At 38.7% G+C, this 144179-nt stretch overlaps 7 protein-coding genes across 10 annotated transcripts in view; 3 read left to right on the forward strand and 4 right to left on the reverse strand.

Moving 5' to 3' along the window:
• Nucleotides 1-5746: 5746 nt before the first annotated feature.
• Nucleotides 5747-10753, reverse strand: adora1b (adenosine A1 receptor b). The gene is made up of 2 exons (XM_077731469.1): nt 10361-10753; nt 5747-9010 (listed from the first exon to the last, which is right to left on the reverse strand). The coding sequence occupies exons 1-2, from the start codon at nt 10699-10701 to the stop codon at nt 8245-8247; spliced, it is 1107 nt and encodes a 368-aa protein (XP_077587595.1). The 5' UTR covers nt 10702-10753; the 3' UTR covers nt 5747-8244.
• A 22060-nt stretch (nt 10754-32813) lies between these two features.
• On the forward strand, nt 32814-36012 carry dclre1b (DNA cross-link repair 1B). The gene is made up of 4 exons (XM_077721192.1): nt 32814-33184; nt 33602-33767; nt 33993-34175; nt 34367-36012. The coding sequence occupies exons 1-4, from the start codon at nt 32990-32992 to the stop codon at nt 35479-35481; spliced, it is 1659 nt and encodes a 552-aa protein (XP_077577318.1). The 5' UTR covers nt 32814-32989; the 3' UTR covers nt 35482-36012.
• Nucleotides 36013-50288: 14276 nt separating this feature from the next.
• Nucleotides 50289-105970, forward strand: cpne5a (copine Va). 2 transcript variants are annotated; one of them, XM_077715461.1, is made up of 21 exons: nt 50292-50643; nt 60815-60855; nt 62162-62208; nt 65729-65832; nt 67769-67808; nt 69544-69558; nt 69722-69798; nt 78202-78265; nt 82517-82620; nt 82709-82813; nt 85836-85877; nt 85960-86035; nt 88094-88147; nt 88471-88532; nt 94592-94638; nt 95066-95247; nt 96526-96653; nt 99409-99511; nt 103176-103233; nt 103922-103995; nt 104082-105970. In XM_077715461.1, exons 1-21 carry the CDS (start codon nt 50531-50533, stop codon nt 104268-104270), a joined length of 1725 nt encoding a protein of 574 aa, XP_077571587.1. In that variant the 5' UTR covers nt 50292-50530; the 3' UTR covers nt 104271-105970. The 2 variants fall into 2 exon arrangements, with proteins under 2 accessions (XP_077571595.1, XP_077571587.1); XM_077715469.1 differs by lacking the exon at nt 69544-69558 and having other exon boundaries at nt 50289-50643.
• A 5176-nt stretch (nt 105971-111146) lies between these two features.
• Nucleotides 111147-113811, forward strand: lhfpl5b (LHFPL tetraspan subfamily member 5b). Of its 2 annotated transcripts, XM_077719305.1 has the most exons (4): nt 111147-111331; nt 111416-111689; nt 112510-112746; nt 113362-113811. In XM_077719305.1, exons 1-4 carry the CDS (start codon nt 111281-111283, stop codon nt 113370-113372), a joined length of 573 nt encoding a protein of 190 aa, XP_077575431.1. In that variant the 5' UTR covers nt 111147-111280; the 3' UTR covers nt 113373-113811. The 2 variants fall into 2 exon arrangements, with proteins under 2 accessions (XP_077575431.1, XP_077575425.1); XM_077719299.1 differs by having other exon boundaries at nt 111147-111689.
• Nucleotides 113812-113909: 98 nt separating this feature from the next.
• srpk1a (SRSF protein kinase 1a) lies at nt 113910-123973 on the reverse strand. Its single transcript, XM_077719285.1, has 16 exons — nt 123826-123973; nt 122672-122726; nt 121280-121407; nt 121029-121137; nt 120831-120918; nt 120622-120709; nt 120081-120187; nt 119728-119893; nt 119624-119649; nt 118776-119001; nt 118416-118706; nt 118239-118339; nt 117377-117484; nt 117139-117208; nt 115388-115480; nt 113910-114861 (listed from the first exon to the last, which is right to left on the reverse strand). The coding sequence occupies exons 1-16, from the start codon at nt 123836-123838 to the stop codon at nt 114677-114679; spliced, it is 1854 nt and encodes a 617-aa protein (XP_077575411.1). The 5' UTR covers nt 123839-123973; the 3' UTR covers nt 113910-114676.
• A 749-nt stretch (nt 123974-124722) lies between these two features.
• On the reverse strand, nt 124723-134009 carry mapk14a (mitogen-activated protein kinase 14a). 2 transcript variants are annotated; one of them, XM_077732812.1, is made up of 12 exons: nt 133577-134009; nt 132573-132702; nt 132254-132312; nt 130640-130751; nt 130498-130527; nt 130249-130296; nt 130051-130165; nt 129784-129855; nt 126973-127052; nt 126254-126332; nt 125841-126014; nt 124723-125707 (listed from the first exon to the last, which is right to left on the reverse strand). In XM_077732812.1, the coding sequence occupies exons 1-12, from the start codon at nt 133693-133695 to the stop codon at nt 125643-125645; spliced, it is 1083 nt and encodes a 360-aa protein (XP_077588938.1). In that variant the 5' UTR covers nt 133696-134009; the 3' UTR covers nt 124723-125642. The 2 variants fall into 2 exon arrangements, with proteins under 2 accessions (XP_077588938.1, XP_077588947.1); XM_077732821.1 differs by lacking the exon at nt 126973-127052 and adding an exon at nt 128057-128136.
• A 393-nt stretch (nt 134010-134402) lies between these two features.
• elapor1 (endosome-lysosome associated apoptosis and autophagy regulator 1) overlaps nt 134403-144179 on the reverse strand; it is a 9972-nt gene continuing 195 nt past the window's right edge. The window contains exons 2-22 of the mRNA XM_077732833.1: nt 142218-142338; nt 141961-142141; nt 141260-141407; nt 141063-141143; nt 140770-140875; nt 140379-140528; nt 139979-140067; nt 139684-139864; nt 139481-139609; nt 139257-139347; nt 139071-139176; nt 138862-138999; nt 138148-138432; nt 137848-138024; nt 137614-137764; nt 137286-137379; nt 137072-137173; nt 136241-136367; nt 135825-136003; nt 135017-135182; nt 134403-134938 (exon numbers count right to left, since the gene is read on the reverse strand). Of these exons, the coding sequence (XP_077588959.1) occupies nt 134852-134938; nt 135017-135182; nt 135825-136003; nt 136241-136367; nt 137072-137173; nt 137286-137379; nt 137614-137764; nt 137848-138024; nt 138148-138432; nt 138862-138999; nt 139071-139176; nt 139257-139347; nt 139481-139609; nt 139684-139864; nt 139979-140067; nt 140379-140528; nt 140770-140875; nt 141063-141143; nt 141260-141407; nt 141961-142141; nt 142218-142338 (2889 nt within the window). The 3' untranslated portion in view covers nt 134403-134851. The remainder of the gene's footprint in view (nt 134939-135016; nt 135183-135824; nt 136004-136240; nt 136368-137071; nt 137174-137285; nt 137380-137613; nt 137765-137847; nt 138025-138147; nt 138433-138861; nt 139000-139070; nt 139177-139256; nt 139348-139480; nt 139610-139683; nt 139865-139978; nt 140068-140378; nt 140529-140769; nt 140876-141062; nt 141144-141259; nt 141408-141960; nt 142142-142217; nt 142339-144179) is intronic.

Here is a 144179-nt window from a genome sequence, read left to right on the forward strand (position 1 = left end):
GACAACATGTTGCACTTGCCTGCCAATTTTCCTATCTCATGTTTATAAACAATGGATAGTCATGGTTGACGTTAAGACCTATTAAGACAAAGAGCAATTCACACAGAGGAGCTAAAATGAGTATGTATTTTTAAACCAATCATATTAAAAAAAAAATAAAAATACAGAAAATCCAGAAATGACACCAACTTGAATGTATCCTGGGAAACTCTGTGGCATAGTTAGATTGCTAACTTTGTTAAAGCATCATTTAAACAGTACATTACCACATGATTTCACTCTATTTCAAAATGTACACAGGACTATAAATAGAAGTGGGAAGCAGAGCGTGGTTTTGGCTGTCAGCCACAGGGACCAAGTGCGTCTATAGAGGCGTGGGCCGTCATTCACATCAAGTCCTGGCAGGCGCCTTGTTGACTTAATAGTAGACCTGGCCTGTTGTTTTACGGCCACAATTGGAAGCCCATTACTCCCAGTCGTGAGGGGGAGTCTTTCTGGGCGCGTCACCCCCACACATCCAAAAGACAACCGCAAGCTTTAACAGAAAAACCAAGGGATCATTCGTGGTAATTCATCATTTTACTGGGTTTGACACAGTGCAACGCCTCATTCTCTCTTTTATTTTCCAAAATTTCTGCCATGTAAAACCAAAAAAAAATCGGAACTTTTAGTTTTGGGGTCACTAGGTCAATTTAACGCTTGTGGGTCACTTAAATGTGTTTTTGGGATATTCATGCAGCCCAAATAAGATAATATATACCTGGTTAAGGTAGTCTTAAATGTTCATTGTTTTAATCTTAGGTTTAATAAATAGGAAAGACTTTTTTAACTGGAAATAAAATGAAGTGAAATTCATTTTGATGTTGGACAGATATATATTGTGTTCATTTATGCTGTTTCTATGCTGTTTTTTGACTGCAAAAAGTGTCTACTTGTACAAAAATCTTGGACACCCATTGATTGAGCTGAAGAAGTGCTATAATAGCAGTGACCTAGTATGAAGTGAGTCAATTCAGAAGGCTTTTTCAATGGCTTCATAAAATAGGGAATAAAGTACAGGAATTTCCCGGTGTTGATCAAGGACAAACAGCTGATAAAGTAGGGAAGTGAGTCAGTAACAACACTTGTTGAGGCAGGCATTTACTGTTTGCCTCCCACTTATGTGTGCTTGACCACTCTGTTGGAAATATGTGGGTCTTACTAAGGGTTTTAAAACCAAGATAAATGCACTGTTTCTCTTGCAGGCATAAAAACACACACACACACGCTAATACAGCATGTGTCATTTTCCTGCTTGAACCCTGGCATTAGCATTTTTGTACTCATGCATCTGTTAATGACTCCTTTTTAGTGTCACCTCTTTGCAAAGAAAAGTATTGTAAAATGGACTGAGCGTGTATGCACTTGCTCAATATTTACTGGATATTTTAGAGCAGACATAAAAGGAAGATGATCAAAAAGTGACTATTAAATGTGCAGCTGACCTTTGTTAATGGCAACAGATACGTTTCGGATTTGTCGTAAACATCTGACAACAAAAGAAGAAACTACCAGTAAACCGTTGTGAAACAACTTTGAGAAAAACCTATTTTCTTCTTAATCGATCCATAGCAATGGGTACGTTTTTGACTTTTTTAAGAAAATACGCTTATGTCCATCATAAGTAGGCAACCATTACTGCAGATTTGCTCTGCAATTAAATAATAATGAATTAAAAAACAATATACTTAACCCTATTTTGTAATCAAACGATGTTTATCTTAACTAGTCAGAGAAGTTCAGGGAATTGGTAATTTTTTTGCCTAAGAAAAGCCAAAAAAAATCATTTTCAAAGAGACTTCAGGTTGGTGAAGAAGCAGCCACGTAATTGGTAGATTTTTCATCTTTAGTGCTCTTTCCTTTCATTTTTCATCTTAACAAGCCATCCACACCACCGACTACTTTGATGTACGTAATGGAGTATTGTCTTGCATAAAAGGAAGTCTTTCCAATGTCTTCTAAAGCCTGACAGTCACACTGCGAGTTAACAACGAGTCTAAAAGTTCAACCTTTATACTTATACTTGCAATGACCACGTCCAAGTTAATGGTGTCTTGAACTAAAGTGAAGCTCTGTGTCAATAGTCACTGTCATCTCATCAGTCCAAAAATAGAATAGAAAAAAAATCATTTAGAAGTTACTGTAACAAACACGACAAAATTAGTCACTGCATAAAAAGAACATAAACATTATAACGTCACCAATAAAAATATAACCCACAAATTAAATGTTCATGCCAATGCCATGTTTCTGATTAGTATATATATTTGAAAATGAATGTTAACATCTAAGCACAATCTTGTATTATTTGGCATACCTGACCAGCAGGTGGCACTACGTAACCAAGCACTGCTAGACCAAGAAATGCCGAGCTGTCAGTCCAGACAATGGCTGGCACACAGTTTGGATTCATGCACGGTAACTAGATACATGCTTGTTTTACACGGATCTGGGGTCAGATGGAGCCTAATGCAGCTGACTAGAAGACCTGGTGGACCCCGGACTGATTGCCCTCAGTAACATGACAGGTATTGTTTGTTTTGGCCTGACAGGACATTTTGACCACTGCCATATGGTAAATGAAATTCATGACCAAAGAGGTACTGATTACTGATACCCACACTTATAAATTCATGAGCCAAAAACAGATTGGTGTGAATATCTTGACATTCAAAATCAAGTCAACAGTATTTTGCCATGCATGATATTTAGTCATAAGGAAAAGGGTTTCTCTGGCTGTCAAAATAAGTATAGTGTGCAAGTATGATTTTTTTTTTTTAGTCCTCGTGGGTTTGTTATTCAGTTTGAAAAGAGTTGGGCTTTTTCTGACATGGTATTTGAAGCAAAGTTTTTGAAACCTAAAGTTGCTAATCATGAACTAGTTTGATGGAACCTGGATTGACATTGGTTTATTTGTGAATGTCAGGATCTTAATAAAGTATAGACAAACGATCAACTAGTCCTCAGGAAATAACAAGACACCAATGATAAAAGAAGAAGAATTGAGGCTGTTTTAAGTGGCCATAAATTACCAAACAAATGCATGTTATGATAATAGGCCAGAATTGTTTTGTTTGTTTTTTAATCTGTTCCAATGGTGAATATTATTAGTATTATTTTTTTTAATCTCACTTAATGTATGAAATCGTCAGTGGAGTTCATATTCTACTTATATATTTATGGCACACAGGCTTTCAAAACAAGTTGGCTTTTTTTATTTTAATCATTGATTGCTTTTCCATGAAGTCACATGCAAAAACAACGCTAGTCACTCAATCCCGGATTATCTGCCTCAAAACCATTGTACAAATAGAGCTGTTGGCCCACATTAAAAACAACCTTTTGAAAGTAATATTGATACAAAATAGGATTGAAATTTTATTCTCCTTAATTTAAGTACTGTTGCTATCTCACAATGACTTGCCTTAACCAAGAGGACATGATGGGTCACAGGGGGTAGGGGGCACAGCCCACCCCATCTCAGACATCTGCCTTTATGAGGAGGATACACAGCCCCAAAGCCACGCCAAGGAAAAGTTGGATCCACCAACCAACCTATTATTATGGTTGCCAGGTTGCTCTTGGCAACCATTAACCTGATACCAGGAAGGGATTGTTAGAGGATGGAAGGGAAGTATATGCATTTAAAACAGAGTTGACTAGCCGAAGGTTCCACGTTTTCACCCACTGGAGGTCTCCGTCCTTCACCTCAGGTCCCCCAAATGGTTTCTCTGGTGATAGAGAAATGTGGATGGGGAACAACAACAGGAGACGGACCACCTGACCGGACCAGATGCTGCCCAACAAACACACACACACCTACATACACTATTGCATTTATGATGCTTTAAAAACGAGCAGGCTGGCCAGGAACAAAACAAACCTATTACAGTTCTCCAAAGGCCCCCGAATGAAAATGGAAGTGACCTTATCTTCAGATATTTATAGTAAGAAGCGAAGAGTGTATAAGGAAGAGTAAACTCATGTGAACCGGGCCCCGCCCGCCTGAACATAAAACTAAAATGCAAAATGAGTGTGGTTTTGGGGGGTTCTGAGATTTGAACTTTTTCTGCTTGTGATACAATGCATGCACCAGCGCAAAAAAAAAAAAAATCAATCACCCAAGCCCGGGAGCCAAACAGTTTTGCTGCTTAGCCATCCATTAGAGATATTGTACATACATAGTGGAAGACATTATACTGCATTTCCTTTAGTGTGTGAGGTTACTACAGAGACTCTGACATATTTATACGCCCGGTCAGCAAGTTCTGGTGTCTCCAACTGGTCATCAATTTATTTGTGTGAATTAAATGTCACACCAATTGCTTACCAAATACTACCACTTAAGCACCGAGGGACTTCATATTCACACTTTCAATAAAAGACAATGTCACCCTGTCAGATGGTTGGAGGTGATTGTAGTTGTAATTTAAATCCCCAAGGGCCTGCCTAGGTAGAACATGAGGGTTAGAAGATGGTGGCCATTTGTCAGTGTTTCTCCTCTTTCATCAGTTTAAGTGTGCAATCATGGGCAACTCAAGCAGGCACAGTTCTAGTTAAGGCCCGGAGTGACAGGCAAAGAAAGATCTCATCTAAACAGAAGTTAATTATGACGGAAACAGTCAAATATGCTCCAGAGACCTGGATAATAGAATAGAATGTCATTAGAAAACATGTACAACAAAATTAAAGTGTCAAACCAGTCAGTGCAATGACATTTGATTCATATAACTACCAAATACATTACCAATATACAGCTACACATAAATGTAAAAAAAAAATACAACTGCTGGTGTCATTGTGAATTTTACAACTAATTAGGACACAGTATACGTAAAAACATGGGTTTAGGAAAATAATGCTGAAGAAACCTTTTATGCCATAAACATTGGGACAAGGCAGTTTCATTTTGGAATAAGCAGCTATGGATTGGGGAAATTAAAAAGGAGTGATTTGGACATAACATGGGACAGTATGCAGGGAAAATGAACAACAGCTTCCATACAAAAACATTTGGTGAGGTTCCATCGTGCTGAGGCTGGAGCATGTCCCACATTAGATAGTTGAATCTTTCATGGATTCAGCAGTTATTTTTAGAGCCAAGCTTAAGAGTCACATACAATTTTAAGCTGTGGCAGAGTTGGAATATGTCAAAAAGACAACAACCCAAATCACTGCTCAGAATCTGAAAAGGCATTTATGCAGACAAAACAATACAAATTTCTGGAATAGCCCCGTCCCAGATCTGATTATTATTGAAAAACGGTGGTGTGATTCAAAGCAGGATAATGTTACAAAATACATTCAACCAAAATCCAGACACACCTCCTATTGTATAGAAAGAGTTTAGAGGAATTTATTATTATTATATATATTTTTTAAAGACAATCACGCCCACTTTATCAGGCCAACTCAGCTCACCTGCTGGCACACCAAAGATGTTTAATCAGAAATCCATGTGAGCCTCTTCAGCACTGACAAACCTAGTCATATGATCTTTACTGCTACCAATATCCTCACTCAATCAATGTCATGCCAATCCATGTGTGAAAACCTTTTCAGGCCTCTGTACATTCACTCCATTGAAAATAAGAATCGTGTTCATTTTGTGCTATACTAATTGTTTTCCCAGTAAGTACATTTAAAAAATCCAAACACGCAAAAACAAAAGCTAAACACAATTTACAGTTCATTAAGTTAGGTTAAATTGTGAATGAATTATGTTTATTGATTTCAGTTATTGGCCCAAGCAAAAATAAATAAATAAATAACAGGTATTTTAATTCCAAATAACAGTAATGCACCATAAAGTTGCCCCAATTAAATTAGCAAAAAGTTTGAATGGGTATAGTTCATTCAACAAAGTGTTCGAGGTGACAAAGGGCCAACCAATTGCAACAATATGAACATTCTTGTATGCCCCACATGTACAACTTTGTGCAAAATATCATTACGCTGCACAATTTACAATGCAACACTGTTGTGCAATCAAGACCTGAAGATCGCCCGGCTCATAACTCACCTCCCCTCCTCTGGTATTTACATTAATAATACATTCATATCAACACATCCGCACATCATTAGAGGCTGGATTTACACTGCAGGTATGAGAGTGTCTTAAGGACATACACATTTAATACGTTCACGTGGCAATTTGAGGCAGCAAGAACATGGAAGTTTAACAGAACTGGAAGCAGAATTGAAGGGATGCCATTTGTTAAGTATGACCAGCCCTCCAAATGAGTTATTAAGTCATTTTTTATGGAGTATTTACAAAGTGCTGTTAAGGAAAGGAATGTTTTTTTTTTGTACACAAGGAAACATTCAAAAAAATATCAAGGTTGGTTTTAATACTTCTGGTGGTGTGAGGTCATAATACTTGTATAGGGCGTTGAATATGCTCCCTACCCTTCTGTTTGCGATCAAAGCATAACTAAAGCATACTACCTCCCCTGCCAAGCCTTTATTGTTATCCTGTTTGTTCTTTAAAACTACAGTTCAAAGTATTTGTCCCTTATTTGAGCAAGGACAGGACTCTGAACTCACGCTGCGCTTTATTATAGCATACTGTCAAACGAATCGAGATCAGGATCAGATGAAGCAGTAGTTATGTAATGTCTGGTGTAATTATTACGTACATCAGTAATACCCATGTACATAACTACTGACAGAGTTGAACACAGATGTTCATTACACAACATTTGATTGGCTAAAATACTACCAGCATTCACTAAATGTTTGCTTGTGCTAAAGAAGGCCACTTTCTGAAAATACTGGCTCTAATGGTGTTTTTTTCCACTGTTGCAAATTTGGAAAACTAAATTGTGTTTTTTTTTTGTAATCGTGAATAGTTAGCCAGCTAACTGCGTAGGGGGGTGAAACTTTCACCTCAGTAACCCACACCTCTCTGTGGATAAGTGTGGGTGTTGAAATATTAAGATCTTCCACGTGTTTGTTTAAATTGTGCAGTGTAAATCCAGCCTTAAACCGAGGAAGATTCTTCACTGGTGGTTTTGTTCGTCATTTACATCACCTTTCAGATTTTACTAAAGAAATTGCAACAAAAATTAGGTAAACAGTTTCAAGTTAAATATCTGTTAAACTAGGGAATATCAAAATTGAGTCCAGCTGCTAGATTTTAGGATGGTCTAAATATGATCCAAATTGTGCTCTATGATTTTCAATTTGTTGGCCAAACTGCTAAGAAAGCACCTGATAATTCCTGCCTAAATTAGTCTAATTGAAGTTTGAATGTGATTGTAAAAAACCAATAAAATCAAGATCAAAAGACATTTTCTAATTGACACCAGTTCTTTTTTTTGTTGACTAACATTGTGCTTTTAATAGAGCAAAAGAGGGAATAATTAAATTATTTAATCTTGAAAAAAATACCTTAAAGATGAGTCATTTTGCAATTTTTTTTCTTGTAACGAGACAAAGTTTGACTCTCAGTGACAAATAGGGGTACATGAAGATAATTGTTCATTTAGAGTCAAATTTAGGATGTCTCTAGAAAATGGTCTCCCTGTATGGGGTCAGTAGACCTTAAAAGTTTGAGAACCACTGCCTTACTACTCTTCATCTTGACGCTAAATCACCATTGTAAAATAATTACATTATTGCCAGTTTAAAGACCTTTTCAAAATATTTGTTAACGTCGGCACCAGAGTACTTCCAAGTGGCAGAAAGCTGTAGTCACATATCAGTTTCACTGTCTAAAGAGTGTTTCATCAAGCAGCAGAAAACTTGCGTCATTACTAAGCCCTTTAATAATTAGGACCACTTTCTCAAAATTGTCCAATTCTTATTTTAAATGAGCCTATGAGCCTAAATGTGAAACATGACTACACTTGCATTTCCCTTGTAAGCAGTTAACTTCACAATACAATCTTATCGACCGCACTTTTCACAAGGAAGTTTAAAAAAACGAGGCTAAAATCATCTACCAAGCCATTTGCCTTGTTTTCTCAATTAAATTGCTTGCGCTTCTGCCACCTGGAGGTACCTATGACGTCACGGTCAAAAGGTTTAGTTCACTTCGCTCCTCCTGAGTAATGCCCAATCCATTCGCTGTGTTTTCGGAAGGACCGTCTCAGTCACTTCCCCCAAGCAGCGAAGAGCAATTGCCGCCCCTCATTGGACCACAATCAGAACCGTGGTTCTTGTGCTTTGAAGGTAAATTCCCAACTGGCTCAAGTCCTGCTGCTAAATGGAATTCTGCTCCATTAAGGGCGGGTGTTCTTTTAGCTGCAGGGGTTCACCCGGCTGCAGGGCGTCTGGCTTTTGGGTTTCCACCTGCGGAGACCCAGGGGGTGACGCCCTCCCCGGATTAGGATTGACACTGTGCCATTTCCTGTCACTGGGCTGCATCTCCAGAGCCGGCGTGTCCTTGCAGCAAAAATATTGCTGCCAGATCTTGCGGAATGCCGTGCGGAATTTCTTAATGCGGAAGGCGTAGACGATGGGGTTGACAGCCGAGTTGCCGTGGGTGAGCAGTATGGCGATGTAGAGGAGTACCATGGGTTTCTGGCAGTCGGGGCAGAAAAGTGTTACACAGTTGATGATGTGTAAGGGAAGCCAGCTGACGGCAAAGAGAAATAGCACCAGAGCTAAGGATTTAGCCAGATTGAGTTCCTTGTCGTAGTACTTGTTGGGGTCGGTGTGGCTGCCACTCAACTTTTTGCTATTGAGCTGCTTATGGATCATGTAGAAGATCTCAGCGTAGATGAGTAGCATGAGTAGCAGGGGTGGCAGAACCCATCCAAAAAAGTTGAAGTAGACCATGTAGTCCATGCTGATCACATTTTCAAACTGGCAGGTAATGACCAGGTCTGAGCTAATGGATCCATTCTGTTGTAGACGCCCCAGGTTGTTCCAGCCAAGCATTGGGGTGAGGCCCACCACAAAAGCCACTGTCCAACAAACCACTACGGCTACACCTGCTCGTCGGGTTGTCACCACACTCTTGTACCTACAAGGATCCACAGAAAAAGAATATACTGTATTTAAGTTCAGAGATGTAAGACAAAATAAAATATAATGTACTACACGACGTTGACCTGGGCAGCTTGATAGAGGAGTGCTTAGCATTTTCGCTTCATAGTTCTGAGATCAAGGGTTTGATCCCCAGTGGAATCCTATCTGTCTGCTTGTGTGAATTTTCTCCGGGTACTCCGGTTTCCTTCTAAATCCCAAAAATATGCATGGTAGGCTTGTTGAACACTCCAAATTGCCCCTAGGTATGAGTGAGAGTGTGAATGGTTGTCTGTCTGTATTTAGCAGCACTCTGAATACCCCTTGTGGGAGGAAATAAGCGGTATGGAAAATAAGTGAAGGAATGAGTACGTTTATCTCCCAATGGCCACCATATTGGCGTCTGGGTAGGCTGTATTGCTACAGAATACTAATGTATAGGGCAAAGCAAACATGAGAACAGCTGTCATATCTGTTTAAATCTTTTTTTGAATATCTAACGGTAGCGCTCATTACAATGGGGCAAAGAATACTTTGGAGGTCGACTTGCGAAGGTCAGGGGTTGAAGTCTTATGCACAAAAGTATGCCCTCTCCCGTCAAAATTGGCCACTACAAACTCCACCTTCTTTTATGAACCATTGGCCCATGGCTATGTTGTCCCATTCGTCAAATTTATTCATGTATTCAGTGGCGCGCAATAGCCATAGGGAATTGCAGCAGAATGATGTATGGCCAAGAATGGCTAGCAAGTCATGGTTTCCTCTTTCCAGTGTATGGTTTTGGCTTCCAGTGTAAGTCAAAATCACAATGAAGAGTTTTATGAAAATGGGACAGGTGCTTTTATATACCGGAAGTTATAAATCTGGCCTTAGAAGCTGTAATTCTGATATTTGTGCATAACCTGAAGCGAAAGGAAATGCTGCAATTAGGCTTGGTTTTCATGCGTTGGATTAGTATTGATTCAGTATTTACTGTATGTGTTGAGACAGACACATCTCTAAGTGAAAGGAAGAGGAAGTCATTCACACGATTGGACTGTGTACTCAGTTTTTTACAGTGTTGTTGTTCTTTGTAAAAAAGTATGACATTAAGATATTTTTCAGCATTGTCGTTCTGAGTCTACTGGTTATAGTTTTGCTCCTATATCTTCTTTTGTTATTTCACATTTCAGAGAGTCGTATTATAGAACCAACATATAGAACCAAAGAAATAAATCCAATTTTGCCCTCTAATTAATTAGAATAAAAGTGACTTAGAGTTCAATGTTTGTTTCACATCAATATAAAAGAACACAGTGAATATAGCCCATTAATGCATGTTACAACATCACTATTTAAGTGTCCTCACCTGGTGGGGATCTTGACTCTCAGGTACCGGTCAATGGCGATAGCGAGGAGTGCCAGAATGGAACTTTGCGTGAGTACCAGAACCGTGCAGGCGACCAGTAGACAGCTGTAAAAGTGCGTCTGCAGCCCAATGCTGATGGTGATAGCCAGAGGAATGACCAGCGCTCCTACAGCGATGTCAGCCAGCGCCAGCGACACAATAAAACAAAAGGTGGTGTCCCGTAAAGATTTGTTGATCTTCACCGCCCACACAACCATCACGTTGCCAACCACGGACGCCACGGCGATCGCCACCTCCATGCTGATATAGAGAGACCGCGAGGACATCAGTGCTCCACTCATCCTTCGAGAGGATGACGTCGGGGGGGACGTCGAACCAAAAAAAGGGGGGAAAAAAGCTGAATACTTTATTTTATCAGTACGTCCGGGAGCAAGTGCAGAGTTTTGTGCGTCCGCCGCTGCGCTGATGCGCCTTGCTTCCACTCAGCTGCATCTCCGGCAGGAGGAGGAAAGAGGAGGAGAGTAGCATCCTTTTCTCCGTGCATGCGCGGGGCATGTGGGGGAGGAGGCGAAGGTGTTGGGTGGGGGTTGGAGGCACTCCAAGACCAAACAAAAGAGGAGCCTCAAGCAAATACAACAGAAACCCTCCAATTGCCTGATGGTCCGCCAAAACGCAGGGAACCTGACTATCTCCTCCCAGTCTACTCTCCTTAATTGCTTCAAAATTGTAACCTAGTAGTAACAAAGAAAAGCTATTGATATCAGACTTCATTTGCACATTCCGATATAAGTCAATTGTGGCAAACTGTCACTTTGCCTTTATTTCATATACTTCTAAACTGGTCATTTCCATACACATTCTGTAAAATACGTATATGCATAATAATTGAATTTATCCGCTTATGTTCTTTTAAAAATGTATAACAATCCATTTGATATTATTAATTCAATATAGAGGATATTAAAAAGCAAACTTGACATTTGACCACATCCTTTAAAGTGAATACTACTGTTTCTATTATTTTGACTCAATTTTTCGTAAATAAAATTGATTGAAAAAGCATCTAAGTTTTTTCTCTGTGTTATATTTTTTTAAATACGACACTTAGGTCATATTTACTCATATGTGTAACAAAAAAATCACTGAATTCAATTTAAAAAATCATAGATTTAGAGGAACTAAATGACCACCTAAGATTTTTCAGCATGATCCGAGCCAAGTTAATTCCTTCCTGGGACGGGACTGTGCTGTGCAGACCTGTGCAGAGATTTTGAACCTTGCACTTTTATTACTGAAATTGATAAGAGCAAAAGATAACAAATAACTTGTCACATACACTACATTTCATTTTCGTTTTGCGGTGTTTATAGACTTAAATTTGAATGTCGATAAACAAGTTAAAGTGTCTTTTTGAAGAATGGCTTAAATTCAGCAAAACTGGGCATTTAAGTTAAACGTTCACCATTCAGCACTTGTATATTAAAATTTGGTCGAAAATCAAAGCAAAAAAATGTATGAGAAAAATTGCATGAGTGATAGCTTGTACCTCAGAATAACTTGGATCCCTGGTTTCTCAAAAAAGAAAAGTTGTTGGCGCTTCCATTTCTTAAAATAAAATGTGATTCTTCTCAAAGTCCAGTGAATCATTAAAATGTCAAATTTTGATTTGCTGAGTTATTTTTAATTGGATTCAGCATTCAGGACTAAAGTGCCCGCGACAGGGCAAAAGACAATTAAACAGTATTGGCTCTTCTATCTCACGTCGTACAGTGACCCTTTTTTTTTCTTCATCAGGAAACAGCACTTCAATGAGGCACAGAACACACCCTGAACCTTGAACTGCCAGCTACTAATGTTTTGTATCGATGTCATGTGTTAACACATTGTGGTTCCAAGTTCAATTGCACCAGAGGGTGGCAGCTTCATCCATGACAGGGTTACCATTACCTCCGCAAGGCAAGACGTGACCGCTGAGCGTGTACATAGAATTCCAGGGTGGCACTCACTTATGCATTATAAAGGAGTGACGTGCAAAAGGTGTGCGTTCAGCACACTGAAAACGGAAGAAAGCACCTTAGGCCAACTTCAGATGAACACTGAACAAGACATTACTAAAATTTTGATGTTGGGTCTACGTTTACGTTTTTGTCTTAAAACAGTCATTAAATTCCTAGTACGAACAAAAGAATGTTACTTAAAATTCTACTTTGTCCCAAGAGGAACATACATACAGAGTCATATGAATAAAGACATTAGTAGATGTAATTACCTGGGATAGGCTCCAGCACCCCGGCCACCCTCGTGAAGATAAGGGGTTCAGAAATTGAATGAATGAACAATATAAATTAATTGACAAGCCTGGGTGTGCAAGGACACATGACATCTACATGTGTAAAGTCCAATTTTGCTTTTTCATTATTTACACATGCTTAAAATTCATTAATTCCCTCCATAAAACCCACAGTGATCACAAAAACCCCTATTTTCCAAACTATCGGGCGCTTTTGCGTCTTTTAGTTGCGGCCTATAGTGCGGAAAATACGGCAAGTAGTTTTCTTTTTTATCCTTGGTAGGACACCACTTTACAAGGCACTACAGACCTTTTCTAGATGTGAAAAGGTCGGTAGATGGTCCCCATATGGTGATTAATTCACAACCCTTGTCTTCATTTTTACAACTGGTGTTATGGCAATTGACGATAAGACAGCAGGCAGTAGGAAAAAGGCTCATCTGCTTGCCCACGGCACGAGGCATGGTGGTCACGACAAAGTGCTCTAGTGGAGGAATCCGATGACCATACGGTCGTCCCACCGGGACTGGGGCACCACTCAGCTCATGGATGATGGTCCTAACATGTAAGAAGCCACTTTTAGATCATCTTTGGGCCACGCTGTACAAAACTGCTACTATGGTAGATTTTATTTTGTGGCTAAATTTAACCAGTCTGGAATAGCACGAACCTCCCCCACTCACTTCAGATGTTTACTGACACATTTTTAGCACAAGAGTCTAAATATAGAACGAGAGAAATGGGCAGGTTTCCTGTTAGAACAAATGCGGCAGTCATTCTTGTGGGTAGTGTGAACTACTTCATACATAGATAGCATTCACTGACTTAAAAAACAAAAAGAGTTGTTTTTTTTAAGTGATGCCTTGACAAGAGAAATGCAGAGAAACAGTTTATGGGATCAATATTTCTGCAAAGTCATCTCTTTCGTAGATGGTGTCAAATGTAGTGGGTGTAGCTGTATGGTGGAGTCTGTGGTCTGAGTTTGTTTTTCATTCGAGAGTGGACAACACCAAAATCCACCATGGGGAATCACCTTTTAAAAATACCCTAGAAAAGTTGCCAACATGTCTCATTGGTTTACTTCCTGTCTTCATTCCACTTGCAACCTTAACATTTTTTTATTATTCCAGATGCTTATGATGAGCTATGATGTATTTTTTAGTTGAGGCCAGCCCGACAGTGACGGGAGCTTGCTTTTCCCGAGAGACTTTCCAAATAAAATTTGCTCTCTCAAGTACGTTGATCAATATCCACAAAGTACGATAAATAAAGTAGCGTTAATTTGCGCAAAGACCAGCAAGTGAATCTGACATCTGCTTGAGACGCTGTGCTCTAAATCTAACAATTTCTGTCATCCAAATAAGCCCATTCATCTCCTCCACTGTTTACAGAATTATGCATTTATTTATTTTTATTTCTCTGCCCTGTTTCAGTCCAGTGTGAACGCATCATAAAGCAGCCATTTTAGCCTGAAACTCTGCCTAAATGCTTGCTGTCAAGTTGAATTTTGAAGCTAAATCCTTCACACCTTCACTAATGTGCATTGCAGTCACAGGCTATGATGACACATTAAGTCATGGTGATGCCAGCATGTCATCTAATGTTATATTTTCAAGGTGTAGCCATAGAATGTGAGCAGTTAAGATGTTTTATACCATGGAGGTAAAAGACAAGGGAATGCTGTATGAATTGGTAAATCCTCCGAATTTGTCAACATGCTCTTTAATAAAAAGCTTATCATCTTCTGCCGTAGTTGGAATTATCCTCCCTTTGCTGAACCGTTGACATTTTCTCTGGGCTGGCTGAGCTGCAAGGATAAACGTGCTGCGTGGCTGATTTTGTGTGTGTGCATGCCTGTGTGTGGGTCATGATCAGGCGAGATGATGTGGAGCAGCCAGCTGGCTATGCTGACCACAACTTGGTTTTATATTTGAATTGAACAATCTGTTCCAATTCTCAAGAATCCATGTCATTATAAAGATTTTCTGCTTTCAAATGATAACTTTTACTGTCATGAAGATGCAAAGTCAGGGCTTTCAAAGTCATTTTCGTTTGTGGTTCATTCGGTAGTTTCGATTTCCCCCAGAGGGCGATAATCTCCTCGTATAATTTTCCCTTTCTTGCATGACTAAGGATTTTTTTATTGATTTATTGTGATTATACAGCTATTTTAAGATAGATGTCTCAAATTGCGGCCTTGTGGCCAATTTCGGCCCACATGACAATGTTTTGCGGCTCCTTTTGGAATCCAATTGTAGTATTAATGTTACCCTCACGTTTTTTTTTTTGCTATTCACAAATAAAAAAATAAATGAAATTAAAAAGCCCACTTATGTTTACTCTCGCTGCCCTTGATATCAACAGACATTCAATCCATTTTAACTGGGATTATTCAATCGCCTCCAGTACCTTCTAGTTTCAATAGATTTGACGTGCCATTGCTGTCAATAATTTTATTAATGTGAATTTACATTTTTTACTAACTATCACAACACATACTATACATATTGACCTGGGCTGGCAGTGACCCAAGTCATTTTATGATAACAACCAACTACTCTGCCTCTGATCTAGACATAGATACATAGGTTAGATATAGGTTTTTTTTCTTCTATTTTTGTTTATTTTTCAACAAGATCAACTGAAAACCAAGGAACATCACTTATACCAATACTTTTCGATCCACCAATCTATGTTGAACAAAAATATGATTTCATGCAATGTCCTCAATTTGAATTGCTCAATTTTCTCCGCATGCCAACAAACAATTTGAATGGTTCACAACACAAGACATCTTCATTCAATGTGTGATGAGTGATGAGGCTATTCATCTCATCTTGTTTCTGTTTGCCGCTTGTCCCTGGTGATAAGAGCGCAATTCTTCTTCTCGACAGCAACCGCTCTTGTTTGAAATGGCTAAAGAGTTTGTCTAACGCGGAAGGGAAGTCTGTGTCAGATTTAATAAAAGCGGGTGCTGTCTGGCTCGGAGCTCCTCCGAGATTTTCCAAATAAGTTTATAGATGGGCCTGTTTTTCAAAAGACTAAGCATCATATTAGGATTAAAGTGAATCAAAACACAGGCGAAGAAGAGTCTGGTTATATTTGGTCATTTCAAGATGAACGGAAATGAGTTGAATAATCACAACATAGCTTCCGGACATTACCACGCGAACATTCACTTCATGAAATGGGGTTGTTCCCGTATGTGAGTGGTTTCCCAGAGAGATTCGAAAGGCTTTTCCTCAAATATACTACACAGTACATTTCATGGCGTCTGGCATCTTCAGATAAAAGCTGCTTCAGCTCAAAGAAAAATCCCAAAATGCAAACTCAAGCAATGTTATTCATGCAATGCAGTACTTTGAGGAGCACAATGACCTCTGTATTAGAGAGACTAAAAAGCATCTGCACACAAGGCAGCTTCTTTATGTTTAGATTACATTAGCGATTCATTTGTTTTAAGGACAACAATGTCCAAACTCAAGATAGTGAATTCTGATTAACTTCTTTATTTTAAGTCACACTTTTTGCAAGGTAAAGACAGTAATTAATGACATAGTCTGTGCATTTTAATTAAGTAATTTGGCTAACTTTAAGTGTCTTGATGATATATTTCACTGTCAGAAATTTTTTATTAAAAATTTTCTTATGAGAGTTATTTATACTACTAAACAAGAGTAACCTACAGTATGACAATTTGCTGACGTTTCGCTTTCCCAAACTGGTTGCTTCATAGGAAAAGGTCATTCAAACAATTTACTTTACTACAGCACAAATTCCTTTACCAAGTTAAGTTATTCCACGTCTACAACTTTTGCTCCTATTCCTGAAAAGACCACCCAAAACCCATATGAGTAAATACTAGGTCAATGGGGGGAAAAAGCTCAAAGATGGAGACACTTTCTGCCTTGAGACAGATAAAGAGAAATGGTAGGAGCAATAAAAGAGAAAAGTTAGAGATGGAAGAAGAGCGGGGAACGAGCGAGTAACGATATAGAACAGAAAGCTGGACAGGAGAGAAATGGGGTGGGAGGGAGAGAGAAAACGAGAGGGCAGAGGATGTGCAATAAAGAAAGAGCATTAAAAAGAAAGGGCACAACCAGAAAAAAAAAATGAAAGAACGAGACTGCATCAGGGATAAAGAAGCTCTGTGTCCTTTATTCATCATATTTCCAGCGCTTGTAGTGATTAGTGGTATTGATGCTATGAATAGACTAAATTATTTTTATTGTAGATGTGAAAGTATGTGAAAAGTGGGTCAAATGATGGAACAGATTCAAAGTGCTCCATTCTGTGAGAATTGCTGTTGTTTGACTGATATATGGATCAAAGTCTACTAATTACCATGAATCTAGACTATAAGTACCGTTGTTGCCGTGACCGGACGTTTGGTCGACAGACATTTGGTCGACGGACATTGCGTCGAACGGACGTTTGGTCGCCGGATTCGCTCGCTCTCAAAATTACAATCATGAGAGAGAGCGAGAACTGTCCGTCGACCAAATGTCCATTCGACAAAACGTCCGGGGACCAAGTGTCCATCGGCCAAACGCCTGTCGACGAAACGTCCAGGTACCAACAAATTGTCTATAATACTCACGCCTACAATGCAGGTACATATTGAAATGTTGTGAGGTTCGGACATGTTTACTTTGCAAATTGCTACATCATGCCATTAGATGTTTATGACCAATTTATGAAAATGGGTACTTCGGTTTTCACGTCTTTAATAGTGGCAAAAACAAAAAATGGAAAGTCTCGTTGAAATGTTTGTCTGTGAATTATTTGTTGTTCGTCTACAACAGGGGTGGCCAACCCGCGGCTCGCGAGCCGCATGCGGCTCTTTGCCCGGTTTCATGCGGCTCTTACGTCCATATCAAAGTTTGTATTTGTGTTTTATTTTTATTTGCGTGTGCGCTTCGCTTGAGTTCAATACGGTATTTTCGTCCAATGCGCATGTGCTTGGGATGAAAATACCTCAAAGTTTCCCAGCAGGAGCAAGGTCATTTGAGTAAACGTTTTTAACAGAGTGGGAGAGCTCCCGTGAACCAGAAGCGACAATGAACGGCGTCGCGCACACAAAAAGTATCCCAAAGATCGAGCGTCGGCTGAAAAAGCCACACCCCCTGCGAGGCAGACCAAGGCGAGAGTGCTCAGCCGGGAGCAGCCAATAGGAGAGCGAGGTGTACACCCACGTGGTAATAAATGACAGCTCACAAGGAGCGAATGTTGCGCAAAAATAGGCTCTGATTTTATGACAGAAGTCCCACTAAGTAACATGCATAGTAAAAGAAAAACGCTATTGTAAATTATTATGTTTTTGTTTGTGGACTTGGTTGAACTGAGAGTTTGTCTGTGTGAGACAGCGCACACAATGTTCATTGTTGATAATGACTGGCCTGTGCTGTTAGTACTGTAGGAGTCAATTTATGTCATTACTATGCTGGTGTGTGACATTTACAATAAATCTGGCTGAGCAAAGGTATGTGTGTGATGTGGCTCTTTGCGGTAACACAGTAAAAAATGTGGCTCTTTGCGGTACCACAGTAAAAAATGTGGCTCTTGGTCTCTGACTGGTTGGCCACCCCTGGTCTACAATGTCCCACTTGGGAATCCATGTTTCTGTGACAACAGAAATTCATGTGGGAACTTAAATGCTTTTATCCCCTGTGGCAAAAAAAGACTATTTTTTATGTGTATAAATACTTCTACTTGCTGTGCTCAAAAAATATTTATAATACAATACTTTTTTACACATTGATTGTTTTCTTTCATTTAGAATTGTAGTTGCCCAGTGGGTTCTGACTTTCCTGGGTGAGGTTTGCACATTCACCCTGGGTTTGTGTGGCTTTCTCTAGGTATCCTGGTTTCCTCCCATATTGAAAATATTCATGCATGCTGATTAACCACTTCAAATTGTCCTTTTATATCTTTTACTTTTCTCATAGCATTGACACAGCCATGCTTCATTATGGATGCTGGACCTTATTGGTGTCACCCCAAAGAAATGGGTTTGCAACACCCCCAAGCCACTCCTGCCACTAAATACCAATCAGTGCCAATCCTGCTGACAGACAGGACATGCTTACAGCTGACATGGTGCAAGAAACAGCTATTGGCATCTTCCAAAACTGTTAGAACATTTATGTGTAGGAATCAATTCCATCAGACACAACAGAGCGGTTGTGCATGACTTTGTGATGATCTTGTGGCTAAAGTAATCAGCATTTCCCATTGCGTTTTAGGTAGAAAAATCTCCTTGTTTACTTCTGTGTTTCAGTGTCACAAAGGTAAAATATAGGAGTCAGTGGATGGAAGAGCACTAGTATTGATGTAGTACCAAATGAGAGTATGTAAATTTGCTCAAAGACATGCTAATAGTGATGTGCAGCTAACAAAACATTGATTTAGATGTTTAATTTCACACTTAATGGGTGACCGGATAGTACAAACACAAATATTTGGATTGAACCCATTAAAAAGTCTATTTTACAAATGCATTCCTGTGTTCTCTTTTTTATATGAATCCTGATTGGTTGAATTAGTTATTATTTTAGGGCAAAATTGGTGGTCCGCAAAGACTTGGGTATTCCATTTCATTTTCCCGAGCCCCACTTTAAAGATTCTCATCCCGTTTCTATTTCATTCATTGTATCCCAGTTTAAAATGTTCTTGTCGTAAACAATCATGAATAATCCAAGTAAGGTCAATGTTCTCTATCAATTTGCTTTAAAAGAAGCCTCTGGAGTGTCGTAGCTATTAACCAAGGGCAGAATGTCACATTCTTGCTTCTATGCATACTAATGACGAAAAGTAGATAACCTGTGAAAAGAAACCTGATGCGATAAGACACAGGTTTTATCTTCACCCCTTTTTTTGGAGTGATAAAATAGTATGGATATTTGAATACAGACTTTCCAATCAGAATTTAGTAATAATGTCATCTCTTTAATGGAAACATTTACTTGCAGTATATGCAAAGTAATCCACAGCTCTCAATTACTTTCTCATAAAAGATTATAACCTGGAAAGTATGTCGATGTAAGACAGCCGGAAGAATGTGGAATGTCCTAGTAAAATGTTCATGAATGAGCAAATCAAGCATCCTGGGTGTTTTACGTCTCTGTCAGTGTAAAGCAGACCACAGCCTTTTTAAAACAACTTTATGTGGCACAGTTGGCAGATTCAGCACAGAACATTTGGAACTGGACCAGTAGGGGAAAGGAGGATTTGCTGAGTTGTCCCAGATATTTTATGTCTTTTTATTTCCGGCTGATTGTGCAGCTAAGCCAATTTCTGTGCTGGGGCATTCCCACTCACAAAGTCAGGTTTTGAAGCTCGTGCCAGGAAAAAAATGCCTTAACAATTAGGTGTGGGTTAACAGGATCAGACTTTTACTTGGTTTTTAATTCAGACAATTAGCCACCCAGATTTCCTTTGTGCTGCTTATTGATTCATTTTTTTCACAGTTTTGACAGCCCTAATAAATATGTTTAGGACTTTTCATTTTCCAGAATTTTCTAACTTTATTCTAACTACCCTAATCACTCGGATTCAGCATGACAACTGTGACAGTAAAGTTCAGAGGCTGCATTTGCTCGTGCCTACACTTTTGCCATAGTGCGATTATCATTTTGGTGTGCCTCCTTCCTGCACTAAAGGATGTTGGTCAGTCAGATATTGATTTGGGCAACATTAGATGCAATCCAATAGCTATGTAATATCACGGCCACCATGTCGACAGATGACTATTTTGAGAACGCTGTGAGCGCGCATTAATAATTCATATCACCATATGCATTCCAATGAAATGTTGAATTAAATGTTACCTTCCAGAAATAGCAACCGCACATCACTTACTGTACTGAAATATTGAACTTCAAGGGGAAAAGAGGATCCACTACAGTGTTTGAGGTAGTTCATTCTGATTTATGTCTCTATAAGGTTGACCCGCGAATTAATTTTGCCTCTGGCCCAAAATCACCTTGGATTGAATTTATCATACCAGGATTTGGAGGTTTACTATTGAAGCTGATAACTTTTTATAAGAGAAAAAGACCCTCTAGTCTGTTAAAAAAGTGGCCCGTGAGCAAAAAAAACCTTTCCACCTCTCTGTTAACTTGATATGACACACAGTCACAGTCGCTGTAATCTAGAAAAGGCCCCTCAGCGAAAAAGACTCGAAGGATGTTGGTCCATTACGGCCGTTAAGTTTCTCTGCAGTAGATTCACTTTGTCGGTAAGGTGACCATCCCAGCTGTTTGTGACAAAGCTGAGGTTAGAAAACCTTTCTGTGGTGGATTGTATAAGTCAAACAAAGGTCTTTTGGGGGGGTCTTGGGAAGCCTGTTCCCCAAAAGAATGAAATAATCACCGTATTTTCACGACTATAAGGCGCACCCCCAATGGTTGACATTTTTTCCATATATAAGGCGCACTGTATTATAAGGCGCACTGTATTATAAAGGCGCACTGTCTATTTTGGAGAAAATTTAAGACTTAAGTGCGCCTTATAGTCGTGAAAATACGGTATTTGCTATTGACTTCCAGGTATGAAGCACTCACTACACAATCACTTCTAGAGCCAGCCATTGTTGATGTTTTTTTTTTTTTATATAAAATCTTGCAGCGGGGGGAGGAGCTATATGATGGAAGATGTTGTGAACTAAGATGGCATCTGCATAATTAACAGTATTGTTTCTGTGCAGGCGTTTGTTCTTTTAATATCCGACAGAGGTGGTTTTTCGTTTTTGGTTTTCTGTTTTTTCCATATATAAGGTGCACTGTCTATTTTGGAGAAAATTTAAGACCTTTAAGTGCGCCTTATAGTCGGGAAAATACGGTAAATAACTGTGGCCAATGTATTGTTCTAAATTTCTTGTCAAAATGTATCTTTTTGCGATAACCTTTCACTTGGATACCATGTGAACAATTTGTATGTATATCGATTTTTGTCCCTAAAGAATTAGTTTTGTCTTCTTAAAAATTGTGTTGTTTAAGGAAAGGGCAGTACGATATTGTTATAATCCTGGTATTTTACAGTTCCATTAGCCTACTATGATTGTTTTGGGAATGTGGGAGGAAACCAGAGTACCCAGAGAAAACTAATAAGAACAACAATAAGAGGAAGAGCCGAAGAAAACCATTAGTGTAGAACACAAGTTTACCTCTTCATGAGGACAGCAATCCCAAATAAATAACATGTAAACAGAATGAATTTTTTTTTCTCGTACTTCACTATGACTGCAAATTGATCAGCGGTAAAGTTGCCAGTGACTATTGAGGTAGCAGAAGAATGCAGTAGATCATCAACACTATGGCGGAGAAATAATTGAACTGGAACAGAAAGCTGAGAATAGCAGCAAAGTAGATAAAGAAAAATGAAATATTCATTGTAAACTAGCTTCTCTTTTGTTCACTGCTTCTCTTTTCGCACTCTGCCACTTGATCTTTGCTGCAGTTTTTCTTTTTGTTTTTTTTCTGTCTTTCTAAAAAAAACAAAAATTACATTAAGAGGACTTCCTCTTGATAGCCGGCAAACCACGGCATTCATTATTTATCATATTTGTCCCGCAGAGGTACTTACTTGGTTGGCCTGTGTGATACAACAAAAGTGGTGTTTTGATTCAGTTTTTTTCTCCTCATGTACTTTTTACTAATGTCGTCAATAACCTATATTTGCCATGGCTTCAGAGTCAAACCTGATAGAGAGGAAAGTCGTCAATTTCCTTGGAAAATATCTTCAAAAAATTAAAAAATACGTCCCACTTTAAATTGTCAAGAGGCAATTGTTTGATGAGGCAGTTGTTTTAATTTGAAGTCTTGCTGGGGGTGACTTATCTCAAAAGTTTTAAAGAAAGAGCTGTCTGTACCTTTGCATACCAGATCTATCAAAAGAGAACTTGCTAGAGTCTTCAGGTATCATGCTCAAAATTGCGAGCCGTTTTCTCCATTTGTCCTGAAACTCGCATTTTTGTCCACTTTGAGAAAACTTCTCATAGGAAATTGGTTCAAATGAGTCCCAATTGGAAGAAGGTAAACGAGACAGATGGACGACACTAAATTGCCAAGTTTATTTGGTTCTTTCTTTTATCAGAGCCATTTAATATGGATGGAGAAAAGTGTCATGAATTGATCATTCCAATATATGACCATTTCTCAGTGGATTTGCATACCAGTTTAGCACAGAAAAAAATATCTGGTCAAAGAAGAGAACAAGGCCTAATTTATAAATATAGATACTCTTTTATATATCATCGGGGGGCTGCCTGCCAAAAATCTGTATAAAGCACTCCTGACAAAACACACACTGAATAGAACGTCAAAGTTGGTTAAAATGACGATTATAGTAGTCTAGGTCAGTGTATCCCAACCTTTTTTGAGCCGAGGCAAACTTTTTGCATTGAAAAAAATCTCAAGGGACACCACCATCTGAAAATCTTTGTCGCCTATATTTATAATAGTTATTCTCATCGAAGTTTTATCAGCAGAAATCGCATCCAAAATTATTCCAAAATCTAATTTTTCACAATGACCTAATGTCACGGAAATTTGGCCTGTGGACCCTGAACAACTTCCGGTTTGATTGATGCAAATAACCAAGTAAAGTTATTGATCGCATCATTTTATGATTTTTCTCTAAATATTACTTAAATCTCCTAATATTCCGCAAAAAAAATTGTGCTCACACAGACTTTACGTCGGCAAAAGTTGATGCGCTAGAAACCAGACAACTTCCGTTTCGACTAAGAGAAAAATAAGCAACAAAATTACTGTTTCACAACTTGAATCAAATAATTGTATAATCTACAATTTAACGTCCATCATATTTTTTTATTTGAACCTTGTAATAGTTCCATTTTAATCTCCTAATATTCATATTAATTTTTCTCTCTCAATATCACATTGTATGACTTCTTACAATTTCCCACGGCACACCTGACCATTGCTCACGGCACACCAGTGTGCCGCGGCACAGTGGTTGGGAAACACTGGTCTAGGTATTGGTTAGACGACCTCAATTAAAATGAGTGTTTATACGTTATTTTCACGACTATAAGGCGCACCGCATTATAAGGCGCACCCTCAATGAATGACATTTTTTCCATATATAAGGCGCACTGTATTATAAAGCGCACTGTCTGTTTTGGAGAAAATTTAAGACTTTTAAGTGCGCCTTATAGTCGTGAAAATACGGTAATTAATTTTTTTGGCATATCAAATAAGAGGCTTGTTTGAAAGGCACTACTTAGCGACAGGGTGCCGCAACGCTTCCAATGTTGTCATATGTTCCGAAAAGCAGTTTAATACCTCTGACATCACGGCGTCCCTGTGACTACCGAAGCAAGCCGAGCCAAGCACAGCTGTGGCGAGCCAAATTGACCCCATGCAGTGGCGCGCAGATTTTTATTACACGTGGTAATCTGTTCCCATTGGCACTAGATAAATAACTCGCATGCAAAAAGGACTGTTTAAACACAGCTCGGTTCAGGCATGGAAGACTGCACATTGTTCAATTTTAATTTAGACCCAGAATGCCTCAGTAGGGAGCAACTTGGCTCAGGTGTTGGTGCATTGGCCTCTGAATTAAAAGGTTGCACATTGGATCCTATTCTCAGCTTTGAAAGGAAAGTGAAGCCACCATCGCAACAAATGACATCACCAAAAAGAAAATGGGACTTTTTGGTGTCAATAAAATTGAAAAATCCATACTTATCGGTCAAAATGTGTCATATGGCATTCGATCATCCAAACATTCTTTGTCTGTGTTCCAGATATTCCCTGTTTTGTAGGCTCTATCCCAAAAAGCCTTAGTATAGTCTAAACAGAATAGAATGTCTCTCAATGTATCTACTAATCTCCCTTGTCGTGTATTTTATGAATCACAGTTCACCTCTTTTCCCTAACATTCATTTTTGTGTGCCAAAACTTTTCATTTAGAGAAAATGTTTAACCCATAAATTGATTTTTTTAAATCAGACATCATTTTTTTAATGTTTTACTTTGTCAAAAATTCACAAAGAAACACCTTTTACTACAGCTTATTTTTCATCTTGTCACTATTATGTAAATGAGGATGAATTTACCTAAAGACGATCTGTACAAGTTAAAGCATTGAGTCTTATAATAATGATTATAAACAATTCTTTTTCTGAGAAGTTAAAATAATTACAACTTTACCCACTTTTTGTTCCTGTAGTGTAGATTTGGCCAACAGTGAAAGCAAGCATCTCTTTTTTTCCCATACAGCAAAATTCAATGTTAAGCCTTGTATAAGATTCACAGATGCTAAAAAGTAGTTTTGTAACAACAGCTGGCACTTGGATAAATGTAAACAGCACCAATCATTTCATTCCCAGACGAAGAAGCCGGCAAGTTGCGTGCCACCTGTGAAAGCCAAAGAGCCGGCTGTTCATTTCAATGATTAATGCAGTACACATTTGCGAGGAAAATTATACGGAATGACCTAGATGTCTGCGATAGCATTTCCATTTAAATCCCAAAAATATTAAACAATAAAATGAATACCGTTTCAAATAAATGTGATTTTTTTCTCTCCCCCAAATCATATGCATGTCACCGTGCATAATGGAAAACGTATTTACTCTAGACAACACATTAGGATTCTGCTCCACCTCATTGGGCATTCAGAGATGCACTCTTGCAGTCATTACAAGACAAACACTCCTTGGAAGAGTAGCAACAGGGACAAACTTTTTCCAATGACAAATAACCTCGGACTGATGAATAGCACGGCTTTCTGAAACTTTATTGTGTTGATAACAATCAGCATTCCCTTTGTTTAAAGTTTTATTTCAGTTTTGGGAGGAAAAAGTTAATTCAAAACTGGTGAATGATGCTTCTATGTGGTCAAATCTGGGTGGCTTGCAAAAATTGATCAATGGGGTTTCCTGGTGTGAATATGCCTGTACACAGGGATCACGAAGACAAAGCCCAGCTAGTTATCCTCATTATTGGAAATCACTTTTTATGTGCATTTAGTACTCTAAGAAGCCTCGGCACTTAAGCCATTGAGCCGCAAAGCAGCAATTTGCTGTGCGGCTGAGCTTTTCCAGTCAATGAAATCAAATTAAGTTATTTGACTAGAAGCTTCAATAATGATAATGATACATCAACAAACAATAATGGTGATTTTTAAGTGTTGTGCATTTTGGAATTTTGTTCTACAATGCAAATAACAAATAGGCCTATTCAGCCAAACACATTCTTCTCCTAATACAGGGGTGTCAGACTCGGGTTGGTTCGCAGGTCGCTTTAACGTCAACTCGGTTTTGTGTGGGCCGGACCATTTTATATATAATATTTAGATTTTTTTTTTATAAATGCATTAAAATAACTGGATTAAAAGCCCTGAATATTGAGTTTTTTATAGATCTAAAACCATGTTCATTTTAGCTTTTTTAATATATTTTTAGATTTTACAAAATGATTTTTGAACTAAAAACACAAAAAATACTATTGATTTAAAAGGGGGAAAATCAGGAAATTGAATATACATCTATACTCTTCATTTGAATTTTATCCTAAAACAGAAAGTCGGCACTCATGATTTACTTTGCCGGGCCGCACAAAATGATGCGACGGGCCAGATTTTGCCCCCGGGCCACCACTTTGACAACACTGTCCTAGTATCTCAGTGAAAAATTGAATGTACATGAACTACTAACGAGCAATAGAAAATTCCACATCTGACACTGTCTCTGCTTGTGAATATAAGAAGTGTCAGATAAGCAGCCTGGCTCGCTCCCTACATGAGTGCTAGTTTCTCTTCATACACTGAAAATGACCCCTCAAAGCCTATCAATTAGCATTACATGCCGACATGTTGTTGCGGCCTAGAAACGCAGCCAGAAAAAAGACGTAGCCTTTATTCTTTATTGAAACAAGTGGGAACCGTGCCCTGAAAAGTGATCATACATCCATTTTATTTTGTCATGGAGCCCTTTGAATTCAGTCTTGCTTTGCTCTGTGTCCCCACTAAAGTTTAAAATAAAGAAACAAATCAATATTTAATTTGCTGATTACGGTATCTCAACATGTAGCTAAATTTTTCCTTTTTTTTCCTTTTTTTTACTGCTTGGCTCATTTAAATGAGCACCCAATTTCTTCCCCTTAAATTGACAACTGCACTAAGAAGAAAGGCATTTTTAAACAATACAAAAGTACTTTTACGTCCCCAAAAAGTATTATTATTGATAATCAGTGGGTCCCTCAAAAAACACATGAAAACCATAATTCTTAGCAATTATTATTATCTTCTGGTACTATTTTAAACACAGCTGTCAATGTCTGGAGTGTTGAGCTTTAACAGATGATTTGAATTTTAATAAATGAAATTGCTTTAACTGTTAACTGAAAAAAAACTAACTGTGGTTGGGTATTTTTTAAGCAAAGTCTTGTGTAAACACAATTTATATAATATACTGCTTTTTTTCTCTTCATGCTCTGGTTTTGTTGCGCTGAAATACTCCTCGGAAAAGATGTCCTTGCAGTGACATCTTTTGCCTCCACCAACTAACACTGCCGCGGGCAACCTGTCCTATCCCGACCTTTCCATTTACCGTAGATTCATTCCATGCTTTCATGGACCTTTGAACCTTTAGACATTAGATACAACTTCAGCCTTCTTCTCTCCTATCATAATTTCAACAAGCGAAATAAATGTTGAAAAGGTGTTATGTGTTATCCCCTTATTAATTTGACTAGCCACAGAAAAATGTTAAATTTTAACAGAGTCAGAAGTGGCCACTTGGCATCAACGTTATTTTAAAGTTTTAAACCATTAACCAGCCGTGAATAAACTAAAGGACTCCATCCTTCTGCCCAGTTTTTAACAGCCCACAACAGAGGATGAAAGCATCATTAACTATGTCCTTGCAAGAAGCTTAAATCAGCCTTTCTTCCACTGCACTTCTCATCTTTAACACTAGATGGAACTAGTCGCAAACTAGTCACTTAAACAGTGCCTCTATTGTAGCTCAGAGGTTGAATTCTGACAGTATATTGAACAATTGTAGAAAACTGTAGAATTTAATTATATTATTTTGCATGACTAAATTCTCTTTGTTCTCCAAGGTTTGTCTCAGTCGTGTAAATATAAGTATATGTCATTTGGAATATCCTTAAATCGTTTAATGATTCTGTTTCTTGTAGTTCTTAATTCATGTACAGTTGAAGACAGCAAATCAATTTCAACTTGGAAAGCTGGCATTGAGTCATCATGTCATTGATATTGATAAATGTCCAATCCTAATTAAGATTGAAAATTCATTTTAAAAACTCGTTAGTTGGATAAATACAAGTGGAAAGATTTTAAGTTGGTCCTTGTGTCTTCTGAATTTTCTGAAAGCAGTCCCTAGGGAGAAAAAAATTGGACACTCTTACATTATCCCATAAAACCATGAAATACTGCAGAATATCATACCCAATTCATCTAATAAATCCAGACTGCACACTGTACCTTTTGGTTTTCATGCCAAGAAAGGCACAAAGAAAGATGAAATAGAGTTGGAAATGACAACAGAAGGGTTGAGTGAAGCAGAATCCTGGAAAAAAAAGTACAAGACACGTCTTTCATGTCAGCCCAAATGGAACTGCATGAAGAGCCATCAATGGCTTTCCACTGCACGGCGGGAATCCACATTTCACTTAATGGCATACGGTCTCCAAAAGTTGGTTAGTCAAAATAATAATGATTAAGAAAAATTATTCTAAGTCTGCCTGTATTTCCTCAGCCATCACTCATTTAAAATGGCTTCCAGCTATCATAAACAGAGATGAGATGTCAACAGGAAACAATTTATACTCATATATTGTTATGAGACTCAATCTCTCGACACTCCCTACCCTCTTCTGTTTGCAAATGATGAGCGTGTTCTCATTCTATCTGTTGTCTAAGTGAGTACCACAGCCTTTATATTCCTTATTTCATAATTCATGGCCTTATTTTTTGGCTTTATCAAGATTGGAATCCCATCAAAGTGAAAATAGGTCTGCCGGGTTTGAATTGTGTTTCCTTCTAAAACCTAGTTTACATTGATGCTGTCCTATTTTGGAAAAAGTAAGGATTAGCTTTATTGGAGAAATATAGACACAATACACGGATTTTGAAAGGGGGGGTTGTAGACTTTTCTATGGCCACAGAACTCCCCTAACTAACTGAAGCATTTATTGACTCTGCAGAGGACTTCAACCTGCAGAGGTTGACTAAATGCATGTCTTAAAGTTGCCAAACCATATTTGGCCATCACACCCTCTTTAGCCCACAACTGCATGACACTAACTCACTTGGAGATTGCTCACAGCAAACGAACCTTCTCGCCTAATTGAGCATAAGCACCTCAAACTAGAACAACTATGGGCAAACTACGGCCCACGGGCCCCATACGGCCCCCTAGACTTTTTAATCTGGCCCACCGATGTTGTCCAAATAGTTTTTTTTTCCCCAAGATGGCGCCGTCACGCGGAAGCCAGTGGCAGTAGCTCGGTCCACTCTTATGTTTTTTTTTGTGTTTTACAGCCCCTCTATTTTTTTTTTAAATTACATTTGAATATTTCTTAATACATTCCTTTTTACTTTACTTTGTACTTTTGACTTTTATGATGAGTGATGAGTATGTTAATACTTTAGTCCTTTTTTTCTGTTTATGATTCATATGTACTGTTAACGGATGCACTTTTTTATATGTATCGTATCTTGTGCTGACCCGGCCCATCTGTCAAATTTTTAAAGTCAATGTGGCCCCCTGGCCCAAAAGTTTGTCCACCCCTGAACTGGAATCCTCCGAACAGAGCAATATTCCAGGGAGTGTGTAATTCGGTAAAGGAACGCCAGTGGTGTTAGATAAGGACGTCTTCCCTTGCCTCTCTGCTCTAAATACTGCGTTTTCCTCCACTCTTCCATACATGCATAATGCACATCATTTGTCATGCACATGGAAATGCTGAAATACGTATATGGTGACCCAGTGGAACATGCTCACTAGGGCCATTCTGATCAATTATGCATCACGCATTTTATTACAGTTTAGTGTACGAAGTGCCGCAGCCGCCGTCCACTCAGCTCATTCGTTAAAGGTTAAACCATGGATGTAATCAATTCAAACTTAACGCCAATAATTTTGTGGTCCGTTTAAATTAGGGTTGGTCAGCAGAAAGTTGCTGAAGGGAAGAAGTGAATGACATTGCAATGATGGGAGAAGTAATGACAAATGTGTCTTCCACCAGCATGTTCTACCCAGCAATGGATCCTTTACTTCCCGAAGGACATCTTTGTTTTCTTATACAAAGCTATAAATATCTGTTTGATGAGTGTGTAAACACCTGGATGACATTATGCCTGCTGAGAAATATAAATGCCCAAGCATTCAAATGCAATGCGTCGGATGAATGGTGTTAATTTGTATAATCTGCTCATCATTTTTCGAAGATCAATGTAAAGCGACACAGGAGGAAGATAAGTCAGAGAAACAATTTGAAAGGATATCCAGATAAAATGGCCTAAAAAACAATACCCTTTTTATCATTGTGCAAAAATTAGATTTCCGACTTGAATCTATTTTTAACTTCCCTAATTGAATAGACAGACATCAGATTTGTCATTTATAATGAACGAACCAATCAAACTGTTAAACCAGGGGTCAGGAACCTTTTTGATGAAGAGAGCCATAAACTATTCATATTTTCAAACCTTATTGCTTGAGAGCCATACTCAGAATTTAAAAGTAAAAATACATGAAAATGTGAGCATTTATTATTCATTTCACCATTTTGAAAGTAAAAAAAAGTCTGAATTCTTTTGGGAACAGTATTTCACTGTTGCTAATAAATGAATATCAATGAGAGTATGCATGCAAACCCATCAAAATAGCCACATATGGCTCCCAAGCCATAGGTTCCCTACTCCTGTGTTAAACACTTTTCTAAAGTAGCACTTCATTAACACCAACTTGTCCATGCGAGAATTTCATATCAGATTCAAACTACATAAAACGAAGAAACAATTAAATTTTGACAAATAATATTCACTGAACATGTCATTGCTCTAAAGAACAACGTTGGGTGAAATGGCCCAGAAGAAATGTGTTTGGGAACTGTGTTGACAAGAGCCATCTTCTTTGCTGTCACTGCGGCTCCTTGACAACACTTGGGCTTGCATTTGCATGCAGAGTAAAAGAAGGAGGACAAGGAAGCTGACCCCAGCATGCTTCTATCCATACACGCATCATCACACTAATCAGCATGTGCTTAGAGTTCTCACCATGGGTTGGATCAATAGTTCAGAATCATTATTATACCGTGCAGTAAATCCCTATGGTACAAGATATACAGCAACACACCTGGATAAAAGAAAAGTAATGGTGTCAGCAAAGTATGTACCACGCCTCCTGCATATAGTCAGCTAAGATAGCCTCCAGCATACTTGTGAACATAAGCGATATGGATGTGAATAAAAAGTCATGTTTTTTAAAGAATCATAATTTTCTATGTTGGGCATGCTTCTTTTTCAAAAATGTTTCCTTCTTAGAAAGGTCAACTGCATTCATTCATATTGTTTCTTATTTCTTTTGCTAAGGGAGTGAAATGGAGCAGCAAATAAAGTGCAGCTATTTACATCTCATTACTCTGCCAACTATCCTTGTTCATCACAATTTCTTAGCCCAAATGCAGTGTGTGCGACTAATCTTTTGAGTGTTTGGCTGTACTAGTTCTCAGCAAGGATACGATGTGAGCGGTAACAAGCTTCCACCAACCCCCCTTCTACCATCTTACTCCCTCCCATCCTCCACCTCTCATATGTGCCATGGTGAGTCAAATAATTAGCTGTAAAACAGACAGTGATGCATGGGCTTCAGGGGCAGGAGCAAAAGGCACTCGATCCAGTAAAAGAGACACTAGCAGGTGTAATACTGATAAAGTGAGTATATAGTACTGTGGGAGTATAGCTATAAAGGGAATCCTGGGGATCTGGACCACTGTAGAGTGCTGTCACCATAGTAACGCCCCCATTTGGTTGTAACCGCTCCCTAATCGAAATTACAGATATACTATATCACCTTCACTCCCTGTTTTTTTACAGATATTAAAAAGGACGATGAGCAAAAGAGGGATTCATCTGCACATTGGTCAAATTAAACGGCATGACAACGCATCTCCATGTCGTACATGTGTTATGGCGTTTGATATATTATGATGGATGCACTTAAGCTTGCAAAGGAAAATTGTAGTAAATCAGCAAGAACAATCCTCACTTTAACCCCTCGTAGGGTGCTCGTTTAACTAATTGAGAGGTATTGACAGCCAGACTTCCATTCCATTTTGGGAGAGGCAAACAATGCATGATTTATATCAGACTTCCCATTCAAAATGGGTTGGATATCATGCACCAATAATACTTAAACATGATCCCAGCCACTCTGCTAAGTGAATTAGCCTTCTTATAAGGTGAGTGAATAATTTTTGTAATTATAAAAGAGTATTTATAGGGGGAAATATATATACATGCACACTGACAAAAGAAGAACATGCTCCAGGGTTTAGTTATACTTTTAATTATTAAAAATACTCGCTTGCCCTCTAAAGAAAAGGCACGAAGAAAATGGACCCATGATAACTAAATAATACAAAAAGCAGAGATTATGTCATTCTATTGTTTAAAAATACTTCAAATATATTTTTTAAAACACCCAGATGACCTGCAACTGGCCTATATATATTTGCTTCTCGCATGTCGCCCTCATGTGGACAAGCATATCACTGCATTTGAATGTAATGATCTTTTCCTTATATTAGTCAGTTTGTTCAAGTTTTATTTTTGCAGCAGTAAAGCGACTGTGTGTTATTTGGACACAAAAGAAGCCACTACACTTAATATGTTATTTGATCCTTCAAAATGAAAGCGGAGCAAATCGAGGACAGGCAATGACGAAAGCAAGACGCGACTGTGTCATTTAACATTTAGGAAAGTGAGTGGAAACATTTATCAGTTTACATGTGGTGACGTAAGAATTTTTCAATTTAGTTGTTTATTGCAAATGCAAAGTGGGATATAAAAGTGTTGGATGCATTTAATAAAGGTTTGTAACAACATATCTACGTAAGCAATATGCGACGGAAATCCGGACCGGAGGGGGCGTGTCGTAGTGTGTGTTTAAATCGAAAATAAGTTTCGCGGGTTCAAGCGTGGCGATCGGTACGGTGGTGTTTTGGAGGAATCGAAGTCGTTTACCTTTCGCTTTTAGCAGAACATAATTTTCTGAAGGCTATAGACGATCCAACAAACGACAGCTACTTGCTTCGTTTTTTCTTCTTTTTTAAAAGATGTCCAATGGCAAGATCATCGCCAACACTCCACTGGCCGTGGACTTCTGGCATGTTCGTAAATGTCCAGAGAGCAGACTCTTTTTCCTGTCGCATATGCACAGCGACCATACGGTCGGCCTGACTTCTACATGGGCGAATGGACCCATTTATTGCTCCCCTGTGACAGCATCTCTACTCAATAAGAAGTTGCAAGTAAGAGAACTTTCTCGTGGGCGGCCTGGTGGTGCGAGTAGTTAGTGCGTCGGCCTCAAAACTCTGGGTTCAAATCTAGCTCACGTCCACCTGTGTAGAGTTTGCATGTTCTCCCCGGGCCTGCATGGGTTGCTTCCCACATTAAAAAAAAAACATCCATGGTAGACTGATTGGGCACTCTAAATTACTCCGAGTGTGCATGGTTGTTCGTCTCATCGTGGCCTGCGCCAGCTGGGATTGACTCCTGCACCCCTTGTGACCCTAATGAGGATAAAGTGGTTCAGAAAATTAAATAACTTTCTTGTATCATGCACTTTTTGCATCACAAAAATACTCAAAGTCATGTAGATATTGTCTAGACACTGTTCCTAGGCTATCATATTGTAATTATTATTATTTTAAAACCTCTTTGTGTAGGTTAAAGAAAAATGGATCCATCCGTTGGAAGTGGGGGATTCATACCTCCTGCCCCTGGATGACATTGGCAAAGAAAACCTGACTGTCACCTTGTTTGACGCAAACCACTGTCCAGGCGCTGTCATGTTCCTTTTCCAAGGCTACTTTGGCACCATACTTTACACTGGTGAGTGTATGTGTGCTAATCTGGAAACCGATCTTTGTCACTGATTCCCATCTTCTGAAATGAGGTGATTGGTCTCCGTTTTTAGTGAACTGCAGAAATATCATGCAGAAATTGAAAGTGTGTGTGAGAAAAACAGAATTACTAGAGCCATATTTTAATATTGGTTCAGCTTCAGAACAGACTGGATTAGTACATCTTTAATTACTGGCTGCTTTCAAATGTTAGGTGACTTCAGATATTCCCCGTCTCTGCTGCATGAACTCTGCCTGGCAACCAAAGCGAATATCGATGTCCTGTACTTGGATAACACCAATTGTGACCCCAACCGCAGCATCCCACCAAGAGAAGATGCCACTAAACAAATTAAGGACATCATCCATGAACACCCAGACCATAATGTTGTCCTAGGTAACTCAGTCCATGGCATTTTTTTTATGTAACTACACCCTCCAAAAACACCTTGTTCATTTAGATGTTGCAAATGATAGTTAATGATGCAATGTAATCTTGTGGTAATATTATAACTGCATGACAACTCAATAGAATATATGTTTTAGCCCTAAGGTGACAGTTTATTGCTTTCTTACACTACCTTACAGGTCTCTACAGCCTTGGCAAAGAGTCTCTCCTGGTACAGCTGGCCATGGACTTTCAAACTTGGATCGAGGTAAGCGTGGACAGAATGGAGACCCTCAGATTGCTGGAGTTGCCTGACGTGTTTACCACGGAACCAGGCGCCGGTCGTGTCCGCGTTGTCGAGCAAAGAGAGATCACCTATTGTGCTCTTCGTCGGTGGAATAACGAACAACCCACGTTAGCCATTTTTCCCACCAGCAGGCCCATTCAAATCTCTCATCCCAAACTGCACGTGGTGCCCTACTCGGACCACTCATCCTATCAGGATCTTGTAGACTTTGTTTCTGGACTCAAGCCTTCCTCCTTGGTGCCCATTGTTGGCAATAACATTCCAGAAAGCCTATTCAAATTGATACCTTACAAAAAGCACAAATTCCATGTGCCTCAGTCAGTGCAACAGTACATGAGGCGGCAACCAGAAAACTGGCAAAAATCTTCAGCCTACATACTGTGTCAAAATTCCAGACCGCACGTGCCTAAAGGAGTGATTTTTGACTCTCCAGGGAAGTCAACCAAGAACCCCAAGACCTCTTTTAATCAAGATTCCACAACTGAGGAGGAGGAGAATATGGAAACGGACAGTGTTGATAGCGTTCTGGCCAACACGGGGAAAAATAGCCACCAAGACTCTTTGGAGAAAAGTAGGGTCAACTTTGCACGCAAGGTCAAGGAAAAAATGTTGAAGGAGCGCGCCACGCTATTTAGTCAACAGAGCCAGAGCAATTTTGCGCCGCTGGAGATACTGAAGTTCAGCAGCGCATCCCTAATGCCGAGCCGGCTTACCACTAAGAAGGCAATGATAAGCTCATCCAGCGAGATTTCCGCTTGTTCAATGTCTGATGACATTGATTTCAGCGTGTCTGACAGCCACAGTTTAATCCTTCGCAGTTTAAACAGTGATTCCTCTGCTTTGTCAGATTCATTGCGGTTTTCCGAAGCTGAATTAAACCGGGTGGAAAATGACGTATTTAATGAGCTGGTTTTCCCAGAGGAAGAGTTAAAGCCATACTGTCTCCTAAATGAAGATGCCCTTCGCCTAGTTCGCCTTTGTCCTGCACGCAAGGGACACTTGCGATGAGTTTGTTACGATCATTTGGATTCAAATACTACCAATTGAAAATTTTAGACAAGTTTAAAAATGTTTGTACCTACACTGAAATGGAAAATAATGTCACCTGGCACTGAGTGAACTAATAATCAATACTATAGGACTGAAAATTGTCCGATCAACATCAAGATTGTTTTTTTTTTTTCGTAAAGAGGCAGCCTAATGTACATGACAGATAAAAAAAAATATTTTCTCACATGGTGTTCTCAATATTTACAGATACTTTTTGAGGAGTCTGATAGCATTAGGGAATTCTTTTACTCCCAAAGAGACATTTGGCATGTCTCGGTGTGAGTTTTGAGCAGAATTGTTGTTTTTTGTGTGTGAATATCTCAACTTTATCCAGTTAGCACACACATGAGCTTTTCATGCTTTTTGTCTCTCAATGACGATGATTGAGACCCAGTTATTGGCTATGTTGAAAATGTGAAAAATCCACAATCATTACTGAAATAACCTGTACATTGACAACTCACAATGACAATGCACTGAGGTGTTTAACGGCTCTTGTTCATGAGTGATGGGAGAAATGGAGCGGGTGTTTGACGGCCACGGTGAAAAAGAACTAAAGCCAAAACATGAATCTCCGGTTTCCACAAACATGCATAGTAGGCTGATTGAATATTCTAAATTGCCCCTAGCTATGAATGGTTGTCAGTCACATCCTGCCCTGCGATTGGTTGGCCACCTACTTAGGGTTTCGCCCGGAACCTGTCCGAAGTCAGCCGGGAGAGGCTACTGCACCCTCCTCGACACTTGTGACGGTAAGCGGTTCACAAAATGAAATTGGCAAGTTAAAGCAAAAAAAAAAAAGTGTAACTGTTCTTCGTGCATCGTGGCTGTGCTGCCGTTGGGTAGCAGTATTGTGCAAGTAATGCAAAGCAACACGGTACTCTCAGCTTTTTATTGAAACTGAACACAAAATAACTTAAATATTCTGCCATGTGCTCGTTGAAGAAAATATACATCTGCTACCATATTTTAAATTTTAACAAAAAGTCCATTAGGATACAATTTTACTACAGAAATCATGCTTTTTGTTTTTACATTAATTTGAGTTTAAAGTTCAAGATACATTTTAAAGAAACATTTTTATAGTATAAGTAGTGGTTTTAATGATTGTTTTAAAAGGTTCCAGTTGGTACAGCTCATTCCAACAACGTTATTATCAGAAGAGAACAGCTGTTCTAAAAATGTACATTTTCCACTCAAAGCAATAACATAAACGGATAAGGAAGGCAGCGGAAGGAAATCATAGGTAATTTCACTAAAAGCTGATAAACACATCGTTCCACTTTGTACTTTGCCTTGCAAAATATGCGGCAGGTATCCAAATATTGAGCATTTTAGTCCTGAGCTATTTTCTGTGCAGCATTTATTTGGGTCAGCTAGACCCATAACATTACAGGAGAACTTTGAGTGCTATCAGCACCATGGACAGCTCCCGACGGACTCCCTGAACTATGAAGTGATTCATCTCTCGCTCACATTAGATGTTGAGCCTTGAGAATAAATCAGATGGCTGTGCAGGAAAGTCCGTAACCTTGTGCACTTCAGTCAGTCGAGCAAGAGTTTAAACCGGAGGCGATACCAAAAAGCGGCAGATTGCTTTTTTAAGTCAAAGCTCTGAGAAAGTGCATCACTTCTCCTTTCATTTCCAACTGAGCTGGTGACAGGGTCGACAGCCGTGTGGGCGATGAGCACCAGCTGAGGGCTCGCTACGGCTGATAGCAGAGGTCTTGTCTTTTGGCGTCGGCATTAGAAGAAAATCCACTTGCCGCTCCTTGCCGCACCCACACGGCAGCTTTGGCTCTTATCGGGTCTGCTCACAGTGCTCAGCTGGGTTTGCTTGCCATTCACTATGTCTTGTGGAGAATAAATGATTCAATTGAAGAAGGGAACATTTTCAGATGAAGCCAGAGTACTTCAGAAAAAAAGTATCTGAATTAAGGTGGAGGAACCTTTTCTCACAAAAGGGCCAAAACACATTTCTGAACCAATTCAGTCCGTTTAAGTACAGAACAGTTCCGGTAATTCAAGCATTAAATCCGGTGTATGTATTTTAATTGTATTGTTTGACTACACAGTTTCTGATATTGGATTGGATAACTTTTTTCATCTCGTATTTGGGAAATTTCATTGTGACAGTAGCAAGAGGGTGAGAATCAGATACGGGAAAGGCAGAGTAGAATCCCTCAACTCCCTTTCTGTCCTGGTAAGCACCGACAGCTCTTCCATGATTAAATTATATATAAAGCATTGTGGTGATGTTTGAAGAATACACAAATATTGTATTCATGAAATATCTGCCATTTTTGATTAGTACTTGAAAATAAAACAAGTTAACAATTTAGTATATGAACCAGGAGTATAGTGTGATGTCAGAATGTGTTCTTTACCCAAAGGACATGCCGATGATTTATCTGCCTTGTACAATTGGTCCACCCCATCCGCAATGAAAGACATCATAGTCGTCTCACTGCAGTTGTAACACAATTTCAGAAAAAGGAACAAGGTGTACTTTACCTTTGTACCAAATCAACACTGATCAATTATCTAATTATCAACCACCAGACATTGAATTCGCACAGTAAAACTGGAGGCTAACTTTTGAATCCACGTACTTAAATTCTTAAATAAGAAACAAAGAATTGATGACCCGCTAATCGCAGGACCCATTTAGACAAGCAATCGTTCACGCTTACACTCACCTATACAGAAAATGTTGAGAAGTCTATCAGCCTCCCATGCAAAATGGAGTGCCTGGAGAAAACCCACGCAGGGTGGTAAACACGCAAGCTCTACACAGGAAGGTCCGAACCTGAGATTGAATACTCGATCTCAGAAAAGTGAGGCGGGTGTGCGAACCAGTCAGGCACCGTGCCGCCCAACATTAAAACAATGTCGGACAGCGGACAACGAGATTAGACTTTTTTCCAATTTAGTGTATTAGCTGTGATTTCATGGAAAGTGTGAATGTCTGGGTGACCTTAAAACGTTTAAGTGTTGGTGTGAAAAAAAATGCAAATGTGCCATCATCGTGTCAAAAAAAGATATGCAAAAAGATACTATTAATCATTCTTTCTTTGTTGCCTTAATGGGTTGCAGCTCTTTTGGCTTAAACTCCAGCTGCTAGGAGATGACACACACTTGAGAGCTTCCCTTCAGGGGTGCCCACCTTCCCTTCACTGCTCTGTCTCACTGTACTCTTCATGCTCCCCTTCACAGCCTATCTGACCGCTTCTAATCATGTTTATTCCAGCCTCTGAGCGTAAGCAACCTCCTCCCTATGCTCTTCTTCACTTTCAATGTACTCACCCACCATTAGTCAATGATGTTCTCTTACCCACTGGATTCCTTTGTATGCATCTTATTTTATTTTTATTTTTTAAAATCCCAATTTCTTATTTAGCGTATCCCCCAACAAGATTCGTAAATCTTCATAGGTGTGACTATGAATGCTTAATCTGTGGTACTAATCTGTCGGTTGCCTTTGAACTGATTTTGTCTCGTGACCATTGTTGTACTTGCTCAAATTCCTCTTTGATTTACCTTTAAATTGTACATAGATTTAAATATAACTAGTTGTTTTTTTCAGCCTTATAATCCAATGAGAACCAGTCCATTCTTAGTCTTCATTTTGATGGGCGTTGAATATAAATTATCCCATGTATACTGAATTATGAGTAAAGATATTCTCGTTATTATAGGAAACCACCATTTACCTTGCCTACCCTCAACCGTACAGTTTTGTATTAGTGGACTGGCTAAAACTTTACAAAAGTATCGCATTGCATTTTTGTGAATTAGCCTCTAGCAATGTTGGTTATCTTCTCCCCTACATATTTATTTGTGTCAGGTAAAAATCACTAAAATATCTCTGACATTTTCAATTTGAATATTGCTTTTGTCCCCTGATTGGAAAGGCTTTTATGGGGCACGGGGCCATTCCAGCTCACAGCTAACAACGATAAATACGACCGGTTTGCTACTCTGATTCTTCTCTATTATGACTCGACATCGTTGAATGCCACTAGACATGCCATTTTGCTCTTGCTCTTATTAGAATGTAAACATGAGCAGGTAAACAAAGCCACTGCACCTTTGTGTTTCTCTACATTGAGTGCGACAGCCAGCAATTAAGAAGATTCATCACTATTATATTTCCAGAGCGGCCGCTTATCCCGGCCGACACGCAATCTCATATGTGCCCTAATGGGAAACCTCCCACCGCAGCCCACGGAGCTCTGCAAAACACTCTCGTTCTTTTAATCGCATTCTTTATCAGCAGCCTAACGATGATTCATAGCCACTGTAAGAGTGAGGCTGGGCTTTCTTGGCCCTGAGGTGAGAGCAGAAGCTTACAAAAGAAGCATACTTGGGGATGACGTTAATTTGAAAAGTATGAACCTTACGAAAAGCCTACTTTGCACTAAGTGAGCCTATCCTTGTCTTGAAGAAACGTGGTTTAGACCAGTGGAGGCAAGCCAGTACTTTTCGGTGACACAGTCCGAAATATGCGATTAATGCGTCAATCATTTTCAGTAATACATTATTCAATTCTCTTGAATGCGATAGACATCCCGTCCAATATGACTGGAGGGCTGGCAGCCATTTTTGTGCCACATTCAATATTTTCATATTTGGTTTTAGACTAATAAAAAGGGGAAAATCTCTAGTTTATACACCCTGCATTTGGGCCACGTAGTTGCGAATTAGTTTTAGCATTAATCTAGTTGACAAAAGGGTACAATATGTCATTGTTTTAATTGCATATTCAACTTGACTGTAAAATTGTTTAGTCTCTGCCAAACTGCTTGTTTTTGTATAAAATAAAGACAGTGAAAAAGATCACTATTCTCATTTTCTTTATAACTAAAATAATTTGTCTCAAGGCACGACTGTATTTGTGAACATGTTAAGGGACAGATCTTTTAAAAAAATCAATTTATTTTCAGATCTCTTTGCGATATTTATGTTATGGAATCCTTAGTTGCGGTTCTGTGCATTGATCCAATGAGTTTATGCTGTCTACTCTGTTTTCTTTTCATGCTGAGCATCGATTGATTTGGCCAGTGAATCCTCCAAGGGATATATATCATAACATAAAATGAGCAGTCCAGATTGATTTCCACATTCACTCCTTGATGTGTCGTTTTTTTCTCACAGCCTCTGCCATATGTTTATGCTATCTTATAGTGGATAAGTGTAATACTTGTAAGTGTAATACTTCAGTCTTCTTGACAGATTAAACTCCGTTGTAAACACCATTGCGCTCCGTCAAAAAAGACACTATCACATTCTTTTTGGCATCTATGATGATCATTTGTGTTCAGTGTCACATATCTAAATCTACATGCCATCCTAAAAGCTATCCCATAGCCATATAGTTTCCCATTTTCATAAACATACAACATCTGAATCAAAATCATTAGGTTAGGGCGTTAATCTCAGTTCAGACCACCCTATGTCAATTATGTTATATACCTGTGTACCGTATTTTCACGACTATAGGGCGCACCCTCAATGAATGACAATTTTTCCATATATAAGGTGCATTGTATTATAAGGCGCACTGTATTATAAGGTGCACTGTCTATTTTGGAGAAAATGTAAAACTTTCAAGTGCGCCTTATAGTCGCGAAAATACGGTAATTGCGATTGACTTCCAGGTATGAAGCACTCACTACACAGTCACCTCTAGAGCCAGCCATTGTTGATGCTTTGGATTTTTTGGTATAAAATATTGCAGCGGGGGGAGGAGCTATATGATGGAAGATTTTGTAAACTAAGATGGCATCTGCATATTTAACAGTAATGTTTCAGTTCAGGCATTTGTGTTTTTTTAATATCCGACAGTGGTGGTTTTTCGTTTTCAGTTTTTTTTCTTACATATATAAGGCGCACTGTCTATTTTGGAGAAAATTTAAGACTTTTAAGTGCGCCTTATAGTCGTGAAAATACGGTAGTTGTGTATACGTGGGAATGTGGCTATACCATTCCACAAACCAAGACCATACCATTGTTTGTCTAAATGTACCCTGACACTGACCAGCGTCCAACCGATTTTGTGGCCCATCTCTTGCCCAAAGTGAGTTTGAATTGACTGGAGATGCAAATTTATCAGTCCTTGTGAATATCCATATTCTTTCCTCACATTTTCCAGTGCTAAATCCATTGACACTATCTTGCCCTTCTATCAACCGACTATCAATCCACTCTTTCTACAGTGTGTATGTGGCATTCGACCAATAATTAGTTGCCTGATACATCAGTGCCCTGACATTGATTGGGAACAAATCAGATTTTGTCTCAACTTACTCTGCAATTGACTAGTGACCGCTCAATTGTGGCTTCGTATGTATCTATCATCAGATTGGATAGTAACGGGGGATAAGATTCATGAAACAATACCCCAAAATATCTCAGTTTAAAATGAAAATAGATTAAAATAATGACTATACATCTTGTTTTTCACCTTACCAGTTGTATTATTCATTGACCAATTTAAAAAATTGTCTTGGTAAGTCATCTGGTTCAACAGGCTTCTAATAGAAGACGGTAATGCTGTGACTTTTTTGGTTTTTTTAGTGTGCTTTTGCTAGCACCAAGCGATTATATAGGATATATTGCAACATTAGCTCCTTCTCCTGGCTTCCAGTTGACCATCTGCCATAAGATAAATGAATTATTTCGAAAATAGTGCAGATTGTTTCTCTGTTTTGTGCTGCTAGTGCCCATGGACCAGTTTGTGGTCCCACTTCTTCCTGATAGGATCGCTTTGTCACTTTTATTTCACCGTGCCCCAGTGGTTGTATAACTTCATATGGGAACTAACTTCATTTCCCTCCCTTCGACTATAAAACATGGATGGAAGCTCAGGGAAATCCCTCCCGGTTAATTGGATGTTTTACTGCAGATTCAGCCCCTTCATAGCTCTTCAACCTTTCCAACATTCATCACTGACACACTTCTGGAATCCTTAACCAAGTCCACTGCATGTACCATGTGTAATTGTTATAGATTATCTACAATTGGTCTTTTTTTCTTCCTCTTGCTCTCAAAGCTATTTGTGGCCCAACAATGGCAACCTGGTATTTCAAGATATGTATTATATAACAATCACACATTGGTGTCATAAACCATAAAATAGTTTGTCTAAAAAAAATCACTTGTTTTTGTGGAGTTACTCCCAAAACTGTTGATTCGGAAAAAAAATGTCAAAAAACCATGTTTAAAGTTACTGAACGTGTTGCCTTACATTTACAAAATATGCATAATGAATGCTAGGATTACAATAATCTTTTATTTTCTATCTTTGCCTTTATAAACTGGGATCTGTACGATACTGCTTGCTGTATTATTAGTTGTCAGTTGCATTTCCTTCATTTGTTTAATTGCATTGACACACAAGTCAAGTGTGTGATTTTTCTTAGAAAAGGCACATGATTTCCACGCAATAACGCTGCATGTTACTGACAAGCAATCATTCAATCTCACTTTCACACCTAAAGATTAGTGTGTGCTAAATCAAGGAATGTGGTGCTAAATCTAGTAACTGTGAAACTCTGTGCCATAAATGTGTGTATTTTTAATGGGACGATGGTATCAGTGTTTATGGAGTTTTTTTAAACATTTGTAAGGACGATGTATTTAGGTCACTCCACGATTCAGATATTTGTCACTTAAAACATTTTAATTGGGCACATTGCTATTTGTGAGCCAGTCTATGAGGTTAACCATTAGTTAGTTTATCGTTAGTGTGAAAAGTAGTTGATGTTGTTGTTTTTAAAAGCACAAGATGTTATAGTTATATTTTTAGTTTGAAAGTGAATTTTAGCTTGGAATGAACAGCTTGAAGCCTCTTCTGGACTGTTATTTACCATCTGCTAAACCGCTGCTGGGTCTCAAGCAGGGTTGCCAACTTCTTGAAAAAATAAAAATAAGGGCCCTCTCATTTATATAGTCACATTGATATATATTTATATTTCTTCTGTGGTCCAGTGTTCAATCCCTGGTGGGTTCCTGAAGTTTGGATGTTGTTACCATGCCTACATGGATTTTTGCTGGTTTCTTCCTACTTCAAAATAAAAAATATTAAAAAAAACATACTTGCTAGGCTGATTGAACACTCTAAAAAATAAAAAAAATGAAAAATATATATATATATATATATGTATATATATATATTTTTTTTTAAATATATATAAACCTCTTATCTTAAAGCACCACTATACTTGGGGAATCCATCTAAATAATAAACTAGTACTATTTACTTTGACTGTTTAATCTTGAAAATGAAAGGAACCACACTGACAAAAATATGTGGGTGGTAAAAATAAGTAAACCAAAAAAAATTGTACCTCTGGAGTCCCCGTGGTGGTGTATAACTGAGGTGTGGATCTGTTACTTCTTTAAAAAGTGTCAGCTGGTAGCTACGCGCTTCAGGACGAGCTCCAAAAGAACAAGGCTGTTAGCTGTTTCCCCTCAGAGATGTTGTCCCTCCACAGGCCTACAGATACCCATCAAGCACAAAGCTCCCGCTGCTTCAGTAATGAAGAACAGTGTAATGGTAAGTTGTTGCTGGAAGTCCTCTGGCTCGATGGGGGAGGGGGAGCGGTGCTGTGTGAACAGATAGCAGGTGGGTTTCAGCTGGTGAGTGAGTGAGTGCTCATTATCTTGACGTTAGAAAGTGTCGCATTAATCACATCGTCACATGTGAATCGACGTGAGTTCATAAAGTCACATTGGGACGACAACAAGCCCTTTTAATTCTGACAATGGTGACATTTAAACCCACTTGTAGAAAAAAGTCTATAACAGTAGCTCTACTCCTGAATGTCTTTACTTATGAAATCTTCAGGTTACAAAAAGACCCAATTCTGTTTCAGGATACAAAGGAAGTCCTAGTTACAAAACAATCAGTGCCTGAGTAGTATTACCCAATGTATGTTCCCATAAAAATCATTTTTTAAAATTCCAGTAGATTCTCTAGTGGACAAAAAGTGAGCCCCTTTTAACATACATAAGCTTTAACCTTTGCTGGTAACTAAAGGGTAGGTTGGCTTCTTGAAAAGAACCCCTGTTCCAAATAATATATACCCTGTAAACCGTCAATATGTGTGCTGATGATGAGTCTTCAAACATTGAATTGAAAGTAGCACCTTATTTATTTTAATTTTTTGCAATGTAACTAAATGAAGAAGAGTCCATAGTTTGTTTCTTTACATTCTGACGTGACCCTAATAAGAAAGAGTGCTACTGTAAAAGTAGGCGTGTAAAATATTTTTGGGAGAATATATTTGCCAGTTGAAGGAGGTAGTAGCTGTGTACAAACAGATGCAAAGCTAGATCATTTGTGATGAGTGGCGCTGGAATGCTCCTGGTGGATCTGACTAAGCACCCCCTTGCTGCATTCTTGCGTGGGAGGAACTCCACCATTATGCCTCGGCGGTTGCACCCGCGGCGAGCATTACCTCTCGCCCGTCTGTGGGCGAGCGTTCATTTCCGGTCCTACTCGCATACTGGGGATAATTGTGATGATTTGCATTGATATAGCTGTGGGAGAAAAGTGGAATCAAAGTCCCCCTTGCACAAGATGGAAAGCAAACTTTGATCAGGAGAGCATCACAAGGGCAGCAGGCAACACATCTATGTAGTAAAACTATGGGGATTTTTCAAATCTCAGCTGTTGATGAACGCATACTGCCAGGAAATGAAATAAGTGGATGCACCGCTGTCACACCGTGATGATGTGCCCAAATGGGAAGCTAATGCTGAGGATGTATAATGTATTTCCTTTCATTCATTTCCGGTACCTGTGATCTTTACTGCTTCCTTCATGCTGGCGACCCAGGAATTTTCCTGCCGTGGATTTCGCTTGATGGAAGGCAGTCATTCTCAAAAAGTGTACACATTCTCTATGGATTGGTTATTTCTATTTTGGGCAAATCATGCACTGGTGCTAATTTTTTTCTGAGAAATATCTTTTCACTAGTTTGCTTGGTTAACAGTCCAATGGCAGATGTATACCTCTGTATTTTGTGTCAATGGTTTAAAATAGTACTCTAATTAAACATGGTAGGAAAAAATGAAGGTGTTGCAAATTCACATAAGGATAAAATGCATAGAGATTAGTCGAGATAAGGGAGGGGGCGGGTTGAATACGACGAGGAAGAAACGAAAGGCGACCATACATCTGGGAAGAAAAGGATGGAATAAAAGCAGGAAGTATGGAAACATGTGAAAAAGGTGGGAAAAAAGGCAAGAGTCATTAGTTGAAAAAAGGAATGGAGAGACAGAGGAGAAATTTGGAAAAAGCTATAAATAAGTGATGGAGTGAAAGTGCGAAATTGACGGGTAGAGAAAGACAGTAGGAGAAATGGAAGAATGGGAAAGAGGGGAGAGATGGCATCATAATCATTCTATAGCAATAGATAGGGATCAAACGGGAGAGAGATGATGATGATGTGTGAATGGACGGGAAGATAGGTAGAATCTGGGAAGGCAACAAAAGAGAGGGTGTGAGACATATAGACAGAGGCAAAGAGTGGGAGAGTGGGGGAAGACAGCTTTACAGTTGTAAACAACGGGGAGTTCCCCTAATGTAGTGGTCCTGTGGTCAGGATGGACGAATTGATGTCAATGGCCTTTTTCCATGCATGCAATGAATAGATTTGTGTGCAAGAAAACTGTGCGTATGCAGATGAGTGGAAAGCAAGTGTGACAATTCATGGGTGAATGTCAAGCTTCACCTCAAGAGAATCTTCCATTCTGCACAGATTCGTTGTATAAGCTGGTGACACTTACGTCTGGGGATTGCAAAATGTCAGCCGCTGCGATCGTTGCAAAGTGATAGCCTGGCCTTTAAATAGAGCAAACTGCACATGTTGATGTCCGCTTACGTGCAGTGGCGGCCAACAGACGGCGCTTGAGTTCCGCACCACTGCAGTGCAGTCTCCTAAGTAAAACAAAAAAGCATTATGGGCCATAGAATTCTTGGCCCCATTGCAGATTGTGGCTCTATTTTGAAAGGAAAACCCATACACCGCGGAGTTAGCATCTCTCTGTGAGTCTCAGGCTCGTCAGTTGGGAGCTATGCGACTGAAACTCAGTCTACTTTATGAAAGTACCGTATTTTCACAACTATAAGGCGCACCGCATTATAAGGCACACCCTCAATTAAGGAATTTTTTTTCCATATATGAGGCGCACCGTGTTATAAGGCGCATTGTCTATTTAAGAGAAAATTGAAGTTTTTTCAGTGCGCCTCATAGTCGTGAAAATACGGTAATTGCTATTGACTTCCAGGTATGAAGCACTCACTACACAGTCACCTCTAGAGCCAGCCATTGTTGATGTTTTCCATTTTTTTGTATAAAATCTTGCAGTGGGGGAGGAGCTATATGATGGAAGATTTTGTAAACTAAGATGGCATCTGCATATTTAACAGGATTGTTTCAGTTCAGGCGTTTGTGGTTTTTTAATATCCGACAGTGGTGGTTTTTGGTTTTCTGTTTTTCCATATATAAGGCGCACTGGATTATAAGGCGCACTGTCTATTTCGGAGAAAATTTAAGACTTTTAAGTGCGTCTTATAGTCGTGAAAATACGGTACTAGTTTTAATGAGTAGTTGACCGTAAGCCACTGGTTTTGTTGCAATTCCTATTTTGAAACACACGAGGAAGCGTGTGAAGAAAAAAAATGTCGAAACTTCTGAATTTTTTACAAACCTGCACAAATTGGAACAATTATTTCACTAAAATGGACTGTAAACTCAAAGAAAAATGGAATAATTATTGGATTGTGCTAAAAAGGGGGGCGATTGTTCTTAACAACCCTGACAAAAGGGAAAAAAAGCTTTGGCCTGTTCATAATGGGATGCTGTAAGCATATCCGTGTCAACCGTCTGTCTTGTTAGCTATTTCGATTTCTTCTGTCAACACACTTGTGTAGTTTTAAACACTCCGAGCCAGAATACTATTATAAAGGAGAAGGCAGTGTGTTCCTGAGTATTTTTTTCAGTCCACAGCAGAATACTACAGTATTTTATCCTTTTAGAAATTGTCTATATCTATTAGTTTTATTATAACGTCACACTGTTGATGAATCACGGGCGTATTTATCGAACAATATGGCAAATGTCGTCGGAGTTTAGCCTCATCAAGTGGTACATAATTTATTTTAATTTTATTGTGTTGTACTACACGTTGATGAATATTGATTGCACATTCCCATGTATTGGAAAATAATGTATCAATTGATAGGTTAAGTAGGATGAAGTTATTGAATCCTTTGAATTAATACCTGCTCTGGTAGCAATAACGGAAACATATTTTGCAGCTTTAGATGAAAAAATCAACAAGATGCATTTTGGACTATTCCACTTTACTTAGCTGTTGTATTTCATGTGGATTACTGGCATGTCTACTTTAGCAACTCTTTTGTGGTTATGTTTAGATTAGATTAGAACTTGATTTCCTCCTGTATTTGGGAAATTTCCTTGGTTGCAGTAGCAATACAGACACAGAAGACATTGTAGACCAAGGTAAAAAAAACTGGAGCCACACACAGAAAGTCCACAAATAAAGCTTCTCAGTTGTGTTGCAAAGCATGGAAAAGCCGTCTCAATACACAAATAAGGTAGTGAATGGGCAGGTTCCATCAATGTTAATGTATCAAGATATCCTCAGCATTTTCATTATTTTCGTGCATTTTCTCTCTTTTTATTGTCATCTTCTTCAAAAGTCATTGCAAACTATGATGTTTGTTTACGGACGATGTTGAAATGGAACATCAAACATTACTTAGACAGTTGGGGTGGTTTTAGGTGACATATTTTAGAGCATAGAATGAATTTTAGCAATTAGAATGAATTCCAGTGAGAAATTTAGTATGAAGGTAAGGTAAACAAAATTAAAATTAAAGTGGGAACAGCACTACACTATGCAATAGTTTACTGGCAACTAACTTAACATAGAAAGTGACTTATTCATTTAAACAACAAAAGCTTTTTAAGCCTTTAAACCTTCCACAAAACCATAACTATAAAAAAAGTTAAAAGGAGTCAATAAAACAAGGTGATAAAACCATAAAAGAGACTGAAAGCGGTGTTAAACGATAAGTGCACCTCTGAAAGTGATTGATTGAAGTTGGTTGGGGTAAAAGTGTGTTTGAAGTACCCCCCAATGTGATGAAGCCAATGATTGCCCGACAAAAATATAATTGATAAAATTTTGGTTAAATATAGCGGCTGCAAGCTTATCCTCTTTTTCATGGAAAAAATAGTTTTCCATGTATACTCTGAGATACTTTATTTCTGTCTTTTTTATAGTATTATTTAAAATACATTGGATAATTTGGTGGACAAACAAAGACTTAGATTGTCAAAGTATATAACTCACTCACTCACTCACTGGCTCTCTGTTTCTAGTCATTAAATTGTCAGGCTTTTTTCTGCTGATTTGCAATCACGCTTTGAAGATAGGCAGACTATGAAATATGATGATTCCTGCATGCATGACAGTTCTGCATAAATTGTTCATTTTTGTGCTGTATATTGTGTGGTGGAAGGATGGCGGCTATGATAGGGAAGAATCTCTAAGTTATGCTTGGTGTACGTGCGGAGCATTTCAATGTGAATCATCACTTTAACCTTTTTATCTGTACACTTTAAGTAACATTTGAGCACAATACTTTTTTTATGCAAGAAGTAACAGAAGTCAGAGAAAACAATTAAAGTCTCTGAAGGAAAACAAATTAAAAGCAAAGCTTTCAATTTAATAAGTCATTTGTTATATTCTATTTTGCCAATGCAAATTCAAAGAAGAATTCCAGTTGCATTGCATTAACTTTGGTTGCTGTTGTATTTTACTCCATAACCTCATTTTGTCTCCTCCTCAGCATGCGTTTTTAAAATTTATCTCAGATGACGATGACTCGTAACGAGGCCACAGTGAGTTGCCTCCAAATGTTTTAAAAATCATTTAGACGCCCTACAGGCACTCATGTTTTGTACGCATTGTTACGACAACTCTGCATCATCTTTCCAAGAAAATTGGGGATGCACACATCCTCAAAATCTCTCCTAGGGGGGCTCCCCAGTGTGGAAATTCCAGATTTTGACTGGTGGCTGTCCTTTTGTTTTGATTAGAGAGAGCACTTTCTAGTGGAAGTGAACTCAATTTACACTTTTCACAAGCAGCAATGTTGTTAATGCTTTTTACAAAAAGGCAAACATACAAAACGTGCTTCCACCAAATTGTTAGTTGACATTTACTGTCAAACATTCATTCAATATCCCATTCACTCATCCTCCTAATGGTCGCGGGGGCGATTGACACTATCCCACGCAACTCTTAGTAGTAGGTTGGGGACATTGGTAATTGATTACCAGCCAATCACACTACTTTCAAATAAAAAACAATTAATTTTGTTGTGTTTTTAAACAACCAAGTAATTTTTGCTTCAAGAAGAACCGTTATCTAAATGCTAACACATACTGAGAATCAATGTAAACTGGATACATCCCAGTCCAATTGACTCACTATCTACAAAATATTGCCCTTTTCATATGAGGGCAATCTAACACGAATAAGAAGAGGACTATAAATCCCCAAGGCACTTTTCATCCCATTTTCGCTCATTTATTTTCTGTTCCAACCAAGTCAAAGCCCCGTAACGATCTGTACGAGTGGATCGATGGCTTGGATGCGCGTCCGCATTCATGTAGGGGAATGCACACAAGAAGAAGGCGGAGGAGAGGAGATAGGGAGGGAGGGTGGAGTTCGCAGCTTTCAGCTCACCCCCCACCACCACCGGCGGGCGCACCTCACCTCCGCGGCAAAGCGTGCCATCGCAGCCTGCAGAGTGGTCCTGATGTGAGCCCGCAGCAGCCGTCAACTTTCCAAGCTCTTTCTTTCTCCTTCTCTTTCTCTTGCTCTTTCTGGCTCTCACCTCGCGGCAGCACCGGATCACAGAGCTCGACTCTGGGCAGCCTGGGGTGGCTCTCCCGGAAGCATGGAGGGGGACGTGATGGATAAAGAGGAGACCACGGCCACGACAGTGTGTGACTTGGACCCCAGCAGTGGGAGCATCCCAGCAACCAAAGTGGAGATCACTGTCTCATGCAGGTCAGTGAAAGCATGCTATCCATCAAGTTGACGTTTTGTAATATGCGTTATTTCATAAAAGCCTACAGGGAAATTTGTTTTTATTTGATCATGCTTTGATGAGAATTTGACTGCTGGATATAATCAGATTTTTTTTCTGGAATGTGCTTCTCATTTTTCTTCTTTAGTTTAAACATAATTACAATGGTTTTGGTTTTTAAACCTTGCTTATATTTCTCACGCTCATACATGGATGCTGTCAAAGTTTAATTACAATGTTTCTATGTTTGAGTGTCAGATTGAAATATGGAATTTTTTTTGTTGACGATTTATGATATTTGGTTGGAATGTGTAGTCAATTTGATCGCAGAAATGAGCCATTATTGTTAGATATGCACACTTATGAGACATTTAGTTGAAATTTGTTCCATCTGTTTTCACAACACTGCATTTTCACAAATGCGTTGCAGTTTTTAACCAATTTTGTGGTGCTCTTAAGCAATGTTTTGAAAAACAAAGGTACATAAAATGTATGTAACATTTGAGCATCTCCAAGATGATGACCATCTTTCATCAAATTTGATGATTATTCCCATAAATGTTGATTTTCTCAGAAATAATATTGCTGTACTACATTGCTGTACTAGATTGCAATATTATACATAATTTTAAGTAATCATTTTCAACATCTGTCTGTGTTATATAAGGTGTTTGTCAGTTGATGGTATCGACTATGTCGGAGTTTGGTTGCTTCACTCCAGGTCAGCCACCCTAGTCCTCCTCCCCATGGTGTCGTAAGTGGCTTACAGACCTGGGAAGCATTTAATATACAAGCTCAAGCGCTCAAATGGTCCATCGCTCATTTTGAATTCTCACTCCGCAAGACTTCCCTTTGAAATACGTACACGCTTGCATGTTGGCTGCGCAGGGTGGGGCAGGGCTTCCTGCGACTGCTACTCTCCATCCTCACATTGCTGGGTGTTTAAGATATTCTATCGCAGGATATTCACCGGGCTGTGATGAAGTATTCATTCATTCATTCTTCGGAGACCCATAATGGATGGGTTTCATTTCACGTTTAAAATAGACAGGCACGAGAGAAGACGAGAATAAGTGCCACATCTTTCACCGTCTTTATTGGCATCTTGTTCTTCATCCTCTGATTCGACCCATTACTGGTGTGAGACCCTAATTTGATTGAATTGTTTTGCTGGAAACCAACAGGAAGTGGTTTGTGTGTGTTGTGTTTTTGTGTCAGAGGGGGTGAGAGTGAAGGCAATGCGTGTGGGCGTACTTTTAGGTAAACTAGACAGCTCAGCAGCTATAAATTATGAAGCATTTTCTTGACACGCTATCTCATGTGGGAAGAGCATATTGTCAAAGTTTTTAAAATGAGCTTGAAGGGACTGGTTCAGTTATTGGGAAATGAGCCCTTTGACACATGTTTGACTGAGCCACACGAAATTAGGTAACGATGCTTTGATACCTTGTTGGGAAACAATTCAAGGGCCTATTTTGAACACTTTTTTTTCTGTGGGGCTTATGTGGTGCATTCATGAAAAGATCAATATTCAAAATGCCAAGATATTACTTATTTCCATTTAACATTCACTCACTTGACACCAACACCCGCAGGGGGGAAGGTCATCATCGTATTTCACAGGTCAAAGGTCAGATGAGCAACATACAACACATCAAAAAATAAGACAAAAGGTCAATTGAGAACCAGGTGAGGAGGCCAACTTTTGCTGAGAGGGGAATAAACTGAAGGGGCTGGAGGTCACAGGGGGAAAAAATTCAACTGAGAAGCAGATGATGAGGCTGACTTTGACTGCGTGCATCTTGAGCAAAGTGTTTTTGGTCGACTAGACAAGGGACAGTGTCACAGGGTGGAGGTCACATGGACAAAATAAGGGGACAGGGAGGAAATATATATATTTGAATACACGGAATTATTTTCATGGTGTGAATAGTGTGGCTGGGTTATGAACCAGGAATTGGCAACCATGCTCCAGATGGCTTTTCTCAGTGCTCAGCACTCCCAATTTTAGTGTGTGTGGAAGAAGAAAGTAGAGGACAGATACTTGCATAATAGGGCATGGTCTGACATCCCACTGTGACCAATTTCCAGACCTACAGTTTGCAGAAGAAAAAAAATATTTCCCAAAAATGATTGAAATACAAAACAGACTACCGAGATTACACACACACACACACACACACACACACACACACACACACACACACACACACACACATATATCCATTATGTTTTCCTCAAGATAACAAAGATTAATACACCCCGCCCCCGAAAGATCCCCTTGTACCGAAAGCTTGCCATCCGGGTTTATGCCCAGAAGCGTCGTCGGTCTGAAGCTCCCTTGTTTGTCATTAATGTCTCTTCGAACAAAGACTTGCCTCTGGTCACACTTTTTCCAAGATAGAAAAATGTTTTCTGCTGCCTTGAGCAAGCCAGAAGAGATGTACTCTGCGCAATGGCTCATTTCCACGGTGGTCAGACCTTTGGGGAGCAATGCTACATGTAAAAAAAAATATAACAGTGGTGCCTTAATATAAGAGTGACCAAACTCCTGGGATTTAGAGAGATGATCTTTTTTTATCAGGATACCGGCTTTAATGTAATGTACCGGATTTTCACGACTATAAGGTGCACCGCATTATAAGGCGCACCCTCAATGATGACACTTTCCATATATATAAGGCGCACTGTATTATAAGGTGCACTGTATTATAAGGCGCACTGTCTATTTTGGAGAAAATTTAAGACTTTTAAGTGCGCCTTATAGTCGTGAAAATACGGTAATTGCTATTGACTTCCAGGTATGAAGCACTCACTACACAGTCACGTCTAGAGCCAGCCATTGTTGATGTTTTGGATTTTTTTTGTATAAAATATTGCAGTGGGGGAGGAGCTATATGATGGAAGATTTTGTAAACTAAGATGGCATCTGCATATTTAACAGTATTGTTTCAGTTCAGGCATTTGTGTTTTTTTAATATCCGACAGTGGTGGTTTTTCGTTTTTGGTTTTCTGTTTTTTCCATGTATAAGGCGCACTGGATTATAAGGCGCACTGTCTATTTTGGAGAAAATTTAAGACTTTTCAGTGCGCCTTATAGTCGTGAAAATACGGTATGTGTTCTGGAGCATGTCTAGACAACACAAAAACACTGTTATGGATGCTACAGAGTGAGTGTCTCTTAGATAGATATAGTTAGTGTGTGTTTAGAGGAATTATTTCAGGCATATTCAACTTTTCAAAAGCTGAATATTTCATCCACATAATAGCAATAAATGGCAATATGATGTATATATGAGGACAAAAGAAGTTGGTGGCTGTTGTGTGGCTGGCTGGGAGGCTACACAATGCTGTGTCATTTATTTAGTCAGTCGGAAACTCCATGATTGCAGAGCACTTGAAATTGAATTGTAGCGTGCCGCCTGCAGGCCATTTTGCGTTATCTTCCAATATTGCAAAAAGAGAAACCCATGGAAGAAGGAAAAAAAGTGAGAAGGGTGGCCACCAGACAGGAGTCTTATCAAAGGATGTGCGTATAGCCTTAACGGCACATTTCACCACGCCGAGGGTTCTGATCAGTTTTTTTGTCAGGTCAGCTCATCATCCTTGGCTTGAGTGTCTGCTTCTTTGTACCTACGGCTTGGCAACAAGGTGGTATTAAGAAAACTCATCACGCAGCTCATTCTGTAATCTGGTCTCTAAAAGTGGATGATCAGGTCACATGACTTGACTTTGACTTGGTATTTAAGAGATCCATCTTGAATTAAACCAAAACTACGTACTTTAATAGGCTCTATTTTCCCTTTTTGTTGTTGTTGTTTTTTGTTTCATCATATCTTTATATATTTGCATTTTGTAACATTTTTGTACTGCTGCACCATGACATTTTTCTAATATCCAAAGCAATTTGTGCCTTGGCTCACTAACACTGGAAACTTGAAAACACTGTACTTTTATAACCATTCAGTCACAGTGATTGATTGATTAGGGCAGCCTAGCATCCAATCAATACATTCCATAGCTGGAAGGGGAGGGGGTGGAGGGGGGTAACTAACACAATCAATCTGCTCTCGCGGGAGTCATTACCTTGGACGTGACCGCGAACAGGAGGAGAACCTGTTTTTCTCACTGACACTTTGCGCTCTGTTCTGCAGACAACTACCTGAACTCAGCTATTTAGCTTATCTTGAAGATACATACATGAATAGTCATAACCATAAACAGCACACGCTGGTGTCGCTCTTTCGAATGGAAGGATGTCGAGTCCCAATTAGTGGCGTACACATGAAAAGCTGTTGCATGGATGAACAGGATCTGAATTTGTTGACTGGGATTATTAGTTAGAATAGGTAATGTTGACTCCTTGATGTCACCCTACAATATGAACTCACTTGGCTGTTTACAGTGGTTTTTTGCTTCATCTTGCAATGTTTGTAACAATGTGCCGTCGGAAAGTGTTGACAAGTATGACAGGAAAAAAGCCAAGGGTGGAAGCAAGGCGATCTCTCTTGGCTCAGTGAGCTCAAGCTGCTTTTGTCACTATTTTCAGATCGCCCAAAGGCTGAAAAGAGTGTGTTTTTTGGACTCCCCACTGGTTTAGGAAATGTGAAATGACTGACAGGTTTACAAGTGTTACATCATTGGAAGGCTTTTCCCTCGGCGGTAGCTTGAACTTCTCAGTCAGCGGATTTGTAGTCAACAAAATCTCTTCCGTTTTCCACATTTCAATCCATCAAAGTTAGACAATAGCAAACAGACCAATTCTTTCTGACTGGCTGAGAACAGGAGAATTAAACACTCATTCGCAGTGGTTGGGTAAATATGCTTTTCCAACAACATATAAAATCAAGGGTTCAAACTACCATACAATCAGCCTGCAGCATAGCCAGCACTGTGCCTATTGCCATGTAATTTATTTTGCACCTTGGCCTTAAATAATACAATGCAAAATCTCCCGCATTTGCCTTCCACTTTTCGGAAACAGTTGCTCTCCCAAATTTTCCATAAAAACATAATTTTACGTATTATACTCCATTATGTTTCACCAATGTATGATCTGTTGGCACCTGCATTTATTTAGCTTGACCAATTAATCATCTGTTATTTGAAATCTCAGAAAAATCAGGGGTGCAGCAGAACGGTTTTGTCTTTAAACATTTGTTTATTTATGCCTATGATATTTATGATATAGCTATAAAGTATTCAACACTATGAAACATTCAAATATTTTTTTCCACAATTCTTAGTTTATTTTGTCATAATAAATGTTTGCTGAAATTCCTCCCTCTAAACAATGAAAGAATATAAAATTAGCACATTTGTAACATTAAAATGACTGTTTCAGGTTTTTTAATTTTTAATTTTTTTCTAATTTTGACTGTCTTCTATTACCTTGACAACCAGGACCGAATGGAACAAGGTTGTTGCACGGAAATTGGGTATATTCAACCTTTCTGATTTAATAAGTTTTTCACTTGTCATTTGTTTTTAATCGTATTTTTTGCAACCCTGCAAAGTATTTGTACCCAAAATAAATAAACAAGTAATTAAAAAAATAAAAGTGGCTAGCAAGCAATCTAACCAAGCAATCTTTCTGGTAGACTTGTCGCGACTGTGAGAATCCCTCCTGAGATGTTCCCGCCTCCACGTCTATACTGCAAATGAAGCCACATCTTGCTCATTCAACCATATCACCCCATAAAACAAGCAGCTGTAAAGATTCAATTGTATTCTCAGTTACAGTGGTGGTACTTCATCACCAAACCTTCAAGTTACTTTGGCATGTACTGTACTGTACTGTAGTTCAATGCGCCTCATGCATCACCAATTCACGCCTAAAAAGTGGGTAAAATAATGGTATTAAAATTACATTTAATGGTATTGAGAACCATTATAATGTCAAACTGTGTGAATACTAACAGTAGGGTATGGGGGATTGAATCAATGTTATATTTACAGCACTTAAATATTGATATGACCAAAAGGTATTACATATGCAAATCCTATGGAAAAAAAATGTATAAAAACTTTGATATCATACTTAAAAAAATAAATCAAATTTGCAGAAGAGTCTATGGGCATATTCACACCAAGAAAATCCTTAGGTCGCTTCCTTTGACCATTACCCAAACTGAGACCCCCTATCTGGTAAGGTCTTGTAGCCGCCGTTTGGTCAAAACCAGAGTTTGCTGGTTTTTATTCACACCAGCCCAAAGGGGGCTTTTTAGCTTGGTCCGGGGCAAACTGGGCAGGTGTGGAAATTCCTTATGTCTTCTAAATGGTCTAGTAACGCCTCAGGGTGCCCCCAGAAGAGCTGAACAAAGTAGCTAGGGAAATGGAAGTCTGGATATCCCTGTTAAAGCTGCTGTGTCATATTCTGCAGCTGGGCTGGTTGTATTTTGCCTTATAAGACCCAGGTGTGTGGCAGTGGGCGGAGTTCCCTGTGTCGCACCTGTTTACCATCTTGTCAGCAGGGTATTTAAAAGCAGGCAATCTAATAGAAGCATATTGAGATATTGTCTTGCTAGTGACCATTGCCAATTTATAATCTTGTGGTCTTTGCTGCTTGCTAGTCGTTGCTAGGTGCCTCTTTTCTTGTTTTTGGCTTGGTTGTTTCTAAATTTGTATTGTTTCCTCTACCTTTGGTAGATATATATATTTTTCAATATTTATACCCATCTCTTTTGGTGTGTTTTTGATTGGAATACATTTTGTAACTTTGCCTTGGTTTGAGTCATCTGCTTCGATTTCAAAATATACTTCTGGCTCTGAATACTGTAAAAGCTGCCACAGCGCTTTGACCTCAGATAAGTGAATAATGAATAATAATGAATTAAGGAAAATGTAAATGTTGCACAAATCCCATGTGCTTCAACTGTTGCATAAATAATACAATATACATTGTACAATTACAAAGTAAACCTGAGACGATGTTAAAGTATCAGGCTTTTAAAACTATTTACATCGCATCTGCAAGGTCCATGTGGTTATAGAGTAACCTGAGACTTGAGTCATATATCTTTTCCAAATCCTGGTCTTCTTTCTCGTAAAGTAATGGCCTCCCATTTTCAAGCACTTCGACTATGGCTGACTACTTCCAGTACGATCTGCTGCCTCATTGACTCTCTGAAGGACAAACGAGTCAAGAGAGTTGGAAAGTTCTCTCATGACATTAGAGACGAGGAGAGAGACAATAAAAGAGGTTTGCTTTTCCTTTACTTAGCTTTCTTCTACACCCCGCAGCCTTTTTTTCCTTTTCAAGAGAATACATTCAACGCATCTATACTCACTTAGTGCTCTCTCAGCGGTGCTTCTTCTTTAGCCAACATCGCCTAAAGCAGCTTGGGAGCAATCAAAGCAAATGGGAGGGATGGACTAACAGACAGATCGTCCAGCCTCGGCACAGGTCAGCTGAGCCATTTGAAGTCCACGTTATTTTATCGACTTTCTCTTTCGCCTCAGGTACTTTTCTTTTTTGAATTCATCAAAAATGTGAATAATAAGTCAATAGGGGAGAATGGAATTTCAAAAGTGCCGTTATTAAAATTAAACCACTGAGGCATAGACCTAATGTTTTCTGAGTCAGACTGATCCACAATAAAGCAATTTAATGAGTTTACATGAAGAAGAGAAGCACGATCGTAATTTTATTTTCAATTGAGTTTTGAGTTTCAACAATACGAGGCGACATTCAGATTATTTTTGTAGTGTTGACATGTGAGATAAAATTTGAGATAGAAGCACTATCGGAGGCGAGTAATCAATACGAAAAATAAAGGGAATGAGCATTGTGAGTACTCATGGAGCTTGATAAAGAATATCATCTTAATGGTGGGGGATTCTTTGAAATGAAGAAGATGCAATGTGCCAAGGGGAAAGAGTGGGAGTCAAATGGATCCTGTCTTATTGTTTCACGTAATCCACTCAATGATAATGTTCTGTGTGTGGCTTGAACAACAGCTTGAGCTTTCAGTTCTTCAAATGCCAACAAAGTCTCTACTGTACAGTATATCTTGACCTGATTCTTTCAGTTATGCATTCATCTTCCGTTCCCCTTATCCTATAAAACTTTTAATAATTACAACAATTACAGGATACACATAGACAAAGAACCTAGCACACTTACAATTACACATTTATTTTTTAACGTTTGTCCTTCGGATGGCATGACTTGTCACTCTACTGCCTTTTAAATGTGTTACGCTTTCATTGGTTAACATTAGTGAGATAGACAGCCAAACTACTTTTCATTCACCAAGAGATGAGTGTCCTTTTTTCTTTATCAACAATGAAGTTTGAAGCCATATAACCAAATTGGATACTACTTGTATGCCATTACAAGACCTCGCTTGTGATTTTAATCCAAATTCCACCAGAGCAGCAATGTCCTAGTGAGGTTATTCGCAAACATAGCCTAAAGTATTTAAATGACACAAATATGTACATACTCTATTATCTCAAATCAAATCATATCATGACTATTGAATATTTTGGGTTGCATACAAATCTCAAACATAAATTCAATGAAAAACCCTCTATAAATGAATAGTTGCCAGTTGTTGGTGATTATGCAAAATATTTATCAGTTATGCAGTGAAAATGGGGGCCGATGATATATTAACTAGGCTAGTTCCTCTGCATTTTGCACTTCTAAAGTTGACCTGGAGCTGTGAGTAATCCTGAATTATGGGATAATGTTGATAAAGATAAATGCAAAAGAGCTAACTTTCTAACCTCTTTTGCTTAAATCGCTTTGGAGGTGTCCAGGAGAATACAATCACGATAAAAAAAAATTAAAAAAAAAGATGATTCATCTTATTATTAGATGGGAATTCTTAGTGTATTTTCCCTTAAACAGATCCTCACTGTGCGACAAATGCTGAGGCAAAGAGCAGAACATCTGCTGTTCTATTAGCCACAGGGACATCTGTTCTCTTGACCTTCACTGTGGTGGCACCAGGTGTCTCCTCCTTGTTCGTCTCCTCCCACATCTCTTATATTATTCATTTTTTTTTAGCTTTGCAGTTCCCCTGTTGCAGTAACTGTCTTACAAGCATCTAAAAGATGGCATTAATTAAAAGAAAAAAAGAGGGCTAATCCGCCATTTCAGGAAAATAATGTAAAAGTGATCCAACATCGGTTTATAAAATATACATTAATCAAATATATTCGTGTATTCTTTTTTTAATCACTTATCCTCAACAAGCCTACCCTACATGTTTTTGGGATGTGGTGAGGAAAGTGGAGTACCCAGAGAAAAAACACAAAGGCCCAGGTAGAAACTGCAAACTCCTCACAGTCAGGACTGACTTGGGATCGAACCCTCGACCCCAGAACTGTGAGTCTGACGCTTTAAACACCCGCCGGACAGTCTTGTCGGTGGACAAATTACCTTAGAAAAGGGGTAGGATTCAAATAAGTAGGGTTCTTCTGAATATTGCTCCTTTTTGCACCTTCAGAGTGTTTAAGTGTGGGTTTGTGTTTTTGTTTTTCCACTCAATATTCTAAATAAAGTATACCGGGGGTAAAGCTATGTTTGTTCAAATCCTGTTGTAAAAGAAACCTTATGGCTAAAGTGATGAAAGTAGAGGGCAAAGGGTGTTAAGCTAATACCCAGCTTTACCTTTTTTTTATCTCCTTTGTTAATGACACTGACAATACTATTCCAATGGAAGTCAGATTGTCCCAAGACTAATACCACAAAAGCTGCTTCCTTTAAAACTGCACACGTTTCTGTGGCAGAAGAATTCAAAATGACAAGAATGCCAATATAGTGCCCTGTTGCTTTGCGAGATTCCGTCCGGAAATCTCATCTCTATTCATTGAATTCTCGGTGGTCTTGAGAGGAGTGAGGATTGTGTTGCGCTTCAAGCAACGTATTTATTGGTACGCTTCACTTAAAAGCCCTCACAGAGAACTGGATATCAGACTATAGAGTGGATCTATGAGAGTAAAAGACAAAGTCTCCTGATGAAACTGTATCATTTTGTCCTTTTGCTGTATCTCCACCTGACAATTATAGTGAAAATGCAGTAATGTCTAATTGTCAGCTGGGTATGATGACAATTAGGCTTTTGTCGAGTCAATGATGATGACAAAGCATATGTCTGATTATTATTATAATGACCTGATTCGATTCATCTTCTCTTGCAGAAATCTCTTAGACAAAGACACCTTCTCCAAATCTGACCCACGTAAGTTTATCTTTGTTTTACAATTGTTTTACAATGCTAATTTCATTATAGCTTTAGGTCTTTGACAAAATGCCTCACACTCACAAATGAATCTGTTTCAGTTACCTGAGCTTCACTTTAATTTTTGTCGTTAGTGCTGTTTCAGTGTGTTTTTTTTTTTTTTAAATAATATCGTCATATCAATGGAACAGTAAAAAGTATTATGTAATTCAATATTATTGGTCACTCTCGACGATGTTTCAGTATTTCTTTACCAGGACTGGCATATCATATGAACAGAAGGATATTACATATACTACTGTAATAATTATTGTGGTCATTTTCTCTGTTATTAGTAATGCATTGTGGACTTAGATTAGTAGTTGATACTCAGCAAAGACCAAATATACTTGAAGCATAGTTGAAAACTATTCTAAACTCAATTAAAATTGAACCAGAACTTTTTCAAAACCCAAGCAAAATCTGTTATCAATTGAAATTTGGTATATACCTGATCTGGTGTCCTTTATAAATTAACCTCGATCTAAAAAAAGACAGTCTGATCGTGATTACCATGTATTTGAGACTCCGGCCATACCCACTCAAAGCCATTTGAAATGTAGCCAAAATACAATCTGGCTCACTTGAAACACAGTTTGAACATGCAAAAAACTGATTTAAATATTCTCTTAACTCATTTGGCACACGTAAAAGGCTGTGACAGCGTTTCTTTGGATTCTTGTAATAAGATGAAGGCCCGTCTACATAAAAATAGAAGGACGTTTGGAAGCTTTGGGGAACATCTAGCCATCAACCTACTTTGTATTCGACTGCGTTTCGTTTAACCTTCCTCTACTTTATTTGAAGTCTTAAAATTAAACAGGAGCAATCCCACCGTGAAGAAAATCTGTTCTGATTGCAAGCCGTTAGTTGTGGACACAGGTGGCCTTGATGCTAGTTCGCTCACTGGCTTCACACCACTTTGATGCATTACAACATCATACGGTGTGCCACTTGATTGGGTGTGGCAGAGTAATGAATAAAAAGTCTACAAGAAACCCAAATACGTGAGCTTGGCGGAGATGCAAGATTCATTTTCATGTTGCTGGTCGATAATCTGTCAAATGAAATAATGTTCAAATGACAAAACCCAACATTTTTTTCTGCAAAAACACTTTCTTGTCTTCCTCCCACTGAATGAAAAAGCAAATGAAAATGACATTACTCAAAAGATGTTTTTCTCTAGGCAATAAGCAAATTGTTGTGTCAACCTCATCGTTCTGAGCGTCAGAATGTTTATATATTTTGGTTTCTTCATTCTCCACAGTGGTGGTGTTGTACACACAGGGAGTGGAGTGCAAACAATGGCGAGAGGTAAGACCCCAAATCAACCCCCCCCCCCCCCCCCCCAGCTCAACCCACGAGTCCCCTCTATATGACATATACGACTGCCAGCTCTGTGTTTGTATGTGTTGACTGTACAATACTAATCACTTTGTAAACATTCCAGAGTGTGCCTTAGCATAATAATCTCTCCTCACCCCCCACCCACGTCTCCCTACACCCCCAGGCAATTGACCACCAGGTACCAATAAGAACCTGTAGTTAAATTGAAACAGCAACATCTCAAATTGAATGAAAGGCCGATTAACGATACAGGTCCTTGTTCATCCCTTGGGAAGCATGTTATGCTAGTGGTTAACATATAACGATTAAGGTCCTTGTTCATCCTTTAGGAAACACATTATACTAGTAGTTAGTATACGTGCTTCTGAGTCCTGATGAGACTTGTAGCCAATTTACTGGAGGGCCTTTTCAAGTGAACAAACTCTTTGTATTTCAGTTCATCTGTTTGGGATGTTTGACAATAAAAGAAATGAGCAGAGATTGTAGATTTATCAATTAGCTGATCTAGATGATGGAAAAAATGAGGGATTCTTGTGTAAATTTGTTTTTTTTAATTGTATTTTTGACAATAAGAAAATCTGTTAAATACATTTGGAAAAATATGTCCAACTTTTGCATGTTACAGACTTTTTTTGAATGCTTGGACATTTGATGGATCAAAGTTTGACACTTTTTCTTCTTAAATTCCAGTTGTAACATAAATCCATTCATTTGGAACAAATAACAAAGTTTCAGTAAGTCCTTTAGACTTGAAAAAAATCAAATAGTAAATCAACATGTAGAAAAATATAATACTAAATTAAATTAAGTTCAAAGTATTTTAATGAATAAATAGGGAAAAATCACTCGTATTCTAATTGTTAGAAAATATTTCACATTATATACATATGTCAACATCACAGGTGCTAATAATGTTGAGAGGCTGCATTTGATTATTTGAACTCTGTTACCTAGACCAGCCAATCTCAGGTTCAAATAACAATCAAACATATAGTACAGGGGTGGCCAACCAGTCAGAGACCAAGAGCCACATTTTTTACCGTGTTACCGCAAAGAGCCACATCACACAGATTTATTGTAAATGTCACACACCAGAATAGTAATGACATAAATTGACTCCTACAGTACTAACAGCACAGGCCAGTCATTATCAACAATGAACATTGTGTGCACTGTCTCACACAGACAAACTCTCAGTTCAACCAAGTCCACAAACAAAAATATAATAATTTACAATAGCGTTTTTCTTTTACTATGCATGTTACTTAGTGGGACTTCTGTCATAAAATCAGAGCCTATTTTTGCGCAACATTCGCTCCTTGTGAGCTGTCATTTATTATGAATGGCTTTTAACTAGCGCGCCCACCACGTGGGTGTACACCTCGCTCTCCTATTGGCTGCTCCCGGCTGAGCACTCTCGCCTTGGTCTGCCTCGCAGGGGGTGTGGCTTTTTCAGCCGACGCTCGATCTTTGGGATACTTTTTGTGTGCGCGACGCCGTTCATTGTCGCTTCTGGTTCACGGGAGCTCTCCCACTCTGTTAAAAACGTTTACTCAAATGACCTTGCTCCTACTGGGAAACTTTGAGGTGTTTTCATCCCAAGCACATGCGCATTTGACGAAAATACCGTATTGAACTCAAGCGAAGCGCACACGCAAATAAAACACAAATACAAACTTTGATATGGACGTAAGAGCCGCATGAAACCGGGCAAAGAGCCGCATGCGGCTCGCGAGCCGCGGGTTGGCCACCCCTGATATAGTAGTTTATATTTTCTTATATCTATATACGTATGGAGAAAGCATACAAATTTCAAGGATCCTAGAATTGAAAAAGAAATGTAGATGTTTTAACCACTTGTTCATGATGACATTTCTCCACCTGAAGCTCAACACATTTGGGCCTGCTGTTACAACTCAAGTCAGACTGTGAGCAATTGATAAAGCTAAGTGGGCCGTGAAATGTTTTTTGTTTTTGTTTTTTTGGGGCGGGCAGGCTTTATGGGTGTGTTTGGATTCCCTTTGGCTTAAATCCAAGCCACAATCCAATTATTCCTCTGTACGGCACATTCTCCAGTAGGCTGACATGCTTGTGGACGTATTCTGAAGCGCTCTGACTGCCTATTTTTTCCAATCTCTTTTAACAGTACGTAATGTGTTGCTTTTACATTTGAAAGCAACCACTGCAACCCAATATCATTGCAAAATTGCATTATTTAACAACAAAAGCTCAATGAAAGGATATGATGAGTTATAGAGAGCAATGCATAGGTTTCTTGGCTCACTTTACCTATCATATATCCAACCTTTCTATCCCAATGCACAAAAGTAATTAAGTTCTTTTCGGAAGTTATTTACAGACTTACGTTGTATCAAATCTGCAGCTCTGAATACAAAGCTGATATACTAACAAATGCTATGCTATTAATCTATTGAAGGAAAAAATAGATTGATGCACAAGTGTGTTTTACACACCACATCCAAAAGAACATGTACTTTTTAATTGTTTTGAATGTCAGTACACATCCCTGGGATAGTTAGATGAACAAAACAAACATATTCCTACGTAATAGTGTTTAGAATAATAGAATTTAGTGCAATCACTTGGTATACAGTATTTAGCCTCCATCAGACAGCATCTATTACTTGCCTGTTATGAAAAAAGCAGACTACTTCTTGACTTATCTGAAGGGTAAACAAATTGTGTGCAGCAGAACGTGTTATTTCCTGTGCTCAATCTGCTGTGATTGTCTGTTTCCTCCTCGTTGTTGATGAAGCCTACAGATCAGCAGTGGGCCATTGCTAGTCGTGAAACCACACGTTTATATATCTTCTTGTCCTAAAGGATGGAGTAGAAGTTACATTAGTGTCAAACTTGGCAACATCCCAGGTGCCGTGGCAACAGCAGCATCTAATGTGTAGTTCCACTGCCACTGAATCTTGTACTGAAGTATTCCCGGCAACAGCGGTGTCAAGGCGTGATTAATTAAATTAGTGTTGTTGTAGCTTATGAAGTGTCTTCTTTTTGCCATTCTTACTTTCTGGGGCGCAATTAGGAAATCATTAAGTGTCGCTACTCCAATTCCAGTTGATGAATTCACACTTGGACGGGTCGGTTAAAATATTTATGTTGTTCTATTCAGTAAGCAAAATGCTAGATTCAAGTATACAGTCAACATTAAACTAAAGAATTGTATGCAAAACATAAATGCACTGCTTCCACCAGTCTAAATACATAAAGCATACTTTAAATACTGCATGAAGGTGAAAATGTACTTTTGTATGCTGCACCAAAACTCCAGTTTAAATTGACTTTTCATGCCAGAATTTGAATAATGCATTTTTTAATCATTATGGAATTACAGTGAGAAAAATGTTTATCACTAAAATTACTTATTTTGATTATTTTTGTGTGTGTTGTGTTATATTGTATTGTGATATTGCAGTTCTGAGGGTAATTTGCCATCTCTCTCTATGTTATGATACAGTTTGGAAGAACGGAGGTCATAGACAACACGCTGAACCCGGATTTTGTCAGGAAATACATTCTGGACTACTTCTTTGAGGAGAAGCAGAACTTGCGCTTTAACGTGTAAGTCGTCCACCATCATGAGCTCCTCTGAGGACACGTTAGTTCAGTTTTTGTTTAAACATTAGCGGTCAATATTTTTACCTGCCCGTTCTGCTTCTCATGATGTTAAATATACCCCTGTGTCCTCATTCACTCTCCCTCTAACCTGACTCGCATTTCCTCTTAGTTTTGCTTCTCTCCTGAGGAATTATTCATTGGCACTCTGTCTCAATAGACAGCTATGCGGGTGATACATATTTCATATCAACTTTTATCCTTAATCTCTCCCGCTGTCAAAGCTAAGCAAGTCTTAAAGTTGCCAAGATCCCATGTAAAGGCTCTTTCCTTTGCACGCACCACACAAGGACAGATAGCACACGTACACACATGCACATTTTCATTCATTCATTCATCTTCCATGCCGCCCGTCCTCAGAAGGGTTGTGGGGGTGCTGGAGCCTAACTTGGCTGCCTTTGGGCGAAAGGCAGGCTACACCATAGAGCAGTTGTCAGTCAGTCACAGGGCACACAGAGAGAGAAACAACCATTCGCACTCCCAATTATATTGCCACTAGCGGGAATTGAGCCCACGCTTGCCCGCACCAAAGTCAGGCGAATGAACCACTACACCAACAGATTTTACAATTCATTTACTAATGTTGGTTAGATTTTATTTTATTTTTTGTGCAAACTATAAATGAAAGGCGTTCAATCCATCTCGACCCTCCCAGTCCAAATGGATTGGACATCTATCACGGTCACCAGTGATTATTTAATGAAAGAACCTCAAAACCATTGGAACAGAAGGAAAGTTCTTGATCAGTGTTGGATATGTTAATATATCAAATTTACTGTGTGGTCAATGGAATGATAGTTCATATTTAGAACAACTCTGGTAGTAAATCTTTCACAGTTAATGGCAGCCAATGGCTTAATTTCCTGTACAACCCTGAGATGGCCAAAGCCAGCCATCTCTGGGAGTAGAAGTCCCATTGGTAAGGTCAGCGGGGTGAACCTTCATTTTGAGAACCTCGAGAATCAAACGAGAGCTGTCGGACAATGGGTTAAACATTCCTCCTGAAACTCAGAGATATGTTACGGAGAGTGCCTCCTTTGCTTCACCAGGTCCCTGTTAGACTGCGGGATCTCCTGGGAGATTTTTTTTTTTCGTTTAAAGAATTCATTTGCATGATATCGTGATGGAAGTGTGGCTTTAGACAGCAGGGAGTCTCTCCCTTCACAATTAGAGAGACTCATTTACATCTCTCTTTTGTCATAGGAAAAGAAGGAAAGAGACAAGACCTTCTGGAGTTTAATTACTTTTTCATTGACTGGCAGAGACATTTGACTTAAAATCTTGTTTATTTTGTCTTTCTTTCTTAGACGATTCTAATTTTTCGTTATCATTTAAACAGTTCCCTTGAGCATTATATTCATGTAAATTTCCAGGTCAAACATGACCTTTTTTCAACCAAAATTAATCAAAATGTTGAGACTCTCAAAACTATTCTTAGAATAAATGCTTGTTTTTATGCAACAGTAATAGCAATGTTCAAAATAGAAACATAAACAATCTGCACAAGTTGCCATAACACATGTACCAGTTTTTTTGCTAGTTTTTTTAACAGTAAATCGCAAAATAATTGAAGAGCAAAGAAATAACTATATCAACTGACTAGAGAAGGAACTCTTATCCTTAGGAGTTGCTTGAACAAACAGCTCTTGAACTATAAACCATTTTTTTACAGCTGGAAAAACAAGTTTAAATGTTCTTGAAATTTTTAACTTGGTTGTTTTATTGCATTCTTAATGGGTGGGCCAGTAAAGTGCACACAAAGTTCTTGGTATCACCTACAAAACATTGTTGAGTAGTGTGGCACGTGCTTTTGCACTTTATCAGTTCTGTTGGTGCGAAACAGAGCACTTAACACACTCAAGTGCTTTCTTTGTGATTTCAGGTTTGATATTGATTCGAAAAGTCCCGATCTGGCCAAGCATGTAAGTAAAGTGCTTTATTGGTGGAGATGGCTTTAAATTGCACGTTGGAGACCCTCAATGTGATTCAATCGTGTCTCGTTTCGCACATGCTTGTCTCAAACCTTTTGGGTGTCTGCAAATCAAAGTAAATCCTGCAAAAGCATTTACACACAAAAAGTCTCCTTCAAATTTTGGACATTGAGACAAATCTATTTTTTTTCTAAACATCACCACAATGAAAGTGAAATGATTTTTTTTTAATTTTCAATGTGGGATTAAATCTCAATCAAATTAACGATGGATGAATCACAATTTTTTGGGAGTGCAAAAATATTGGGCCATGTGAACACTCATAAATGCAGCTGCTTTTTGTAACATAGATTTCACCAAACACAGTTGTTCATTCCTGCGGATGGTCTGCCAGGTCTATACTACAACTGTCTTTGCTTTCTGCTGCATTTTCTTTTCTATTTTGTTTTCAACCGATAAAATGCATACTTTATCGAATGCATTTTATTTGACTGACAAGCTATTGCTCATTATTCCACTTCTTTTCTTGAAAACAACTATTGGGCTTTGAAGTATTTGTCTGGATTTATATTGCCCTACATAGTTGAAAAATTCATTTTACCAGTGTTTTTTTCCCCAGTAGTCACGTCAATAAATTCAATATTTATGTACAAACTCTTGCAATTCCTTCACTTTTCATTTAATTTGGATGTGACTCCTCCACACAAATCAAAGGTGAAAGTCGGCAGTTTATGCTTGTTTCATTTCAAATCAGTGTGACAATATTTCATCAGTTTTTTCCAATATCTAAATATCTGTGCACCTGACTCTATTTCAGACAATGACACAATATATATATTAAACTACATAAATAATTCCAACACCAAGTTGACACTTTAGCCAATGGCCAAAACATACTAATCAAACATATATTTGGAGCACACAAATGCACGCACACAGAACACATGCAAGTTCTCCACATTAATTTGAAAAGAGAAAAGAAGCTCCAAGCAGCTTTGCTGAAACATTTACCATCATTGGCTTTCCAATTTCATTCAATAGGAAAAACTATTCAACAATTGTCCACCACTTAGCCTCATTAGCCGGACAACATAAAGACCAATCGATCTTCCTATCCACCGACCTACTATTTAACCTCCATACTAAAGGAACCCACCTTTTCACCCGCCACCCACATAATCACCACATCTAACATTCATTTCCATTGACAACAGTAGACCTCCATTCCGTTTCAGCTATGAGGAGTGGCTGTCAAAATGGATTGGACGTCAATCACTGTGAATAAGACACCTATTTCCCTTTGCCATTACCTTTCTCCCTAATGCATATTTCTGGAGAATAACTTGAGTTTTGCATATGACCAAACAGTCCAAGACTGCTGTTTAATTTTCTATTGGGTATTGATATGCATGTACATATATGTGCCATGGAGGCAGATGGCTACTAAAGCCTTTGCCTTGACAATTGCTCCGCATGCTCCTTGTCATTTGCTCACTTTTCCCATTGCACCCTGACAGCAAAGCTCCCAACATTATGCCGACCCAACCTTTCCCAGTTCAACCTTTTTGCTCTCCGTTGTGCTTGATAATGATTTGAGTGGCTTGTGCCTTCTGTTCCATGATATGCTCTCTTGTGTCGCTGCTACTGCTGCCCGGTCTCTCTTTCTCTCTTTCTTTCTTTCTCTCTTCCTCATCCTCCTCTTCCTCCTTCTTCACTTGGGAAAAAGCCGACCGACTTTAACGTACGTGTCTGCCTCAGATGTCCTCTCAATTCTGACAGTACAATGCCTTTAACGATGCTCAACTCCTTCTCTTTGTTACTCCCGCCTGAATATGCTGCCCAACCCTTGACCCCACCCATCCGGCGGCCTCTCTCCATGGCACTTACTGTGCCCCTCATGGCAGGACTTTCTGGGACAAGTTCACTGCACATTGGGGGAGATTGTGGGATCTCCTGCGAGTCGTCTCGAGAAGTCGCTCAGGTGAGTTTGCTGTCATCAAACCTTTTTCAACCAAGCAGTACATTTCTTGAGTTTATGGTCAATGCCTTTAAACACATTGTGTTGCTCCAACCAATGCCAAAGCTCCAATCTTTCAAAATGAAGTCCCCAAATTGTTTTAAAACCCTTTCAGTACCAGACATCGGCCTGTCACCCCTTAATCTAAATCCCCGATTTCCCCATCACAATAAACTTGTTTAAAACCTATTACATACTTTGATCAAGGAGTGAATAGCAACATAAATTCTTCATGACAAACTTATTGTGGGTAAATTAGTTTACTACAATTAGTCGTATTATACTATTTCTTAAAAAATATTAATTATAACTAAAAATGAATGACAACAGCAGTCCGATCCATTGGATCATGGAGGAGCTGACAGTGAATGATCCCTTCCAGGCCCTCCCAATTCCAATGTATTGGACGTATTTTGCCGTCAATGGCACTAAAACAGGATCATTCCTCCCTGTTCATATGGATTGTGGACCAATTACTGTCAATGGCTGCCAATAAACTAAATTGTACTGGCAGTCATAGCAGCCCACAGAGGAGAAAAAGATAACTGGGTTGGTGAATGAGAAGCTTTTCAGAAAACTGTTCAGTTTAACAACAGTAGCTCAGATCCCATTTAAACATGCAGTGCTCTTCCATGCTTATACGCCATTTTGAAATATTAGACCATGTGCTTGCAAACAGAGCGGCTAATTGAACATGACCGATGGCTGCCAAAAAGAAATGACTGTCATTATCAACCCAATGTAGTAAAAGGAAACCACTGTGAGCCACATACTGCTATGCTGCTTGATCGTTACACCCCCCTCTGTTAAAACTCAGTTTAGGGTTTCAATTGAGATTTAAAATTAGCTGCTTGCCATCAAATGATGGTGTCAAACTAAGGTAAATTTTTCAGAGTAAGGTTTTAAGGAAACTGACTATTTATAGGTGCGATTGCCTTGACTTGTCAGCACTGATTACCTTCATAAATCAGTTGTGACAATGTTTGCTGGTAACGTATCTCAACTTGTAGAAAACAAATTGTTGGATGAATTGATGACAGACAGAGATTTACACTCGGTTCATCTGTACGCAATTTCCGTTCTCCCTACAACAAAAAAACTGTTTACTGGTGCTATCTCTAGTTCTGATGTAAGTGCTCTCTGGGGACGATAAGAGGCTGACAGGCAACACATCTCAGTCTGTGAACACACACATCATTGCATTCTGTTACTAGAATGATGCAATATTCCACTTAAAGATCCTTTAGATGTTGACCTGATAAATCAAGTGGGTCATAGGATAATCGGCCATTTGTGAAAAAGGGAATTTCAATATTTGTTCATTGACAGTAGCTGAGATTCATTTTTCCTTTTCATGTATTCTGGTGTTCTAAATCCGTCATCCAAGAAATGTAATGTAATGTGCTTTTTAAAGAGCCATCCCCAAAGCACATTTCAGCAATGACCTGCTTTCCTAGGTATTCTTCCCCCATTTTACACACCCTCTCATCTCTTGTCACTTTCTGGAGCATTGCATTTCAGCAATGGTATCTACAAATACCTGTGCTGTAATGTAAGATAGTATTCATATTAGTATGTACTTCTATAAGTATTCCAAAATGAGTTTACCGTATTTTCGCACCCTCAATGAATGACATTTTTTCTACATATAAGGCGCACTGTATTATAAGGCGCAGTGTTTATTTTGGAGAAAATTTAAGACTTTGAAGTGCGCCTTATAGTCGTGAAAATACGATCATTGCTATTGACTTCCAGGTATGAAGCACTCACTACACAGTCACCTCTAGAGCCAGCCATTGTTGATGTCTTGGATTGTTTTGTATAAAATCTTGCAGTGGGGGAGGAGCTATATGATGGAAGATTTTGTAAACTAAGATGGCATCTGCATATTTAACAGTATTGTTTCAGTTCAGGCATTTGTGTTTTTTTAATAACCGACAGTGGTGGTTTTTCGTTTTTGGTTTTCTGTTTTTTTCATATATAAGGCGCACAGTCTATTTTGGAGAAAATTTAAGACTTTTAAGTCCGCCTTATAGTCGTGAAAATACGGTAGTAATCAAAATAGCAGGTAACAGATCAAATGACTGTAAGAGGATAGAAAAGTAGTGGTATTCAATAATTTGGCGTGCATGGTTTTCGCTCACGGTTGAGAAAGCTTGAAGGCAAAATGAATGATTGTACCATTGAATTGCGTCGCCCAATGGTTGGAATGTTGTGTCTAGCCTAAGGCAAGTTGTTGCATATGTTATGATCCATGATAATGGAGTTCATTATACAGATGGCATTAACCTTTTACTGCAAATTACATACGCACGTTGGAACATATTAGTGCCTCCGAGAATAACATGTATTCACATGAAACCATTTCAATGCCTTTTTTTGAGGTTATTACCATTCGGAGTTGGTTCAAAATTCATTTTCTCCCAGAACATTTAATGCAAATGCAATTTGGTCATAAAGGCAGGACACACAAGATGAAAAATTGTTTGTGTTGTACACACTGTCACTTGTGCGCCAATAGTGACAAACTCTCACCGCCTCTGCACGAACAGACGTTCGATTTGACAGTCATGATCATTAATCTACTTGTATTCATTGCACAAAATGAAGTGAAGATCGTGATCTGCAATCTTTTTGAAGTACTGCAGGAAGGTCAAGGTAACCTTGCGTAGTGTGACATGAATCCCCTTATTCGACAGGCTGACACTAAGGTGAAGATAAAAGCTGAATGATACCTCTAAATAAAGAAATTGTCTAATATCAAAGAAAAAGAAGCATGTCTTTCAAAATGTAGGAAGTGTGCTTGCTGTAGGGAATTGAAATCGTGTCATGCCGTCCTCAGAAAACGGCTCGTCAGCACTGCGAATCAAACACAGCAGAGTGAAAAATTAATGTTAACTCCTTATGAATATCTATATAAGAAAAAATCATTAAATGTAGTCCTGTCTTAATTCAAAAAAGTAGTAGTAGTTTGCTTAAAGTAATACCGCACGGATAATGATGCTTACGTCTTTTTTTAAATGACGATAATATAAATATTTGGAGAATGTAGAGCAGAAAGCAAGTGAACCCTGTAAAACACAGTAACTGATTGAAGCTCTTTTATTAGCAACAACTTCACCGAGTATATTCTTTCATTCCAGATGTGAGACAATCCCCAGAATGAGCAGCTCTCCTGAGGTTATTCCGCATTAAAACTCACATACATAACTATTCAGAGAATTTGCTCAACATTTTGATGAAGCACAGTGTCTTATTCTATTTGGGTCATGTCTCCCATTCTTTTAGTGCAGTTGCAGTTTAGTATAAGGGCTGTGCTCAGCCATTTTCATAGTTCTTCAAAGATCTTCTATCAGATTTAGGTCTGGGCTCTGACTGGGTCGCTCATGGGCATTCACAGTGGGAAAAGAGATTAGTGATTTAATCCCCGTCTCATGTCTCTTGGCAATGTTGTGGTCTTCTCTTGGGGTGGGATATTCCCTGAACGTTTATTGTGGCACCAAGCCTGGTTTACTCCCCACTGTCCAACATCTGCTGCTCTTGGATTTAATGCTATCACTCTTGGTCATATTTGTTCATCACCTGAGCCTTTGCAATGAAAACATTCTGTTAGGTGACAACTTTCAAAGTTATTATGTCCTAAATTGGAATTATAACCAATGCAGCACAATTCTGTTCATTTAAAAGGAATTCATTTACTTTGCTATGTTTGGATACGAATAGATGGCCTACTCAGCAACTGTGAAATTGAACAAAAAAGACTTTACAAGTATTTAGTATTTTCTGGCTGTTGCGACTTACTACAGTCTGAAAAATATGGCAATAATCCAGTAATAACCCACACTCTGGATTTCTAAACCAGTGTCATACGTGGCCAGCTTGTCCGAAAAACCCCATTCACTAACATTTTGAGCTGACTCGAATAAGATTGCGGCTAGGATTCTCATTTGAGAAGGATTTTATAATATAATCAGCTCTTTTGTTTATGCGGGTGAGAGATAAAATAATATGATGGTAGTTTCACACACAGTAAATCGAAATGGGTTGAGTTTTATGGGTTTTACAGATTAGCATTTGTTAGGACACAGCCACATTTGTTTGTGCATCCATTTATAGTGTTTCTTACTACTGTATGCTCATGTAGAGTAAACTGTGGGTAAACTAAAGCATAAGGTTGTTTTAAATTCCCGATTTGCATTTTTTTTTAGTTTGACAGTAAAATTTTCTGTATCCAGAATCTGCACTTCATATTTTATTGTTTTTGTTCAAGCATCTGATGCAGATGTATTCTTAATTCGAATAAGATGTTACAATGTCAATGAACCCAATTTGATTCTGATCTTCCAATTTGCTGTTCATTGAAAAGAGAGTTAAGCTCAGTGTGCCCAAACCATGCTCTTATCTCAATTTGACCTCGAGTCAAGAATAAAATAAGATGAACAAGCAATTGAATCCTTAAAACCTATTACTACATTCGATTATGATACATCTCAAGGCAGCAGTGCCTATACTGTAGTGGTTTTCTGTGGCTTGTCTACACCTCTTACAATCTTTATAGGCACTATCCTATTACTCAATCGCTTTTCGCAGTTGAAAGTGTGATAAGTGCTTGATCTCACTCTTGCTTGTTGTCCACACTCTAGAATCTGCTTCACCTAATTGAGGCAAGCAGCCAACAGAGAAAGGACAACCAAACTAGAATGTAAATCATCTCAAACAGGTCATTTAGTGCTAAAATATAACCGGAAGGTTAAACCACTCCATTGAAACAATATATATGTCATTTTAGTACTTGTATGATTAGTAAATGCATCAGGTTTATGTGTATTATTTGAATTGAAGACCGCACCCTGCACCAGCTGCTGTATTTAAAAAAAAAAAATCATCTCATGCACTCTCACACTCTGGCTGTTGAGCAGACAAGCCTCCCCCCTGCCCCTAGCTAGCGTGACACATTGCAGCATTGTTAAATATCAAGAGCATCCCTCATCTTAATGATCTCGCGTGAGCAGCATCAACAATTGCTTCCTTTCCTCTCCATCTTTTGGACTTTTATTTTAACTCTGACCACATTTCGGATCAGGAATGTCACCATTGACAAGCATGAAGCCATCCAAAAATGACAAGATTAGCAAGTTACATGAGTGATTTTGTCTTGAGAGGGAAACATTCAGCCATACTTTTCCGTGACAATGCTCATAAATACATAAGTGTTTGTATTGTACTTGAACAACTTCAATGAAAATCATCTCATAAACTTCATATTAAGAGCAAAAATAAGATGAACACTGTGCATTTTGGGTCCGTTCATTTTTTTGTGAAGAGGCTATTCTGATTCTATTGAACAGATGTCAACTTGCACTACATTTTTCGAATAATTGCTAACCGCGACCATCAACAGTCATACAATGCATCATCAAAATTCAGTGTGTGTTCGTAGGGGGAAGAAATAAAACAAAAAGGAACAATAGCACAATTTGTTGTAACTCACAGATGCACTATGAGCAGCTTTGGGTTTATTATGGCATTCCATGATATTACACCTCATAAAAACATACATACCCTGAAATACAGCATCATCAATGCTATTCATTAGCTGTCATTTTAGAAAAAAATAGAGCTATGTGGTTGTTATTAGTTCACAACATGATATTTTGGTTCTCTATGAATTTACTTTGATCCTTAATTCTACATCAAAGTAGCAAAAAAAAATAAGTGGGAAGGCCTTTTTTGTGGGCGCCAAACTTTCGTCTGTTGTACATTTAGTTGAATCTCATATCATAACCTAAAATCTGACAAAGTTCATATCTTGACAACCCTTTCATGAAATGTAGTCTGTCTCATTGTGCCCTGCGATTGGCTAGCCACCAAATCACGGTGTCCCCCGCTTGGTGGCCAAAGTTGGCTGGGATAGGCTCCAGCAACCCTGGTGATCCTTGTGAGGATAAGCTAGTGGTACGGAAAATGAATGAATGTTAATAGAGTGTAGTCCCGCATAATGGCAGGAAATGACGCATGGGTGGACATTAAAAAACAATACTGTAGTACCACACTCAGTAGTACGCAAGCTCAGAGGGTAAGACTGCGTGTCATAAAATATGATTGAGCTCAAGTGCCGAACAAAGTGCAGCAGCTTCATAAGCGCTTGCCTGCACTACCTGCAACGGCTTGTACTTGTGAAGCATCTCAAGTGCAGGAAGCTCTACATTTCACATCATTTCATCACCAAAGGGTTTCAGGGGTGTTTCCATCACCCGCTGAAATTTCACTGAAGACACAACGACGAGAAAAAGAAACGAATAGGTAAAACCAGTGTCTATATTTACTGTATGACATCTTCCTATCACAGAATCTAGAGTCTATGTTTTACTTCATTTGAATTAAAAGCATTTTAATATGCTTTAGGGGTGGAGATGGACTTCTCGGGTCGATCAAGTAGATTTTGGTGGTCCACGCCAAGGTTGTGTTTCTGGGCTTTGGAAAGATTTCATTAAAAATTGGAATTCAAATGGGACTGGATAAAATGCGGTTCTATAAGTCTTTTGCTACAAGTCAGGTTTTAGCGTTTAACAGTAGTTAAACACACACAAACTACCTCAAGGAAACAGAATGGTACTTTGCTTGGTTTACTTGTAATGATGCAATTAGCTCAGATAAGAAAATACTAAAGACAACAAGAAAAATAAAATACAAAATAATCATTTACTTTGGTAAAATAGGTAAGCCCTAAACAGGTCATTGGAAATTGACATGGTCGTTTGCGCACCCGACCCACAGCTATTTCTATTCATAAAAAGTTACTCCTGCATCATGTCAGCCTTTAACACTCACAAAAAAATCCTTTTGATGCTGACTCCTCATCACAAACGTGGTGACAGCTCGCTTATTATGGCTTGCCTTCAGTAGTGAAATGTTTACTGGCACTTTGGAGATTTTCATCAAATGGCGACTGGTGTGGAAACATCAATAATTCAAGGGCGCTTAATTCACCTTGAAAAGGATCCCTGTTGATCTTGAAGAAGCAACAAGAGAGTGCCTGCCCTCGACGCTTCATTTGCATTCTTGCTTCATTAAAGTCAGCCGTATGTAAGATTTGTAGTATTAGAGCTGCTTAGCCCCTCATTACAATGTCAAACACAGGATCCTAATCATGTCATATTCATGATTAGATGAATCCTGGTCATGTCACACAATGTCACACTTTCAAAATGGATGGCTTTGGGGTGTGTAAAAAAATAAATAATCAAATGTTCCTCTACACTACAAATGCCTCAAGGTCACCATTTTTGATTACCGTATTTTCAAGACTATAAGGCGCACTTAAAAGTCTTAAATTGTCTCCAAAATAGACAGTGCGCCTTATAATCCAGTGCGCCTTATATATGGTAAAAACTAAAACCGAAAAACCACCACTGTCGGGGATTTAAAAAACACAAACGCCTGAACTGAAACAATACTGTTAAATATGCAGATGCCATCTTAGTTTACAAAATCTTCCATCATATAGCTCCTCCCCCACTGCAAGATTTTATCCAAAGCATCAACAATGGCTGGCTCTAGAGGTGACTGTGTAGTGAGTGCTTCATCCTTGGAAATCAATAGCAATTACCGTATTTTCACGACTATAAGGCGCATTTAAAAGTCTTAAATTTTCTCCAAAATAGACGTGCGCCTTATAATACAGTGCACCTTATAATAGACGGCGCCTTACAAGTGGAAAAAATGTCATTCGTTGAGGGTGCGCCTTGTAATTCGGTGCGCCTTATAGTCGTGAAAATACGGTATATCAGAGACAGCACTTCTTATTTCTTCTTGTGTTAGGAAATAGATTTTTTTTATTGGACTCCTGCTGCCCCGCATACCAAATGAAGACGAGCACCGTAGACTATAGCCTTAATTGCACCATCTTTGAAAAAAAACACCAGGATAGGCTTGGAGAAACATTGAAATATGAGTTCCTTTTTGGAGCAATTGATATCTTGATGTGTTTTTGGAGTAATAGGATTGCAAAGCCACCATGGCCGCTCTGGTGTTTTAATAAGTCTTCATGCTCTGAAGAGATTTTATTAGGCATACAGGAGGGATCATAAGGGTTCATGTGTTTTGCCAATTTTCCACTAGATTGCGTCAAGATGAGTTACGTCAATGTAGATGCAGCTGCTGCGCTGAAGCCAAATCATGCGCTCATTAGAGCTGTCACACAATCTCGAACGTATCTTCTTGTTGCAAATTTACCTGACAAATGCGTGCATGGGAAGGAGTTACGCTACTTTTAGATCGCCTTTGTTTTCTTTACTTAACGGCACCGGTATGCCATGACATATAGCCTGGAGAATTTAATTATGTGTGTTTTCTTTGTTTCTGCAGTGGAATACCAGGGAAGAAATGTGGGACCATTATCTTGTCGGCTGAGGAGTTGGGTAACTGCAGAGTAAGTTTCAGTTTAGAACATTAACCCTTTTGGCTTTTAAAGAGAATAATAAAAAGAAAAACTTTTACCATTTAAAATATAATTCCTTATGGTGCTGTTACGCCCTATTTGGAAATGGTTTCTGTTATAAACTAGATTGGCTATATGATGGTGATTGGAAATAAATCACATAAAGTGCTGCTTTGAAAAAAGACTTAATGTTCACAACTACTTTGCGCTGGTCTTTGCTATAAAATTGTTTATGGTGCCGCATGCGTTTACTCTACATATGAATGTTTAATGATAAAAAGGCTAGCAAGAATCAAATGATTGGATATCCTCGTGGATATACAAAGTCTAGCTGCAATTTCTGTTAAAAAGAAGTCCCATTCAAATGTTCATTTATGTTTAATGGTTTTTTTTAATTGTGTTTTACAACCTCTCAACCCATGTATTTACTTTTCACACTTAACAATTTCCAATTTTTTTTTACTTCTGCAAAACATGTTCTGCTCACATTTGCAGTTTTTTTGCACCATGCCACAGGTACACAATTTTTTTTTGTCATCCTTGGATCTATATTTGTTATTTTTTTTGCAAAAGAGCTAATAAATTAGTCTCCTGACTATTGATACTTCTAAATTAGGAGTTACTAATTAAATTGTTGCTTTCATCACAGCTTTTAGTAGCACATTAGTGCTTTTCTTCAAGTTTGATTGTTTAAGTGATTTTATTATGTCTTAAATGTTGTTCCACTATCAGGGTTGAAAAGGTTTAAATCTTCATATTTAGAGAGAAAGGAAAAATATGTAGTCATTGTCAATTTTTCAAACAATAGTAAGTTTGATTTTAGAACTCTTAACTTTGGATGTTATATATATATTTGAGTTCGAGAGCCTTGGTTTGAACAAATGATATTGAAAAGTATTTTTAATATGGGACATACTGGCTTTCAATAGCTTTGCATTGGTGTTGTTTTAGGGTGTGTAAACAGGATATGTGATGGATTTATCTTGAGATGTTCCTGAAGAGGGTACGTGTGGTTTTTCTGGAAACATTTAGAAAAGGCTATCCAGATTATTTCAAGATTTTGCCCAGGTGATTTAATAAAATTCTTCTTCAATCTCCCGGGGTTAGTTAATTTATCCACTTAGCCACATTTTCCAGAATGTCTACCGGAGGCAGCAACTAGATAGGTAATTGACTTGGCACTTCGGTAATATTTCCTGTTTCAGTGCTCACTATTTAAGACCTACTTCCTTCCTGGAACTCTGCTATGAGTTCTGGAGGAACCAAATGCGAATTCAGTAGGATGACGCATATTACTTACAACACACAATCATTTTTTGTTTTCATTTCATCATTCAGGGTAAATATTTACAAAACTTAAAGTTTTCCCAATTGTTTGGTTTGACAAGACGACCCCTTTTAAGCAGTTTCCGTATCAGCGGACATCGGGAGACATTTTAAAAACTATTTACTAATATAAATAATAATACTATATATAAATAATAACATTATATATAAATAATAATATATATATAAATAATAATACTATATATAAATAATAATACCATATATAAATAATAATACTATATATAAATAATAATACTATATATAAATAATAATACTAAAATAATACTATTTACTAAACACTATTTATTTGATCTAAGATGGGATGCATATGTACAAGTGCATATACAATTAAATATGACTAGGAAAAACTGCACGGAGGATATTAAATTGAGTTGAATTTTGAAAACACTTCAAGAAATAACTTCATAATATCAACACAAACAAAGGCAATTTAGAAGCAGTTGTATTTTTATTGATACATTAAAAATTCACTTTAACATTATATCTCCTGTAAACTATATTTGGCAATTTAATGTGAACGGGTGGAGAGTAAACTGGACAATTACTGAATGTGAGATGTTTGTTTAACAAGACACAAAAGAAGAGTATAAAAATTGTCAGAATGGCTTCATTTCTTGATCATGACACCAGAGAAAGAAAGGAAAACATTTATTTTGCCACCCAGAGTGTTTCAATCAGGCCCTGACTATTTTGAAATCCCTGCTATGATGATTGCAAACATAAATGTAAGGGTGGAAATAACAGTGTTGTGGTGGAGAGGGTTTAATGAGTGGGATAATATCAGCATTCTCTCTTTCTCACTCTCTCATTAGTAGGTAGGACGATTGGAGGTTTCAACAAAGTTGCTCAATCGTCATTGAACTGATGAAGCACTCCATTAATGCCATCAGCATGTAAAACCATCAAATGTAATTAACACTAGATTACATTATGGCATCATCTGTCTCATTTTCACTCCTCTGGACTGCTATAATAGATCCTGTGTTAACATTTTTTATTTAGCAATATGGCCTTGAAATGAAATTGAATTTTAGATTTTTTTCCCTACTTCTGGTGAGTTCACCTTGTGCCCTGCTAACAAGTTTTCAACTTGAACTGACAAACATGAATTCATGATCAAAGGAATTTGATTAATGTTCATTCTCAGCTTTCAGGTGCATACTGACATTAAAACGGGTTTTCATTGGAGGCTACTCAAATGGAAAAAAGTCTAATTTAAACAAAAAAAAAAATACAAATAGTAATGGAGTCATCTATGTCTTTTTAACAAGACACTCAGACATAAATTCTAGTCGCAGAAACAGATTTGTGCTCATGACTGCAACCTCAGCTTTCAGATTTGTACTCGCATTAAAACAGTTTAAACAGAAACAGCTCTGTTTGTACTCTCATTCAATAAATTCAAACTCTAATTTCCCATTCTAAAATTTTTGTTTTTAAATGTTTTTCCTTGGCTCAAATATTGACTTTTGTTCTTACTCGCCTGTATCAACTGCGAATGAGTCGTCAATCCATTCCATCCAAACAAAATTACTGCACTACAACTTTTGCTGCATGTTTTTAACAAACATTAAATACATTTCTAATGAAAATACATAAATCTGACACCATTCCAGAAGATAATGAAAGCAATGTAGAGAAATAAGATGTGTTTTATGAAGCGCAATAAGCCAAAAGCCATTTCCACACTCATAGTGCCTCAGAGGCTGTTTCTTTCCATGCATCGTATGATATATACATTTTTTTATTTTTTTTTAAACGTTATATGGCCACTCAAATATCATTTATACCGAGTATTGTGTAATTGCGATTTACTGTAACTAGACTTTTGGACTTCTCATATGATGTCATTGACCTGTTCACCACTCAGTCTCATTAATGGAGGAGATCTAATTGCGTGACCAACATCTGATAGAAAGAGCGTTTTAAGGCCATGTTCATTGTCTTTATAATGGCTGCCTACATTGAAATAGTGCCCAAATGAGTGTAATTATGATAATGCCAGCCTTTCCAATGTATTATTATCTATACTCATACTTATCCTGTGCACTGTGTACTCCTCCACACACAGAGATGTTCTGATCTATTCTCCTGCTACTTTGATCAACAATGTAATTCCCCTTTAATAGGTCTCAGCCTGTGTTTTAATGTATTAGCTTCTTGGTATAATGATAGGGATGGCAACAATAAAAAAGTAAAGTATCATAACTTGTTATTAATGGCTGAAAAATTAGTAATACATTGCAACAACTCTGATTTATGGGTATTTTATTTAGAATATATTGAAAACAGTGTTGTTAGTGTTGAAACAGCACTTGCAGTGCATTACCTGGATGATCATTTTTAGCTGGTCTATGGAATTTTGCATTTTTTCATTAACTCTTTAATCTAACGGGATATTGCATAAGGCGGCCTGAGAATGCGAGTGGTTAGCGCATTGGCAACACATCTCTGGGGTCCTGGGTTCAAATCCAGGCCATATTCATCTGCGGATTGGCTCCAGCACCCCCCACGACCCTAATGAGGATAAAGTGGTTAAGAAAATGAGATCAGATAAGACATTGCCTAAAGGAAAGCTACACTCTGCGACTATTTCAAATTCTTATGTTTTTGCTTATACGTAAAAGCAAATATCAATAATTAAAATGGGGAAAACCAGCTGTCAGTAATCTTGTAATTCAAGTCACTCACATCGCAAAGCTACGTTGCATATATCACGCACAGAGATTTTTTTTTTTTTAAATTGAGCACCACATCCTCGTCCAGAGTCAATCGAAAAGACTGTTTTGGTTTGGTCATTTTGAATAAATTGGACAACTCTTGCCAGCCGTGGCAGCCGATGAGCTGTATTAAAAATGTACTGTAATGAACTCCTTTTTTTATTTTCTCTTGAAGGACTACGCCAGCATGCAGTTCTGCGCCAACAAGCTGGACAAGAAAGACTTCTTTGGCAAGTCGGACCCCTTCATGGTTTTCTACAGGAGCAATGAGGATGGCACGTAAGTTTGTCTCCTGTTTTTGAGCCTAGATACCATACAGATAAGTCAGAGTTGGGAATAGACTCATGTACGGATGTTTCCTCACCAGATTCACCATCTGCCACAAGACCGAAGTGATGAAGAACACGCTCAACCCGGTGTGGCAGCCCTTTTCCATTCCCGTGCGGGCGCTCTGCAACGGAGACTATGACAGGTAAGTCCAAACAGACTCGCGTTTTATCAATTTATGCCACAAAAAGCCGCTATGGGTCGACAGGCCGAGTATACAAATATTATTCCTCATCATCAAAGTCAAATGGAATGGTACACTGATTATTTCCACAATTGGAAGATGGAAAAATAAGGGCAACGTCGCTAAATTATTTGTCAACATCACAGAGTTGGTGTGTGTGTTTTGGTGTGTGTTTTGGTGTATGCGGCGCCTGTGTGTGTGTGTAAGCCTGGTGGTTTTAAGTAGTGGTCAAGCCTTACCTTCTTTCGCACGCTGAGTGTCACAGAGTGCTTTTTTGCTTGGTCGCACTCTCTGCTCACCTGCGACGTAATTGGGTCAGACAGATGGAGGCGAGCCCTGACGACACCTTTGAGGATTTGGATGAGTTGAAGGCCCCACTTTTATCTACAACCTTGCCCTTTTTTCCACTCAAAAGCATGACTGGTTGTCGTTGTTGTTATTCACTATAAAAATGCAAGTTCAGTCGAAGACTTTTTTTTCTTATCCAGGACATTATTCTAAATTTAGATCAGCGATACTGTAATTAAATGTATGTGCTCCACAAAGTTGACAATTTAATTACACCACCTCACACATCAGGCTACTCTACTTCCAATTATCTTATTCCATGCAAAAGGTCACATTAGAAAATGCACTGAAGAGTTTATAAGAATAAAGAGGGGATATTTTTTACATAAAGTCAAAGGGGGGTTTGGTGTAGATTTATAATTTATTCGCCACAAAAGTTTCGGCATTTCAAGGTTAAAAGGCCCATTTTTATTAAAGGAGTTCAGAATTCATAATTTCAAAATGCAGTTTTTATTAGAAGAACAAAAAAGCATACAGAGTTAAGATAGACACATAAACACACACAATAGGTACTAATGACAAAAAAAGGCTTTTTTAAGCAAAAATAGATTTTGGCTGTAATTTTTTAGGGAAACTAAATTTGTATAATAGTTCTATATTTTTATCCTGTTGTATTAGGAGAGTAAATTTGTAATTTTTGTAAATGATGTATTCTCAATATTCTCAAAATAAATTCATAGCTTTTTGTGTAGAGAAATCTCATTCATCGATGTGAGTAAGAAGCCAGATTTTAGTTTGTCGCATTATAAATATTAAAAAATCTGAAGGAAATATGAAATTGATTGTTATATTTCTCAAGAGGAAAAAGTTGCATTTTGGGATTTTCTGAAGTGTTTAAGCACAATTTATTAACAAGTTTTTAAAATGAATTTTAGAATCTAATGCGGGTAAATGTACTCAATGTAAATATTACATTGGCCAAACTAGAAAACATATACGAGGGGTGTTTTACCCATCCGCGAATTAGGCAGACTGACGTTGGCTATAACAATGCATTCAATAAACACAGTACATACCTGTCAACTGGTACGTTCTCGCCGTAATTGGTACAACTGAAAGCCCATTTTTATATTGGTACGCTGTACACATGAAAATGGTACGCTAAACGGTGATTTTGAGAAAAAAAAATAAATTAAGGCACTTTCTAGCCATTTTTCACCATCCGCCATTGTTTCTTCCCGGAAACGCATGTCTGCCAAGTGATATATGTACCGGCGCCTCTGATTGGCTAAAAAAAAAAGATCATGATAAACATTTCGTTTTGTAACACTTTCACCATGTGATTTCCGTTTCCTGTTCCCTTGTTTATGTTTACTTTCATTTGCAAAAAATTACAAAAAAGTAAAGTGGTAAGATTTTCCATGTATTTATACATATATGTAAGGGCGAAAACAAAATTTGGTAAGATCACAAATGGTTCGAGGTTGACAGGTATGACAGTATAACAAGGCCAGGGAAAAAACGTTACCCATTTGATGGTACTTTCTTTAGACCTGATGATTGACAGTAGCAGAAGATCACTCAATGTTTCCTGAAAGCAATTCTAAGAAAGTTTAGCTCATTCCCAACAAATGCCCCCTGGCTCACTCTGTAGGTTTCCAGGCCCCCAGCCCAATTAATCTAGAAAACTTGCCAAATATGCTTCCTCCCACGAGGTAGTCATCTATATTAAGTTTTTTTCCCCCCCAATCTTGCACAGGTTGTGCTTGTGTGTTTTGAGTTTTAAAGGATGGGGAAATCTCTACAGTTACTGACAAATTTCACTGGGAATTTGTAAAGTATTCCAGATTGTGTAATGACCGTGGAGATTAGTTCAATCAGAATGACAGGCATGAGTGGTCTTAAAAGTGAATGTAATAGTATAAACATAGTCAGAGTTGTCATAAATCATCCTGGAGTTGCATATTAAACGTATATGTCCGCCAATTCTACCTGGAAGCCACCGCCGATGTTTGTTGCAGTCAAGTGTGTCGACAGGATAATGGGAATAAACAATTTATCTCTCGATCAAGAATTCTCATTGGCTGCCATTGACAGCAAGTTAAAATGGAATGGTCTGGACATCAATCACACTCAATGGCAGGCAATAAATTAAACTGAGTGATGGGTTAATTCAAGCGAGTAAAATTCTAGTACACTCGCCCTACATTAGTTGTCATTACGCGGCATATTTTAGTGTATATTTATCATCACGTAAAAAGTTTGTGATGAAATACACCTCTTAATCTATATTCATTTAAAAAAACTTCATAAAAATAATTACCAGTAGCTTTATCCTAGAACAGGAGGTGTCCAAAGTACTGTTATATTTATAATTTCACAAAAACATTGAGCATTCCGAAAGTGTTGTCAGCATTAAAATTATGCCATTGAAGTACTTAAATTGCAGCAATACTTTTTGATCATTTTTTATCACATAGTTTAAAAACATCAATGTAACACTTTGCTGTGTGTTTTGAGAACTGTTTCAAAAGTTTTTTCTTTGTTAGTTTCAATGAATGGAGTCTTTTTTTTTTATTTCTTCATGCCGTGAATCACGCCAAAGCAGGTTGTTTTTTTTTTTCTTCAGTTTTACACATGCTTGCCTTTAGAATAACAAATACGTTCATCCTTATGTTTGTCATTTACTTTGCAGGACAATCAAAGTGGAACTCTACGACTGGGACAGAGATGGAAGGTCAGGAAAATATATGCCCACATTGATGCAATGGCATGAACTGTAATAAATGCTGCTATTTGTTGTTGTCATTGTTTCCCAGCCACGACTTCATTGGCGAATTCACCAGTAGCTACAAAGAGTTATGTCGGGGTCAGAGCCCATTGAATGTCTATGAGGTGAGTGCAGAATTATACTTGGGGTCTGAACTTGGCAAAATTCTGTGTTTTTGGTGTGGTGATGGCTATTTCCTGCAATGTGTGTTTAATTTGAGGGAATAAAAAACTGTACTTTTGTACTACTCAAAAAGGATGTCAAAAAATATATATTCTACTAAATGGTAGTATAAAAGTCACCGAGACACAAAATAAATGGAATATTTTCACGATTACAACTCACTATGTTGCTGTAATTTTAATGTTTTTTGTCCCACCTGTATGTAAAAGACTATTATTAGTACTCCGAACAAAAACATATTGAAGTACTGGTCATTTTTAGGCATGTTGAGCTTCCCAAACACCATTCATTTGTGAGACCTGACTCAAATAATGGTGCAATTGCATTGATTGGAAAGGGTTGCAGAAGAATTCAGCCAGAAATCTTTGTGTCAATATGACCTGTAACAGGAGGGCTCCAGCACCATTCAATTTTACTTTTCATCCTCATAGATTTAGTTCTAAAAGAGTTCACCCGGCAAAATACGTGCCTGAGGAGATCAATCTCTACAATTTTTGTGTGCTGAATCCGAAATTGGCTTTTTACTTTAAAATCAGAGCCTACTACTTTGTCCCAGGAGGGTGATGGTGTCGTTACCACCACATTTAATGACCAAAGACTCTTTAGGTCATGCTTATTTCAGCTTTCCAATTGGAAATGGGCAACCTGCTGGGACTGCCCATTCCTGCCCTGACAAGGGTTAAGTGGACAAGTGAGATTTCTGCTGCAATGCTCAAATACAAATGAGCAAAAGAGCCATGTGCCATCACCTTGGGTAGGTTGTCCTTCAGGTTACACTTGGAATCCTAGCCATCCTTGCTCATGGAGGGCGATGTGACAGAAAACTTGAGAGGAACACAGTGAAACATGACAGGATCCTTGTGCCAGAAAATACGATACCTTATGATGGAAAAGCTGTTGGGAAAGCATAGCATGAATCCTAAAATAGAAAACGAAAGCAGCTGTCACAAGTCCAAAGTTTTATGGAAAAACAAGAACAGGTTACCTCAGAAGAAGACAATCGGAAAATTGGGTAATAAACAAGACAGACAAGGAAAGGAAAATGTAACTTAAAAAGGGAGTCAATGGTTTGACAGCACCTACATGTGATTGTTATGTACACACAGTTTGGAAATGATTTTAATTACGATGCATGTGCTAAAGTAGCTTGCTGATTGGGCAGTAAGTATAAATACACAAGATGAAGTGATTATGTAGTGCATCGCTTGGATTGTGACTGTTTTGGATTGGATTGGATTGAATTGAATAACTTTATTCATCCCGTATTCGAGAAATTACATTGTGGCAGTAGCAAGAGGGTGATTAGACAGAATCTCAAAGCAAAACCGATCACAACTTGTGATTGTTATGCAACAAAAAAATTGCCTTGTGCGTGTTTGCTTTGCCACATCTTAGAAATTGACAGTTCTAAAAAGAAAAGTGCCTGATTTTCCTAACCGCACAGTTTCAGTAAATGCCTAATTGACCAGAGTGTGTGATTGTCTTTCCAGAAAACACTTGATTGTAAGAGGCATAGATTCTTAGAATACAAAGTTGCCCTTATTTTGGAGTTCAAGAAATACTTGCCTGCGATTCCTCGCTTTATCTCAATGTTTGCCAGTGATTCATTGTGTTAAGAAGCCTTGTGGGAGCAGCCAGGTCTTTTATTTTACTTTTCGCCAAGAACAGACAAACTCTTTTGTCAAGGAACGATTTCTCCGTTGCTGCAGCACCTTGGTTTTTGTCTCGGTGACACACCATTTGCATTGTATACCTCACAGGAGATTCACAGAAAAAGCACCTACCCCGCAACTCTCTGAATAATGGAGGTCTTGCTGTGCGGCATGATCTATGCTATCTAATCCTGACGCCGCTATTGAATTTGCTGTATGCTCCATTACCCCTGCTTCATGGAACACGGGGGGGGCGAAGATGTTTTCACTGTTTATTGCCCGAGGCGGTAAAAAAAGAATTGTTTAGACAATCATTATCCCACTTTTCCCTCCCTGTCTGTGTGCAAGGTGGTGAATGCCAAAAAGAAGCTGAAGAAAAAGAGATACATCAACTCCGGCACGGTGTGTACCTTTCACAGCACCTTCAGATCTGTTTGGAATCTGCTTGTTCTGAATGTCACATTTAACAATTCTGGCAGTTGTCGGGTTGTAGTAATCATCTGTAATGATACACGTGTCCGAGGCCAAGTGTGTGCTGATGACCGCTTTATTAATTTATATATTCATTAGTGATTCTAATGTGGAAAAATTCTGGCCATGCATCACACTCATTTAACATGGATGAAATGTTTAGTGCTAATGTATGCATGTAGATGAGCAGCTTTGAATCCAATTAGTGAGCAAATATTAAATCTTTTGGGTTTTTTTTTTTCCCCCATCGGCAGGTGTCCTTGATGTCATTCAGTGTGGAGTCAGAGCACACGTTCCTGGATTACATTAAAGGAGGGTGAGTTTTCTCTTTTATCTTTGGTGGTCAGGCTCAGCAATTCGTTTTTATACATTAACTTAAGTTTATTGCTCAGGATGAACTCTGATGAAGCCATAAAAGTATAGAAAATGGTGGGGTGGGTGATTGAATTTCCTTATTTTACTTTCATTCCAGAGGATGGGAATTGGGTAAGGATTATAAATTTGAAATTAAGAGGCCGTGGTGAAAATTAACTTTATTTGTTTCTTGACATGAAAGCAAGACTTTTGAAGACACTGTACCTCAAATATCTTGTGTTTCCATCCTTGTTTGATGGGGGCTCGAGTCCACTCTTGTTCAATGAATTTGTTGTGTTTCTTCTTGTTTTAGTCATGATGTTTTTAAGAGGAGACCATTGGTTGAATCTGTTTCATAATTTGTCTCATAGTTCCAGTCAACTCCGCCTTTCACGTCGTCTTGCTTTATTGTTCTTAGATGAGAGGACTAGTCTTTAAAAAAACGTGGTTCTAGCAAAGAGCACTCTGGGGGTTGATTAGAAATGTGTTTATCTCTAGCATCTAAAAATGGGGAGTATACTAATATGGCGCATCTATCAACATTTTCTTACCATGCCCTGGGCGCTTTACATTAGCAACCATTCACCGACATAATGGTTTCCATGTTGTAATTTAGTCTCTTAAATTTAAATTCCTAAAAAATAAACGTTGGATCTTTCTTTGGTCTGTGGATGTATGCATGCCTTAAAAGTGTGTTTTTAGGACATCAGAAAAAGTGTATAAGAGGCAGATTGATGTGTGCCCATACTTTCCAGTCACAATTATTTGTTCACAGGATACAAAAAGACTGCATGTCCTCCTTTAGCTCAGTGGTGAGGCTCAGCTCCGGTCTGAATGACAATAATTAATGACGGGCAAACTTGAAATCAATGCCGGAAAACCAGTTGCACATGGATATGTTTCTTGGTGCCCTGCTTTTGCTTGTCTTCCTCCTGGCTGCTCAAGGTGGAATGCCCCAGATCTGTCCTATTTTTCTCTTGTTCCCTATCTCTCTTGCTCGCTCATAATCGGACATTTCGGATTTGTCATCATCATTGACTCGACAAAAGCTTAATTGTCATCTTACCCATCTATGCATATGACAAAATTGATAGTGCTTCACCATCACGACAGAATGCCTAATTACAAGTCTGAAATTATTTTCACTTATTTGAGTCTTTTAACGGGAAAACGCACCTTATGGAGAAGCACCACCAATTACGCAGTTTCTGGGTATGATGACAATTAGGCTTTTGTCGAGTCAATGATGATTGATAATTTCAGACTCATTGGCATTCTGCCATGATGGATACATCGCATCACCCCCCGAGCGGATCACTTACCTCTCACTGACTCCTTCACTTACCTTAGTCAGCCAATGGGAGGCAGATCACCGGTGAATGTCTTTTCATGTTACCTCACCCCGAAGTTATTACACAGGAGGGATTGTGTGTCGTGCTACCGCAAGTTTAGAGTCCTGATGGACGTGGGAAAAACTGCCCTTAAGCCTATTTGTCCATACTTTGTGAGACCTGTAGCGTCTGCCAGAGGGCAGCAGCTGGAACAGGTTGTGACCAGGGTGGTATGGGTCCCTGACAATGAGCAGCCGACGATCTTCTGGGCAGTGTTAATCACTCTCTGCATGGCCTTTTTGTCTGTTGCCATGCTTCCAGCGTACCACACTGATGCAGTATGCCAGGATGCTCTCCATAGTGGCTCTATAGAAGGTTACCGAAAATGAGATGAGGTTGATTGTGGTGAGAATAAGAGACGGATTGGTGGATGTGTTCAAAAATGTTGTCACTCTAATCACTGAGTAGGGGAGTCAGGAGCAAATGTACTGCTAATCTTATGCACTGCCAGGCTGATTAGTGAAAGGATCAAGATGATGAAAAAAAAATGAGGGGTGAGGTGTTTCGTGATGGAACAAATCTGGGCGCATTACCACGGCAAAGAAAACAACAGACGTCGATGTTTGTTCCAGGTTGAATGAGATTTCATTTAACCATCAGCATTTTGCCTAATTACATCTCATTTTCTTTGGAACACAAGCCAATTAGGGAACATGGGCCACCCTTTAATATCTGCCGCTATCTCCGGGGCTTTCACACAATAGCCCATCATGAAATTAATCTTAACCCTGAGCGAGAAAAAAAAGGGATTTACCATGTAATGGGTGTAAAAATGACACCTGTGCCAACAGTTGCAAGAACAATTGTCAAAGCCCTTTAAATGATTTGCGTGAATTAGAATATAGTAGGCCATAAATATAGACAAACATGGCCTATTTATAAACAAAAACATTTACCATATGTTTTCATGTTTGTGGGGCAACATGCTCTGTAAACCTGGAGTGTCAAAGCTGTGGCCTTGGGAACCATTTTTGGTCCACCCCACTTTTCATAGCAGCCTGCAGGAGATAGTAATAAAATGCATAAAAACGGTATCATTTTTTATCAAAGTGGTTCTGCGTGAGGTCTTTACTTGGGGGTTTTTCAAGACATGATCTGTTTTTCCTTGACATGAGAACATATTTGGTGTAAGGAGTGCACTTCAACTCTCACCCGCTAAAGACATGGCACATTTCTTAGCATCAGGCCACTGTTGGTTCACACTGTTGGTTTTGGCACAGTAATGCACCTTCTAGTTAACAGTAAACACAAGGAAAAACGACAAAGAAGTTCAATAAATTAGATTCAGTGGTTGTTCATACTAGTGTTTTTCGTTTTTGGCTGCTTTGTGAACAGCTTGATTTTATACAGCAAAACCTTAGTGAGGTAACGAAAAAAAAAACGTTTTAAACATGGATTTGTGGTGGTTTTTAGGGTGTCAAAATAGACTTGGCGCGACATGCACTTATTTTTCTCTGCCATGTTAATTTGTTCTATTCTCGAATTACATCGAATCGTCGTTACAAACCCCTGAAGTCCCCCACCCCCTTCCTTAACAGTTGCAGGTGAATCAGGCTAAGGTGTTTTTTCAACTGCGACTCGCTAATTACGTCAGAAATATGTCAACTAAGAATACGACTCATGTGACAAAGACTTTACACAGAAATGAAAGCTATTATCTTATTGATGAAGAAAAATTCACCCATGGAAGTGAATGTGCTCGTCTGTTTTCTCATAAGTAAAGTATATATACAATTCAAGATCCTTGTTTGCATTTTGACTTAGCATACAAACTCAATTAAAAGCTCTTGGCTTTCGTGCATCTTTCATCTGGGAAAGCACAGCAAGCTGCTCGTGACGATGTTTGTCTTTCTCAACCAGATTAGTGCATGCAGGTGTAGCTGTTGTATCCCTTCACACCTGCAACACATTTTCAAGCCTAGGGGGTCTTGCCGCTTCGGAGATTCACAGCATATTGTGTTTGTCTTCACGGAAAACAGGAAGTCAACATAGTGTAGGATCCGTGTTCTTTATAATAAACAAGCTGGTGCACAGATATCATTTCAAAGAGAAAGTATTGTAATTTAAATAGAATAATTTAGCAGAGTATGGCAAGGAATAATCAGCGAATGGCATGATTTAATTGCTGGAGGACATTTTTTCTTGAAAAATCTTCTTCACTTTTTTATTTTCTGCTGCATAATCAATTATTAGACATGATAGCACATTTTGGAGATCAATGGTAACTAAAAACATACAAATGAAGGATTTTAAGTAGTATTTTTATTATTCAAAAATGTCCTATAGCTCTTATCCTCATAAGCGTCACAGGGGGTGCTGAAGCCAACAACAGGCAACATGTGGGGGACATCTTGAATTGATGGCCAGCCAATCGCAGAGCACAAGGAGACAAGCAACCATTAAGGCTCACATTCATACTTAGTGGGAACTCAGAGTGTCCAATCAGCCTACCATACATGTCTTTGGAATGTGAGAAGGAAGAGTACTCCAGAGTTCCCGGAGAAAACCCACATTAAGAGGTTCCGAACCTGCGATTGAACCCTCAAACTCAGAACTTTGAGGCTAACCCGCTAACCACTAGTGCACAACCTTTTTTAATGAATAGATAAATTAATGATAACCCTTATTTTGGTTTCTGGCTGGAGGATTTGCCTTCTGTCATCTCGCGCTCTGTACTGACCGGAACTTCGGAGACGGACAAGCAAGGTAAATCGAAGCCTGCCAGGACTGAAATCTCTTTGACTAATTTTGCTGACAAAACCAATCAAGCATGCTCTAGAGCGCTTGCTTTGAACAGCTAGGTTCAACTCCTTCCTCTCTCTCCTGTGCATCCGCAATCTAATTTCGGCAGGCTATTCCACACAATGCACAAGTTATTTTGACTGCCCGCTCTCGCTCCCAATGTCGAGGAAAAGAAAAATCTCATAAAGTTGCAACATCCTGGATATTTTATCTGACACGCAGAGAACCAGTATCAATATCAAGAGAAATTTGGAACTTCCATTAGACTTAAAATGTCTGAGTGACTGGTGCTTTCAACTTCCTGGCCATAATTTGTCACTTTCCTTTCTCTGGCTTGTGAGAACCGCCGTAAAAAGATGAGATAGAAAGGCACAAATCGCAGTCTGCAAGAATAAGCAATTTGATACATGCGTTATGATCAGGTATTAGGAAGTGATGACGGCACATTTATTTGTCTGCGGTGCACACCATCCGTCAAAGAAGATTCTCCACGACTTTTATAGATGACTTACGAGGTTGGGAGGTTGGGTAAAAATAGTAATCCCAGTCTGGCCATTATTTGTTTGCAATAAGAGCCAAAAGCCAGACAATCCTGCAGCATCAGTCAACATCGTTCCGCATTGATTTTCTCATCGTGGAATCATTTGTGGGTTCAGCTCGCCAACTAATCCCCGACGCACCTCTGAAGGGAAATTAGGAAATCCGCTAGCGACAGCGTATGTGCCGTGTATGTGTGTGCACGCTGATCCCGGTAGGCCCCCAGCCTTCACCATTCTCATTTCTTCTCCATGACTGACGTCTTCCTGTCCTCCACACAAAGTCCTTCCATTTTAAGTCATCAGTAATGTAGAAACACACAAACCATAGAGATGTATATTACGGTAAAACAGATAAGATTCAGGCCTCAAAAAAAGGTCACCAGGGTGCTAGAGCATATCCCAACCAAGAACAGGCAGGCTGGGTACACGCTGAATTGGGTGCCGGCCAATCGCAGGGCAGAGGGAGACTGACAAACACATCCATCACTTTTTTCAGCGTTCAAAATTTGCATTACAGAATAATCAATTCAACAGAAGCCTTTTCTTAATCATTTTATCTTTTAAATGTGTCCTTATCAGTCCAACATTCATCCGTTTTCGCCTTTCAATTAATTCCCCAGCCTTTCAATCAACCTCTACCTCTTCATTATTCATATGCAATTCCTATTCCGTTGTGTCCATCGAAAATGCATCTTGAAGCTATTCCGATAGGCGGTTTTTTAAACCAGGCTCCTCAATCACCACTCTTTTTTCTGAAGTGTGGTTTTGTTGAATTGCCAGAGAATAAAAGAAACAGAATGCCTGAATTCTAATTGGCTACGCCATAAAACAAAACAAAAAATTCCACATTGTAGAGACAGATGTGCTATCGAGGCCATGGTGCGAGAAGCCATCCTAATGATCTCACTTGGCCTAGAAATGTCATAAAGGTGTTACTGGTGGGGTACTTAGAAGCATATATGAATGGCTGGATATAAGCTCATTTAAGAGGGCAGCCATGCACAGGCACCGTCTTTCTTTTTATTCCTGGGGGGAGAGTAGAAGCTGAAGTGGTTTGTGCTTTCCTTCACAATTCCCTGGAGGGTTTGGTTCTCTGGCCAGAGAGTTGAATGAATGGAGAAGGGGAAAAAAAGGTCCACATCAGGTTATAAAATGCCATAGCCATGGAAAAACCATGGAGATATGGCGTCTTTTGGCTTGTTGTCGGTTTTGGATGCGTCGATAGAAAAATGGCTGGGTATCAAAGTGTAGTTAATGAAAGACCAGATGGTAGTTTTTGGTTACCTGATGGATGAAGTTGTCTTCCTTTCTGAGAAGAATAAAAATGTCTTTCTGCTTGTGTCTTTCAGAACACAGATTCACTTCACAGTGGCCATTGATTTCACCGCATCCAATGGTAAGTGTTTCTTTACTTAGATTTGGAATTGGAAGTGTCCTCAATTTTCCTTTATCCTTTCATTTCCAGCCTTTTTAATTAAGCTCACGCTGTGATGAAAGCCGCGTACTGATACGGTAAATAAATAAAGCTCAGACTTTCGGATGAGATCATCTGGTTTTGATGCCTTTGAACAACGAGGAAGTTGTTACAGGTAGAGATAGTACATATATTGTGGCGACAGTGAAATATGGAGGTATTTTGTAATCGTCCTGGTGCAGCAGCTGTCATATTAGCAAAATGTAACAAGTAGAAACCTTGGCGCTAATCACATCATGCATACTCGGTTCCGCTGGGTATGATTCACGCCAATGCCGGCGTCTGTCTGATCCCGCTTTGGCTTTTGAGGGCTGGCATCGCATCATTGCCTATTCTCTGGGTTTGACAGGCAATCCGTCTCAGTCCACTTCACTCCACTACATGAACCCTTACCAGATGAATGCATACGCCATGGCTCTGAAGGCAGTGGGCGAGATAATCCAGGACTATGACAGTGATAAGATGTTCCCTGCTTTGGGATTTGGTGCTAAACTGCCCCCTGATGGGAGGGTCTCCCATGAGTTCCCGCTGGTAAGTCACCTCCAATGTTAAAAGTGTGACCGCCATTTCTTTTTTTTTCAGCCCTGATGCTTCAACTTCCACTATGTCAATTTTCAAAAAGAAGTCGCCTTTGAATCCAATTCTTTCTTGGGTCGAAACGGTCAAAGTCATAAAACATTTATTAAGTCACAAGCCTGCCCTTTGATGGGGTCCAACTTATTTGAACTGGTCAATGGTTCTGAAACATAATGAGCAACGCCAGCCTGCGTACAGTACAGTACATACACATAGATTAAATAGTTTTTGAACCACCATTCAGTCTGTTCTTTCTTTTTCTCTCTTCTAACCCTTTTATGAATGGCAACACTCTCAAAATAAACGACAACCTCTACAAGTATAATACACCAAACTCCCAAGTGGCACATTAAAACTGTTTCAGCTGTCAAAGATGCTCATTTGCAGTGTCTACTTGAACGGGACAGGAACAAAAACAAAATGATATTATTATATATATATATATATATATTATATATATCATTTTTTTCTGTCAACATATAAAACATTATCATTCATATCAGCCCTCCCAGCCCCAATTAAACAAAAAAAAACTTGTTAAGAAGAAAAAGTTGATGGCCAAATCATATGTAATCATTCTTGACTTAATCCTTTTGATGCCTGCTAGGAAATTAGGTCTAGTGAGAGTTTTCATAGGCACGTCTCATCAGTACACATGCACGGGCAATGAGGGAAATGTGTGCCTTCCACATAGGCAGTGCATAATTCCGAGTAAATATATCATGTGTCTTTTCTAGTGTAAATGAGTTCTGCCAGGCTGACTGGTTTGTGAAATCAATTTGCCATCTCTCGGTCGCTTACTGATTGTAGACGCTAATGAGGGGCTGTAGATGTCTGCATAGCGCTGTTTTCCTTCAAATCAACAAATTGGGATTCATGGCGGTGTATCATTAAAGCGCTTCTCTGCCACTTCATCCAAGTACCTTTCAAAAATCAAAAATCAACTTTCATTCCTGAAAGGCAACAGAGCTTTTATTGATTATTTTGTACACTTCCGTCATGTTCCTGCATTTTTACTGACGGCAAATATTTAGATTCAGGCAGCACAGTTGCCTATCGTTTTTCATGTCGGCCTTGCACAACCTTTTGTAGTGTTTGTTCATCCTGTGTTTTTCTGGATTTTCTCTCCCTAACAATAGACTAAGTCGTGACTAGCCAATGTTTAGATGTCTACAGGTTTAAAGCCAAAAACTTTCCTTCTTGGCTTATTTTTTGGTTTTTGTATTTCACCAGAATGGCAACATAGAAAATCCCTACTGCAATGGCATGGGAGGGATTTTGGATGCGTACCATGAAAGCCTCAAGACGGTGCAGCTGTATGGACCCACCAACTTTGCTCCTGTTGTTAATCATGTGGCAAGGTATGGACACAGCGACCTATCGTTCGTCATTTCCTTTGACTAATTAAATAGATGAAAATATAACAGAAAACAATTGTCCCCCCAAATTTTTTTTAATTTGACATCAGTCCCTTGACTCCAAAAATTGACCATAATTAATATAGATCCATTCACAATATGATCAAACAAAACGTTATTGTTCTGGTCTATAAAGAGCAGCATTTTTTTTCATGAAGATCGACAAAAATCCGAGAATATTTCTTGCTGAGATTTGTCCAAAATTAATGAGTTAGTCAATAGTGTGAACATTTTTACTTTGGGCCATTGTCTCTTTTGGTGCCATATGCTCAGATATTAATATTATTTTGAGGGGGCGGTATCTTTATCTACTGTGACGACCTTCTATTGTCCAAATGAAATGGTAGGATTAAATTGACGGAAATATACAATGTAAAATAATGTGTTTATACATGGATAAAATAGTCCTAGTTGTCCTAGTTTATATTATTTTCACAAAAATATGTTTTTCTGGAGTTTTCAGCTGGTCCATTTGATGTGAAACTCATCCTGCTTGATGTACATTGTATCCAGGTATTGAAATAACAACAATTCTCACCCACATACGAACATTTCATAATTACCGATGAAAAACATTGTTGTCGTCATTGACAAAATTACAGTTATCTTCTCCCCTCATACAATTCTCCTTAAATAATGATATTATGGCCACAATATTGCAATACATCATAAATTTCTTTTTCTCAAACATCTAGATTATCATAATCACTTTACCATGTTATCATCGTAATGATTGGTATTGTCAACAGTGCCTATATTCTCACATAGAGTACTCGTCGTATTATCAATGTTTGGAAATTTGTACAATACACTAACATTATTTTCTCCCAAAATATATCTACACACCTTATAATCACTGTATCATTGAATGGTAGGCCTTGTTGGCAAAATATCGTCCATGTTTTTACATTGATGCAAATATCCCAATATAACATTCTCCCCTCCTCGCTGTGTCGTGATACAGTATTTGCTCATGCTATTTCTGAGTTTATAAATTATAGAGCAGTAAGTAGGTTTTATCACCCAGTCTGCTTCACCTCTGAATATTCAGGTCTAATTTAAACTTGTGGCCCACCCTTCATTGGATGGGGAGAGCAAAGATTAACATCATTTAAGGTACTTAATCCATACTTTTACAAGTGTGGCCTAATCACAAAGGGAAATATTATCATTTTAAATCAACTGTTGCTAAAAACCAAGCATTTTAGAGCATCAGTTTCCTTTGTGTTATTCAGCCATTGTGGCTTTTCAGTTCCCCGGCTACCCGAATGCCCACTGATGTCACTCAACATTGTTAGCTTTTGCTGCTGAGCGTGTGCGTCCATACAAAATCTCAGGCTCACCCGAGGATATCTGCACCGTTTGCTTTGTCCCTCTACAAATGTTTTCAGAAATTGAGAAGGAGAAAGTAATACTGCAGCACTTGCATAAACAGTTGAGTCAATTATTCATAAGGCAGCCAACACAAGGCTATGAAAGTAGGCCACACTTACTGTGCCATGTCTCTGCTGGCTCCACTTAAAGTGTCTGGAAAGACCTCGGAGACACGCAGCGTGACAGCATATTTCACTTATATTTACATACCATGGTAAATTTGTATGGCATTGCTTCAATAATTAATGTTTTTAATACTCTTGAGACATTCATGCACATGTACGAACATACTGGAAAACTGTTTGGTGGATTTTCTAAACTCAACACCAATAGTAGTCACATCAAATGATGTGTGATTGACAGTGATAGATGCCACACCCATTAGGATTGGTATGGTTGGTATTTAATTATCATGTTTTAGTGGCATTGGAGCATATAGAAGTCCAATCCATTTGCAGTGGAGACAAACAATATGGTGAATTGCGACAATCTTGTATTGCACAGGTTCCAAAGTACAACAGTTTCTCAAATTTAGTCAACTATGACAAGCTCATGTTGACAACCATTAAACTAAACCAAATGAAAATCAAACTGGCATTACCTGCATAATATAAAACTAATATAAGAAAAATAACATTGAAAACCAAAATGTTTACAGTATCAATTAAAGAAAACTGATCAAATTAATAAACAACTATTTATTAAGCTCATGTTGACAACCATTAACCTAAACCGAATCAAAATCAAACTGGTATTACCTGCATAATCTAAAACTAATAAGAAAAATAACATCGAAAAACAAAATGTGCATAGAATCAATTAAAGAAAAACTGATCAAATTAATAAACCACTATACTTCACTTAAATTTTTAGTGTTTTTTGACCTAAAGTTGTCTAGATATTGTATTTTTATACCATTCTCCATTCATCTTTTAATTGTATTTTTCAAACAATATATTTAAAAAAAACAGCAAAAAGGAAAATTGAGTAAATTTACTGATTCTTATTTTTTATGAAGACAAAAAAAGGAAATGTTCTCTTTACTCAGTTGTTCCTGATGAAAGACTGATTATCATCTAAATTAATCGAATTAAATTCTTGGCAAATGTCTACTTTTTTCTTTGGAAATTACATCTGTTATACATTATATACCTTTCTATAAAACAGTCCCTCCTCAAATTCCTTATGCCAAATAAGTAGTCCACTATCAAAATATTAATTTGTGTCATTTTGTCTGTTGACCAGTCCATACCGTCTAAGCACAGATGTTATAGAAGATGGATGTTGAATTTCTAATGGTTTATTGGCGGTGGCTCTCCTTCAGGTACGCAGCAGCAGTGCAGGACGGCTCGCAATATTTTGTGCTTCTCATCATCACGGACGGCGTCATCTCAGACATGTCTCAAACCAAGGAGGCCATCGTGAACGTAAGTGCAGCCTCTGGCCCGCTGTGACTTTTCGGGGCTTTTCCTTTCAAATCGCAGGAGATTGAAGACTTTGCTTTTGCTTTTCTGCTCCACTTGTTTCTTCTCACGCTTCTTCCCTTTCATCCAGAACACCAGACAGCCCGAGGTGTCAATTGGACTTTTGCGGATTAAATGCAGTACCTTAAGGGTAGTTGCTTCATTGCTCTAAGCCAGACCATGTACAGTGTAGCGCACAGGTGTCAAAGCGGTGGCCCGTGGGACCAAATCTGGCCCGCCACATCATTTTGTGCGGCCCGAGAAAGTAAATCACGAGTGCCGATTTTCTGTTTTAGGATCAAATTAAAATGAAGAGTATAGATGTATATTAAATTTCCTGATTTTTCCCCTTTAAAATCAATAATAGTAATTTTTTAATCCATTTTTTGTGTTTTTAGTTCAAAAATCATTTTGTAAAATCTAAAAATATATTTTTAAAAAAGTTCAAATAAACATTGTTTTAGATCTATAAAAAAACTGAATATTCAGGGGTTTTAATCCCAAAACAATCTAAATATTATATCTAACATAAAATTTAGTTGACGTTAATGCGGCCTGCGAACCAACACGATTTTCATGTAGCTGTTTTGGATAATTCTGTACTAGCATTTTTATTCCAATTCTGTCTCCGAATTAGCACACACTGCTAACGTGTGTCACTGGTACGCACACTGTGAATGGTGTGACAGTAATTAGTGTTGCAGTTACAAAGACGAACATGTCTCTTGTTCAGAGATGCATGAACAGGCACAGAAAAGCGTGACAGCAAGTTCAATTATTCAATTAGAAAAGCCTGATTTCACAAAGGGAGGAAGAATGTGTGTTGACTGAAAATGAGTTCCGAAAAAAATATGGAACGTTGCCAGCACGTTTTTTAGAAATGGTAATCTGAGCATATGGGGGAAAATATCACAGATGCAATATGTACAATGGACCTCTGCTTTTTTTGCCGGTACGCAAATGAGAACCACAGTGGGCAAATCGTTACATCACGAGAAGGGTGGGCATCACGGACCATGCAGATGGCTTCCCGTCGACCCCCAGCAGACTGGGTTTAAAGGGAATTTGCGACTGTTAATCAAACCATTGGAACAGCCACACCTTCCTTTTAAGATCTTGTCTGCTGCTCTGCTCAACGGCGTTCTGCTTCAACCTGGAATGCAAACTTTCACCTGCCACCAGCTTTCATGACCGACTTACTTCTTCTTGATTTTGCTGCGTTTGCGTCACAGAGCATATTTGATACTAATTGAAACATTGATTTAGAGCTGACTAATAGATTCAAGTGTCATTGAAGGCAGCCCCCAGGGTTTTTTCATACCTTTTGAAGTTTTTTCCAGATTTAGCATCGCAGATGATTTCGTGCTGACTCTTGGGGTGCGTTTGCTGGCAGAAATAAAGTTGAACTGGAGTAAACCTAACTTGCAAATTAGATGTAAAGCGGCTATGATGAGAGTATGAATAGCCGTCTTTCAGCTTTTAGTGACATTGATGCTGATATCTGTACAATCATGTGGTTCTTTACAGCCTTCTGCTGCTTCTGCTTCAATATGTTTAGCCCTAGTAGATGTTCTTTTCATCTGAAGCAGAAGCGTTGGCAAGGACTAAACATTTGTTCATCCTCTGGCTCTCCTCCCCCTTCCACAAGACTGTTCTGGGCATTTTTGTCACTGCATGTACAGTGACTGATCTATCCAGAGACTTTAGGATTAGGGTTGAAAAGTTCAGTCTGGAGAAGGGTCACTTGAATCTCTACGGAGGTTAAAAAAAATCCTAATCCATGCAAAATTCCCAATCAAATGATCATCTTCACACCCCTGTTTTGCTATCAATGGACAGCTTTAGGATGTAGGCTAAGGCTAAGGCACACAGGTTTAATATTTTCTCTGAACGTCCTTTCTAAAGATGTAATTTAACCGTGGACATTTTTCATAGAAGGGCCAATTGATGGCTATGAATGTAGCTGCAAGACGTTGAGAATAAATCAGGCTGGAGGAGATGCAGAAAGGATAATACCTTGGACTTTCTCCATCCATTGTTAACAAGCAAGAACCACCAACCCCCCAACACCCTCCCCCCTCCCACTACCTCACCCGTCTTAGCCCCCTCGGGAAGGAAGACTGACCTACTTTTATTACTTTAAGTGTATTTCCCCCTACAAGCATATATCATTGAATTACAGGCTATTTTTTAAAGGGTGGAATGCACTGCAACACAGACAGAAAATAAACATATCTTAATAAATCATTTATCTTGATGGTAAATGTTGACTGTTTTACCACTGAACTATGCATCTTGGGAGGAAAGAAAGACAAAACATAAACAAACAGTGGACTGGTTGACAGCCAATATATTGAGACATAGGAAGATATTTTTTGGACTAGTTGCCATGGCTACAACTTCTACCCAAACAAAGGTTAGAAGCAATGTTCCCTCTAATTTTTCATTGGTCTGGCAGAAAGACAAGAGTATCGGTGTGAGCGACATCATCATTGCTCGCTAAGTTTGGATTTTATTTACTGCGCGCCATATGATTGCTGCTGCGCAGAGAAGACGAGAGTAGTGTGTAGTTTAGAGGGAACATTGGTTAAATGGTATGTAGAAACTCTTCCCCTAAACTGGTTAAATGGTATGTAGAAACTCTTCCCCTAAACTGAGCATATGCAATTATTTCTTCTTTGTAATACTTTCTAATGTGTTGGCCCTTGTTAAAAAAATGTCTTTCCTCTTAAAATGTTAACGCTTTTGTTTCAATGTCAAAAGAAGTACTTGTCACACAACTTTTTGACTGTTGGTATATATGCATGAACACTGAGAGATGTTTAATAAGATGAGAATATATATTTTGTGCTCAATGGAGGACTATTGGTCATCCGCTATCATAGGTCGAAGCCCAGTTTTATTTGGACCTCAATGCGTCTCCTATATTTCGTTTTCAAAATTCACATAATGGAAATACTTAATGGTGGTTATAATGCCACACTTTGGGGGTCCTTTTGCTCAATAACGTATTTTCTTTCAGGTCCTTTTCAGGACGCTTGAGACTAACTGTGCTGTTATGCTCTCTCAAATGAAGCCATGAAACCTTTATGATCTCATCTATCATTGATGTTTTTCTCCTTTATTGTTTTTATCAGTTGCTTCCATGGGAATCCGTCAACATTTGTACTTTTCTAAGGGCCTGAGTCACTAAAATCTCAATAATCCAAGTCATATTTTGTGTTTTCTCTTGACTGTTTGCTGTTGGAAACAGGTGTAAATGATGTGGCTAGCACTGTTGGAACAAAAAGATGGATTTGATCTTTACGTTGCATTCGGTTGCTGTTTAACAGCGTGGAACAGCTCTTGTGGAGTGCACCAACCAGAAAATGAAGATTGTACTGACGGAATTGGAAGTGTCAGAGATAGAGGCAAATGTTACCAAGTTAAGGAAATCAAGCAATGCAAGGATACTGCCTAGAAGCCACTAGGTGTGCGGGAATTGGATATTTCCAATCAATTGATCAAAGATTTCTCATACGTAGGTGCGATGCAGGACTTTTTCCATGTGGCTGACTTCAAACCAGCTTAAAGTGTAAAACATTTTAAAGCCCCTATTTTAAAATAAACATCTTATCACTCCCCACAGGCTGCCAAACTGCCCATGTCAATCATCATCGTCGGGGTCGGACAAGCTGAATTTGACGGTGAGTCCGCCAATCACAGATCATTGACACACCTAAATCCCCAACTTGTGACATCATCACAAATGGTAGAGAGCAAGTACACACATCCTGTGTAAATAATCACCATTATTCAGCCTCACAGGAGACTTAATTATCTAATATGCCCAAATTGCGAATTTAATTCGATTAATTTAGATGATAATCAGTCTTTCATCAGGAACAACTGAGTAAAGAGAACATTTCCTTTTTTTGTCTTCATAAAAATAAAAAACAGTAAATTTACTCAATTTTCCTTTTTGCTGTTTTTTTTAAATATATTGTTTGAAAAATACAATTAAAAGATGAATGGAGAATGGTATAACATAATCAATATCTAGACAACTTTAGGTCAAAAAACACTAAAAATTTAAGTGAAATAGTGGTTTATTAATTTGATCAGTTTTTCTTTAATTGATTCTATGCACATTTTGTTTTTCGATGTTATTTTTCTTATTAGTTTTATATTATGCAGGTAATACCAGTTTGATTTTCATTCGGTTTAGTTTAATGGTTGTCGACATTAGCTTAATAAATAGTTGTTTATTAATTTGATCAGTTTTCTTTAATTGGTACTGTAAACATGATTACATGATTGATTTGAACCCTATCAGTGGCAGAAAACGGGTTCATTCCAGATGTTTCTTCAATACTGTTGTCTTTGTTTGCATAGCCATGGTGGAGTTGGACGGTGACGACATCCGGATTTCCTCTCGTGGAAAATTGGCAGAGAGAGACATTGTACAGGTGAGAAATAAACGCATGTTGACGGTAATGTAAAAAAGTGACAGATTGCTCTACTGACGGATCTTTTTGTCCCTCCGGCGTTCCAGTTCGTCCCCTTCAGGGACTACATGGACCGCACGGGCAACCACGTGTTGAGCATGGCCCGGCTAGCCAAGGACGTCCTGGCTGAGATCCCCGACCAGCTCATATCTTACATGAAGAGAAGAGCCATCAAGCCCAATCGCATCCCGCCGCCGTATTCGCCAGGTCGGCACTCCCCAAGCGATGCCGTGTGAATCTTCTTGGTCCATTTTCTCTAGAAGAGAATGGCTCGGTGATGAAAATTCAAACCAAGGAGAAATGTGAACTCCTTTCAGCAGGAACAGCTTGAGATGTTGAGATGCTCGTCGTGATTGAGCTCACGTTGTTTGCTGTCCGAGTGGTGAGTGAAATCACGGATTGCGAAAAAAAAAAAGGGGCCGAAGGGAGAGAGTACGTAGATTATTAGAATGTGCCGTTGTATCATGTTGGTGATACTTTTTGCAAATGATGTGTTTAGAACATTTTAACGTATTTGGATTTTGTCGCATTTGTTCTCTTTGGGGTGAGCTTTTTTTTAAGCTGTAGACCTCGTCTTTTTTCCCCCCCTCAAGTTTTCCATCCTCTATTTTATGGCTTGTCATATTATAATATTGATCACACTAAAATAGCTATTTCTATTTTGATAAGGACTGTAATATATATTATATATACATATATATTTAAGGCATGTGAAGAAAAAAATGTACTGTATACTGAGAATTTTTTGAATTGTTTTGCAGCATTTTTGAATGCAAGTTGCTATAAGCCTTTGACAGACAGACTCTTAATATTGTTTCAATATTCAAATATTATTATTATGGATGATATGATATACAAATATTTTTATCAAGACAATGCACTACCCAAAAGCACAAAGGTTATAATGTAAAACATAAGCTAAATATTCCTCTTCACTAAAAAAGGATTGCTTTGACCATTCTTTGCATTTTTGGCTTGCTCAAATACAAATGTCAATTCCCTGACCCTTTACTAAGCACAGTTTGACCAATCACAGCACAGAAACGACAAACCAAATGGGCCATCATTTTTATTTGGCATTTTCTAAACAGACATGTAAACATTGTAAAAGTAATTTCAGTCCCATGGTGACAATTGATCTCAATCTGCAAAAAAAATAATACCATCGTCTATTCTGACATTTTTTAAATGACCTAGCGTCTTAACGGACACTTTCTCATATATATTAATTATTATTTTACCACATAAAGCAGCCTACACCGACGCTACAGCCCATGTTATGTTATTTCTCAAAAGGTGAACAGTACAGTGGTACCTCAGAAAGCGTGACAAGCAAACATTTCATGTGTCTAGACACTACATGACCTTCAGGTCATGCTATTTTCCAAAAGTTCAATCAAGGACAAAATCCCTTGGACAAAAATTCAGCTAAAGTGTAAAGGCAAATGCAGTGACCTCCACATTGGAGAGATTGAACATGAAAGAACAGCCTTCCCGGATGCGGAGTGCAGTGCGAGCCGTCTATTTGCATCTCAAAAAGTAGAAAAATTATACCCCTGCTGAGGATGGGAATTTACACATGCAGACGGACTGCTTGGTTTGAAAAGGGAATAAAAGGGGTCATCTGTGTGAAACTTCAATCCGGTTGAATTGGGAGGGCTGGGAGTGATGTTCATTTTCTAGTAGTATAGACCACTATCCCATATCTAAAGACCATTGATTCAACCAGTCTGTCACAAAACATGATGAAAGTATGGTCATGTGTCAAAGACCCCGACCAGTCCTATAGAGTAAATTGGAGGAACTTTACCTTCAATATTTTGTACAGTGTTCCCTCGGTTATCGCGGTTAATGGGGACCGGGACCACCCGCGATAAGTGAATTTCCGCGAAGTAGGGATTCCCCTTCAAAAATGCTTAATTTGAATTTAATTCAATTTTATTTTTTATTTTTTTACCCCCCTGTATACAGTACACCATATAGAATACGGACAGAGAGAGGGAAATTCATGTTATAACAAAAAAAACCTGTAAAATATGTTGTTTCAATGTAATATTTGTATTTTTTTTCCAAAAAAATCTGCGAAGCTCTGAGTCCGCGGTAGCTGAACCGCGAAGTAGCGAGGGAACACTGTAAAATCTCATTAATTGAAAGAGAAATATATTGAGTTAGCACTTGCTAACATTTCGCTTATATGGACAAACATACTGCAACTGGCTGGCCATCAATTCTGTGTTTTAGGATAAAATTAGATAACTTTATTCATCCTGTATTCTGGAAATGTTATTGTCACAGTAGCAAGAGGGTGAGAATACAGACACAAGAAAAGGCATTTTACACATAAATAAAAAGGTAATGAATAAATTCATATCCAGGTTCCCTCAGTTAGCTGAGATTGGCTTCAGCACCCCTCGCAACCCTTGTGAGGATAAGCAATATGGATAATAAATGAATGAATGGACTAACATAGACGTCTACAACGTTTACGCCATATAAAACATACGCACAATTCAGCAGTAGGATGAAAAAGGTATTTTGGGATTTTGTTGTTGTATGAGATTTAAGTGCAAAGACTTTGATGGAACTCCAGAGTACACAACAAACATACAAAAGGCTTCCTAGGTACTGCTGTATTTCACAAATTTGCTTAAACAACATGATTCTATTAATCTATTTCAGTCACTCGATCCAAATGTGCCTAAATATATGAAAACATATCCAAATTCATTCAGCCAGGTGATATTACACCATCTGGAAAATGAGGCTGAGGATCAAACTGTTGAGCGATGAAGGCGTCACAAACATACATCCTCGCGGGTCCATTTTTTTTTCCAACTGCTTTTCGCTCATATAATGAGAATAAAGAAGAGCATGGCAAAGCTTTGCCTGTACAAAAGCGCAGGTCAAACCCTGTTTACAATTCATCTTTGGCGATTGATAACATGTGTATTTCTCTTCTTGACATTTGGTTCACTATGTTGGACCTTTTTTTTCTTGAAGGCCACTTAATTCTGATGCTACCACTTTTGTTCCGTACGATACAAGTGAGGAAATTCATCATTTCTTAGGATTCACATGAAATAAGGCCACGGATCATTGAGATACCAAAATACCTCGAACAAAAGCCATTAACGCTGGTCAACTAAATGAAAACTCATGACCTACAGTTCATTCTTCCTATTATGTCATGGGTCCAAATAAGTTATTTAAAAAAAAAAAATTGCTTTCAGTAAGGAATATTTTGTGCTTGGATTAATAAATCTGGACTTTTCTGAACGGGGGCATGAATTTGAATAAGTAAAATAGTAAATAATCAAAGTACTAACAATAGACAAGCACTGTGTTTTTCCTTGAAAACATTTAGTATTCATATTCTTATTAACTCTCCTGTCAATTGTCATTGGGTAAACAAAAGAAAATATATGCTTCCAGCTTCTATCCCAAAGCATAAGAAATATTGATAACCAGAGTCGTCAGTTAAGAAAACAAACAATTTTTAGGAGTTTTCTGATTAAGAGATTTCAGCCATCTTGGAATCTGAAAAATGTGATGAGATTGGACAAACCATTAAAATTTGACAAATTGCATTTTACTAAAGACGAAAGATTTCTCTCAGACCTTTGATGTTCATGTCTTTTTTATCCAGTCTATAATCAATAAAATTGCACATGGTACTCATTTGAGAAAATTGGCCTCCTCCTGTGCTGTTGTAGCTTAAATGATCAAATTATATTTCATGACTTAATAATATTGAACTCATTCCAAATGGTTCCGATGCTTACTTTTAATTTTTTTCAGTAAAATCCTTGGGTAACGGGGTAAAAAAAACATCCGTGATAGTTTTACATATACAAGAACACTGGCATATGGTGTTTGTTTTGTACAAAAAGAAAATGTAACATTTCAATATCTCTATTCATATTCATTTGTCCCCGTTCAACTATTAGTTCCAACATTCAACTATTGTTCCTGTTGCTATATAACAATGGTTCTTAACTCGGGTTCGATCGAAACCTAAGGGTTCGGCGAGTCGCTCTCAGGGGTTCGAGGGAGCCTCTGCCACGGAGATCAAGACGCATTGACTCATCATGTATATACATGATAATATGCCCCACTTGGCCATCACTCGCCTCAAATGATCATGTGACATTGCTTGGCCAATCAGTGCTGCAAGGAATTTAGCGCACTCAGTTGGGATCCAACTTGTCAATGTAATTGTAGAACGTCACGTAATTACTTTGTTTATATTTTAACCAATACTATGTCAAGCAGAAAAAGATAGTGGTCGAACGAAAATGTACAATATGGATTCTCATGTATTAACTATATATTGGGATTTTTTTTTTTTTAAATCCTATTTTATTTTACGCTAAAGTAGGGTTCGGTAGCTCCAACAAGGTTAAGAACCACTCCTATGTAGACAAGCAATTGGACACTTATGCAACTTCAAAACATTAACTGATGGAGGAAGGTGGTGTACTTTCATACTTCTTATTTTGACATGAACATGTGAAGATGTCAGTCCTTCTACTCACCGAGCTGTCGTCGTGTACATAAACTTGGCAACTTTTGATCTTTTGTGCATGTATTGGCTAAGTTGACAAGTCAGCCCTTTATTTTAGGGCCATATTGCTTGACATTATTCTTTTAGAGATAGCCAGTTACCAGATGGAGCATGTAGCATCTTTCCTTTCTTCTCCAATAAACACAAATGCTGTGCTGCAGTAGTTCTCTGACATGTTATGCCAAGTACCAGCTAAGATATAATTAGTTGGAACAAAAGCACAAAACATGACATCAGGATTCAATTCAATTGTGCACGCAAAATAGGTTTGGAAATTGGACCTAAATGTTGGAAAACGGACAGCATTTCCACTTACAAGACGAATAGCGTCCACACTTGGAGAAGACACTGCTTGTATGGTACGGCTTCCCCGCACCACACACTTCCCATTTTTATGCCGGCTTGGTGCCAAAGCTCTCCAGGTCTCTGACTTGCATGCTGATTAAATTTCCAAACCAGATGTTGGACATGATTGTCGTCATGCTGTGGTTTGTGAAATGATTTGTAATGGATTGCCTTAACCTGAGATTAAAGACAAATGATGACCATTTTGTCCCGTGTCCTCATTACGGTCAAATGAAATAAATAACGGGACAATACAGCCATCGGAAAATGATCAAACTGAGTTTTTAAAATGTGATGTCGTTTATTGTGGAAAATATCTTATCGAGTAGTTGGTGGGTTGGCCTCGCAGTTCTAGGGTCGAGGGTTCGATCCCAGGTGGGATCCTCGCTGTGTGGAAAGTGCAAGTTCTCCTGAGCTTGTGTGGTTTTTTTGGGGGTTTTCTGCTTTCCTCCCTCATTGCAAAAAAACTGGTTGAAAAAGCAATTGTTTTTGTAATATCTTTCCACAAAAAGCACTTTTTCTGACCAAATCGCATTTTTATTTGTTGCTCAGAGAACGTTGAATCAGTTTTAAAAGTCTTTAGGGAACTTAAAAAGAGGGGGTGTTAATTCCAAAAACTTTCACAAAATTGCCTTTTATTGCGGAATTCATTTTACCCGGTCCCCTTTTCTATGGCTTATCATTTGACAAAGTATTACAATGGAATTAATTATCTGAAATGGGCTCCTGTCAGAATCTTTGTCAACATAATACTGCATGGCGTTTGGCCTTATGTGAACAGAAAATAGCATCAGTTTGATGATAATAAGGAGGATTTACCACAGAAAGAAGGGGGTGATGACAGCCCACATTTATTTTTCATGAATACCCTGCCCATCCACCCACCCACACACACACACACACACACACACACACACACACACAAACACACACACACACACAATTTCAATGATTTAACAACATATGGTGTTATTATTTCCAAAACAAATAGCAAATTCTATTCCCATTCTGGGGATTCTGTAGGGGTATTTGTGTTGTGAACAACATTATAGGCACATTATAATGAGATTTCCATTGCATTGTAGCATCTTTTATTTATATCGCTATAAAGCTCCTTTGAGAGAGGATGAACATTCCTTTTGCTTTCCATATAATGTTCTTTGTGCCCCACATTGAAATGTACCATGAACAAATCAAGGCGTACGCACACCTGGGAAGTGGAGAATTGCTGTGGAAAGCATAAATGAGGAGCTTTAGCTTTCCTGTCTTTACATGGAGCCAAAACCTCCCCTGACCACCCACTTAAGGCCTGGATTTTGACAAGCAAACAGGGAGAAAAACAATAGCTAATAACATAGAATTAAATTCGACTTGAATTGAACATTTCAAATGTATACTGCAAGGGAAAAAAAGACTTTGTTGTCAATTGTACATGTTACAGTAGAGTTATAGTCTCTCCCTATATTTACAGTTGAGAAAAAAAATGATGCTTACTCTTTGGATAGATTTAGACATTCTGCATAAATGACCATGTATTTTTCGGGCGTAAGACGATGTATTGCAAGGCTTTCTTGCTTTGAAAAAAAAAAAAAACCTTTAATACTAAGGCTATTTTTCGTTTTAAAAATAAGTAGACCGTGCTCAGTAATACTTTTAAAACATGACAATGTACGTAAGCCTGAATTTGTTTAAAATATTAAGCAAGTATAGTATGGCTATTCTTGTATAAAAAATAAGATCAAATAAAAAGACCATGTATATAGTATGGCCTATATATATTTTTTAAATAACAATGTATAGAAAACATTTTTTTCTTTCAAAAAACCGACCATGTATAGTAGGGCTTTTATTTGTTAAAAAAAAACATGTTTATGGTAAGGCTTGTTTTGATCAAGAAAGAAAAGGGTTTTACGAGGTTGTGCGTGTCTCTAAAGTTCATTTAGGACTAGACTGCCCCCCTTTGGACAAAATGGCAAATGACGAACAGAAAAGTTAAGGTTTCCACATGCCCAACAACAGTAAGAGTGAATTGGGCATCTCGCACTCGTTAGTCGTCCTAACCCTTCCCTTCCTTGTTGTCAATGGCAGCCAGCTGGTTAAATACTTTGTGAAACTTCAAAAATAATCCTAAAGATGGTCTGTTTTTAGTTAATGTCACTTTCATTCATGTATTGTTTTATGTTTTGATCTACAAAAAAAAAAAACGATATCCAGTACTCAACAGCTCCTCATGCTGACGTCACGCCCGACATCCTGCCACTGTCCAGAGTGCTGAAAGCCGAGGCCAAATGAGCCGCCAAATCAAACAGGTGTGCGTCTTGCTGGCGGACGGGCGTCATGGACCTGCTTCCGGCCCAGGAAGCGGCGCGCATCTATCACACCAACTACGTGAGGAACTCCCGGGCCATCGGCGCCCTGTGGGGCGTGTTCACCATGTGTTTTGTCATCATCACGGTGGTGGTCTTCATCCAGCCCTTCTGGATCGGCGACAGTGTCAACACGCCGCAGGCGGGCTACTTTGGCCTCTTCCACTACTGCATCGGCAACGCGCTCACCTCGGAGCTCGTGTGCAAGGGAAGCCTGCTGGACTTCGGATCCATCCCGTCGCCGGCCTTCCGCACCGCCATGTTCTTTGTGGCCACCTCCATGCTGCTGGTGGTGGGCACCGTGGTCTGCTTCAGCCTCTTCTTCTTCTGCAACACGGGCAGTGTTTTCAAAATATGTGCATGGATGCAATTGGCCTCAGGTAAAACGGCAGTTTACTATGATTTTTTTTCTTTTTTTCCTTCCTGGGTGAGGTCTTCATGACTTTCCTATACATTGCCCAAAGTGTATAGTTCAGGGGTGGCCAAGTCGGGTCTTCGAGGATCACCATCCAGTCTGTTTTCCATGTCTCCCTCCACCAAAACACCTGAATCAAATAATCAATAGTAGAAATGAAGCTTCTGAACAGCTTGCTGATGAGTTGATCATTTGATTCAGGTGTGATAGAGGAGGGAGATATGGAAAACAGACTGGGTAGGGGATCTCCATGACCTGACTTGGCCACCCCTGGTATAGTTCATCCTGATAAGTCTCTTCATCAAATGATGTTACTTTGACAGAAAAAAGTTTTAGAGTTAGGGATGACTAGCAAAGCAATGAGTGATCATATCTAACTGCTATTGACAGCAAAAAAAAAGTGTAGACTCTGCGGTGAAGTTGGCTGACGCTGTCATCTTCAGTATTGGTAAACAAAGGCTTGGCATACTGGATCATGTTACAGAAAGGCATTGTTTCTTTAGGTGTTTTTGTTACTGTGTGCACACTGACACCTCTAAGGACACAGAGAGGGGGGGGGGGTCTATAGTTACATGTTAGTCACCTTTATACGGTGTCTTTTCAATGATACATTCACACCTTCTACAATAGTGTGATGACAAGATAGGTCATGACTTGAAGCTACAAAAATTTAGTGGCATACTAAACCGTAGATATTGTAAACACTAAGACCCATTCCGAATAAAATACATTTTTTTTCTCATATGGAAATCTTGGAAGCAAATATCTGTTATGTTGTTCGACAGCTGTTTTGATGGTGATGGGCTGCATGATCTACCCCGACGGCTGGGACGCCCCTGAGGTGAAGAGGATGTGTGGCCAGCGGACTGACAAATACAGCCTGGGCAACTGTACAGTGCGCTGGGCCTACATCTTGGCCATCATCAGCATCCTAGACGCTCTCCTCCTGGCCTTTCTCTCCTTCACGTTGGGTAGCAGGCAGGACAAGCTGCTGCCAGAAGATTTTGAGCTAGATGGTGCAGGTAGGAAGGAGCATGTCCAAAGCAAATTTTACCCCCAAACTCCGTTTCCAAGGAGAAAAAAAAGGCTTACCATACAAGGTCTTTTTAAGAGGAAAAAGCCTTCCAATACATTTAGTATGTTGTACCCTGTATTTATGCTTGAAAAACAGGGAAATAATTACAATAGTGATTCGTTATTGCTTCCTCAGTCCAATTTTACTGATATAATAAGACCTTTTTCTTTAAAAACGACATGGTATAGTAAGACAAAGTATAGTGCATCACTTTGCCTGCGAGAAGCATTGAGATGCATCATTCACAAGATTATTTTAAGGAGCCCATGGCCTAACTGCTTAAAGCGTTGCCCTCGGAAGCATGGAGCTCTGGCTGTGTGGGTTCGCATCCCACCGGTGATATCTTTTGTCTCTTTGTGCTCTAAACGCATGTCAATTATTATTTATTTTTTTACTTAAACTACTGTAGGTTTGGCTGGTTGTGGGGTTAGAGCATTAACCTCTGAGAATCATGACCCTGGGTTCGAATCCTGGGCTGTTTTTTTACAAAAAAAAATGTTTTTTTTTTTCGTTTTTTTTTTTTTTTTTTAAGTATGTAACTATTTTTGTTTTTACTTCACAGAAAACCCCTGATGGAACAAAAATACGATTTGGTGCTGGAGCAACGTTTTTATTCTAGGTTGAGCGTTTCACTTTTACTAACTAACACACACACACACACACTACGGTCCTTGTTGGCCACAAACATCCATCATGGATAAGCAAACATCTTCAGTCTGCTTACTAAAACACAGCTACCCATCTATGTCTCGTTACCTAAGATATAAGATTTGTCAAAAAAAACTGTACACAACTGTCATATATATATTCATAAAAAGGCAAACTCTTTGGTACAGATATACAGTATACAATTTCTTTTCCATTTCGATGGGCTTCCTGTTGCACTTGACTTGCTCCTCAATTGTCAGGTAATTCCCAACTGAAAAAGATTCAGGCATGCATTTAGCACAAAACATTTTTTTTTTACTATCAATGGCAGTGCAGTGAAATAGACTGACAGGAAGACCTTTCAGTTGTGTGCTGTGAAGTTTTGTTTTTAAATAGAAAATATGTGCCTTTGACTCAATTAAGGTGCAGGAATACCAAGTCTGGAAGAACACCAGAATGCAATGACAATGAAAGAGCTTGTTTATTCTAGGCTATGTTGAATTATGAATTATGGCTTGAAAAGAAACACCAAATAAATCTTCGATGTGTGGAAAAATACTATATTTGCAAATCCTTTCAGAGTACACTTTAAGGTGAATGCAGTAAAAGCACAAGGTTAGTTGCACTTATTCACATATTTGCACCGTTCTTAAATGAATGGAAGTTGAAAGGAATTCGCAAATTATTGCAGCCGTCATTATTATTTATCAACTAATACAGCGCGTCAGAACGGCTGCGGATTGGGCAGCTAGAGACAAGACACCCGTGTCTACCCACAATAAATCTTTCTGGAGAAATGTTGCAAGAACAAAACCAGTCAGTGTACATGCCGTCCGTCCCCGTGTGCAATTTCCTAAGCCTTTTTTTACAAATACAAAAAAATTGTCCGTCATACAGGTTTAATGGAAGTTAAAAGAACCAGTTTAAAAAGAAAAGAAAGAAAAAAATGCACTCACGAGGCTGCGGGGTTACGGCTACATAACCTTGGTTTGTCTGGGTTGGTTTTAGTGCAGGAGTAGACCAAACAAGGAAGAGTCACTTGTAGGTTGTCCAGGTCAGACACAGCAATGGACGCCGACCGAGGAACATCCCATCCCACGCCGAGAAAAAGAACCGACACGTATGGAAATCAAAGAACAACGACGGAAATAAATATTTATAATACGATATGCCCGAATTGGAAAGTGATCTGTTGCATTCTCCGGAGAGAGTGGAAAGGAGGAGGTCTACTAGAGGGTCAGCCAGGGGTGACGGAGGCAGTCTGCCGCTGTGGCCCTCTTGTCGGGAACCAGCTCCAGCATGGGGAGCAGAAAATCGGCAAAGCACTCGGCCTCTGGGCGGGGCCATTCGTACTTGTCCACCAGCACCTCCAGCAACCCCCATGGCTTTAGCTTGGTGATGTGCTTCAAGTCCCCTGTGGAGAGACACATTGTTTTGCAATCCACTTCCTGTTTGAGAAGATTGTTTTCCTGTCATGTGCTACTATTATTTAAAACAAGCAGAAGGGCCTAGCTTCTAGGGTTTTTATCAATTCTTAGGTACGTGCAGCCATTCACCTGGAAAAAATAGGCTTAAAATGTTTGCATCTTGCTGATGCTTTAAATACAAAGTCATTTTTCTCTTGAAGTTTCACATGTTTTGTAAAAATGAGCCAAAAGTTGTAATTTTTTACCTTAAAATGCATTTCCGTTAGAATTTTTTTTGAAAAACGGTTCCAATTAAAAAGATACAGCGTAATAACATCCTAGAGTTGCATATTTGCTATGTTTTCTTCAAAACCGCATTCAAATCGGATGTACGGCGTTGTCTCAGAAATAGTAATATGTATAGATAGATACAAAACGGAACTTTTAAAACATTTAAATGACATAATTACCTCTTTTCAAGTTTGAGCTTCATACTTTAGATTTCATATTTGATTTAGGCCTATTTATTTTTACCTTTCTTGGTGAAAAAATCCTTGGAATATTTTCCATTCATTATGAGTTTACGTGGGACACTCCCCAGCAGTTCAATGATCAGCGCTATATGGTCTACACCACACCGAGTTGAAGGGAGAGAAAGACAGAAAAAACACATGGAAAAAAACAATCAGTGCCAAACAAGAAGCATACCTTTCTTTGTGAAGTATTCCTGTGAGTATTTTCCACTCAGAGCAAAGTGGCGAGGAACTCTACCGAGCAACTCGATCATGAGCGCAAGGTGGTCTGGAGACAAGGCCAGTCAGAAACACAGCAATGAGAAAGGGATGGAGGGAGGAAAAAAAAGATGGCAAAACAGTCACGTGCATTGCTTGGCAATGGACGAGGATGACAGCTTGACATGGAAGACGTCGGTAACTTGGTAAGAACTTTCTGTTGTATGCTAACTGAAATTAAGATCGCTGTCATTTTCTCTAATGCCGAGTCACATGTTATTTCATAAACACTTATTTTGCATTAAGCGGTGTTATTTGTCTGGGAAGAAGTAGCACAGGTCCTTAAAAGGAATTTTACTGCTTGACCAACATATTTTGCTTTGTCTTAATTGGGGTGTTGAGAGTCATTACTTATTTTCTGTATTATAACTCACCATAGCTCTAACAGAACTATTTCGGTGGCCCATTTTTTTTTTATAGTATTTGATATATTGAATATGAAACGTAAACTGTTTTTATGTCCTGAAGTGTTTGAGAAAAAATCCAAATGTAATTTTGCTAGTAACCTTAGTTAAATATTTTTCTATATTATTTTAAAATTAAATAATTAAATTTTAACATTTAATTTAAAAAAAAAAATATAATGTGTTCATCTTACAGCTATTCTAATTATAATTTAAGTATTTTCTGATGGTATTATTTCGAATATCAGTATTGAGGTACTGTATGCAAGTACTGAATTGAAGTCAAAATGTTGTCGATGTACAGACATACGCACAATTTTGGAAATGATGTAAGTCTCATGGGAAATGCCTCAGAGTACACAGAGGAAAACAAAGTGAGTGTATTCTAACACGCTTCAGCAAATCAAGTCACAACAGAGAACATGAAGCTGAACGAGCAATAACAATAATGATGATGATGATCATGAGAATGAGGACAAGAGGCACGCAGCAGTAGAAAGCAACAGTTGATGGCCCTGTCTCCGCCATTCAAGTGGGGACTCACAGGAATCACAGTGACTAACCATTTTCACTCAATATAACATTGTGTACTCATAACATGCGTTTAGTAAGTACAGTGTTCCCTCGGTTATCGCGGTTAATGGGGACCGGGACCACCCGCGATAAGTTAATTTCCGCGAAGTAGGGATTCCCCTTCAAAAATGCTTAATTTGAATTTAATTCCAAAAAAAATATATATATATATATATATATATATATATTTTTTTTTTTAATTAAAAAAAAAAAAACTTTTACCCCTGTATACAGTATACCATATAGAATATGGTAGAGACAGAGTGAAATTCATGTTATAACCAAAAAAAACTGTAAAATATGTTGTTTCAATGTAATATTTGTATATATATTTTTCCCCCCAAAAAAACGGAAAACTCTGAGTCCGCGGTAGCTGAACCGCGAAGTAGCGGGGGAACACTGTAGTATCATGGTGATCCTCAATTAATCTTTTTAAAACTATCATTTAGGCTTATTTATTGTAAAAATGAAAATCTGTCCAGTTATTAGACAAAAACGATAAATACGGGTAACATACCTTCATCCCTGGAATAATCTTCACCAGAATGTGGTTCAAACAAGTAGTCTCCTGTAGCCAGTTCAAAGGCCTGCGGTAACAATATCGTCATCATTATTGACAACAGAAGAATGTATGACGCTCAATGCCTTTGAACTTTTAATTGACTCTGCTGTAACCGCAGTTATGTAAAAGAACTTGGCAAGGTGCATTAATTTCATATCTATAATTTGATGTAATATGTGATGTAGTCTCTTACCATGCAGGCTGAGCTCCAAATATCTGCTGGGGTGCTGTAACCAGCGCCGATGAGGACCTCTAAGGAGCGGTATTGCCGTGTCTGGATGTCTTCGGTAAAGTGTTTGTGCTGAGAGCAATGCATGAAAAACAGGGAAAATTATTTTGGAACAGACATTGTTTTATATTGTATTGGTTTGTGATGAGAAAATATTTAACTCTGAAAAAAGGCATGACGGTGGAAAAGGTCTGGGCACTCTTGAGGTCACAGAAAAGCAAATTCAGGAAAAATAAATAATGGTCCTATTTCTCATACTGTTTCGTGCTAATTTAAAAGCTCTTTCTCTTTCTCAAACCACCGATTATGACTGGAAAACGGAAGTCTATGTATTTCCTTTTTCTGTCAAAATATAACATTTAAAAGGAAAAATGAATGGTCGGAAGATATCCAGACCTTAATTGTTTATAGTCAGCATAGTGTTCACCTTGCTGAATCGCGCGATTTATTGTGCGAAAACCACTTGAACTGATCAATCTGGCTCCATGCTTAAGTACTTTAGGCCATGGATCTTAGCAGTTTATCAATTGCTTGCAATAGGCTTTGCAAACTAAACATTTATCCGTTGACATATAAATCAGCTTGAATAACCACCACTGCCTTAAAGATACAATATATAGTATAAATTAATACATTCATTTTGACACGATTGTGAAAAAAAAACCCAGAAAAATTAATTTCAAAAAGGAATGTAGAGTTAGTTTCCCTGCCCTACAATGAAGCTAAAGATTTTCCTATTCTGGCATTTAGAGGATAGTCTGTGTTTGTTTCTGGAAGGCCTGATTGGTAACAAGGAAATCCCTCAAGTCCCAATAGGACAACTCACCACCCAGCAAGCATTTCCCAGATCTGCAATCTTGACCTTGATCTTGTCTGCATTGATTGGCTCAAGTGGGTTGACCAGCAGGGATCCCGCCGTTTGCTTGCCTACATCAAACGGGAGACAAGTTAGCTCTAAAAAAAATCTGGCTGAAAGAATGCCACAAAAAAATGGAAAACATACCATTTTGCAGACTCTCTTCACTTCCATCTTCTCCCTGTTCTCCACAAATGTTCGCTTGGACTTCCTCCTGCAGTTCGACAGAAAGGTGCCTGGACGCCACCTCGCTGCAGTGAGGTCCGTCGACGTCCTTGAGCTCGGTGCACTCCAAACCATTGCTGTTCTCATGGTGTTTTTTCTCGAGAGAGTTGCCGTTATGCTGGTCTTCCTCCACCCACCGAGGGAGTCTCTCTTTCACCTCCACATGCCCGTTACAGCTCAGCTCACACAATTTGTCTTCATTCACGGGGCTCTCTGCGACCACAGGGAGAGAACAAACATTCAGTATTTCAATGCTGTGATTTTCAGCAAAAGGCTTCTAACCTTGTACGTCTTGGTTGCGCATATTCTGTACAGACGTCTGCCTCAACGGTGCACAGGCACGGCCCTTGGGTGACGCCGGCTCCTCGTCGACATCCTCGTCTTCCTCCCTCGGCTCGGTGATCTTTTCCATCTCCTCTAGATCCATGATGCACTTTTCCAGCAATGCCGCTTGTCGTTTTTGCTTCTTTTTTAATTTTTTCTTCTTGTTTTTGGACATTTTGACACTCTGCTCCAATGAGGAAAAATAATTATATGGATCTGTGATTATAGCCATCACAGTTGCACCATTCCGCATTTCTTCAGCTATCAGTGGCACTCACATTTAAATACCGTATTCTCACGACTATAAGGCGCACCGCATTATAAGGCGCACCCTCAATGAATGACATTTTTCCATATATAAGGCGCGCTGTCTATTTTGGAGAAAATTTAAGACTTTTAAGTGCGCCTTATAGTCGTGAAAATACAGAAATTGTTATTGACTTCCAGGTATGAAGCACTCACTACACAGTCACCTCTAGAGCCAGCCATTGTTGATGTTTTGGATTTTTTTTTTGTATAAAACCTTGCAGTGGGGAGGAGCTATATGATGGAAGATTTTGTAAACTAAGATGGCACCTGCATATTTAACAGTAATGTTTCAGTTCAGGCATTTGTGTTTTTTTAATATCCGACAGTGGTGGTTTTTCGGTTTGGTTTTCTGTTTCTTCCATATATAAGGCGCACTGGATTATAAGGCGCACTGTCTATTTTGGAGAAAATTTAAGACTTTTAATTGCGCCTTATAGTCGTGAAAATACGGTACAGTATATTTAATTAAAAAAAAGGTGCATAATTTGAAGTTGTACCTGTTTTGGAGCCGGTGCGGTGCTAACTGTGAAACAAACAATATGGTTAGTTGAAACAAAAATGGTCACTACATGTGTGTGGTCATCCCAAGCCCATTTCGTACTTGCTGAGCCTGACGGAGGTGGCGCTCCCGCCCGCTGCCATTCTGTGGCTTCTGCTGCAAGTTTCCGCACATAAGGCTCTTCAACACTCATCAGGATATTCTCAGGCTTGATGTCAGTGTGAATGATCTGACACTTTGTGTGCAAGTAGTCAAGGCCCTGGAGAACCTGAAAGAAAAGTTGGATTGTGTCAACCTATCCAATTTGAGCATTACTTGTTATAACTTAAATGCCTGCGATATGAATGAAATTTGGACAATGTGAGACAAAAAAAAAAAAACAGCCGCAATTTGAACCTGAGACACTGAGTCACCAGGGCATTAAGGGTGTGTCAGTGTGTTTTGATTGTGCTCACCTGACGAATGATGCTCTTTACACAAGGTAGGGGCAAACCTTGGTAATTAGATTTGATAATCCACTTTAGTAAATGATGGCCCAAAACCTCAAACACCATGCAGACATCTGAATGGAAAAATGTTAAGATAATAACTAGGGTCGGGTATCGCTTAATTACAGTTACTACTCAGTACTTTTTCAAATGGTTCCGGAGTTTTCTGTCAAACAAAAGCGGGAATTAGCAAGGGCAGAATAATCATGAATAGGAGCGTTGGGAGATGATGAATAAATCAAAATAAAGAATATGTATAGAATTTGTACTGCTGCCTGATCATAGCCTGGGAACAAACGGGCATAATAAAAATAGAAACTGTCGAGTCAACTAAGCGGAAGATACGTCTTCCCCCTCCAGACCAACAGGGGGCAGAGAAAACCCAATCAGACCAAGAGTAGAAGAGAAGAGTAGTCAAGAGATGTAGTTCTTTTAAGACCAAAACTCGTCATTGCGTCTAACGTGATCCAGGAGGGATCAGATAGGTAATGAACAGCGATAAGGATACGAGTTCCATTGACACCGGAGATCTTAAAGTCGTCCAACATCTGGACCACCATCTCCCGTTTCGGGTCATCGGGATCAGAGTTTCTCACCTGAGAACCCAAACAACTACAATCAGTACAACAAGGGCATAACGGTATTATACATTTCAAAGTGAAATAATGACAGGGTGTGTTTAAAAATTTTTTTATCCTGATTAAATCTGACACTTACAGACTTGAGAAGTTTGATCTCATCCACAGCTGTTTCTGTGTAATGCTCTGCACTCTTGACCACCTTCATTGCAATAAACCTTTTCATCCTATCAAGCAGATGACAAAAAAGTGTTATGGGTTCCGGATTCACTGCTAATCTCTTAGAGAGGATAATCTAAAAAAGTGTAGAGAAAATATATATAGCAAAGCTCCCTACTGAATGTCCCAGGCCAGCCAGACGGTCGAGAAGTGACCCCAGCCCAATTTTCGGATGACGTGATATTTTCCATTGTAAAGGTCGCCTACTTTTACGTGATGGTAGCCGCCTGAAGAGGAAAATATAGTGTCGTATAGATCAATCTGATAGAACTATGATAAAACTCTTGATTACTGGGATAGAAAGATTTGATTTTGTTATCTAAATTGGGCTAAAAAAAAATAAAAAAAATTAAAAAAAAGAGTACTGACCTTTGCAATAGTCGTTGGGATCTTCTTGCTCTTCATCATCAGAGCCCAGAATCTCCTCGGGTTCTTCAGGTTCCCGAGGTGAGGATTCGTGTTCAGCTTGCTGCCGACTTCGGGGATTTGCCGGCTGTCTGTTGAAAAATAAATACGCTGCCTTGGCAAAAGCTAATAATGTACTACGTAATGTAATGTTTTATTTATACTGTTAGGGGTATATTTTGGATTACAATTGTACTGCAGTTTACCAAGTCTTTATTTTTTATTTTTTATACTGCATATTGGGATACAGACACATTCAAAAGATTATAAATTAAACAAATTAAGGATATTAAAACAATGAAAGACTGTACTAAAGATTAAATAGCCACTACAGCGCTGCTGTTGGATCAATAAAATTGTGTTATCTTAAGACAAAGACTATAGGCAAACCAACCATACAAATAGTAAGCTTATGTTCCACAATGAATGTTGAAGAATAACAAGCACTAAACAAAATAAATATAGATACATACTCTCTCATTCCTAAATTGTAATACTGTAATTTTAGTCTTACAACAGTTGAACGGAGTGTTCCAAACCCAAGAGAGACAGAGGGTTTGACATTACTTCCACCTAAGAGATTAAAGTCTCCACCTCTGCACGAGGTCCATACATGAGCTTAACTGTGCGGTAGCAAAAAGTAACGTTAAATTCCTGGATTTTCCTGCCCGGAAATTTCCGAGGAGCCAAATTTCTAAGAACCTTAATCAGAATTGTGCTGAATTGGCGATTAAAAATCATGATTATTGATTGCAGTATTTGTGATCAATATTTTGGAATCTTATGAAGAGTGCATGTGCGGATCATATGTGTAGTACTACCAGATTTGAAAGGTTCCAGTCCAATTAGGCTGTTTTCATAGACTTGGAGTGAGATGCTAAGATTTGCCCTATTTTGACTGAATCTTATTTTGGACAGGGTTCTGTAATTTGAGCTTTAACTTTAACAACCTTGAGGTGTAATAGATCCTTTTCCTTTGCACATGAAGTGCTGAAATTATCAAATATGTTTGATACTGGTTGCTAATGGCACTCAAATTATATTCGAGCATGTGAGAAGCGGATGGTGAAATCCCAAGCGCGGATGATGCTTGAGCGCCAATCGTGCTTCATGACATAAGCGTGCAAGACAGAACTTGACGTGATATTAAAAAAAAAAACACACACATTCAGACTCTCCACCCAATACAGTAAAAAACAGCTAGCAGATGTAAAACAAGATTTTTTTTTCCCTAATTGTTGCCTAGTGCAATAAATTCACCTTTTGGGCTATGGAGCAGAAAAAAATCAATAAAGAAAGCCAGTACTAATGTAGCACAAAGAGCAGTGACAAATCTAAAAAGGGATACAAACTCACTTTTTGCAGGGTTTTTTTGCTTTGCCCCTCTTTTTCCTTGCCTGAAGAGCCAAAACTGTGGGAATAAAAGGGACAATGTTTGTTATTTTGCCTGTGCTGATTTATATTACCGCATTAATGCACAAAATAAGAAACGGGGAAAAAATTCTACTAGCATTGAGAGAAGTAACTGATATTTGCTTTTAATATTTGGTTGCAAATCTTTTGTTGTGAATTCCGGCCTAAAGCCCATAACAAAGAGAGAGCAGAGGATTCCAGAATACATCTCAGGTGAATCACTGCCAGAATTCTTTAGTCCGAGCGCTTTCTGGGACTATTTTTACCTCAGTTGTTTCTACAATAAGTAAAATGCATGCTATATCAGATTCAGATCAGGTTATTGTTTTGCCTGTTGTGCAACATTCCTCTTTTTATAGCCTTTCCCGAGATCGTGAGGCTGAATAATATTTATTTCAGGTAATTTAAGCGCTGTTTTGAGGAAGATTGCTGAAGATTTAAAGAGAAACACAACACGCCAACTTAAATATATTTTCTATGATTGTAAGCATCTTCCTTTAGAGTTTGTTTGCAAATTCTCCCCATTTTTGTAACTATAACTTTATATGTATATTGTACATGTTTTCTTAGTCCTGTGAAGCGAGTAAAATATGACTTTTAATTTTATTGATCCAAATTTGGTTGATAAGGCAAACCTCCAACTATTTATAATTGAGATCACTGAAATTGTCAGATCTGTCCAAATGTTGACATAAAATGGACCCAACAACACTCTAAAAAGCAACCGCACTCCATATCTTTATTACCATAACGTACAGCACCAAATAACCTGCAAGACACGGATATGGCAAGATCTAGAGTGAAGTGCAAGTGATTAATTATAGAATAGCATTTTCATGTAAAGCAATAAAAATATCGGGGAAAGGCGTCGTAAATGTCACAGAAAGAACGAGGAGCTTCTCTATAGCTGGCTAATCCTGACACGGCTATTGCTAGCTTGCCGCGGTTCACTACACGGACAAGACACACGCATTCGATTCAACAATAACGCGCGTCCGTGTGCACCATCGCGCTCGTATACGAGGATGATAACCATTGACAATGGCGTCACGTTCGCGGGATAATGTGTTTTCAAACAACGTCGGCCAAACGTTTACCTTTTCTCTCCATGTCGTAGGCGGGAGCCGTTGCCTGTTTAGCAGCCTGTTACCCACACCGCCAGTGCTGAATGCACTGCGCTTGCGCAATGCGTGAAGGACCTCATCTGTTGACGTCAGTATCTTAGAACGGTGCATTTGATTAAAATGACAACAAATAAATAAATATAACCGAGCAAAATCAAATGCATACACACATATGTAAAAAAATATATAGATCTAATCATGTTTAGTAGACTTGTTTTATTATTAGGCTTTTTTTAATGTTGGGGAAATTTCAAATTCATTGTTCGAAATGTATTATTATTATTGTTAGTCAAGTTTACTAATTACAAGAAAGCAAATATAATACAATTTGGGAAAATATATTCAAAGTTGCAGTCCAGTGAATAAGTGGTTAGTGCGTCGGCCTCACAGTGGGGGACCTGGGTTTAAATCCAGGTCAGTCCACCTGTGTGGTACTTCGGTTTCCTCCCACATTCCAAAGACATGCATGGTAGGCTGATTGGACATTAAATTGCCCCGAGATATGAGTGTGAGCGTGGATGGCTGTTTGTCTCATGGTGCCCTGTGATTGGCTGGCCACCAATTCAGGGTGTCCCCCGCCTCTGGACCAAGGTCAGTTTGGATAGGCCCCAGCACCCTCCGCAACCCTAGTGAGGATAAAGCGGTTCAGAAAATGAGATGAGATGATATATTCAAAGTTTGGATAGGCTCCAGCACCCTCCGCGACCCTAGTGAGGATAAAGCGGTTCAGAAAATGAAATGAGATGATATATTCAAAGTTTAACTGGATTCTGTTAATAGAACAGTAGTTTGTATGTAAATGTAAATTCATTTTTGGTATGTACAATATTTTCATTCAGTTATCACTTTTACAAATAAAAACGTCCAAAAGAGTCTTAAAATAGTCTTTATTTCGCTTTTCAAATAGGCAAACTGATACTCTGTTGGATTGAAAATAGATGCTTGGAGTTCTCATTTATAAATATATACATCCTCCACTAAGTATAAATAGATCTGAAATAGCTCTTTTACATATTTAAGTAAATCCAATGCTGCATTGTGGCACTTAATAGAGCTGTTAAACACTTGCACAAAAGATATCTAAACATATGGACAGAAATTGCATTTTAAATGTGTCATTCATCCATTTTATGTAAAGCCCATTGTTAAAGGTACTTTGAAATACTACTCACTTTCAAATGATAGCATACCAAAATTCTGAAAAAAAATCCATCAAAAAGTCAAAAAAGGGTTAATAATTTAAGGTGATCCAAATGATTCCCCAATGCAATGAGACAGAGTAACAATGAAATGGTAAAATAGCAAGAATTGAGTGCCAAACTCAAATTGTCTATGTGACAACAGCTAGATATATATAACAAATTGTAAAATGATAGACGTGTCGTCACACAACCGTGAATTTACAGAAATGTTGGCTAAACAATATCTAAACAACAGTTCTTAATGCTCCAAAATTCACATGCTGAGCAGTAGATTTTTTCCCCCCAAAACAATAAAATACTTAAGAAAAAAGTAGCACAGCTATAAAGTCCAAGTTTTTCAGCATCCATATGTCATGTCACAGTGAAAAGTCAACATTTTGATTTTACCAATCAGGTAAAATGAACATCATACATATTTCACAAATGACAAACAACTCTATTTAGTGGTTTCGATGTTTTCTTCCGGGAGTAAAAGCCTTTTGGAAAAGGCCTCTTGCTGCTCGCTGTGTTTCTTTGACGGTTACTGGCGAATGCAAAAGATGTAAAAAATGTCATATGGAGTAAGTGTATTGGCAGAGGAAAATCCTGTTACTCCATGTCGTCCTCGTCAAAAATGGGTGGCTCGAAACTGCACAACTCCTCATAGGTCAATCCTGGAAGTCAAAAGAACATGAACATGAATTCCACCGACTGTCGTTTAAAGGGTTAAATCATAGGTTCCAATATCAGCATGCACAAACATTAAAGTATCCTAATGGTGGTGCCGAATAAGACACAAAAACATACGTTTCCACTCTTCGATTTCAAGCTCGCGGCTTTCAAAGCTCTGATCGTATGGCTCGGCCTCAGGCTCGTCATCGGGGTCGTGGTACTGAGCAAAGTACGGGTGGGCTAACGCCTCAGCGGCAGTGATCCGCTTGTCTGTGTCCAGAACCAGCATTTTCTCCAAGAGGTCTACAGCTTCAGGGCAAAAAAAAAAAAAAAAAAAAGACAATGTATGTTTAGCATCTATCCGTTTTAGACAGCCTTTTATGATGGATGGATCCCCGAAGCATTGTTGCCACAATTAGGATACTGGAAGCATGCAAAATGGCAATTTGTTGTCAGCAAAAAATTAATTCATGGTAAGAAAGAGAATGGTCATATTATTATTTATATTTTAAAAATTAGATTAGAGTTCATGCACCACACGAAATTACCTAGAGGATTGGCACCAATAAACACATCAGCAAAATTCCTCTTGGGCATGTGTGGCAAGGAGCTGATGTAGTTCCTGGCCTAGAAAGAATACAAAAGATGACATTAAAATATTTAATGAGCGGCGACATGTTGCTGACATTCAAAACGGGCACAAGACTTCATGCTCCATGCATTTGCTCGTTAACTACTACATGTTTACCTCTATCAAGTCCTGGGAAAGACAAATAATTGAGAGATGCATTGGAGTGAATTGCCAAGTACTGTTACCATACTACAATTTTTCTTGAAAACGTATCCTTATCTACAATGATTGCTTCCACTAAAAGAAAGTATGTTGGTGGACAAAGTGACAAATTTGCAAAACAAGTAACTGCTGACAACTTGTCGACCTCTCCAATGAATATTAAATGAAAATTTCCCATTGTTTGTATATGACCATAAAGGAAGCCAATGGAAGATATCCTAAAGTCAATTGCAATGCATGAGGCATAAAAAAAGATATACATCCACATATTGGAATCTTTGGAACCTGCATGTGATATATTTTTTTCGCACATGTATAATAAAGCCTCACTACTCCTTTATGACAAGAATATTGTGATCACATAAGATAAGAAATACAGGGGTGCCTTTCGGGGTGAGTTTACTATACTGGAGAAATGACATTAACAGTTTTGATTGTCACGGCCCCCAGAGAAACACCGCTCTCTGCGCTCACCTCGTGGCTGGGCATCCTGTTTATTAATGACGTCGGCGGTGTTCCAGTCAACCGCATTATCTGCTGAAGCTGGTTTATGTCTATGAAATTGGTGTCAAGGGGAGTATAGCGACAGTAGCAGAGTAGGTTAGGGGAGCCTCTTCTTAATGTAACTGTTGTTGCATTGAGAAGCAGACGCCACGCTTGTAAGCCAATAGATCAGAATAGCAGCAGGCAGAAGAAGAAAGATTAAGTGAGCCAGCATCCATCACCAACATTGCACACTTTGGGGCGTGTTGGGAATCTTTCAATCATTCTGCACATGGCATTTTTACATAAAAGACTAGTATATAATACACTCGACACCAAAATTATAAAACCCAAGCCTCAATTACTATTAAGTATTACCCAATTCAGTATCCCATCAATGCATTGTATGTGTGGATAAACTGTATTTTTTATCTATATGGGTACATTTGAATATAAATGCGTCTCATTTAAATGCATGACTTTCCGCAGCTCTTCAGTTTGTTGCTCGGGACTTAATTTCATACAAAGATATTGATTATCTTGTTAAAGGCACCTCATATGGCATGTTTACTTGTCCCAAACAAATTCACAAATGTGAAGGCGCTTACGATTTGAAGTTAAGTTGTTACATTTTTTGCTGACATTTTCTCTCTACCATCAGCGAGCCACATACCCAAATAATAAATGATTTAATTAATAGTACCTTTCAACCAGCCCTGACGTTTAGTCGTTCCAGTTCAGTTGAATATTACGTTGGTTTAATATGAAGCTACGGCAAACGTTTTTAAAAAGTTCTTACAAACAAATGTCTACGCATCTCATTTATGATGACATTAGGATTGTGAAAATCAATACCTATTTTTCTATGAACCGACCATTCACAAAACAATGCCACTACAGCATATAAAGCCTCATATTTGAAACACTCCAAAACACCTCATTAGATAGCCACTAACGAGCAATTCCCAACACAACCTCCCGTGGATGAAGCCAGGCAAACATGCGGTCAGTGAGGCAGCGCGCACGAGCAAAGTGTCGCCACGCAAAAGCCTCGGCGTGACGTCGGCAAACTCACAGACTCTGAAGAAATTTTCATCAAGAGCTCAGGCCCCGGCGTTCCCACCAGCAGCATGATTAGCTTCAACTGATCAATATCTACCGGCACACGGTTAAAGAAAGACGTCGACAAACGGGCCGACGGGACCTGCGCAGGAGGCGCCGGCCTCCTCGCCGTGCCATTACTCCGCTAACGTGTCAACAGAAGACAGGCAAGGTGTAGGAGGAAATAAAATAAAGGAGAAATAAAAAGGCGATGCAGGTGAAGGTTGTGGCTAGGGATGAGAAGGAGAAGGTAAACGATGACCATGAGGACAAGCAGGACTAGAATATTGCGGCATGCATAAAAGGAAAAGATTTTTAAAAATGAAGGAAGAAGAGAAAAAAGTACGATAGAGAAATAAGAGGAAAGTGAAGGTGGTTGTGAGCACTGATTACTGACTTGCCAAAAGATACAAGTAATAGTGTTAACATGGGATAAGATAGAAGATAAGAAGCTGGCTATAAAATATGTGGCTCAAACTAAACATAATTTAAGGATGAAGTTAGCAAATGAAGACAAAGATCGAGATGCTGAAAAAGGGAGGCACAACAAGGGTTATTCCTCATTCTTATGTACTCCAAAATTGTAATCAGTGTCAGATCAAGTAGTACTCTAAATCAAAAGGTAGAATTTTGGGGAATTGAGATCCTAAAACACAATTGGCATACTTGGATCTTAATTTGAAAAAAAAAACAGTTAACAAGTTAGTATTTGCTGGACTTGGAATTTACAACCGTTCCCCGTTCTCCGATTTGTATTGTTTAAATTTCCCAGGGAATCAACAAGTTTGAACTTGCTATATCTTGGTATTGGGAAACAGCCAAGGGAGAAGAAAAGGGGTAGCAGATTAAAAGGAAGACGAAGGTAACTTTTGAGGGAATACAGAGTAGGATAAGGACTAGGATAAGTGAAACAAGGGAAGGAGAAACACAAGGAAAGAATGGAGAGAGGAGTGGAGTGGGAGAAAAAGGAGGGAAAGAAGGGGGAAAGTGGAAGGGGATAGGAGAAGAAGACATAGATAGATAGATATGGTGGGGCCTCGTGGAGGATGTGCAATGGGATTAGAAATGGAAAAAGAAAGGGAGCAGAAGAGAAAGAGAAAAGATTTCAAAAATGGAGGAGCATTTCTGTGGTGGCTTCAGAGCTTAGCCATTAGTCTAAAAGCTGTGACTAAAGTAGGCCTTGAATCAAATGAGCAGTGGTTTCCAAACAATGGAGCATGCACCATCTGTAGTTTTTCAACTGGTGGACCACAACCGCTTTCATTCCAAACCATTTCTGCATTTGAGAATGCTCAGGCATTTACAATAAAAAAAAGGCTAAGTGTAAACTTAACTGTTTTTTTTAATAAATAATTTACAAAAATTAATATAGGTGTGAATGATTACCTACTGTATATTGACAAAATCATTTTTGTCCCACCATTTGAAACTACACATTGTAGACTAAGTGAGTTACACCAGTGGAACATTGAAGTGGCGAGCGTATAGTGTAAAGGGAAGTGAGAAAAATAGTTACTACATGTGCCAAACACGCATCAATTTGTCAGGCTGCTTAAATTGTGCAGGGAAAAGCATTAAAGTACAAATAGAAGAACCCGAGGAGAAGATCCAGCCCAAAAACCATCTTTGACCAAACTAACAACCGACACCCTGGCAAAGAAAGCATCACTCTCTGAAGGGTAATTTTCATCCAAAGGATACGATCCGTTCCGGGGAACAAAGTTCTTCCTGTGAGAAGTTCGGCCATGATGCAGCCCACGGACCAAATATCCACTGCAACACACAAGAAAGGTGGCTCAATTTATTATTACTGCATCAGGTTTTAAATCACAGTGATGTCATTTTTTACTCTTTGTACACTTTGAAGAAACATGGCAACTAAAAATTGGTCACATAATGCATTAATTATGGGTGGTGTTGGTGTATCCACACTGCATTGTTAGGTTGATATTTTGTACTAAAAGCTACCTGTCATGTTGTAATGCATCCAGTTCAACATAATCTCTGGGGCACGGTACCAACGGGTGGCCACGTAGCCGGTCATCTCATCGTTGGTGTGCCGCGCCAAGCCAAAATCCAAAATCTGATGGCCAATTATAGGATTTGCTCAATAGGCACAAAAACATTGTTTGCTTTTGTTAGGCTGTCGTAGTAAAAGTGACTCACCTTCAGCTCACAATCCTCATTTACTGCCAGGTTGCTGGGTTTCAGATCCTGACATTAGGAAAACGCATACATGGATTCTATTATTAGTTGTATGTTTTTATGATCCTGTATCTTGGTCACTGATCGCATGACAGTAACGGATACAGTAAATGAGTTAAAGATAGGACAACAAGACAACAGTTTGATTATCTTTGGCTCAATTGGCATACTAACTTCAGTGGAAAAGAGAAAAAACACAATACTACTTACTCTGTGAATGATGTCTGCTGAATGGATGTACTGAGAAGAAATGTTGGAGGAGGTATGCATTAATGTACAGTCTGGCTTTAGTATACTGCTACCCATTTAACTATGCACAAAAATATTAAAGTCCCAAGATACATTAACTCACCTTTAATCCTCTGAGGATCTGGTATATGAGGAACTGCACGTGGTCATCTGTCAGCTTTTGACATTTCACAATGTTGTTGAGGTCCGCGCCCATTAAGTGAGTTACAAGGTACCTGTCGATGAATGACAGATTTAATAAATGGATGCATAAATTGTCCTAAATTGAATTGGCCATGTTTTTTCTCATTTTATGAAACAACACAAAATAACTCAAACCTACCGATAATCATTAAATATCAAATAAATTATACTTAAATATGTGCACATGTAATAGATATGTAAAATATCATATAGGAATCTGTAAGCTTTGAAACACTGCTCAAATCTCGTACTATAACACCACTGTAAACATGGGTAACTCTCCATTAAAAATCAGTTGCATTGAATGAGTTCAATAGTAGGTTTTCCTAAAATATTGGTTGTATGGATGAATCCTGTCAGCTAAAAGCAACATTTAGCAAAAAGAGTAATTGAGAAGTGAATTTTTTTTAAAGGGAATTGTTAGGTATAATATAATATTATATTAACATCGTTGGTACATTAATGAATTAATTTATATTAATAGTTCAGATCTCAGCAAAGGTGAACCACATAAACCTACCACATAAATAGAAGCCTCGGCCTATAGAATGCCTCTCATAGCTGACACTGTGAAAAGCCTCACCACAGTATTCTGATTCTGAGAGCTATTTTAAATCTTGGATGGGTGGGTGGGGTACACAACCCCTGCCCTGTGTTTCATTTTCAATCTTTAGAGAAAACTCACAATGCTAAGATTGGCATTAGACTGAGGGAACATTTTTTCTTTAAGAAGCCACATAAGACAGTTAAAACTACCACAGTTAAAAATCATTTCATGTTCCTGGGTGCAAGAACTAGGCACTATGACATACGTCAGTTGTGGAAGTAAAAGTAACATTTTCAGTCACTTGGGTGAAGAATGCAGCAAATGTGGTCCGACAGGACTTTAGAATCAAATGGGTAACTTCAGTCACGTGGTTTCCTTTAAAAGCATCAGCACATTTGGGTGGTGCTCGAATGTTTGGTCGCTGGTCTTTTGGTCGCCGGTCATTTGGTTGCCAGTCAAATGGTGACAGAGAGTTTACTGTTGAAGCCAGCTCTCAAAATTATATTAATGAGAGAGTTTAATATCTAAGAGAGAGAGTTTAATATCTAAGAGAGCGTTTAATATCCAAGTACTGTTTAATATCTAAGTACATTTGACCGGCGACCAAAAGGGACCAAAAGACCGGCGACCAAACGTCTGGCCGTGCATTTGGGTTGATTGTGTGCTTCTAATATTTCCAGGAGAATAAAAAATATGTACCTCCCTCCCAGACTGCTAGTCTCAAGTCATAATTGCAATGCTATATCACCAAAGGTCTTCGGGCGAAAGGCACACTACACCCTAAGCTGCTCGCCAGTTAGTCATAATGCACACACAGAAACACACAACCAACAATCAGACTGTCAATCAGCGGCAATCGGTCCCAAGCTGCCCGTACCAAAGTCGGGCGAATGAACCGCTACACCATCAGTGACCTGTCTTAATTGTGTCACATTCCAATTCCTAACTCAAACATGTGATTTGTTTACAACTTGCTCTTGAACTTACACATCTGTGAACTCCTTTAGAGATGTGGCGGGGCTAAACACATCCAAGAGGCCAATGACCTGCAAAACAGATGCATCAAATCAACAACACGAGATAAACAATAACAAACTGGGCTACAATCAAATTATAATGCATAATTTAAATAGTGAAAATAATATCCAAATACATTTGCCTTGAAAATATATTGCAACCAATTCCTTAGCACTAACAATGCATGGACTTTTGCAGAAATAAATGAACTCACTTTGCAAAATCAGCAAATATCCTGGCCTACAAAAGACACACGTAGAAGGCGAAAAACGGGAAGCAGCGGACTCACGTTTTCATGCTTCATGTGCTTCAGCAAGCGTAGCTCTCTGTATGTGCGCTTGGCGTGGATGATAGACTGAAAGGGTCTGGAAAGCTTCTTGACAGCCAGTTTCAAACCACTCTTTACGTCATAAGCGGAACTGTTGGAAAAGCAATCATTTGCCTTTGAAAATATGAATCAAATCCAAGAGGAGGATGTTTTGCATAAAATGGGACCAATTTAGAGTGGTCAAGTGGTCGGTTTTGTTATAAATTTGCATTTTTTCTTACTCCCGTTGTATTATTTTGACAATTATGTGATTATTACAGCCACGATCATTGGATTTACATGAATGTAAATATTGGACTGATGTGAGAAACTATGAAGATAGACTGACACCATACAAAAAGATGTTTGTTCTACCCCACTGATGACAGTGTCACCAATTTTCCTGCAAAAGTGGTAGAGTAAATTGAATCTTTCTATATAAATCGGGATGATGACTGTATTCAATATTAAAAATAATAAGGTCAAAGAGATCTGGCAACCACTTAAATGGGTCAAGTCAGGTCACTTTTTTTGAAAATGACCCTAAATCACACAATGTCAGGCAATGAGATCGAGTGTCATATAAAGGGTTACCCATGCATAATCTTATTTTTTTTCATTCTGTTCTACACAATGCAGCCAATTTACTTGACTTTGAGTACAAACGCACTTTGCTGACTTGACGAGAGCATCCATACGTCATCTACTGAATGTGATGCTAACCTACGCCATTAATAGGGGAACAGGGTTCAACCTTAAAATAATCATCTGTAGTAACACTGTGTCCTGTAAATAATAAGAAAGGGCCGCGTGTGTTTTCTCTTTCCAAGTAAATACTTTCCTATAAAAGTTTTTCAGAGAAGTAATGGAAACGGTGATGTCGCGCTAAACTTTAGCACCGATATTGTAGGCCTCGTTAAAATGAATGGGCGGAGGCTAAAGTTGGTTGAGACACTTAAAGTAAAAAAAAGAAAGAAGTTGTTTACCACACGGATCCATAGGCGCCAGATCCGACCGGGGATAAGTTCTGGTAGCGCTCCGGGACTTCCCATATGGCTTTGTTGACCTCCTGCAAGTAAAATGTGGGTCTTTCTTTCTGCGACATTGCTGCAGACCCCCGAAGACCCGATTTGACTCGCTCGCTCGTTCGTTCGCGTCTGGTCTGCAGGATCTAGCAATACCTGACCTCAACTTCCTCAAAAGTTACAGCAACAACACAAAAACGCAACAAAAACGCGATCGCCTGTTCTTCCTCGTCGTGCGGCAACTCTAAAGTTTGGTTTGTACTCTTGCGAAATGTTGCAAAATCCCCTTTTGATTGCAGTCGCAGATTGTTAAAAGGCTCAAGCGTTGTTTTCGACGCCTCGACTCGGCCCGCTTGCCACACGCCTGGCGCCAGTTCTCGCGAGAACATTGAGTGTCCCGACGAGAGCGAAACTTGCGCTACGTTCAGGTTCTGGTAGAATGTGGGAGAGACAGCTGACTGAATTTTTTTTTAATTATTATCATTTTCATCACTCAACATCAACATGACATTTTCAAAGAATGAAATGGATAAAATTTATCAGTATGAAAACATCTCGAGATGGAAGTTTCTCAAAGTTATAAATAGGAATAATGCCCCACAAGTCCACAGTCCTCTATGTAACTACTATTCATCTGTGTTTATAAGCAAATTGGTACTAAAAATCATATTTAGTAGTCAACATCACAAGAGGTACTGTAATACTTTGCCTCTGGGAAAACGACTATACCAAACTATACATCACTGAATGGTTCTATATGCTATATTTTAATTTATAGAACAACCGCCACAGTCTTGGGAGAATTTTATTGTACAAAACATAGAATAAGTTTTAACAATCATAAATTTCAACATAGCCATCAAAGCCAAATTACAATTATTTGACATTGTCAAATAAAAAATAACATTACATGACATAATACCAAGTTTTTTCAAGTCAATGAATAATAAAAAAAACTGATTTCAAAAATGAATGCAAAAAAATGACATCATGGAAGTGTCTTTAATATGGAGATGGACATTTTTTTTACTGATATTCAATGTTTCTGTTTTAATATGTTAATGGATTTCCATTGTATCCATTCTAAAAGAAAAACTGCTATGGTTTTGAGAACCACAAGGCCACATTTTAGAAGGGATTGTTTACATGAAATTAATATAGTTACACAAATAGCCTCGGATGCCTTCCATGGCCATAAATAAAAGCTTTTATCACATGGATAGACATTAATTTCCATCACGCATCATCAGAATCATCCTGCTCCCTTGCCAGGTGAGAAGAAGAGGACTTGAGAGGCACTGAATCAAAGCCATCAGATGTTCTCTAAAAAAAAAATAAAAGGAAATGAAAGAAAGGCTTCATTCATTTCCACTGAATTGAAGAGGATTTATTTTTACTGACCTCATGCGAGTACGCTTTCATTTTGTTGAAGAAATTCTTGTGCGTGAGATGCAGTAAATCATCCTCGGTATCCTCTCCTTCCATGATTGCACAGCTGTCTGCTGTGGGCAGCTCACACTCTTTGCCCCCTGAGCTCATCATCAGCTTGGAGTACTTGTACTCCAACCTGCAGGGTATGAGAAGCAGCACAAATAATTTGTCAATGTCTTGTCCAACTGTTCAATAGTTCAGCACTTTTTGTGCAAACAATTTGCAGATGAGGACTGGATCTTAAAGGTAGTCTGCAGGAGTGGGCAAACTTTTGGGCCCGGGGGCCAGATTGATTTTAAAAATTTGACAGATGGGCCGGGTCAGCACAAGATATGATACATATAAAAAAGTGCATCCGTTAACAGTACATATGAAACATAAACAGAAAAAAAGGACTAAAGTATTAACATACTCATCACTCATCATTAAAGTACAAAGTAAAATGGAATGTATTAAGAAATATTAAAATGTCATTTTAAAAAAGGTAGAGGGGTTGTAAAACACGGAAAACAAATAAAAGTGGACAGAGATACTGCCACTGGTTTCCGCGTGACGGCGCCATCTTGTGGAAAAAAAACATTATTTGGACAACGTCGGCGGGCCGGATTAAAAGGCCTAGCGGGCTGGATGTGGCCCGCGGGCCGTAGTTTGGCCATCCCTGATATTTTGTGGGTCTTGACTGTGACTTGTGAAAGAGGCTCTAAGACTTAGAGCCTCTTTCACAAGTCACAGTCAAGACCCACAAAATATCAATCTTAAGTGCAGTCAATTATCTTACTTGCGCGTCTTCTTCCAGAAGTAACAGATGAGAGTAACAAGTAGTACAGCAGCAAACGTTCCCGTGGAAACTCCAACCTTCAGCCAAAAATCCAGGGTCACACAAGCGTTAACTTTTTGGCCTGGGAGGGCCTCTCCTCCATAGCACTGCCTAGGCTGCCTCCAGACATACGTTGTTCTCTAAAAGACACAAAGATAAACCCCTGTAATTTTTTTGACCGGAGTTCTAAAAAGGGCGGCCCGGTGGAGCGAGTGGTTAGCGCGTCGCCCTCACAGGTTTGGGGTCCTGGATTCAAATCCAGGTTGGTCCACCTGTGTGGAATTTGCATGTTCTCCCCAGGCCTGTGTGTGTTTCCTCCGATTTCTTCCCACATTCCCAAAACATCAACAGTGCCTTCCTCCTTTGTGCTTGCCTACCTGTATTCCTTGCTCACAAGCGCTGACAATCACTCTGTAATTGTGATGGGTGCACAGTGGACACGCATGCTGACTCTGCCACAGGAAATGGAAAGTGCACCCGTCACAAGTCCCCTCTGAACAGTTACTGTGGAGGAGAAACCATAACAAAGGTTGTTGAATCATGCATTTGCATGCCAACGTTAAAAGTCTTCTTCGCGATATAATCTGAAAATAAGAGTTTAGCCAAAGCCACTGTCTTTTCCCCACTAAAACCTGATTTCCACTTCTAATCCAAATTTTAACCTTTCCTTTTCAGAAAAGTCAATGGCAAATATTTAAAACAAGCCTTTTTGTTTCCTTCTGGGATGGGCTTTATTTCTCATCTGTAATTGATTCAATGTTTCAATTGTGGAATACTACATACTATGAATCAACATAAAAACTCAACTAGACATGAAAAAAAAATCACATTTTTGGTGATTGTCACCTTCATGGTTTGTTTCAAGCATTTTCTCTGTCAGGTCAAATTAACATTAATTGTAGTTGCCCAAAAAAATCCTGAAATGTCACAAGCATTACAGATAAATATAATTTAGCAAAGAGATTAATATTTTAATTAGAAAAGAGATTAATATCGTGAGTAAAAATCTATCCATCATTTTAAAAACGCTGTTTTCCAATAAGTGAATTAGGTTCATAGCACCACTGCAATATATGAAGGCCAATGCATTTCCTTTATAGTGTACTTTGCACCTTAACAGCAAATCGATAATGTGGTTTAATAGCTCAGTCTGATGTTAAAGCAAGCCATGTCTGAATGAGTGAGAGTTTGGTGACAGCAATCAATACCTGGGCAGCGAGATGCGGTCTATGGCACTCATTTCTGGATCACATCTCAGTCTGACGGTGGCTGAACGGCCTCTTTTACAAGCTTGTGTTGTCTCAGTGGATCTATCAAAAAAGGAAAAAATATCTTGAGCATGACTATGGCAATACCAAACATCCCCTCACAATGGTCCTTGAGTGAAAATGTCCAACCCGGGAAACTAAGGAATTGACTTACTTGTAATAGAATATGACATCTGGTAGATCAGACGTGTAAGGAAAGAGCCACGGTGGGGATGAGATGTTAGCCAGAACTGTATCAGTATTTACACCTACAATGGAGGAGGCAGGTGTATTTTTTTCAACATTTTAAGAACTCATTTTTATGGTTTTATAGTGACATGCGTAATGTTTTCATAGGCATGGTTCTTTTATATTGGCAAGGCATATCAATCGAGCTCAGCCATGAATAGTGAATATCCGCATGTCACTTAAGACCAACTAAAAGTATTTATAAATAACCCAAGCTGATACAGAATGGAGTTAATGAACTACTGGCTGCTTACCAATGAGGACATTGCCAATGACGAACGGCTGCGACGCCACCATGTTCTGACTCCTAATATCCGAGGGAACCACGAGGGACTGGCACACGTGTCCTCGGACCATTTGGCCGTGCTCCGTCACATTGTCCAAGCAGGTCGCCGTCGCTTGGCCCTGCGTAACCGAGAATGAAACCGAGGATGAGGCGGAACGGTATACGTGGGCTTCCAAAAGAGACTCAAGGTGTAGTGCTTCACCTCTTTGCCGCAAAGAGCCAAACTGAATTGATGAAAGTATCGCAGGCCTTTGCTGGTGAAGCGGGCGCCGCTTTGGAAAGTACTGACATTAGACAGTAGAGAGAAGTCATAGTGTAGCAGCGTGCCTCTCGTTGTCTGCACTTTGGCCTTACAATCACTGAGACATTCTGTGTAGGCCTGGTAGGGACAACACAAGGACACTATAACAGACTAGAGGACTCGCCTAAAGAGTTGATCATTTTTTTCATAAGTTGGGCTAGTTGTATTGTTTTCACGAACTGAGAAAAACAAAACAGGAACCTGATTGTTGTTCATGTTCGGGCCACACGTTACACAAGCCGGATCTCCCGTAGGCCACTCGGCCGCGACGATGGAGTTTGCCGGACATGGTTCGCATGTTGCCTTGGTTCCCTCGCCACCCTTTTTGGTGACCAAAAGGTGGCCCGGCGGGCAAGGTACGCAAGTGGAGTCGTCGTCAGGGCGAGACGTGATAGCACACTGTCGACAGTGTGAGGCAACACCTTCAAGCACATTGGAAATCCGGATGGAGAAGATCTTGGCCACATCAGTGCTGTACTTCCTCTCCTAACAAAAACACAATTCAATGAAATTGTATTTTTTTGATGCCATGTGTTTTTGCTGTAACAATAACAAATACATTTTGGGGAGACATGATAATGGCACATAATAATGTTATGAAAACAAGTATATAACATTCCCTTCAAATTTTCTGTGCATGCTGTACTAATCTCTGTCTTTTAGATTAAAGGGAGAATCCAATCTTTTGGATGATGTCTTCCTAAATACATGAAAGATTAAAGATAAATCCTGAAAAGTCCACAGGCTGAATGCAATGAAGTACACTAAAGGTCTGAGTTGTAGCAAGTAATTATTTTACTTCTCATTCTGCAGGATTTAAGAAGGATCTGCCTAATAATGGGCCCAAATGACATTGCATTGAATTCTTTTCTTCCCATCTTGAAGCCTTAATAAATATAGTTATCTTGTTCTGACCGTTGTGGAATTATCTGTTCGTTGGAAAGTCCAGCTGAAGCTCACGGTGGCATTGCTGTGAATCAGGTACGAGTACGACTGTTTCCTGTTGGTCCCTTTCCATAGTTCCACCACTTTGTGGTTCCACCGATGGAAACCCTGAGGCAAAAGATTACACTGTAAAATGTCCATTGTCGTATTTCAACATCATTTCATGCGAAGCACCCTACCGCCATGAAAATAAAGGTGCAGTCTGCCAAACACGATGTCTCAAAGACGAAACTGATACGAGACAGTTCACCCTGCTGGCCTTCTTTTGCCAGAGACTTCAACAGCCTGTAAACAGATTGTAGCAAGTAAACAAAAACCACAATGGAAAAATAGCAAATGTGACAGCATTCAGAGAAATAAGTGACCTGTATCCTGGGACGGTTAATCTGAGCGCCAGGTAGTCAGTGTCTCGATCACCGGGGGTGGTATACACATACTCTCCAGCCACTTCCCAGGCTTCACACAGAAAACAAGTTGCGATATTGTCCAGTTCAAGGTTCTACATACATTTTTAGCCCTCATTATTTTATTATTGGTCTGGTTCATGGTTAACTATTGCTTAAAACACTTATCATCTACATAAACTCACCAGTGTGGCGCACAGAGTCATCCAAATCAGCCCTTAAGACGGATGTCTTCATGTTGCTCGGCATTGTGTTCCACCATTTGTACTCCAAACCAACCACTGCTTCTGTGCCTACAGGGCACTTTTGGCACACTGGTAACCAAATATTGAGATCCCTTACAGACCATGTAGAATACTTTAGAATCTTTATATAAAGTCTTGAATACCTGTTCCATTTGAGTAAAAATTGTCAGAGCAGGGTTGGCAGGTGCTTGAGGTGTTGCTCATATAAAATCCTGGATTGCATGGCGGACATGTTTGCTTTTCTCCTGACGCAGGCAACTTCACAGACCCCTTGGCGGTCTCGCTGCAGATTTTCGGCTCAATCCATTTGTACATCAGCTGGGTCTGAGGCAAATGGCATAGATCTGTACAACTTGTCGAATAAATAAAAATATTGTATTGCTATTCTGCTATCCATAGTTAGGATAAAGCGGTTCAGAAAATGACAGATGAATGTACCTTTCCATTTGCATCACAAGGCGTGTGTGTGAAGAAGTAGTCTGAGTTTGTACATAGCGGTCTCACTTTGCAGCTTCCAGATGAAACCTCTGATGGCAAATGGAACAATAGCTCACATTAAATTAGCCCCAAAACTAAGATCGTGATTATTTCTCAGACTACAATGAGAAGCATTGTCATTTGTAATTAATAAATGTTACCAGTTTTTTGTTTTTATTGATTTTAGCATAGTTCATTACTTTGGATTTAGTAAGAGTGACATTGCATGCATAGTTAGGCTGTTATTCCCTTAGCATTTGGGGTTGGAGTGGGTCCTTGGAAATTTTTAAGGGTTCCTTACCCAAAAGTTAAAAAGAAAAACCAAAAACCCTGCTTTCAAGGAATTCTATAATTTGTATACCTGCATACTTATCAGGTTCACACTGCTGGCAAACAGTAGCCCCTTTGTTCGAGTAGGTATCAGCAGGGCAGGGTGCACATCGGGCAGCTCCCGGCTTGGCGCTGTAAGTTCCAGGCTTGCAGTGGAAACACTCGGATGTGTAGGCCACACCTATATTTCGAGCGGTGGATGGACAGGAAAAAAATGATTACAAAACTGTCATTATCAAGTGTGCCACAGAAAATATGTTTTTTTAAAGGTGCTATGAAATGCCACGCCAAGTGACTTTAAAATGGGTGCCAAATTTGTTTTCTTCATGTAAAATTACATTAGTGAAGTCATTTTCTTATTTTGACGGTCATCATTTCATAGCACATTTTAAACGGATTTGAAATGATGGACCAGGACGCACCCGAGATTGCGATGTTTCGCAACAATACAGCATTGCCAGCCTGGCCCTGCAGTGAGTAGGCGGTGGTTCTCCAGAAAAGAACATTGTTTCCTTTGTTCAGCTGGACCTGCAGTAGTCAGTGTCAAATAATACACATGTATCAACATAGCCATGACAACATCTTATCTGAAACATTGTCAAGTGAAGCACAATCTGTAGCAACATTTTAGTCACAAGCCAGGTCTTTAATCCAGCGAAGTGAGCATTTGCCCACCCGTGCTCCTCAGTATTGTAGAATGGGTACCCCTGCAAACCTCATGCTGGCTCCAGTCGTTCTCAGAGATCTTCATCCAACGGCTAGTGGAGTCAGTGGACTGACATTGGTCATTTTGGACCTGCAAAGGAAAAAAACTTGATTCAAGACTAGAGTACCTTCCACAATGTTTGTTTCAACCTTTTTAGATGAGTGCCTGTGTTTGGACAAGAGAAATCACTGGTTTAGTCCACTTACAAAGAACTCAAAGTAGATGCTGCTGTCGGAATAGAAATACTCAAAGGACACACTTCCTGGTTTCTTCAACTCCACCGAATACGAGAGTGTGGCCGTGCACTGATCTGTGTTAGAGGAGATGTAATCGCCCATCGGTGCCCAAGTAGAGCTGGAAAAAGAGGTGGGGTTGGCACATCAGAATAACTAGAATTAGGTTTAAAGCGAGATTGTAAACTGGTTTGAATAAGTCAGAAGAAATAACTATTAAACTATCTGGATTTTGGTTAATTGAGGGATGGACAAATAGTTCGAAAAATTGATTCATTAAGTGCAACTGTTTGAAGTTGAAACATTTTGATTCAGTTGAAAATGTGGAAGCGGTAAAAATGTTAGATATCTCTTTTGAATACTATTTTTGTGAAGTGGTAGTTGTTTATTTTGTGTAATGTCTCATTCGCTCATATGTGAGTCATTTTTTTGTAGAAAAAAAAGTGGAATAATTGGGAAAAAAATTGAGAACGCAATGTTTTAATTGGATTGAGAAATGAAGATACGGTTTTAATGCATTAAAAAAAACTTCCATTGAAAGAAAAATAGGCTAATTTGGAAATTGAAACAAACATTGCATTGTCCCACTCAGAAGTACTCATTTACATGCAATAAATGTTTTATATTAATTGGATGGATATTTTTTGTGTAACTTCCCAATGCGTGTTACTAACTTGGAGCAGTCGGTGTGGACATCCCATCCATTTGTGTTGATTCCAAACGTGGCAAAACCGGTCGGCAGTTGGTCCCACTCGTCAAAGGCCACACCAGAACCTAGTGAGTGAGTCCCAGCTGTGCACTTTTGGCACAACTGAGTTTGCATATCCAGGAACTCACCTTCATTGCAAGAGAAAGCTACCAACACGGGGGGAAACACAGCTGTATATGTGGATATTTTCCTTTAGGCGTATCATTTAAGCCAGATACTCACTGCACTGGGTGCCTTTAACTGGATCTGGGAGGTCAGTACAGGTTTGGGCCTTGTTGGGAATGGCCACCCTCCAACGTGACCCAAGAACGTCACACTCGGTGTACTCAAAGTGATAATCTGACTGCACAGAAAAGACAAACAAATGGGGCGGGCCAGACAAAAAAAAGCAACATTTAAACTTCTTAGAAATGATGTCATTGTTCTTATTTCTATAAGCGGAATTGTGTAATGACGAAAATCACAAATAAGAAAATAAGTGGGAGATTTTACTTTAACATTATAGTATCACTCATCATAATGTCATTGTTCTTATTTCTATAAGCGGAATTGTGTAATGACGAAAATTACAAATAAGAAAATAAGTGGGAGATTTTACTTTAACATTATAGTATCACTCATCATAATGTCACATGATTGAGAAAAAAACAGTAAAAAAACAGGTTTTGACTATAAGGATGAGGACAGCCTTCTTTCCAAATAAGAACCAATGCCAATATTTGCCCAGGAGCTCGTTTCAAATGTACTTTTAATCTTACTAGTTGAGGGCGTAAACTACTCCGGCCCCTTTGTCAACATTAAGCGGCACAGGAGCCGCTACATTTATCTCTATTATCTGTAAGGCCTTACTAGGTGCTTTGTAGGTGACTGACAAACAACAAAGCACCTGCATGAATGTAATTTAGGACAGAACCAGACTGTTATCTTGTTGTTGGTAGACTGAGCTGAAGCTGGACTAAGCCGCAGGGGATTAATAGTTAACAGAAACAGCGAACAAGTGGGCAGGACCTTGGCTTTTCCATTAGGCCGCGCTTTGAGGGAGCAGATGGGCCTCCAGCCGTGGTTCACAATATGCATCCCATTGGACACATGCCAGGGGCTTTAAAGGTCATTTAAGCAAGTACCTACAGCAGTCCGAAAAAAAAACCAAGTGCACGCACACACCTATGAGTGCTATATTTGTATATAATTAAATAATTGTACTAATTTGTTTTACAGTTGGGTCAAAATGCATCTGTACCCCAAAGATTAAGTTGTTTTAGTCGGCTTTTCATTTTTATCACTTGATTTAGTTTTATATAAAGCATTTAGGTAGGTTGTCCGTCTCCTTGTGCTCTGTGATTGGCTCGCTACCAATTTAGGGTTCTCCCCTCACCTGCGGCCCTTAGTAGGATGAGATATGGTTCAGCAGCCTCTATGACTCTTGTGAGGATAAACGGAAAATGAATGAATGAAACATTTAATATTGTTTCATCTAAAAATTTACTTTTCAATGTCCCTGAGTATGGGATGGATAAAGTTTAATCTACTAATCTAATACTCGTATAGAATATGCCGCGTATGAACCATAGGGTCTGAAATGGAAAATTAAGCTTAATACAGCTTATGCATATCACTTTATGATGCTTTGTTCTTAGGCAATGTTTTTGATTATTTAGCTATTACTACATCACTTGCTAAGCTTGATCACATGTTCACAAATATTGAATGACTTAGCTCTCTATTTCTTATACATAACCTATTTTTTGATTGACAAGTAATTTTAAGCTAAAAGGTGGGAACCCCTCATTTCACAACTATTTAAGGACTTTCAATGAATCAGCATAAATGACAGAATCCTAAAAATGTAATGACATTTTAAAAATATGTCATCTACAATATGTGCAATATGTTTGAGAACATCTCACTTCATGAATAAATACATTGATACAAAGAAACAGACATAAGATGAGTGTTAAACATGAACTGGAGCACCATGAGAAATGATGACTACACAGTATGGAACATATGTTCCTTTCTCATTCAGACTAGTACACGCACTTTCACAGTAAGAATTTCCAATTTTGGCATTGACAATTAAAATTGACTTTTTAATTCACATCCATGTTTAGAAATTATAACTTTTTAACAACTCGAACAAAGCATTACAGGCCAAGTTTACATGCATATGAATATAGCTAACAC

The sequence above is a fragment of the Stigmatopora nigra genome, chromosome 1 (assembly GCF_051989575.1).
Source record: "Stigmatopora nigra isolate UIUO_SnigA chromosome 1, RoL_Snig_1.1, whole genome shotgun sequence".
Lineage (NCBI taxonomy): Eukaryota > Metazoa > Chordata > Actinopteri > Syngnathiformes > Syngnathidae > Stigmatopora > Stigmatopora nigra.

Excerpts from the sequence above, each read along its gene's own strand:
- dclre1b (XM_077721192.1), top strand. The coding sequence starts at position 32,990 with ATGTCCAATGGCAAGATCATCGCCAACACTCCACTGGCCGTGGACTTC. Across the intron at positions 33,185-33,601 it reads TACTCAATAAGAAGTTGCAA|GTTAAAGAAAAATGGATCCA; the intron begins GTAAGAGAACTT and ends CTCTTTGTGTAG. Across the intron at positions 34,176-34,366 it reads AGACCATAATGTTGTCCTAG|GTCTCTACAGCCTTGGCAAA; the intron begins GTAACTCAGTCC and ends ACTACCTTACAG.
- cpne5a (XM_077715461.1), top strand. The coding sequence starts at position 50,531 with ATGGAGGGGGACGTGATGGATAAAGAGGAGACCACGGCCACGACAGTG. Across the intron at positions 69,799-78,201 it reads CGTCTCGAGAAGTCGCTCAG|TGGAATACCAGGGAAGAAAT; the intron begins GTGAGTTTGCTG and ends TTGTTTCTGCAG. Across the intron at positions 96,654-99,408 it reads GTTGTTAATCATGTGGCAAG|GTACGCAGCAGCAGTGCAGG; the intron begins GTATGGACACAG and ends GCTCTCCTTCAG.
- mapk14a (XM_077732812.1), bottom strand. The coding sequence starts at position 133,695 with ATGTCGCAGAAAGAAAGACCCACATTTTACTTGCAGGAGGTCAACAAA. Across the intron at positions 129,856-130,050 it reads GATGCATTACAACATGACAG|TGGATATTTGGTCCGTGGGC; the intron begins GTAGCTTTTAGT and ends TGTGTGTTGCAG. Across the intron at positions 126,333-126,972 it reads ACAGGATGCCCAGCCACGAG|GCCAGGAACTACATCAGCTC; the intron begins GTGAGCGCAGAG and ends TATTCTTTCTAG.
- srpk1a (XM_077719285.1), bottom strand. Across the intron at positions 117,485-118,238 it reads TGGGAAATGCTTGCTGGGTG|CACAAACACTTTACCGAAGA; the intron begins GTGAGTTGTCCT and ends CATTGCTCTCAG. Across the intron at positions 115,481-117,138 it reads AGATTATTCCAGGGATGAAG|ACCATATAGCGCTGATCATT; the intron begins GTATGTTACCCG and ends GGTGTGGTGTAG.
- lhfpl5b (XM_077719299.1), top strand. The coding sequence starts at position 111,281 with ATGGACCTGCTTCCGGCCCAGGAAGCGGCGCGCATCTATCACACCAAC. Across the intron at positions 111,690-112,509 it reads ATGGATGCAATTGGCCTCAG|CTGTTTTGATGGTGATGGGC; the intron begins GTAAAACGGCAG and ends GTTGTTCGACAG.
- adora1b (XM_077731469.1), bottom strand. The coding sequence starts at position 10,701 with ATGAGTGGAGCACTGATGTCCTCGCGGTCTCTCTATATCAGCATGGAG. Across the intron at positions 9,011-10,360 it reads AGAGTCAAGATCCCCACCAG|GTACAAGAGTGTGGTGACAA; the intron begins GTGAGGACACTT and ends GGATCCTTGTAG.